General features: G+C 32.9%; 7 protein-coding genes across 11 annotated transcripts in view; 4 read left to right on the forward strand and 3 right to left on the reverse strand.

The window, feature by feature from the left end:
- The first annotated feature begins 6,421 nt into the window (after positions 1-6,421).
- LOC132722045 (tubulin alpha-8 chain-like) lies at positions 6,422-18,831 on the forward strand. Its single transcript, XM_060706446.1, has 8 exons — positions 6,422-6,583; positions 10,374-10,593; positions 12,328-12,476; positions 12,810-12,962; positions 13,525-13,828; positions 14,794-15,054; positions 16,925-17,065; positions 18,074-18,831. Exons 1-8 carry the CDS (start codon positions 6,581-6,583, stop codon positions 18,196-18,198), a joined length of 1,356 nt encoding a protein of 451 aa, XP_060562429.1. The 5' UTR covers positions 6,422-6,580; the 3' UTR covers positions 18,199-18,831.
- Positions 18,832-19,412: 581 nt separating this feature from the next.
- LOC132722043 (EGF domain-specific O-linked N-acetylglucosamine transferase-like) lies at positions 19,413-54,410 on the reverse strand. 4 transcript variants are annotated; one of them, XM_060706442.1, is made up of 17 exons: positions 54,256-54,410; positions 44,625-44,790; positions 42,257-42,354; positions 40,717-40,825; positions 38,515-38,612; positions 37,019-37,123; positions 35,240-35,346; positions 34,669-34,772; positions 32,962-33,054; positions 31,756-31,827; positions 30,903-30,989; positions 27,115-27,183; positions 23,805-23,866; positions 23,199-23,226; positions 22,362-22,453; positions 21,886-21,988; positions 19,413-19,788 (listed from the first exon to the last, which is right to left on the reverse strand). In XM_060706442.1, the coding sequence occupies exons 1-17, from the start codon at positions 54,348-54,350 to the stop codon at positions 19,624-19,626; spliced, it is 1,653 nt and encodes a 550-aa protein (XP_060562425.1). In that variant the 5' UTR covers positions 54,351-54,410; the 3' UTR covers positions 19,413-19,623. The 4 variants fall into 4 exon arrangements, with proteins under 4 accessions (XP_060562425.1, XP_060562427.1, XP_060562428.1 ...); XM_060706444.1 differs by lacking the exon at positions 54,256-54,410 and adding an exon at positions 54,003-54,152; XM_060706445.1 differs by lacking the exon at positions 54,256-54,410 and adding an exon at positions 44,895-44,983.
- On the forward strand, positions 54,382-85,374 carry LOC132722042 (nuclear receptor subfamily 2 group C member 2-like). 2 transcript variants are annotated; one of them, XM_060706440.1, is made up of 15 exons: positions 54,382-54,474; positions 67,152-67,301; positions 68,045-68,163; positions 69,553-69,672; positions 72,549-72,599; positions 73,907-74,048; positions 74,545-74,724; positions 76,135-76,268; positions 77,353-77,470; positions 78,651-78,811; positions 80,309-80,393; positions 81,543-81,699; positions 82,580-82,719; positions 83,059-83,196; positions 83,740-85,374. In XM_060706440.1, the coding sequence occupies exons 2-15, from the start codon at positions 67,172-67,174 to the stop codon at positions 84,165-84,167; spliced, it is 2,103 nt and encodes a 700-aa protein (XP_060562423.1). In that variant the 5' UTR covers positions 54,382-54,474; positions 67,152-67,171; the 3' UTR covers positions 84,168-85,374. The 2 variants fall into 2 exon arrangements, with proteins under 2 accessions (XP_060562423.1, XP_060562424.1); XM_060706441.1 differs by lacking the exon at positions 54,382-54,474 and adding an exon at positions 54,535-54,871.
- Positions 85,375-89,826: 4,452 nt separating this feature from the next.
- LOC132722029 (uncharacterized) lies at positions 89,827-93,116 on the reverse strand. The gene is made up of 6 exons (XM_060706424.1): positions 92,982-93,116; positions 92,407-92,457; positions 91,702-91,880; positions 91,155-91,270; positions 90,753-90,907; positions 89,827-90,098 (listed from the first exon to the last, which is right to left on the reverse strand). The coding sequence occupies exons 1-6, from the start codon at positions 93,055-93,057 to the stop codon at positions 89,896-89,898; spliced, it is 780 nt and encodes a 259-aa protein (XP_060562407.1). The 5' UTR covers positions 93,058-93,116; the 3' UTR covers positions 89,827-89,895.
- A 1,248-nt stretch (positions 93,117-94,364) lies between these two features.
- On the forward strand, positions 94,365-98,234 carry LOC132722030 (uncharacterized). Its single transcript, XM_060706426.1, has 6 exons — positions 94,365-94,493; positions 95,373-95,423; positions 95,734-95,912; positions 96,896-97,014; positions 97,417-97,571; positions 97,938-98,234. The coding sequence occupies exons 1-6, from the start codon at positions 94,415-94,417 to the stop codon at positions 98,138-98,140; spliced, it is 786 nt and encodes a 261-aa protein (XP_060562409.1). The 5' UTR covers positions 94,365-94,414; the 3' UTR covers positions 98,141-98,234.
- Positions 98,235-100,376: 2,142 nt separating this feature from the next.
- LOC132722046 (sugar phosphate exchanger 3-like) lies at positions 100,377-118,994 on the forward strand. Its single transcript, XM_060706447.1, has 17 exons — positions 100,377-100,521; positions 103,089-103,200; positions 104,158-104,250; positions 104,502-104,533; positions 104,687-104,738; positions 106,533-106,678; positions 107,119-107,215; positions 108,060-108,144; positions 108,621-108,731; positions 109,650-109,762; positions 111,596-111,737; positions 112,455-112,480; positions 112,772-112,847; positions 113,316-113,420; positions 114,390-114,484; positions 115,221-115,286; positions 116,632-118,994. The coding sequence occupies exons 1-17, from the start codon at positions 100,475-100,477 to the stop codon at positions 116,818-116,820; spliced, it is 1,587 nt and encodes a 528-aa protein (XP_060562430.1). The 5' UTR covers positions 100,377-100,474; the 3' UTR covers positions 116,821-118,994.
- A 23,864-nt stretch (positions 118,995-142,858) lies between these two features.
- LOC132722047 (translocon-associated protein subunit delta-like) overlaps positions 142,859-144,179 on the reverse strand; it is an 11,666-nt gene continuing 10,345 nt past the window's right edge. The window contains exon 6 of the mRNA XM_060706449.1: positions 142,859-143,583. Coding sequence (XP_060562432.1) covers positions 143,476-143,583 — 108 coding nt within the window. The 3' untranslated portion in view covers positions 142,859-143,475. The remainder of the gene's footprint in view (positions 143,584-144,179) is intronic.

Here is a 144,179-nt window from a genome sequence, read left to right on the forward strand (position 1 = left end):
CAGCAAAAGTCCACGTAATTCTGGGACACCCCTCGTATTTGGTTTTCAGTCATTTCCAACAAAAAGAGTTATAAACAAAAACATACCTTTTTCGTTCCAAGATGGCGGCGTTTGTTTACATTTTGTAGGATACGACGCAGTTTTGATTCCCAGCCCTGGACAAACTTCATAATCCGTCAGTCTTTCTTTGATTTAGACAGGACTGATTTTGAGAATTTGGCTCTCTATAAGATGCTAGAGGCATGTTGTAGTACAAGTGGTATCTTGGTGTATTTTACCTACTTAAGGTATGCTGAATCCAATAAAGGTGGATACCAAATTGAAAAACTTGATCTTGACCATTGAAATGGCCATTTAAAATGACCAATAAAATGGCCGCCAAATTTCTTTATCATAAATGGATGATAGATCAAATAAAACTTTTAAGGAAAGGAAAAGCCTGAAATTTGTCACAAAGCATGTTTACATGTAGGTAAAAACAAATTAGACACCAAAACAGAATTAAAAAAAAAACAACAAAAAAACAATCCAATATGGCCGAAAAATCCAAGATGGCATACATTTTTCTATAGGATAATATAATAGTAATATAGAAGTAATATTAAAGATAGTAATGAAATTTTTAAGGCATTTAAACATATTTAGGGTTTTACGCAGCGAACACTACACTCTTTCCTGCCCTATCTGCTAGATATAGAGCTTTCATGTATTTTATCTGGCACTCTATGCAAGCATATAGAGTGGCTACTCAGATGCCTATACTTATATTTGCACAGTGTGAGGGGTTAAACGGGTGCATGCAAAATATACCTTAATTAAAGGCACCTTTTTCTGAGTACGTTTTTCTGAGTCTTCTGGTAGTCGTCTTCATTTTTTTGTTATCGGTTCTCGTCGCATTTCTCTGCTGTCAGATCTTCTGTTATTTGTCGTCACTTTCGTTCTTCTGTTATTATAGTCATCGTTGCAGTTCTCTTGTTTTCAGTTCTTCTGTTATTGGTCGTGATCTTCGTTCTTCTGTAATCGGTCCTGGGCTCAGTTCTTTTGTTGTTAGATGTTCTGTTATTGGTCGTCTTCTTCGTTCTTCTCCGTTCTTCTGTCATCCGTTCTCGTCTCTATTCTTCTGTAATCAGTCCTGGTCTCCGTTTTCTTGTTGTCAATTCTTCTGTCATCCGTCTCTGTTATCGAACCCCGTCCTCATTCTTCTGTCAACAGTCCTCGTTTCCGTTGTCTTGTTGTCAGTTCTTCTGTTATCGGTCCATGTCTTTGTTCTTGTCCATTCTTCTATCATTGGTTCTCGTCTTTTTTCTTCTGTAATCAGTCCTGGTTTCCGTTTTCATGTTGTCAATTATTTTGTCATCGGCTCCCGTCTCTGTTATCGATACCTGTCTCCATTCTTCTGGGATCAGTTCTATTTATCGGTTCTCGTCTCTATTATTCTGTTATTCGTCTCCGTTGTCTTGTTGTGAGTTTTTCTGTTATCGGTCTCTGTCTGTCCTGTTCTTTATCGGTTCTCGTCTTCGTTCTTCTGTCATCCGTTCTCGTCTCTTTTCTTTTGTAATCAGTCCTGGTCTTCGTTTTCATGTTGTCAATTGTTCTATCGATCCCCGTCTCCATTGTTCTCGTCTATGTTATTCCTTTTATCGGTCCTCGTCTCTATTTTTCTGTTATCAATCCTCGTTGTCTTGATGTCAGTTTTTTCTGTTATCAATGCCTGTATCTGTTTTTTTCTGTTATCGGTCACTGTCTCTGTTCGCTTGTTGTCAGTACTTTTGTTATCGATCCCTGTCTCTGTTCTTCTGTTATCGGTCCCTGTCAACTGTTAGCGGTCCTCGTCTCTGTTCTCTTGTTTTCAGTTCTTGTTCCGTTCTTCCTTCTGTTATCGGTCGTCGTCTTCGGTCTTGTACTTTCGGTACTTGTTTCCTGCTCCGTTAAGGTCTTCTCTTATTTCTATTGTTGCCATCATTATGTGTCTATGTCCTGGTTTTGTCAGTCTTGTAGTCATTTATTCGTTCAGTGGAGTAGCGGGGGATCGAACTCACGACCCCTTGATTTGTAGGCAGACAGTGTTACCACTGCACCATTGCGCCCGCTCTGAATAATAACCATTTTTGAAAATCCTTTATACATAAAATACTATTTCAATGGCTAACAAAAGGTGTATTACAATTATATTTTAACACCTCTACTATGTAGCCAACCCACGTGACTTTTATATATGGTCTTCATTTTTTACAAGTAATATTTGTATAGATAACTTTGCTGTTACTTTAAGATATCCTAGAAATTTATTGGAGGGTACCCGGAATGTTGTGATAATCTTCTTGTAGAATTTTCTCAAAACCGTGATTGAATTCCAAAATTTTCGAGAGCTGTCATGGTATAGCAAGCACACGTAGCAATCTCCCGGTTTCAGACATTTTATGACTCGATGAAAATATGGTGTTGTTATTGTTGTTGTTGTTTTTAACTTTAACTTTAAATTTCAAATTAAATAGTCACTTATTTTTAAACAAGATGGTAAACTTAAATATGCCCAAATGTCATCAAGGGCAGTTTTGCATGTGGAAGGAATGTATTTTTCAGACTGTAAAAATGAAACAAACAAAAAATTAAGAGACGATATTTGGTGATTGGTAATTTAGATGAATAGAAGTAAGTTTCTTCTTTTTATTACTTTTGACATTTAAGTTATTTATCAATTTCAACTTTGCTTTTCTCGAAACAGCCTGATATTGTCAGAATTGTCAGCAAAAATAAAATTGAGGTACCACATGGGGAAAATCTTAAGAAAATTGAAAAGTGTGAAATTATATTTTGATAATTTTCACTGTGAAATTATCAAATATAATTTTCACGGATAAATCAGTAATCCACTGAAAAGCATAAAATAAAAAAAAACTATGAAACTAATGTTAGTTAAAGTCATATCTGCTAAAAATGTAAACGTCATTGTTACTTCCGCAGTAGCACAGACGGTTAAGTGATTGTCTGATGTGTGAGAGGTCTATGGTTCGATTCCTACTGGTGCCATTTTTTAAGACCTGTTTTTTTTGTTTTTGTTTTTTTTGTGAGGGCGCAGTATGTATTTTAAACCACTTGTTGTCTCGGTTTGTGTTGTGTTTATGGCATTGAAATGACACTTTTTGACATTTCAAAATAATTTTTAAATACTCATTTTAAACCATAAATACCATAATAAGTGCAAAATATATGAAAACAAAATGAACAACTTAAAAAAATCATAGCTACAAATAATGTTGAAAATTACGGAACACCTGAAGTGACATTTTCCAAACTTTCTCCCGGAATTGAATTCGTTTTTACGAGATAATAATTCCCAATTAGAAATATTATTTCGTTTTAACGAAATATAAAATCTTAATTACGAAATATTGATTCGTTATTACGAAATATTAATTTGTTATTACGAAATATTTATTCTTTGGTAATATTTATAAACTAAGTTTATTGTTCAATATAAGTCAAGTAAACAAAACATTAAAAGTGATTTTTTTTCAATCTTAGCTAGTCTTATACCTTAACGCGCTAGTAAAACAGTACTGTACATGTATATACTGTTAATTGAGCCATTAGGCTTACATTCGCTATATTTGGTGGCCAATCTCATTAAAATCTGATCATATTGAATAATCATTTGATTTTGACAATAATAATTAATTGCATCATATTGTATCATAGTTTTAATGACCTATTTTAGTATTTTTAAGCGGCCATTTTGAATTGACCTTTTGAAGGTCAAGGTCAATTTTATTTTCTTGGTATCCACCCTCATCGTCTTCAGCATACCCATATTAGGTTAAAACACTCAAGATATTACTTGTACTATAAAATGCCTCTAGCATTCATATTTTCTTAAAATCAGTCCTGTCTAATTAGAGAACATCAATATTTAAAGTGTATTTGGCATTGGAAGAGAACTGTATACGTAATGACGTAATATTGATAAAGAGCTGGTAAATATGACGAAATTTACGTTACATATAACGTAGACAATATATAGCATCTAATTACTTTGCATTCATTGTGATACAGTGTTCAAATTATTCATTTAATGGCATAATAACTAAATCGCAACAATATTGTACGCGATGTACCGATGTACATAACGAGATAATTATATCACATAACAAAAAACTTGATTGTGATTAGCTACCAAAAATATCATAGCCTTGTAACAAAAAATTAAAAAAAAAAATAAATAAATAAATAAAGCATTTCAAATAATTCATAAAGGAGATCATGTAAAACCAACTTGTATATGAACCATAGTATATGCTTAGTAATCCTTCACTTATCTTGAACCTAACATGAAACAAATTTCTGGCCATCACAGGACCCTGCAATCTTAAGACAATACTTCTGATCTACAAAAACAGTTTGTACTTTTGATTAAAATGTGAAAGTATATTAAATGACTGATTAATTTGGATGGCATTCAGCTGTAGGCATAATATATTCTACAGTATAAGCCATAAGATTTCATCACAGAATACATCAGATATGAATAACATCCGATTTTAACATTGTATGAGGTACACGGATTTATTATGTTGATTGTTGTTCAATACCTTAATACTTGTCATAATAATAATAATAATAAATAAATAAATAATAATAATAATAACAGATAATAATAATAATAATAAATATAATGAATAAATAAATGGGCCATGAATATAAATAAATAAATGAATAAATAAATGGGCCATGAGCAGTTAGTTGTTATCTATAGATGAAAACACTCATGACTTATCATACAATGTCCACGACATGATCAGTCTTTAAAACCATTTTTTGTTATTTTATAATTCAGATATGTTAGAAAATAACAGATTAGTTTCAAAAACTATAAGTTCTATATAAAGTGATATTCGTCTTCAATATCATGTAATGTACAACATTTGCAAAATTTTATATAATCAACAGTGATATTTCGACATCGTCTGGTTTCTGTCACTAATTATGAGACGATCTAACTAAATGACCTATAACTTTATTCAAATATTGTTCATGCTTGATACATTTTAATTTTTATTTCTCACTGTGGTTTTGGTGGCATTCTACACTTTTGATTTTAAATCAAGATATAACTGACTAATTTCACATAGAAACTTACAACTTTTTTATTTCAAACCTTAAAATTTAAATGAATTTGTGTAATTGGTTTACCAAGCTTTTTATCAGGAACAGTCCATTCAAAGTTAAAGGGATTACAATATATCAATTGAGCTAGCCTACCAACAGTATAGAATCTGGTCAGACTGTACGGATGTGCCGGCTGTTATGGCTCTATACCAGGGGCGAAGGCCAATCACTTTTGAATCCAGCAAGTGAATTGGTAAAACATGAAATTAAGTGATTTGATTTCCTAGGGTATGTTTTCACATCAATTTACCTTTCTGGCAATTGAATTGTTGTTTTGTGCGTTTCTATGAGTAAAATGTAAGTAACAGATTGTGTAGTTATTGCGTCTGAGGAATCGTCTGCTGCAACGTTCATTTTTTTTTTTACAAGATATGAGTAATACATTACAAGGCAAATGCCACATAGATTATCATGCTTTGTTACTCCATGTCGCATTCCATTTGTATAAAATACTTCTGAGTTTATTTCAGTAGCATATTTTTCTATGATTTGAATATAATAGAACTGTTGTATATCCCTTTTTTTACATATATATACTGGCTTCGCTTTATGTACTCAAACTATTAATTTGAAAGGAAAATACAACGTGTTAAAATGGCGGAAAAGTCTGGAAAAATGAATTAAAAATAAAAATTCTGTATTAATTTCAACAATACAGACAAAATAGTGTATAGATATCGGTATAGAACGAAAAAGCCATCAACTTTCAAGTTGGTTGATATTTTTTTTATTTGACTGATCAATGTGTTTTTCCAGTCGTGAATGCGAGAACTTGCTTTTTGTTTGTTCAGAAATATCGGGGAAATATTTAATTTTGTACGCTTTTTTGCAGTATAATGCTCAATCGGGGTTCAAATGCTTAGTAATATAAGCACGAAGAGTTATCGTTTGCGGATCATTGATTCAAGCACTTAAAATTGACTACCGCTCTTGAGTACCGTTCAGGCCGGTGCTAGGGGGCGCGAGGGATGTCGCACTTTTTCATTATCCCTCATGTACAGACTCAATCAAAAACAGAATCTGCAATTTTCATGTAATTTTGCTGAATTATATGCTTCCGAGGGATCATTTTCCCCCCAGATATTTGAATAGCTAATTGTAAAGCATTTGAACAAGTCTTAAATTTTATAACATAGTTAGTAGAGGGCCTTCATGGAACATATTGTAAGTCTCTTTACTACAAATAAGAACCGAAAATGAAATATACGTATCACAGGATGGTCACAAACTTTAACATTATTTTGTTGGCCTGCCAGCAGAAATTGATAGGGAAAGCTGGGAGTGAAAGTGAGGTACATTCAGCGTCTGAATCAGTTCACATTTTGTTAGAGGTTCGTAACACACCTCAGCAAAATACATAAATACCTATATATACATTTATCACCTGACAGGAACGACGGGGACCTTTAAAAACATGGTAAGTCAAGTTTTATATTGCATTTATATTGCTTTTTATCTCTTTTTTCTTTTTATTAAAATTATTTTTCCTCTTTTCTAACTTTTTATCTATAATTCAAAAAATTTCGGCTAGAAAGTACAGCTGCGATAAAATCTTCCTTTTATGTGGTGAAAATATTTAAGGATGGAATTACAGAAAATTAACAGTGCTTTTTTTGAACTCCATACGTCTTGGTAACGATAGCAGTGAATCATTCAACATGGTATGTGAGGGAAAACACCATAAAATTATGGTATCCCGAAAGGGTGGTCAATTACCAAGAAATCAAACTTGGACATATAACGGCCAGACCATAGACATTGTTGAAAACTTTAATTACCTAGGCTTTGTAATGAGCAGTGGCGGTTCATTTCGAAAAGGCATAGATGCATTAGCAGATAAAGCTCTTAAATCAATGTTTTCTCTAAAAAACATCACTCGAGGGATGCAAATACCACTACATATAAACTTTAACCTTTTTGATGCTTATGTAACATCTATAATGTCATATTGTGCTGAACTGTGGGGATTTAGCCAAGCAGAAAGACTAGAGCGACTTCACAGAAAATATCTTAAATGGACATTGGATGTAAAAATGAGTACGAACAGTTATGCACTTTTATGGTGAAACGGGACGGTTTCCGTTAATTTTAAACAGAAAAGTAAAAATAATGAAATATTTTTTCAAAACTATTAGATTCACATGATAAGAATTGTATTTTATATTCTGTTTATAATTTTCTATTTGAGTCCCATGATTTACAAAACAATTGGTTATCAAATGTCAAGACTATGTTGCAAGAGACGGGGTTTAATGATGTCTGGTGTTTTCCTGCATCTGTTGTTAACATAGAGTGCTTTATTACACAGTTTAAGCTTAGGCTTAAAGACATTTATATAGGACAATGGAGAGAGGCAGTTAACATTTCAACGGCATTGACTCTATATAAAGAAATTAAACAAACATTTGGAATGTCTGAATACTTGACAATACTTAATAATAACAAATTCAGAAATGTCTTGGCTAAATTTAGACTTTCTTCGCACTGTTTGGCCATAGAGCAGGGTCGCCATAGAAACCAGTTAAGAAGTGAACGAAAGTGTGTTATATGTACCAAAGACGATATTGAAGACGAATTTCATTTTGTCTGTATATGTGAGAAGTATAAGGATTTGAGAAAATTATATATTCCGTACTATTTCAGAAATCGCCCAAACATGTTTAAGTTTATTGAACTGTTAGACTGTAATAATCTCAAAATATTGTGTAGACTGTCAATATTTATTTCAAAAGCTCTGAAAGTAAGAAACAATCACATTAATCTTGAAGTTTAATTATATCAAATGTTGACATGTGTGTTATATATATTTGCTAATTTGATTTAGTAGATCAGTATGCTTACTGATTACATTGTATATTATTTTCCTTCTATGCAACTGACAACCTGTTTTGCCATTTTCATTTGCATGCGATTGAATGTACATGTATTATATTTTCATGATTGATGATAAGCTGTATATGCTTAAGTCAAAATAAATATTCTGTTCTGTTCTATAACACATACTGATTATTTTAATTGAAATCGGTGACATTCCACCTTTTTTATTTTAAAAAGGTCGACTTTAGGAGAGAGTGCATCTAAGAAGTCTGCACGATTTGTTTTAATATTAAAATTTTCATAGCATTTTTTTTATCAGTAAAAAACGTAAGATCATTTGCGTATTTGGTACCTAAAGGGTCTTACATGAAATACTCGTGCACGTTTTCACTTGTGTTCAATGTAAACCGGGATCTAAAAAAAAAATAAAACAAGTACAGCTAGAATTTTTTTCGACAACTTATCAAAACTTTTTAATTTCTCTTTCTGTAGGAATATTTTTACATGCACGTGGGGCGGCAGTGATACCTTTATATCTTTCATGCATGCGCGATAATATATGCGGCAAACACGTTGTTTGTGGTGATACCTTTTACTTTTGCTCTATTGTTCTTGAAAACTTGGAAACTATATAAAATATTGTTATCACGTTTCTTTCGTGCAAGTATCGCGAACAACAAAATACATCACTGATCAGCCGGAACTTTTCCCTAAGTATGAAGAAGAAAAGGGGAAAATAGTTTATTTCTGTTACTTAAATATGTAGTTTTTGCAAATACAATATTATTGTGATCACATTTCATAAGGCAAAGAAGAAGAGACAGTAATAAACAGAAGAAGTTTAACCTTAAATTGTTTTAGAAATTATAAGTAAATATATAAATATGCATGCTGAGTCTATACCCAAATACTTATAAGAATGAAATTGTAATACTGGCTAAAATTTCTTCTTTTCATTGATTTATTTCAGTTAATATTATTAATTTTATTAATCATTTAGTTTAACGAGAACGATTGTTTACGTAATTATGATATGCCCCTAAGAAAAAAGTTCACGGAACATTCATCTACGGTTAAGGTATATCATTCTAAAAAGGTAGGGAACTCATTCCCGTCAATCTAGCTATTACTGACGCTCGCTTACATGACAAACTAATTACCGGGATTCTATGTGCACTCATCTTTTACAATTAGGGAATATACAGTATATTAACTGAAACGTATTGTTATGACTAAGACAGACAGATGTTTGCCCATTGCTCTCAGAGACAGTAAAGAATTCTTCAAGTTTTCTACAGTCTCAGCTGTTAACAGTTATGTTTGTTTAAGGCCAAACTGATTGTGTTTGTTAGGTTAGCGTCCTCCAAGTTCAACAGAATCCATCATTCATCAATTTTGAAACACAACGATTAAAGGAACTCCACTGAGGTCCAAAAGCATTTGAAAACACGAAATTTGAATTCCTTACATAGATCAGCTCTGGCACATAAATTCAAAAGATGATAAAGATATATACTAAGAAATAAATTGAAAAACGTACTTCCGTGCTATTCTTAGTCAAATTTGAGTGAAAAGCTGTGCAACGCTTTTCAGTTTTGGGGTGTTTTTTTCGCAATAAAGATAATTATTCAGGATAAACGGAGTGAGGGAATGATCTGAAATTTTGCACACAACTAATTATTGGTGTAGACACCAAATTATTTCTAGTCCAGTCAAGTAAAAAAAAAACACAACAACATAGTGGAGCCCCTTAAGATTTTTAATGTGCATTTAGTTATGCGGATATTTGCTTATAATTATAATATAAAAAAGAGCAAGAAGTTTGTACACACTTATAAAAACCTAGGAATGGTTTATATGGCCTGTTTTTTCTGTGATATAACGGTGAAATGTTTAACAAGAGATTATTATCTTACCATTGCACCTGTCATACAATACAGCAGATGTTCCATGAAATAAACTCACAACTGGTAAATCGTTACACAGATGTTTCTAAGAGAAATAAACGTGAACATGCATCATTTTACTTTTAAGGAAAAGGGTCCTTTCATTAACCACAACAAACAAGAATTTCTTATTAAACAATTAGTCCTTTTTATTGAATTGAATGATATAAGGATTCCCTGATAATCAATTTCATTTAATTTAATATCAAATATTTTAATATTGAGCAAACTTTTCAGAAGTGTGTAATGTCATCGACCTATCCCAGTGTCTACCACATTGAAAACTGGACATGTTTTGGAACCAAACATTTTAGCTTTCAAGTCCATAACACCCACAGGAAACACACTGCACATTTTCTTTGGAACTGTCACAGAGGGTAACAAATTCACAAAAGATTTATTTTCAACATTCAACCAACTTTTTTCATTTATTTTATCCAACAGCGGGAATGCATATCTGTGCACGTTGGTCAGGCAGGCGTCCAGATGGGCAATGCATGCTGGGAATTGTACTGTTTAGAACATGGAATTCACCCGAACGGACTTCTTATTGGGGACAAGACAGTCACTGACGATGAGTCTTATAACACATTCTTCAGCGAGACTAGTCGCGGAAAACACGTGCCAAGGGCTGTCTACGTAGATTTAGAACCTAGTGTAGTCGGTATGTATTATAAAATGTCACGTGACACATCATTTGCAATAATTTCATTGAAGTGCAGTATGTCATAAAGATAACGTGAGTATGTGTACCTTCTTAATCACCAAAACCATTAAATATGTTATTAGAGTAGAATGTCGAGTTTCTGGTGCACATACAAAACACTTTTTAGAGCAATTATTATCATTCGCTTTTAAATTAAGAAGCATGTATATACGGCAAAGTTCCCTTTTTATGTTTAAGAGCAATTGTTGTCATTTACTCTAATGGAAACATTGTAATCTTTCGCTCTAAAAGAAAAATATACAGTAAAGTACCCGTACTACGGAAAACCTAATTACGACCACGGTAAAACACAAACTAGCACAAAGAATAATTAAAATTGGGAATAATTATGAATATTTAAATATTTCTGAATTATATCGTTTCTGGATAAAATGAATAATTAAGTTCCTCTAAATTGCGATTTCAACGATAAAAGCGAAGTTTACCTACACTGAAATCCATGCGCGGTAAAGTCAATGTGACCGTGCGCATAATTATGTTAGTTATCTAAAGATTACGAAAAAAAAGGACACCAGCATTCATGTATAACTTATCTATATCGATATATTTGTATATAAAGCGTATTTCAAGTTATTAGTGATTTTTGACATACCTAATTAAATTTTGTCCCTAATACTTCTGCGCTCGGTACCAGTTGCTCTAACAGTGCCTACAGTGCTTTGATTTTTTTGTTATAAGACCCAATATGCTCTTAATATGTCTGCAAAAACATTCATGTAGTGTATCAGTTCAAAATATGACAAGTCGTGCATTTCATCTAGTTTTTTATTCGGAAAATTACATGTTGGCAGTATAAACCCCCTTCTAGTGTATCCACAAGAGAATTTAGTGCCAAACAATATTTTGAGATGTTATGTACGTGAAGATGTATAGCGAAATGTTACAGGTAAAATTTTGAGCTGCTTTGCATATAAGAAAATGCGTAAAATATGTTCGATCAAAGAATTTAATGAAAATTGAAGATTAAATATTTTCAAGAAGCTATTGTTTCAAGGAACTCTTAATTCCCTTTGATACATTAGCGCGGTACAAACTTTTTTAATGCATTTTTCAATGCATCTTTGTTTCTCTTAAGATTAAGGAGCGCCTTTCGACTTTGTAGTTGGTAACAAAAATTCTTACTCTTTGCCATGATCTGGCGAGGAAGACATGTTAATGAAAACAGATGTTCAAATAAAAATACAATCTCTGAAACGTTCTATGTAAATTGCAACTAGTCTTGCAGCAGAGAAACGCATAAGCATTAAACTGTTTTTCTTTGCTCACTTCTGATAAAACATGCGAGATTTCTAAGTGCAATTATCTGCCTGTAAGGTACGTAACCATACGGTTTGTTCCTGCATTTCTTATGGTGGCTGAATTCTGCCACTTCGTGTGTTCGTGTTTTCGCCCCTTTAAAGTCGAAGGCGAAGAGACGAAGACACGATAATATGCTCATTTAACGATCTTTTGATAGGCGAAGACACTTTAGATTTTCTTCTGCAGAATTATCGTGTAAGCGGGTAGAAATCTTCGTATCGGCGTCCTATAATAATTTTGTAGAAAAGATCTCGTGTCTTCGTGTCTTCGCCTGTTGGCGAAATGGCAGAAATCAGCCACCATAATTTCTTGTGTTGTTTTTCTGGTTGTTTGTAAAACTCTTCAGTTTTCTATATGCTTTTTTCATTTCAGACGAAGTGCGGACAGGTGAATTTAAGCAATTGTTTCACCCGGACCAACTAATAAGCGGGAAAGAAGACGCGGCCAATAACTATGCACGTGGACATTATACTGTAGGCAAGGAGATCATAGATCTCGTGCTCGATAAAATACGAAAAATGGTGAGTTAACCAAACCCAAAATATTTTCTTTTGCTTTTTTTACTTTTCACAAGTTAAAAAATGTGGAAGGTTCAACATTTAATGGATATAATAAATTAGCATTACGTTTACAATGGTATAAAACAATTCATATAGAAGTGTTTTCTAAATTTCCAAAAAAATATGAATAAAATAATTACTAATTGAACTTTTGAAAACAATAACTGATATAATGAAAGATCTAAGAACTTTATTGTGGGTCAACCCAATTGCCAAATATTGTATAAAGCCGTATCAGTGATTATATGTATATATTTATTTTTGGCAATAAAATGTGTTTGATATGCTCAACAGGCGGACCATTGTGCAGGGCTGCAAGGGTTCCTTGTATTTCACAGTTTTGGTGGTGGCACCGGAAGTGGATTTTCTTCTCTGTTGATGGAACGACTCTCTGTAGATTATGGAAAGAAATCCAAGCTAGAGTTTGCCGTTTATCCCGCACCGCAGGTAAACCTTTTAGTTTGACGTTTATCCCGCACAGCAGGTAAATCTTTTGAGTTTGCCGTTTATCCCGCACCGCAGGTAAATTTTGTAGTTTACCGTTTATCCCGCACCGCAGGTAAATTTTGTAGTTTGCCGTTTATCCCGCACCGCAGGTAAATTTTGTAGTTTGCCGTTTATCCCGCTTCGCATCAGTCATTTTCAAATCATGTTATTTGTTATTTTGTATCGTTTATTGAACATCTAATTTTTGTCCTTTTTTGTCCTTGTTGGAATTTATACGCACCAACACTGTAAAGGTCGACTTCACAGCTTCTCTGGTTTAGTAAAACTTAGGTGCCTTTCCGTGCAATATTTTATGTACGAGCGGGCACCGGAGTAGAGCAACCGACGTTCAATAACTTAGCTGGATAGCTTCATTACGTGAAAGTCAACGACATTAACCACTCAACTAAGGAGGCCACACGCATTAAATTTTGTGATAACATGCTTTTAAAATAATATTCATCGATAAATCAGTCCGATTGTAGCGGAATTGTTTGATACCTTGCTCATACTTTTATTTCAGATTTCTACAGCTGTGGTTGAGCCTTATAACTCTATCCTGACCACACACAACACGCTTGAACACTCGGACTGTGCCTTCATGGTTGATAACGAGGCTATATATGATATCTGTCGTAGAAACCTTGACATTGAACATCCGTCATACAAGAATTTGAATCGTTTGATTGGTCAGATTGTATCATCTATAACCGCATCTTTACGTTTTGATGGGGCACTCAATGTGGACTTGACGGAGTTCCAGACCAATTTAGTGCCGTACCCGAGAATACATTTCCCGTTAGTGACGTATGCGCCGATATGTTCAGGTAATTATGCTCCGATATGTTCAGGTAACTATGCCGATATGTTCATATGTTCAGGTAACTATGTCAATATGTTCAGTTAACTATGCCGATATGTTCAGGTAACTATACCAATATGTTCAGGTAACTATGCCTATACGTTCAGGTAACTATGCCAATATGTTCAGGTAACTATGCAGATATGTTCATGTAACTATGCCAATATGTTCAGGTAACTATACTGATATGTTCAGGTAACTATGCCGATATGTTCAGGTAACTATGCCGATATGTTCAGGTAACTATGCCGATATGTTCAGGTAACTATGCTCCGATATGTTCAGGTAACTGTTCCGATATGTTCAGGTGACTATGCCAATATGTTCAAGTAACTATGCCGATATGTTCAGGTAACTATGCCGATATGTTCAGGTAACTATGCCAACATGTTCATATGTTCAGGTAACTATGCCGATATGTTCAGGTAACTATGTCAATATGTTCAGGTAACTATGCCGATATGTTCAGGTAACTATACCGATATGTTCAGGTAACTATGTTGATATGTTCTTTCAGGTTGCCAATATGTTCAGGTAATAAATTAGGATAACCTCTGCAGTGCGGCAATTCTCTTAAGAGCAATAACATCTTTACAACAACACAAGCATTGTTCTTCCCATCAGTATGACTTCACAAGAAACTTCAATCTCTCCCTAGCAACACCAGTCAGCAAGAATCAAAATCTTATTGTCTCCCAAAGGTTGTTGCTCTTCCAGTTGTTCTTAAGATGCAAAGAAAATAAGAACAAACTAGTACTCGGTAGTCTTTCCAGAATATATTATTTAGAGCTTTTACTTCATTCAAAGAATAATACATTAAAAGTTAGTCAGTAGACATGAAATATCTGAATATGTTAAGACACTTAAAAAACATTTTGCATAAAATTTAAATTCAATGTTGGCCAATATGTGGCTTTTTTTTTATTTCAGCCGAGAAAGCCTTCCATGAACAGATGTCTGTACAAGAAGTTACGAACGCTTGTTTCGAGCCGGCCAATCAGATGGTGAAGTGTGATCCACGTCACGGTAAATACATGGCATGCTGTATGTTATACAGAGGTGACGTCGTTCCAAAAGACGTCAATGCAGCAATAGCCAACATTAAAACAAAGCGAAACATACAGTTCGTAGACTGGTGCCCTACAGGCTTCAAAGTCGGGATAAACTATCAACCACCAACAAGTGTACCTGGTAATTGAAATATTTTACATTTTACAAGCAATATTGAAAATATTTGACAGGTAGCGTATTGTACAGGCAGTGGTATTGACAATTAAATCACTATTTTTATACCCCCGCTAAACAAAGTTGTAAGGGGGGTATACTGGAATCAGCTTGTCCGTTCAGCCGTCTCTCGTCCTGCCGTCGGTTTTTCCATGTCCGCCCAATAACTTAAGATTCCTTTGACCCATAGTCTTCATATTTGGTATTTAGATTGGTCATGATTAGTAGATGATCCCTATTGATTTTGAGGTCACAGGGGCCTTGACTTAAAAAAGCTTGTCCGCCCAATAACTTAAGATACCTTTGACCCACAATCTTCATATTTGGTATTTAGAGTTAATGATCCCTATTGATTTTGAGGTTACTGGGTCAAAGGTCAAGGTCACAGGGGCCTTGAGGATTTAAAAAAGCTTGTCCGCTCAATAACTTAAGATTCCTTTGACAAACAGTCCTCATATTTGGTATTTTGATTGGTCATGATTAGTAGATGATCCTTAATGATTTTAAGGTCACTGGGTCAAAGGTCAAGGTCACAGGGGCCTTGACTAAAAAAAGCTTGTCTGCCCAATAACTTAAGATTCCGTTGACCCACAGTCTTCATATTTGGTATTTAGATTGGTCATGATAAGTAGATGATCCCTATTGATTTTAAGGTCACTGGGTCAAAGGTCACAGGGGTCTTGACACATAAAAAAGCTTATCCACCCATTAACTTAAGATTCCTTTTGACCCACAGTCTTGATATTTGGCATGGAGGTAGAAGATCCCTTTTGATTTTGAGGTCACCGGGTCAAATGTGAAGGTCACAGGGGCCTTGACTAAAAAAAACTTGTCCGCCCAATAACTTAAGATTCCTTTGACCCACAGTCTTCATATTTTGTATCTAGATTGGTCATAAGTAGATGATCCTTATTGATTTTGAGGTCACTGGGTCAAAGGTCAAGGTCACAGGGGCCTTGATATAAAAAAGCTTGTCCGCTCAATTGCTTAAGTATGCTTTTCAACAGCTTTCATATTTGGTATTTATATTGTTTATGACTAGTAGATGACCCCTTTTGATTTTTAGTTGACTGTATCAAAGGTCAATGTCACAGGGATTTTTACTATTATAAGCTTGTCTGCTCAGATGCTTAAGAATGTCTATCCACAGTATATTGATTTTGACATTTTCACATTTGAAGCATGTAGAATACTTAACTTAGTAATTAGAATAACTTAGCAATACACTGGCTTAGTAACGTCAGATTTGGCAGGGAGGTTGTCCATGAGCTCTAAATGGCCACAGTTGATTCTGACAAAGTGGTATGCGGGGGTATTGACGCCATGACAGTGGCAGTTCTAGTTTATTTTGATATGAAAAAACAAACAGAGACATGTACTTGTAATTGATTGACATGTGACTTTCTTATAGAAGTATACCAGTTGGATTGTGACTTTAACAAAGTAGTATAACAGTTTAACAGAGAACAAGGTTTGTCCAAAGAATACGTAGATTTTTTTTTAACTTCAATAGATTCTGATCTGCTTTTTCTCTCCGAAGTTTACCTTATGTACCGGTCGCTTGTTAGTACAGCAATCAGTTCTACATGTATAACATGGGTTTTAGTATGCATTATTGTGATCATCTTTATTCATTAAATCACATTTTTAAAGTGTTCCGTTCTGTGTGATTCTTTATACAGTAAAATCTCGCTATTAAGACCACTTTGGGCCCCTGTAGAAGTGGTCTTATTATTGCGTCGGTTTTAATTAGGAGACCCATGCAAGGGTTCACTATATGAGAATCTGTAATATACAGTTATCATTAAAGATTGGAATCGTTGCTAATGTATTTCAGGAGGTGATCTTGCCCTCGTACAGCGAGCAGTGTGTATGTTGAGCAATACAACAGCTATAGCTGAGGCCTGGGCAAGACTTGACCACAAGTTCGATCTCATGTATGCTAAACGGGCATTTGTACACTGGTATGTCGGTGAAGGTAAGTTTGGCTAAACGTTCTAACAGACATCTTTAGATCTTAAGCTCATAACTCGTACACAGCATAAAATGGTGAGCAATCTTTTAATTGTTGAAGACATATATTCGGAAATACAGAACTCCATGCCACTATAATAGTTCTAAACGCCAACACAATGTAATTCGGAAAATGCGTTATATCTTGCTGTCATCAATTATGTACATAATTAGATTGTCCATGATGAATTATTTAACTACAGTAAACTATGATGTACGATAGTGAATTGCTTTACAATACAAGATATTCGAAAGTCTACTGCACACGGTATTAATTTAGATATCAGATCATCTTTACGACACAAGACAACATTCAGTGCACGATATAAGTAATATAAAGTAGTAAACGATATAAAAGATAATCTAAATTGTCGATTATGAAATAGCTTTCAAAACCTGATACTTATTTTAAGAGTTTTTGAAAATTAACATTCAGTGAGTTATATTACAAACAATTTTGCAATAAAGAGTTTTTGCAGGACCCCTTGTAATTGCATTTTCTGTTGCAATTTTCTTACAACCAGGTTTGCAATAAAATTTTAAAATTACAGGTACACCACATCTGGTAGGTTGAAATCATATTTTAGATGCAGACAGATATGTAGCATTTTAATGAAAAACTATTTTTAATGCAAAGTTAGTTGTTACGAAATTGCAATAAATGTGCTATCGTATGTAAATACAACTTAATAAATGGGCCTCAATGACCGAGTGGTTCATGTCACGGACTTCAAATCACTTGTCCCCCGGTGTGGGTTCAAATCCCGTCATAGACTTTTGTGAGAAAGCTATCCAGCTAGCTAACGGGAAGTTGGTAGTTGTACACAAGTAACCGCTTGTGCCTGAACTAATGCGAGGGTTTCCTTACTAGTAAAGCTGGAAGTTCACCATATGATATTAACAGTTTAGGTGGGACTTAAAATCCAATAAATTAAATAAACAAACAAGCCAATAAAAATAAATATTATTACAGGTATGGAGGAGGGAGAGTTTACGGAGGCTCGCGAGGATCTCGCTGCCCTCGAGAAAGACTACGAGGAAGTTGGTGTTGACAGTATCACTAACGACTGTGAGGAGGACGATGAGGAGGAATACTAACACAATAATGTCCATCATCTACATACAACTACTTTACTATCAATATCATTTTATATACATGTTTAAAAGTATTTCTGGACTCATCATTACATAACGGACCATTTTGCTTTGTTTTTATCTTATTTTCTACAGGATGCTATTTTATAAAACAAAATATTTATTCTTTTATTTATGTACTATTTATTTAATTAAATGTTGTTTGTGTAAGCAAAATGCAATAGTTTCTGATCAGATCTTCATACATGTAGCTTATCGTCAAAATGAAATCTCATCAACGTTTTTACACACAGTTCAATTATGCAAAGATGGATAATTTATGATTATTCCAAGAATATGTACAATTATTCAACGACAGAAAAAGCTGTTCACCATGTTATAAACATAGACTGCTGGACGATGTCTTTGCTTTATATGTAAGCTATGGAGAATGACAGTGTCACGTGTATCCGTGTTTAAAATCAAACGTTAGATTTTTTTGCTCAACATGTCTAAATGTTTGCTACGTTTTCTGTTATATTCGATACATCAGTATAACATTATACATGTAGGTACAAACTTGATTTTGAGTATATTTTGTTTGCTGTTTATCTTCTATTGTCATGTGCAGATAATAAATGACTGACTTTCAAAATATTTGACTCTTTGTATTATATGAAATGGATAACAAAAGCCTGTTAAAGTGAAATAATTTCTCTACTAAATGTACATGTAGAAGTTGTGTCTGTAAAAGACAATCATACTATTAATAGCAACAATTTTCTAACTAGTCAGTATCGCATCCGGTCACTCCTTTTATGTGGGAGCATTAATGCATGGATATTGCTGATTAAAGTCCAAAATTTTGTAATTTCACTGTTTGCTCACTTGTATAATTTCTAATATTTTATTTATGTAACATAATACCAGAGCCCTTTGTATTGCTTGGGCCAGTTGCTTTCTGAGCTACCATGGTGGTTATAAAACATTTTACTGAGTTCTGTCTCAATTCTCAGGATTTTCATTGGTCAGTGAGCATTCTGTGGCAGTTTCTGACCAATCAAATACATGTACCTGAGATCTGAGTTTGAGTCTACAGAATTTCTTTGTAACCCTGGACCCTGGTGTCTGACCAACCAAACTCTTATAACCTTGACCAATGAAAATCCCAAGATTCCAAACATCCATTCAATACCAAGAAGCTTCCATGGACCAGGGTTTATCAAAAACTTCCTCAATAAAAATAACTCAATTTATTTTCAAGCTCATGTATAATAATTAGATGTACATGGAATGTTCAGTGCTTAAAAATATAAAAGGCACATACATTTTTGTATAAAGACATAATGTTACTACAAATCATGGCACTTAGAATATACATGTATATTTAACTGGTATAGCTGTCAAAACTGACTAGAAAAAATCATTTCTAAATTGCTTAAATGATCATCAAAGTTCGTCCTTTATAGTGTTATATTTAGATTTTCTAGCTTGTATAAAATCAGGATGGGATCTCACATGATCAGTTGCCTTGGCAACAAGTTTCATGAACTCCACTTCATCAAATTCATAATTTGTAAACTTCTGATGAGCTCCTAATTGTGGATGATGACCCTGTAAAACAAATAATAAATGTATAACAAATGTTATGAAAATCATGAACAAAAACGTATGTAAATAAGGTGAAACAAGTGTTTTGACAAGTTACAAAATAAAACAATGGATGCTCCATGGTGTTTCTTTGACAACACTAAAAACATGGCCTTACTATGGGGATAGGTATGAAAAATATATATTTTAACCCCAGTGAATATGACAAAACTATATGTCCCATCAAATATTTTAGGTGCATAAATTAAGATAAGTTGATTGTTTATGGAATTGTAATTTGTTATATATTCAATAATCTATCTAAGCCCAATGAGTTGTTTCATAGTTAAGTAAAGAATTAACTAAAACATTATTTATTCTGCAAAAAACTACATTAACAGAATTTTAAACTGATTTAATGTGTCATTATATAAATATCACATCATTGTCAATGAGAGAACTAATTGTTCAACAGAGACAAGTAATGTTAGCCGCGGCATTGCTCTATCACCTGCAGTGGGTTGTGAGATTTTATTATATTGCATGAAAAATCAATATTTAAGTTATAAATCTCTATCATAACAACTAGCACCAAGTATGCATGTGAAGGTCATTATGTAATGTCAGTGGGCCGAAATGTGATGTTGCCATAAGGGATTGTCACATTCTGGTGTCACAAAAGGCTATACAGTAAATAAATCACGAGAGGTATAATAACATAGCTATTTTTTGTTTGTTTTTTTGTTTGTTTTTATGTTGCAACAACACAGTAGAGGTCATATTGCGACTTTCCAGCTGAATTGTTTGAGGAAGACCTCAGGTGCACCTCTTTATTTCAGGCATAAATGGGCTAGACTAGAACCACCGATGTTCCGTAATCTAGCTATATACAGTCGACTCTCGTTATCTCGAAGTCATCGGGACCATCCAAAAAATATCGAGATAACGAAATGTCGAGATAAACATATCAGGGTAAATTGAATAAGGCAGAAACTGATTTTACAAAAGACATGTGCATACCTTATGTCAAATAAACTATGATAGCCCCATGTCTTGTTTTCATAGGCTTAGTCAATATTTAACAAAGTAACATTAGCGGATGTTTACCAGCAGAAATACGGGTGTCAGTGATAAAAACACATAGTGAGGTTTACTCAGTAATACACCGATATAGTGAAAACATTGTTTTCAGGGTGGTTGATTCGGATATCCTCCCTGGTTATTTATCGGGTCTTTCTCGAGATTGTTTGACTGCTGATTGATTTGGTGGTGATCTTGTGAAACAATATGGCAACGATAGTGTTTCTATACTTGCACGATTTCATTTACATTTCAAGTCATAATGAATTGATACAGTGTTCGAATATTTATAAAGAACGTAAAATTCACTCATTTTGGACATAAGTCAATCAACACGCTAAATAGATTAACACTTTTATAAAAACAGCTTGTTACAAACATAATCATCATTATGACACGCGCAATTGAGCAATTATCGTCTAGTTTGTGCTTTTCTTTTCGTCTGAAGGGAACAGATGAAAGAAAACTATATGTCGAGATAAACAAAGGAAATAGTTTGAAAATAACTGTTGGGGCTGAAATTTTACATTGAGATACTGAAAATATCGAAATAAAAATATCAAGATAAACAAATATTTCCAATATAGATAAAGAAGAAAGAAAATCGGGACTTTCAAAATTTCATCGAGATAACGAAATATCGAGAAAAGCGATGTCGAGATAACGATAGTTGACTTTACTAGATATCTTCCTCACAAGAAAGAATCCAAAGTCCCTAGTGGGATTAGAACCTACAGTGGTGAGGTGCAAGTGCTTTGGTGTCAACAACCTCAACATTTTGCCACATACACCCCCATAATAGCATAACAGCAATCATGATGTCATTAACTCCGTGACATAGAATAAATTTTCACCTACTTACAGTAATTTAGTAAATCAACATATACTTTCTTCAAGTCTTGCCAAACTTTACGCTGTTTAGTGTTAACTACCTAATTTAAACAATGAACTGCCTGAAAACAATAATGGACTGTTCCAAATTCAAAGTTGGGCCGGTCCATTATACAGAATATAGGGATGTTAATGTCCATGTATACATACCTCATCTTCTTGTACTAATTTCTCCATCTTCTCCCAAGTAAAATATTTCAATCCTCGAAGTCTGGCAAGGTCAAGGTAACAATTTGGATCCCCACAATGAAATCTGAAACAATTACAGGAAATTCATATTGTCTCCTTAGTGCAGTCATTGGTAAACTCCTTACATGATTTAATAGTTAACCCGTTATTGCACTAAGGTGACAATCTGACCAGCATGTTTACTATGTTAGAGCTAAAAGTTAAAATGTTCATTGCATTCTAGCAACCAAGCTAAATATCACTTTTGCTGGGAAATAATTGCCTTTTTGCAACAAAATTGCTGGGTTTTTTAAATTTTTTTTATTAGTACAATGTATTTATATAGACAGAAGAAGGGACATTTCAACAATTTTATGTGGTAACTTTCACATTGAAAAACTAAAATCATAAACTAAAGATAAAATCTTGTCTGAGACAAGTTTGTTATGAGAGCTTACAATTCAATAACAGACGCCCAGTCTGGTTGATACAGCATATGAGTGAGACCAGCACCGTGCATTCCAATAAATACATCGCTGTTATGTGATATCTATAAATACAAATAAATCACTGAACAATGTAAAACAAAGTACAAAACATTGTTAAATTGTTAACATCATATTTATTTATTTAAGTTGTATTGTGTTGACAAGTTGAGCCTTAATAATCTGCCAAATTTGTGTATTTGATTTGCCCTTCTTAAAATTCAGAACTTTTAAGACTTTTAGTTTCAAAATACAAAAAATTGAGTATAGAGCCTGGTCATACTGCATTGATACTCAGGGTTTCCTAACTTTATATAATGGTTGCAAACGCAAATCAGTTTCCATTTAAACATGTTATGGCTTTTTTTTCCTTATTTAAATATACAAAATGGTAAGGCAGTTTTTCAGAGAATGAGGAGTACATTGTTAAAGTACAATTTAGACTTTACATTAATGCCATATGGTTCAGCATGGTCTCCATTAAGTTTTGAAATTTGGAAGTCAGAGACTGCAAAATCTTTAACATTGGCAGTCACATTATATAGGTAAGGAAGGAAAGTATTAAATTTTTGAAGTAGCAAGCCAAAGTCAAGGAGTAAATTACTCCAAAACTTCCATTAACGTAAGCCCTGGTTCAGTTCAATTATCATATTTTATAAATAGACACAGCAATTATGTATGTTACACATTACATGTATCATATTTTTTAAGTCAGGGAATCAGGTTATATATTATATAAACTTATAACTGATTGGTTAAGAAAAACAAACTGAAACATAGAGTACATGTATCAAATTATTCATATGTTACCTTAACTTGCTCCAAAAATGGCATTTCCCTGAAATATATATAAATGTTATGTCTTAAATATGTAATTTGTTTGTTAGAATATAAGTTTGTTAATATGTATCAGATGAACCTACAAACTAGCATATCTACATAAATAAAGGACAATGAATCAGTGTATACTTAATACCTAATTTACTGAACAAGTTCAATAAATTATTAAAATCATATTATGCAAGCCTCTGGTGAGCATAATATTGTTTTATTCAACGAGTTCAATAAATATATTATTGAAGCTTCACAAATATAATATTCTATTAATCACATATCTAAAGTAAGAACGTTATACAGTTAAAAAGAGTGAATTGTTGCGCCTATAGTGTAACGCTTAGTTTAGTAAGCTGTAACGCTATGTTTGTATATAGCGCAAATGACGTCACATCAAAGTGTTATCACAGTAGTTTAATATAATTTTCATTAAATGGCATTTATGTGATAAAGAAAATTAATATTTTGTTGACTATTAATTTTTTTTTTATATGTTAACAATAGCATGTGTCCATTTAATATGTTAATATTAGTAATTATAGACTTGTCACACTAGAAACAATAAAATGTTTAATAACTTACTTGGGACTATAAACTACCAGTCTTGCCTCATATTCACCAACAGTTTTCAAGGCTGCCAAAAGCTTTAAAAAAAATATACAAGCATCATGAAATACATCTTCTACATCTTTAATATACAGAAAATATATAACATATATAATACAACCAGTTAAATAATGGCAAAGAAAAATCAATATCTGCCAATATTATCAAATTTTAAAAATTTATTCATATTTTCATTTAAATTTAACCTTACGTTGATTAAAGTCACTGATTTTTTTTCAGTTTTTCTTTGTACTAAAAAAAATGTCCTTTATAAGTTTTTGGGATTCCAATAATCATAAGAGCTGTTGGTAGGACAGCACACTTGCCTATTCTTAGTGTTTGATAGTAAAAGATTGTAAATGGATGTGCAGGCTGACCTGGCTCTAAATTGGAAGTATGGTACATGTAAGTCACAAATTTATTTTAGTTCCATTGTGTTGGGAGCTATAAACTTATTGAAACACTCTCAAAACTGTTCCTGGAACCAACCAGTAGTAAGCAATGAGTGTAAAGTTTCTTGCTCATAGAAACAACGGCTTGCTCCTAACGGGGTTTGAACCCATGCTGACAGAAATCCTTAGATTACTAGTTCAATACATTAACCACTTGGTCATGCCACCACTCAAGTCATTTTTGTTGCAAGAATTCAACAAAAGTTAATAAACTGAAATGAAATGAATATAACTTGTGGGCTACTAGTATAAAATTTCTCCCCTTATCATTAATCATAAAATGTTTAAACTCATGAAACCTGGATAATTGATTGTACCCTTAAAATAATAGATGACCAAATAAATTTCATATAAAAATACAACACAATGGCAAAGTATCCACATGGCTAAAAGAGTGTTATCATTTGACCACTGATGTCCTCTCCACAATATCAACCATCTACAAAACAAGCTTATGACCCCTAGAAGGTCCCAAACTTATATCAGGTTAAAAAGGTAGAACATTATGAACAAAGCAAAACTGCAACTAGTAAAACAGAAAATTATATTGTGTAAAACACCTATATCTTGCAGAAACTAGAAATGCCCCTATATTCTACTGTTTTGTCAGTCTACACAGCAAGACAGATTGACTGATGGATCAGGGAAAATCTATATCCTCTTATGTGTCTTAAAATTTTCATCTTTTGTGTCATTAAAATGGACAATTTCAATATTTATTACAGGCCCGTCGTCACGATTTTGTGATTGGTGCGGCCAATTTGGTATGTTTTAGCCAGAATCTAAGGGGGTACGGGGGCATGCTCCCCCGGAAAATTTTTTATTCTAGGATGCTCTCAGGGGTGTTTTCCCGTATATTTGGCACAGTTTACAGCCTGTCGCTAGTACAAGTTATAGTAATATGTTAACGATTTTTTACAGATTTTAGTGCGTCATATGTTTTAAGGGTGTAAGGTTTGCATAACGGAAGGGCAGGTGTACTTAAAAGATGAATACATGTAATTGATAGTTGGCAAATGAAAAATAAACAATAACTAATGGTGTTATAATTCTTTAGATGCATTTTTATCTGATAATTATAAATAAACAAATACAAGAAATATAACAGTACGTGGATTATTGTTTAACATAAATCACACAATGGTATAAGCTTAAATAGCAATCGATGCCATGATGGAAGAATAGTACATTACGAGTCAACAATAACCACTATTTGTTTAGCAGTATCTTGTATTTTGCTCACAATAATCTTGCAAAAATCAGAGTCTCATTCTATGTAAATTTTCCAAACACACATCGCCGTCGTTCTCTGGTGGTAATGAACTCATCGGCAATTACACGCCAGTTGAGTGAATCTGTCCTGTACTTATATGTAACACCATTAGATTGTTCAAACGTACTTGAGACATTGTCGATCTCATGTATGTCTTTATTCTTCTGAGCTCCTAGAATGTTCTACCACTGGTAACATTAGTAGCAGGCATTACTAACAAAATCTTTAACAACACAACGACTTCAGAGAACAGTGCTCGTTCTAGCACCGACTGTACTGAAACAAATTTCAAAGCGTCAGGTAGAGTAACAGTACTATTTCCTGTTTTTGTCAAAATGTGAACGTAGCAGCTGAAGCTTTTTACATTGGCCATTGCAAGATCAAGTGCTTCAAAGTACTTAGGCCGGAACACGTCCTGCACTGTAATTATGTAATAGAGTAAATTGAATGAGTTTACTACTGAATTTATTTCCAAGAGCTGAATGAAAATATATTACACTAGCCTCTGGCGAGTATATATTTTATTCAAAGAGTTCAATACACTCAGTATGAACTTACACGAATTTAATATTCTGTTTATTACATACCAAAATTAAAGACCTTTTAAAGTGAAAAAAGAACCATTTTTCATTGACCTTAGAAAAACGATAACATTCAGTGTGTATAACGCAAATGACGTCAAAATATATGCACGGCCGTGCAATACCATTTTCACGGAGTCGCAAAACGGCACTGATCAATATGACTGTGATAAAAATATGACTTTTGACGGTTGCCGTGTACAATCAATGAAATGTTAGATCAAGTTCTCGGAGAATTCAGGCATACTAGTTAAAGATATTCATAATGCATATTGCAAATCTCATGCACTGTTTTTTGTTGTTTTTTTTTTATATCATAATATATATAACATTGACGAAAAAATGTACTCACCAAATGTTCGTTTTGGTTGATTTGGTTCGATAGAATTGTGTCACACATCATGGTATTTTAACTATCTTAAACTATTCATATTAAGATACTTGTATGTGAACAGATGTAATTAATTTAAAGAATTGTAAACATATATATGTGTGTATTTAGGATTACTCCTATTATATACGGTGAACTGTCCGAAGCCACGTCTTGACTTCGTAGGACCCTTACATATATATACCTGGTCAATTAACAGTGTCCAGTTGTTTCTTCGCGTCATGTTTGTATGTTACCGCGCATTGCATAAGGGGCCAGTAAAGTGTCTAATTGCTAATCAGCGATGCGTGTTTTTTGTTTTGTTTTTTTTAAACTCATTTTTGGCCAAAATATTGGTCCGGCCAGGGCCGGACCGGCCGGACCATCGACGACGGCCTTGTATTACCGGTACATAATATATTAATATTATTTCTCTTACATATTACAAAACATAATTCCTTGTTGTTAAGAATACTATATTTGGTAAAGAATTTCTCTATCCTATAAGGCTATGATCATGTCAAGGTTTGATTTGTTACATGTAAAAATTTCAACTTAATCACCTAAAAACTATAAGAATATTTCATTCTAGTAAGCTCAACACAGTTACCTTATCTTGGTTTAAAATATTTCTATATTTTGTGTTCCTTGATAGAATAGTTATCCTGATTTTGTTTTCCTGAAACAATTATATAACATATATACATGAACAAAACAGACAGAAGTTAATACAGACTTATAACTTTACAGGTAATGTTTAAGCTGACTTTACATGTAGTTGAAACAAAGAAAAGCATACACAAACAGGCTCAATGAAGGAAAAAAATCTGCCTCAGTTTCATAAACTGATTATGGCTACCTACTATAAAATCAGAAATTTTCACACAAGATTAAATTTCTAAAATTGCACATATTGATGTTTTTTCCTCCAGAAAATAAATGTTAGCTAAGCACATTTATTTGATCTTATGCTTCGCTACAAGCGAAGAGGATAGGTAGGTAGTAAGATGATTTGTATCATATGAATTTAATAGAACTGAAAGCAGAAATTTGAGAATATTTAATCTCGCCAATTAGTCAGAAATGTTGATTTTGCAGCATTTTGACATTGCCAAAATATCTGATTTTACAGTACATGTTGTATTCAAATTTATCTACAGAATGTATACTGAAAACAGGCCTATATTATTGGCCTTATAATGATGTACATTAGATGATAATTTACAAGGTTAAATATACATTCATGTAATAGTTATAAGTAGGGATGGCAACGAATACCAAAATCAATACTTGAGTACTCGATCAATTTTCCGATCGAGTACTTGGTTACTCGGATGATTTTCAATGATCTTTAAAGTTTTTTTCACACAATATCAACACCGTCTGCATGCTACTTTCGTTTTCTATTTTAATTCATAGAATTTGTTACTATAAATAGGACTGCAAGAAATACATATAATAAATATAAACATAAGAAATGTTAGTGACAGCATTTATTATATACCTATAAATTTTCTCCCTAAAATACAGGATAATCTTTACGCTCAAATACGCTTCAATACATAGAAAATTCAGTATTATGTAAGAGAAAAATACAGAACCATATATGGAAGTGCCGGACTATTTTTGACGTTTATTCCGATCTTAGCTGTGTATAAATGTAGCATTTGGAAACGGGAACCAAAATTATAAAAGGCGTGGCCGGTTTTGCAAAAATTACGTATTCATCCGTCGGTCATAAATTTATTTCTTGACAGCTACATTTCATTTTCTGAAATTTCTTATAGAAGTGTAGAATAATGAAAATCATTTATAATTCAAACGAAAAGGTATATAATAAAAGGAAAATATGTTGTAGTAGCTTTCTGAAGCTATGTATTGTTTCTACTCGCAATGTTGGCAAAATACAAAGCCTCAGAAAGCTACTACAACATGAGGATTTACTATGTAGAATATTTACGTTTTTATAATAAAAAAGTTTCGGCTACAAACTGTCTCATAATTAATTAAAGGTGATTAAATATCATAAGTGGCCGAATGACATAAATGACACAAGACTGTGTTCAATCCCATGCGCGTGTCAAACTGCTGATCGCCTCGTTAAAATTACGATATAATTTTCACACCTCTGCAAGGATGTTTTGATTGCATTTAACAAGTATTTATACAGATACAAGTACTTCTCCTAATTTCTGAACTAATTGGATACACCAATCTTTCTAAATCGCAAAAAAGTAGAAATTAAAGTAATCGAATATCAATTTTGTTAACCAATATTCGGACATTCGATCGAGTACTCGGTTAACCGGTTACTCATTGCCATCCCTAGTAATAAGAACAAGTTTGTTAACCCATAACCTTCTGAATTTTTTACATGGAATTTCCCTGACAGTCCATTTGAAAAAAAGGATTCCATTAAAATACAATTGTATAGAGCCTAGTCAATGCAGACTGGATGGTTTCTGCACTGGTTCTAGCAGTTTAACTCATAATAGATGGACTTGTTCAGCTGTCAATCAAGACAAACCAGTCATCATTTCAAGGAAATTTAAAACAAGAGGGCCATGATGGCCCTGAAGTCGCTCACCTGTATATAGCCCCCCCCCCCCCACACACACACCCATAAGAAGATGTTTCATGCTAAACATCTAAGCTCTAGCTCATTGGGCTTTTTAAAAGAAGATTTTCTTTAAAGTTTTTACTATACACATATAGTTAAAAACAATGACACCCCTGGGGCGGGGCCAGTTTTGACCCCACGTCTTTTATTTGAACAAACTTTGTAGACACTTACTAGAAGATGTTTCATGCTTAATATCTAAACTCTAGCTATTTGGATTTTTTCAAAGAAGATTTTAAGTTTTTGCTATACACATATAAGGAAAATCAATGACCCCCGGGGTGGGGCCAATTTTGACCCCAGGGCTTTTATTTGAACAAACTTGGTAGACACCCATAAGAAGATGTTTCATGCTAAACATCTAAGCTCTAGCTCATTGGGCTTTTTAAAAGAAGATTTTAAGTTTTTGCTATACACATATAAGGAAAAACAATGACACCCCTGGGGCGGGGCCAGTTTGACCCCAGGGCTTTTATTTGAACAAACTTTGTAGACACTTACTAGAAGATGTTTCATGCTTAATATCTAAACACTAACTATTTGGGTTTTTTCAAAGAAGATTTTTTAAGTTTTTGCTATACACATATAAGGAAAATCAATGACCCCCGGGGCTGGGCCAATTTTGACCCCAGATCTTTTATTTGAACAAACTTTGTAGACACTCACTAGAAGATGTTTCATGCTTAATATCTAAACACTAGCTATTTGGGTTTTTTCAAAGAAGATTTTTTAAGTTTTTGCTATACACATATAAGGAAAATCAATGACCCCCGGGGCGGGGCCAATTTTGACCCCAGGGCTTTTATTTGAACAAACTTGGTAGACACCCATTACAACATGTTTCATGCTAAATATCTTAGCTCTAGCTCTTTGAGTTCTTTAAAAGAAGATTTTTTAGGTTTTTACTATATGCATATAGGGAAAATCAATGACCCCCTGGGGCGGGGCCAATTTTGACCCCAGGGCTTTTATTTGAACAAACTTGGTAGACACTCATTAGAACATGTTTCATGCTAAATATCTTAGCTCTAGCTCTTTGGGTTCTTTAAAAGAAGATTTTTTAAGTTTTTACTATATGCATATAGGGAAAATCAATGACCCCCTGGGGCGGGGCCAATTTTGACCCCAGGGCTTTTATTTGAACAAACTTGGTAGACACTCACTAGAAGATGTTTCATGCCAAATATCTAAGCTCTAGCTCTTAGGGTTTTTTAAAAGAAGATATTTAAAGTTTTTTCTTTCGGTTGCCATGGCAACCAGAGTTCTGCATGGAATTAAATTCTTTGAACAATTTTTAAAGGTGACCACCAAAGGAACATTCCTGTGAAGTTTGGATGAAATTGGCCTAGTGGTTTATGAGGAGATGTCAAGTAAAAGTTTACGGACGACGGACGCCGGACGAAAAGCGATCACAAAAGCTCACCCTGTCACTTTGTGACAGGTGAGCTAAAAAGAACAGTGCTGACCGTGATCAGACGGCACAGATGTACTGGCTGATAGTGGTCGGCACTGGTTGGCACTGGTCACATAGATAAATTCAGGTGCCAACAGCTTGCTAATGGTTAAAATTAGCATTAGATATCAATGTAAAAGAACCATTGTACCACAATTAAAGGCAAAAATATCATTTTCTGTCCTATATTAACCATGGTTAGTGTTTTATAATACATAAATTATATACAGAAGTAAGAGGTTTATAATAAGTAGTAAACAATTATGTATGTTATAAAAATAATTAATATAAGAAAATCACAAATTGTTTAATTATCAAAACTTACAAGAGGACCTTCCTGAGGTATATGTAATCTGTGGACAAGATGAGCTGAAAATGCTTGAAACAAGCTGCTGCCATGGCAACCAGGTATCTATGTAAAATTGTAAAATTGAAACTTCAGCATAATACTTAATATTATTGTGCATTTTATTTAAAATAGGAGAAAAATATTGCAAACTGTAGTATAAAAATGCATAAATTCTGTGAAAAAATATCAAAACATGATTTGTGAAATAAAGAATTAAGCATAAATATAATGATAATGGCAATTTATTATAACTATCATGTCTAATATAAGAATATCACAATGGCTGCCAGTACTGATGGGAAGTCCATCCTGAAGGAATCTGTTTTAGGCAACAACAAGATTCAGCAAACTTTCTGCTAAACAGTTACCTGAGAACTGGTACTTGCAGCCAATGTTTGATTCTTTTTCTTGAATAGATCTACTGTATTTGTAGTTTGAAAAGAAATAACTAAAAGTATCAACAAACATAAAGGAACAGCTTTTAATAACTTATCTTCAGAAGTTATTATTATCTTATGGCTTGTCTGTCTATTAGCAGTGACTTATAAGGAGACCTTTACAATATGTCTACAAAATTTACAAGGAAAAACATGCCTAGAATTAAAATCATGATTCCAATATCAGGAAAAAGTGCTCCCTCGAAAGCATTAAAAAACAGCAAAATTACATGAAAATTGCAGACTCAGTTTGATTGAGTCTGTACATGAGGGATAATGAAAAAGTGATCCTGAATGATCAGAAAAATATAACAACATTGAAGTCATGTTCATCTGGCATGGCATCAGGTAGGTTAAAGAAGATACGAGAATAAATCGTGTCTGATACTCACTAGTGGCATGTTATAAAACATTCCCCATCTCATCCTAGGTAATAGTGGAAACATTGCTTCTTTTATACACACCTACAAAATAGGATAACCAATGTTTACATACAAATTTCCTTATTTAGAGTACCCTATATTCTCAAATAGCCCAACCCTTGACAAAGAAAAAGGACACTGAGTTATATGTAAGTTATATTTAGTTTTATGTAAGTTCAAACATACATGTTTATCATTCTACAATACTTCAGTTCACACTTACATGTTCATTTCAAACTTATACAGATATCTATGAAATTTAAATTAATAGTTACATGTTAATCATTTTACAGTATTTACCATTATAAGATATTTAATTTCAAACTTACACATTTATCATTTTACGATATTTTAGTTAAAATGTCATGTTTATCAGTCTACATTATTAAAGATTGTTCTTGCATATGTATCATTCTATGATATGTAAGTTCAAACTTACATATTTATCATCTACGATATTTAAGTTTAAACTTTCATGTTTATCAATCTACAATATTAAAGTTTGTTCTTGCATATTCATCATTCTGTGATATTTAAGTTTAAAGTTACACGTTTATCATCTATAATATTTATAGATAGATAGATTTATTTCGGCATAAAGGTAAACATGTTACATGATAAACAAACACAATATAGATTAAAACAATTACAAATAAATAAATAAATAAATGAATAAATACTATATTATGTAAACCATAACATGTTCCCAAAACCAAGGATAACACAAAAAAGAGCAAGCTCTTATTTCCATTGTGGTCCTTAGCATTTGGTGGCATGACATAGAGAGGTATTTCATAAAAGAAAAAAAAAATATCACAAATTATAAGATAAATCACATTAATGAAGGATATCATTTAAAATCATCACAATTTAAGATGTAAGGTATTGTAAATAAAAAGTCATTATCACATTAAGAAATAAGTATGTGCATAGTAAGAAAGGATTACATTAAAAAAAAAAATAAAAAAATATCTATTTAAGTTCATATGTGCATGTTTATCATTCTACAATATTTAAGTTCAAACTTACACGTTTATCATTTTATGATATTTAAGTTCATACTTACATGTTTATCATCCTACAATATTTAAGTTTATTCTTACACGTTTATCATTTTATGATATTTAAGTTCAAATTTACACAATTATTATTTATGATATTTAAGTTTATACTTACACGTTTATCATCAAAGTCACGTATATACTTCATCTTATGCTGTGTAAAAGCTTCAAAGGTCTCTTTAAATAAATCAAAATAATTTCGCTGACTCTGAAACCATATAAAAACATCTAGAATGTAAATTTGGAAAGTTAGGTACAAAAACATTTTGCAGTTATGTCAAATTGACTGTGTAACTTTTTATATCTTACACAAAATTCTCTGCTCATATTTAACAATAACTGCCACAAAACATTTGTTTAAGTTGAAGAATCATAGGTTAGAAGTTAAAACATTTATAATTTGTAACTTATCATACATCTATGTGATACTTTAAACTTTTATGTCATACTAAATCAACCATCAGCTCTAATTATTTCATTAAATTTTGCAATTTGTATTACCTATCTCATTGTTAGGTTAAGATTAAAACATTTATATGTAAGTATCTCAGAATACTTCATAAATGTTCAAGGACAATTACCATTTCAAACATGACAACTGATTTCATAATACTATTAGCTTAAAGTCTAGCAAAGTACAAAATAAAGTACAAAAGCAAAGTGCTAAAAATGATACAAATTAACTGCATGATAATATATTATCAACACATAATCTAGAACAATTCTGGGAGACTATAAAACTGGAACAATTCTAGAATAATAGCATAAAACTGGAACCATTCTAGAATAATAACATAAAACTGGAACCATTCTAGAATAAAAACATAAAACTGGAACCATTCTAGAATAATAACATCAAACTGAAACAATTCTAGAAAAACTCAATACTAGAAAAGTTATAGAAGAACAAAAAATTGGAACAATTCTAGAACAACTTGAACAATTGAAGAAAAGAGCATATAACTGCAACAATTCTGTGTCAATAAATTGGAACAATTCCTGATGAAGAACATTAAACTCGAACGATTCTACATGAACATAAAACTACACTTCTGAAAGAGCATAAAACTGAAATTATTCTAGAAAACAATAAACTACAACAATTTTAGAAGGACACAAAACTGGAACAATTCTAGAAGAGAAACATAATACTAGATCAATTCCAGAAGAATACACGAGCTGTCAGTAGAATAGTATCCTCGACTATATTAAGTGCCTGAAAGAAAAAGAAGAGCCAGGGTAATGTTAGTGCCTGAAAGAAAAAGAAGAGCCAGGGTAATGTAGAATTTTCTAAGTTCAAAATGGGCATTTTTTTGTCAAAATCCACGTAAGACTTATAGGCCTGAGACAGTGAACCATCATGCTCCTAAATAAGTGTGTGCAGTGTCAACCCATTCCCTTCAGTTTTTTTTTTTTGAGATACTAACTTGCATGCAAAAGTGATAATCCGCAGTTTGGGTGAGTCCAATAGCTTTCACTATTCTTCAAATAGTCAAGCTAATGAACTAGAACAATTCTAGAAGAACATAAAATAAGAAAAATTCCATAATGAAGTACATTAAACTGGAACAATTCTAGAACATAAAACTGGAACAATGCTAAAAGAACATACAACTAGAATAATTCTAGATGAAGAACATAACTGGAACAATTCTAGAACAGAAAACTGGAACAATTCTTGAACATAAAACTAGGACAAATTCTAAAAGAACATAAAACTAGAACAATGCTAGAAGAAGAACATAAAACTGGAACAATTCTAGAAGAACATAACACTACAACAATTCTAAATGTAGATGAGGTAAATTATCACATCACTTACTGTATCCCAGTTAATCACGTATATATCTGTACTAAATGAATTGTTGACATGTTGACTAGTGTAGTAATTAATAAAATCACAATAGTGGTGAAACATATTCACACCTGTAAATTAAACAAATTCCAATAATCAGAAAATTACACACTCTTAAGTTTACTTTTGTAGAATGCCTTTTACTTAATTTATGATGTAAAACAATTGAGGTTAATTGAACCAGTTATCTTTCAATTACAAAAACTAGAACAAATTTGAATCCCTTATAATGATTGCATTAACCTCAGGTTACTTATCCTCAAGACCTTTATTTGTGTATGTGGGGGAGGGGGGGATCAACAAAGTCAAATGACAACTTTCCAGTTTTACTGGTGAAGGAAGACCTCAGGTGCACCTTTGTGGATTATTATAGGCATAAACAGTCACCCGAGTAGAACCAACGACCTTCTGTAAGCTACGGTAGCTGGACAGCTGTCTCACAAAGAAAGAAACTGAAGAAGCCGGCGCGGCTCAAACCTACAAGATCTTTTCTCAACAACATACAATTTATCCATGTTATACAAAATAGCATGATTACCTGCATCCAGCTTCGTAAACATCACTGGTTTATCTATAATTATATCACAGTTTTCGTTGTTTATTGGTTTAAATGGAAGAGATGAATAATGTTCAACTTCTGCAAACCTGGAGAATGAAAACATTAAGGTGTGACCACATTCTTATGACACAAAAATCATACATGTAGAGCTAAACAAGATTACGGATCATTAATGCATTACACATTACTATTTTGTTACATACAGACACACAATATTGTCCTTATTTCTCTCAAGTGATTCATACTCTCAGTGCCTGAAAGGGCGGATGTACCCTCATTAAGCATTGAATACACACTCTTTATTTCTCTATGCCTAGATCTCAATAGCTATATGCCTGGAAAGAAGCAAACAGGATCCCCATTCCTGAACATGAGTATTTCCAAACTTAATCCTGGTTTCCTCCTTAGAAATTAAGACTTCAATTAAATTCACCTCTGTAACATGGCAAAAAATGTTTCAAACAATAAAGGTTCAGTAACTGTAAGCCAATAAATCTACATTTTAGATTGATTTTAAAAAAAGGGAGACAGGAATTATGATTCTGGCATGGAGTTCATAAATAAAATTCTACAAAAACAAAGCTAAAATGTTCCAAGCCCTGTGAAGCAATTTGTTCAAATATTAAGTTGTTAAATTATTTTTTCAAAAGAAAAGTTATAACTATTTCAAAACAAGATTGCATTTGAGAAAAATGCTATGCCACAGCATTAATACAACACTAAGCCTTGTACCTTCAGACAATAAGATTTTTTGATTTTTTTACTATATGTATATATTGAAATTCAATGACCCCCGGGGCGGGGCAATTTTTACCCCAGGTCTATAATTTTAACAATCGTGCTAGAGGTTCACTACACAATGTTTCATGCAAAATATCTAACCTCTAGCATTTGTCAATTGCTAGAAGAAATTTTTTTAAAGTTTTTACTATATACATATAAGGAAAACCAATGACCCCCGAGGCGGGGCCGATTTTGACCCCAGGGCTATTATTTGAACAATCTGGGTCTACCAGACAATGCCTTATGCAAAAATATCTAAGCTCTAGGCCTTTTGGGTCTTTACTAGAAGGTATTTTAAGTTTTTACTATATGTACATAATAGTAAAAATCAATGACCCCCAGGGTGGGGCCGATTTTGACCCCAGGGCTATAATTTGAACAATCTTGGTAAGGGTCTACCAGACAATGCCTTATGCAAAATATCTAAGCTCTAGGCCTTTTGGGTCTTTACAAGAAGGTTACTTTAAGTTTTTACTATATGTACATATAGTGAAAATCAATGACCCCCGGGGCGGGCCGATTTTGACCCCAGGGCTATAATTTAAACAATCTTGGTAGAGGTCTACCAGAATATGACTTATGCAAAATATCTAAGCTCTAGGCTTTTTAGGTCTTTACAAGAAGATTTTTTTAATTTATTCTTATAATTCCTTTTGGTTGCCATGGCAACCAGATTTCTGCATGAAATGAAATTCTTTGAACAACTTTGGAAGCCCTTCACCCAAGGATAAATCCTGCCAAGTTTGGTTGAAATTGGACTAGTGGTTTTTCACACGAAGATTTTTTAAGTTCACTATATAATCTATAGACAAACACACAGGTGAATCGCTGTATGCCACCGCATCGCAGATGCTGTGGTGGCATAAAAAATCAAAAGCACTCATCAGGTTCTAAAATCACAACCAGAATCTGGTTTATATTAGGCTTAAAAACACTCTTAAAATGGACAGAATGCAGAATATATATGTAAAGTACCATGATTGGAGAGGACTTTTATGTTCTCCCTCCGCTTTAAGCAGACGTTTATTGAGTTCACAATGTCCCCCTATCTCACCATCTAACAAAAAATCTTCTTGAAAACTGAAATACAAGATGATAAGAATTGAAAAGTTCTTACATAAAACCCAATGAATTATATATTTACAATACTGAAAATGGGTCATATTTCTATTTATCTGACACCTATTAGAATGTAACCAATGAATTATCAGCGTTTTCACCTTGTGATCTGCAAATATAAATAATTTGAACCAATCTTATTGGTTTAGCATTGTTTTTATTTTCTTAACCCGAAAATTCCATATCAAATCCATATATCACTCAATAAAACCTTATTTTTATTTACAAAGTCCAAAACATCCATATCAATTTCATACTGTGATCTGATGGCCTTATTTTCATTTTCCAGACTGCAATCTATATCAATTCCATATTGTACTCTGTCTAGATTGTTTTGATTTTGAGAGTTAAAAAATCCATATCACATAAATATTAAACTCAAGGTAACAAGGTTCTGTAAACTATGTCGTGACATAAAGAGGTTTTCATACAATATTTATTCTGACAGACTAGTTCATAGCTGCAAAACTGTCATATTCCACCACAGGCACACACTAATACAAGAACAAGAGCTGTGAGGACAGCATGCTTAAATAGTCTCGGAACATGATAATAAAACAAGAGCCTACACAATGTAAGAATTATCAGAGGAAAATTTATTTGAAAAACATAACACAGTTATATGTCTGGGATAGTGACCCTGGTATTTTAAGTTCACACCAAGATACATTTCCTAATTTCTGTTTTTGGATGTGTCTTACATGGCACCAACACTTACTGTTAGGTGAAGACCTCAGCATTAAATTTCAGTCACAAACGGCACTTCTCACATGAAAAAATCGAAGGTCCCTGACAGGATTTTATCCCTCAGCAATGAGTGACAAGTGATTTGAAGTGGCTGTCATTACACTCCGGCCATGGAGGCCCATTTATTGTTATTTTCACTTATTTATAGCAAAACTGATGTGATTAAATTCTTTTGTTGCAACTTCCTCACAATCAGATTGGAATTAGAAAATTAATTTATCACATTCCAATGCCCATTTTGTGTTTCCGTAAAAATGGTATTGCACAACCGTGCATATATTTTTATGTGACGTCATTTACGTAATACAAACATAGTGTAAAGATGCGCTTATGTATTAGCATTACACTGTAGACACGTCAATGAAAAATGATTCTTTCGCACTCTTCAAAGTCTTTCTTTGGATAAATAAAATATTACACTCATGAAGGTTCATTACTGAATTTATTGAACTTGTTAAATACAATAATATCATGCTCGCGTAATGTAATTTATTAAATTTGTTCAATAAATTCAGTATTGAACCTACACTCATTCAATAGCCTCTATTTCTCATTAAAATACTATAAATCTATTTTTATTAAATAGTTAAGCTAAAAATACTTACTTTTCATTAGCTGTAAAAGTTGCATGTCTAAAGTCTAAATAAATATTTTTTGCATAGCAATATCTTGCATATTTTGAGCATTCCAAGCTGGAATCATCCTGAAATACACAAATCATTGAGTTTATATTCCTTCCTTATGTCACAGGCAAAAATACAATAGATTGTTTTATTATTAGTAATTAATTAAGATTTTTACAACAAATATGAACAGTAACAAGAGCTGTCGGTAGGACAGCAACGCTCGACTATTCTAGTGCTTGATAGTAAAAAATAATGCTTGATAGAGTTACCTACTCCTGTTTACAGGTTGGGGTCATGATGGTGAACAAGTGTGCAAAGTTTCAAAGCCATATGTCAATGGACTTTGAAAATATTTAAACTATTACAAAAACTTTAACATAAATTCTAAGTCGAAAAAGGGGCATAATTCTGTAAAATGCTTGATAGAGTTACCTCCTCCTGTCTACAGGTTGGTGTCATGATGGTGAACAAGTGTGCAAAGTTTCAAAGCCATATGTCAATGGACTTTGAAAATATTTGAACTATTACAAAAACTTTAACCTAAATTGTAAGTCGAAAAAGGGGCATAATTCTGTGAAAATGCTTGATACAGTTACCTCCTCCTGTCTACAGGTTGGGGTCATGATGGTGAACAAGTGTGCAAAGTTTCAAAGGCATATGTCAATGGACTTTGAAAATATTTGAACTATTACAAAAACTTTAACATAAATTCTAAGTTGAAAAAGGGGCATAATTCTGTGAAAATGCTTGATAGAGTTACCTCCTCCTGTCTACAGGTTGGGGTCATGATGGTGAACAAGTGTGCAAAGTTTCAAAGCCATATGTCAATGGACTTCGAAAATATTTGAACTATTACAAAAACTTTAACGTAAATTCTAAGTCGAAAAAGGGGCATAATTCTGTCAAAATGCTTGATAGAGTTACCTCCTCCTGTCTACAGGTTGGGGTCATGATGGTGAATAAGTGTGCAAAGTTTCAAAGGCATATGTCAATGGACTTTGAAAATATTTGAACTATTACAAAAACTTTAACATAAATTCTAAGTTGAAAAAGGGGCATAATTCTGTCAAAATGCTTGATAGAGTTACCTCCTCCTGTCTACAGGTTGGGGTCATGATGGTGAACAAGTGTGCAAAGTTTCAAAGCCATATGTCAATGGACTTTGAAAATATTTGAACTATTACAAAAACTTTAACATAAGTGGTTACGCCGACGCCGACGCTCGGGTGACTACAATAGCTCTACTTATTCTTATCGAATAGTCGAGCTAAAAATAGACATAAGCATAATATAGTAAACACCCATGTAAACTACTAGTTATAAAGATTTTTGACAGGTAATAAGGTTATACGGCCATATATAAATTGTTGTTTGGAAATAGTGGCTTGGGTTATATTGCAAACAACCGTTTATATAGGCTCATATGACCTGTCAGAAATATTTATAACAAATTTATAATACAGCAAGAATCTGATTTTAAAGAGGAGAGTGAGATTTCTTCATAAATTGACAGCAGCCGTGTATATCTAATATAAATCTATATAAATGTCATGATTATGCAATTAAAAGCAACGTTACAAACATGCAGTATTATAAACAGTCATATAATATGTAAAGTCATATCAAATTTATAACACTGCACAATTGCATTCTTAAAATGGAGAGAAAAAAAAATCATTAATTTGCAGTAGATGTGTAGTTGTATCTAGATAATATAAAAACAATCATCCAATCAAAATGGATGTAACAAGCTTCCAGTATATTAAGCTAATTAAATATTTGTTGACCACTTTGTTTACAATTTTTTCACAGAGACTCTAGATTGAGACTGAATTATCACCTTCTTGGACTGACTTCTTATTCCAGTAGTGAGTCCTATTTAACCAGCAAGCCATTTTATGGACATATCTTGTTTAGATTAATGGTTCTGAAATATTTCTGCAGCTTTTTAAAATGCGAGTAATTTTCAAAAGAAACAGGAACAGCCTTCTTTAGGATAACTATGTCTGGTTTCAATGTGATCCAGACCATTATTTAATCAGTGACTGCCACAGGATTGCCATCATGACTTTGGATGTAACAAAATAAGCCAAAGTCCCATAATGGTGAGGGGCTGGTGGTTTGAAGTCAGCAACTTTAACCACTAGGCCTTTTGACAGAATAACTAACTGTTCTATCTACCTGAGATTTTGGAACACAAAAGGCTTTCATTTCATTCCTCCTCTCCTGTACATAACCAAAGTCAGCACCTTTCCAGAATTGATCTATTTGGTCCTCCTTTGTGTTTGCCCTGTACAAAAAACAACAACAACAATCATTCTCACAAAAAAAAATATCAGAGACTTTCATAATTATTGGAAATCATTTCCAAGAAAATCAAAACATAATTATCATTTACCATTCTAATAACAGGAAACTAACAGCAGTGATGACATTTTTGGCAAAGTTGAAAGCCTTATTTATGTTCTTCTTTTATAGATGAGTGACTTCCACAATTGCTGACATTTTAGTAAGAGAGGACATAATAGCGCAATACAGTTAATTCGATAAATATTTATATACCACACAGTTACTTTCTCATAGACAAAAGATTTACAAACATCACTTTCATCTTTTGCTGTTAAAATCATGATATTAGGTGTACATTCTAACAAAGATAACTTATTCATATCCTGGCTAGAACAAGAATATAACATCCTAACAAAGGCAAGATGTCAATATTCTGAGATAAGCAAGATGTTTATATCATGAACAGGCTTGTATCACAGACAAATGCAAGATGACGGCAAGTTTACATCCTGACAAAGGCAAGAGGTTTATAGCCTGACAAAGGCAAGAGGTTTATAGCCTGACAAAGGCAAGAGGTTTATAGCCTGACAAAGGCAAGAGGTTTATAGCCTGACAAAGGCAAGAGGTTTATAGCCTGACAAAGGCAAGAGGTTTATAGCCTGACAAAGGCAAGAGGTATATAGCCTGACAAAGGCAAGAGGTATATAGCCTGACAAAGGCAAGAGGTTTATAGCCTGACAAAGGCAAGAGGTTTATAGCCTGACAAAGGCAAGAGGTTTATAGCCTGACAAAGGCAAGAGGTTTATAGCCTGACAAAGGCAAGAGGTTTATAGCCTGACAAAGGCAAGAGGTATATACATTGTATCATGAACAGGTTTGTAAATGCAAGATGTTTATATACTGACAAAGGCCTAAACAAGAAGTTTTTATATTCTTAACTAGATGTTTACATTCTAGCAGAGGTGAGACAAAAAGAAGAGGTCTACTTTAACATTTTAACACATACAAGAGTACTAGTATCTGACAAAAACAATGAGAAAAGATAGGAGGTTATCTTTTAAGCAAAGAAATAAAATGTAATTGCATCTTCAACCCATTACTCGATATACACGCCTTTTAACGCCTTTTCAACCCCCCCCCTTTTTTTGTTGTCTCAAATGGTTAAAAAATGCCTTATTTAGGCCCCTAACACTTGTTTTTGTTTATTTCAACGACTTTTGGCAATTTTGAGATGTTACAACTGTGCCATGGTAACAGGAAATTTAAGACTGAGCACGTTGTTAAAAAGGCAATGGTCCAGTCAACATTTGTGCCAAGTTTAAGCAGTTCTTATAGTTTTATAGCAATTTGAACTTGAAACGGGAGACTTTTCAATGAAAACAGCCATTTTTCACAAAATACTCATGCGGTTATGGGTTAACAATAAACTTACCATCCTCTGCTATCACCAGGGCATTCTGGTACGGACATTCTATTTTCAACCGGACATTTTTTCTCATACCCCCAACACCTCTTCTTCTTAAGTGTCATCTAAAAAGACCAACAAGCAATGATCAGTATTTCAAATGCTTCAGCAGTTCAATTAATTTATTTTATGAATGAAAATGCCATTGAAAAGTGTGGTTCACATTATATCAATATAATTATGTTGGACAAGTAACCTGGAATTACCAATTTCTCTGCAAAAGACCAATTAGTAATTCCGCATGATTTCTGAATCATCAGTGAGAGACGAATGACCATATGACTCAATGTCCATGATCCATTTCACAGAGAAATTTCTCCATGCATAAGGATCGAATCAGCAAACCCTGGTTGGCTAATCCAATGCTCTCCCTACTGAGCTTATTATGTAATTCTTAGGAAATGCCTTGAGTTGTGTATTAACAGCTATCTGAAATCTAGTTTAACCAACTGAAAATCTGTCTGTTTGACATGTATATTGTCTGGAAAAAAATCTGAACTATAATATACTACATGTTGTAGTCTTAGACTGTAGGAAGTAACAGATTCTACTCATGCTGCCAGTGCAGACCAAGAACAGCTGACACATCTATGCCATATAATCATGGTTTGTACTGGTCACTATTCAGTCATATGAGATCTTCAAGTTAAAATATATAGGCTGCCAAGAAAGGAACAGTAATCGGATGTAACAAGACATGGTACATATTGAATTGTATATGCTTGCAAAGCCAGGGTACAGTGATTCTGTTTATACACAGCGGCATTTACAAAAAATACTTCCAGTTTCAGATCACATAGGTATACAAAATAAGGTATATATTGGTAGGATCTCACATGACTTCCCTTGTGATGAAAGATTGGATAAAATGAGTTCAAGAAAATGTTATAAACCAAGCCACTTTCCAGTTTTATATTAACATATCAACTTTTCCTTGGATAAGTTTATTAAAATTTTATAATACTAAGACAAAGAATAAAATGTCAAAAAATAAAGGATTCTTTTATCAAATGACGAAACAAAGTAAATTTAATGAAAATTCACTTGTTTTACATTCTGCTACTTTATGCCATTTCCTTTTTATAAATACATGTAGAATAAGTGAAAAAGATGTCACGACAAAGTTAAATTACACTTGTGAAATATAAAGAACAATTGTGTAATATAAAGTACATGTGTGTAATATAAAGAACTCGTGTGTGATATAAAGAACATGTGTGTAAAATAATGAACATGTGTGTAATATAAAGAATATAAAGAACATATGCTTAATATAAAGTACTAGTGTGTAATATTAAGAACTTGTGTGTAATATAAAGAACATGTGTGTAAAATAAAGAAATACATAACAGCTATATAGCATAGAAACCAAACTATATAGCATAGAAACCAAACTATGTCATGTGATAAAAACATTATTAAAGAACTCAATATTCATGTGATATTATTTTAGAACTCTATATTTATATCTTTGTTTAATGAATAAGATAGTAACTATGATATATGACAGATGTTCACAAAAGACCTTTGTATTGAAAGTAAATAGACAGTTTACCAGTTGTTACTCACCAGTTGTTACTTTATCATTTAATCAAGTACAACATTCTGAAACATGTATTCCTATCTAGTATAAAAAGTAATTTTTTTAGCAAAACTTAGAATTTATGCCTCAAAAATTTAGAAAATTTAGAAATACATGTATCTCTAGTTATATTTTATTCCTACATATAGGCAAGGTGATATTAAATGAGAAAAAGCATATGGCTTTCATGGCAGTTAAGATAGCCGACTTCAAATTGGTTCGAACCCCTGAATGAACTCAGAATTCTGCCACGTGAGGAAGCTATCAAGCTAGCATATGAAAGATTGGTAGAAGGGGTGTCACGATTAGAAAAAATGCTAACCATTTAAACGGCGATGAAATAACCGTGTTAAACGTTTAACCGACCTTACTAATAAAATCCTTAGATTTTCAACATTAACTTTGTTTCTTTATGACAAGATATGCCGTTTTGTTAATATTTTCTTGTACTCAAAATGATTACAATACATTTCCGTATATGGAGTATTTATTTTCAACTAGGGTTGAGTACAACTAAAATACAAACAATTGTCATATCTTGTTATAAAAAAAACTTTAGAATCAATTTTTAATATTTCCTCCCCTTAGTCAAATACTTACTCAGTTACCAGTAATTGAATTTTCTAACCGTTTTTTTAGCTAAAAACCGACCGTACCCGTTTAAATGGATTAATGTGACGCCCCTATAGTTGGTAGTTAAACAAGGTAAGTCTTATAACATAACACCTGACCTGTGGAAAATTAAAATATTACCTTATATGGGCAATCATCATCTTCCTTGCATAGATCCTTAATATAAGGATTGTTGTTGAAGTAGTAAGGTATGTGTCTGACTGGAAGATTCAGCTCGCTCCAGTTATAACCATGGCAACACAGGCAAAACAGCAAGGGAGATAACCATGTTAACTGCCATATCATTCTGAAAATATATCACCGAAATCTAAACAAAACACACCAAAATTTCAATGTATCAGTATAAATGAAACAAAAATAAACACAAATTACAGATAAATGATATTTTACCTTGAGTTGAGTTGAAAAGTTAAATCTGTTTAAGCATATATGTATCTCAGGCTACTGGCTATCAGTAAACTAATGACAAAACATCATATTATCACCTACATATATATATATGTATACTGCAAACAAAAAGTTTTGAGTAAATTTAAAGGGACTCCACTGAGGGTTTTTTTTGACATGATGGGAATGAAAATATTTTTTCCTGATAAATGTACCACTTGATGTAGGTTTAGACCACTAATTTTTGTGCAAAATTTTAGATCATTCGCACACTTTGTTTTTCCAGAATAGTTATTCAAATTGTAAAAAAATGACCCAAAATGAAAAGCGTTTAAATGCTTTTCACTCAAATCGAGCTAAGAAAAGCATGAAAATACGATTTTCAATTTATTTCAAAGTATATTTCTTAACTATCTTTGCATATATTTCTGTTTAAAGTACCCCAGCTCATTCATGTAAGAAATTCAAATGTTATGTTTTAAGGCTTTTAAACCTCAGTGGAGTCCCTTTAATATTTAACTCTAATTACAATGCTAAATATCTAAAATGAACTTGTCGTCAATCTCTCTGGAGAAAACCACCGATATTTTTTCTCAGCAAAAATTTCAAAATAAGTACAAACTGAAAAGTGTAATGAACAGACCGTGCTCAGACTGCACGGATGTGCTCTGCACTTGTCCCATTGGTGGAATCAGTTACCACTGGCAGGCTAAGAGTTAATGTTTAATTCTGTTAATTATATTTCTATCTTCCATGTTCTTATCAAATTTTTTGTAACAATCTCAAATTTCAAATTACAATGTATTAATTAGAAAACATAACTATCTCAGTCCTATCACAGTGTCTCAACATTTGCCAAACAGTTAATTGCTTTCCTGAAACATTTTTTCATATATTATATTTTAAAGAATGTTATATCAAAACAAATTCTCTATAGTTATTATTTTGGTGACATTTTACAAACATTACATGTATATGATAACTGAATTAAGGCATTCAGTCCAGAAAAACTTCCTATAAGGAACATTATATGGTAATATATCGTAAATTAATAATCCAACATTGTCCGTCAAAAGATAACATTAAAAAAACCCTCCTGATAAGGTATATTTTATCAATTTATTATCAGATAAGTCAGTGAGTCACAATTATATTCTCTTATTAACATATAACACACTAATATAGTAACATAATATTCATCTTTTAAAGCCAAGAAAAATTACAAACTTTCTTGCCGAAGTATACATCAATTTTACAATACATTTAAATGTATATATGAGCAAGTTATACCATCTGTTGTTAATATAATGAACACCTATAAATGTACTTTATTGTTTTATGTATTTCATTTTTTATCAATATATCTTATAGATGTATTAATTTTCCTTTAACCTTTAAGCTGCTGTCAGAAGAAAAAAATAAGTTAATTTTAAAGAATCAAACTTGAGAGTCAAATGTTCACAATTGATTTGGCACAGTCCAAGTAACATGAATTCTCTCTATGTAATACCATATAATTTAAACCCTTATCAAACCTGCCGGAACCTCCTAATTAGCCTTTGCCACCAGAGTAGAACCACTGACATCATGGCCAGCCTGCTCTGATGATGATCCATGCGACTAAAGATCAAGCTCTGGTAACTGATTTAATATATTTTGATATTGAAATCCCTTAAAATCTAAGTGGACTAATCCAAATTCAAAAACAGGGCAAATACATTACAAAAATTCAGCAGGTTAAGGATTTAAGACAGGGCATGTGGGCCTACTCTGCAATGCACAATGTATCAGATATCAGAGTGTGTGGATCAAACCATGCTTTTCATGATACATTTTATACCTAAACAATATATAATACTTTATTCTATGTCTTTAAATATATATATCTAATACTTTACATTTGTATAAATATATTTAAAGGCACATCATGACTAAGAAAGCTATATTTTTTTAATTCTAGCATGTTAGATGTTTAACTGAAAAAGAAGCACTGAACATGCAGTTGTGTATCATAAAGGTAGCAAAATGTTTATAATGAAGTATTTTGACTTCCATACACAATACTCATGCACTATATTAAAAGCAAATGAATATATTTTGGTAATCTGTTTCATGATACGAAAAATAAACAGTTATAAGGAGATAAACATGATATCATTTCAGTGGCATAATGGGCCTTTAAGTCAGATCACTGGTATACACATTTATATGCAAGATAGATCATTACAATAATGGCAGACATTTGTCACCTGTCTAACATGAAAGCCGCTTAAAGTTGATGTTACTGTACAAACATGACCTCTCTCCTATCAAGGTTAAGTACTAACCTTAAGCATTTCCTGTCACCATTTATGACTAATACAATTGCTTCCCTTAAATACATGATTAAGTTTAACCCTTAACCTCTTCAAGTAGTGCAATGATTATGGACTTGTCCAGAGTTAAATTTAAATTTTAAGGGATTACAATATGAAACACAAAAATTAAGCTAATTAATCACTTTCCATTCCAGCATTTTATTATGTGTTTAAAACTTCCAAACTTTTATAAGATTAAGACTGGTCAGTACTAGTATTATAAAAAAACCTTTATATTTAATCAACATCTTTTCACTTTTATACATCTAAACATTTCCTTCTTTAAAAAAATAATTTTTGGAAAAATGAACAATTTTCATGAGATAAGGAACCAAACAGAGTACATGTATTAATGCTTTTGGTAAAGGAATGAGGTATAACTATGAGGCCAGCCTCAAAACTATCTTTGTTTCCCTACCCACAACTCATTCCAGTTTGGAAACGGTAGGTAAAAAAAATTTTTTTCATCTAAAATATTTATTGCACTATATCTGAATGTTGATTTAGAGAAAAGAGGAAATTCTGAATTCTATAGCATCTGATCGAAATTTAGAACCGACATGACATTTTTAACTACATGTACCATAATATTAAGCATATTGGAAATTCTTTTTTAAATATCTGCATCTGTACATTTGGCAATGACCTCACAGTTTAATCAATATCAAACAAGACTTTCAATATCTGACCTTTCCTTAACCTCTATCTCCATACAGAACATAGACCTGTCCGCCTTTTAACATTTGACCAGGTTACATGGGGCTATTGTATGGTCAATCCAATATTTGACCAATAATATTGTTACCATATGAATAAAGTAATAACTTAGCTAATGATTATGTCAGTAACATTATTACATCATATCAGTCACTACTCTTACCAAATGTCCAACGACAAACAATAATTACTTTATTTCCTTGCCTTAAATATTGATACAGATATAGTGTGCAAATTATTATATTAACTGAACAAGATTAAATTGTTAAGTCCACCTGAAAAAGTTAAATGTGAATAAATTTTATTATGTCAATTTGCAACAAATTATGTCTTTCAAACAAGAGTACTATCCAGATAAATACTGAAAGATCAATTTAGTTCTAGAAATAAATGTTCATTATGTACTTGTGTTAACACTATGTACTACTTCAACATGTATGCCTAGCACTATATACTACTTCAACATGTATGTATAAACACTCTGTACTACTGTGACATTTATGTCTAAACACTGTACTACTGCAACATGTTTGTCTAAACACTATGTTCTACTTCAACAAGTATGTATAAACACTATGTACAATTGCAACATGTATGACTAAACACTATAATTATATTACTTCAACATGTATAACTTAACACTATGACTGTACTACTTCAACAAGTCTGTCTAAACATTATGTACTACTGCAACATGTATGTCTAAACATTATGTACTACTGCAACATGTGCATACTACTGTAAGCATTATGTACTTCTGCAGCATGTATGTCTAACACTATGTATTACTGAAACATGTATGTCTAAACATTATGAACTGCTGCAACATTTATGTCTAATCACTATGTACTACTTACTGACTAGTGAAACATTAACATCTTAACACTATGTACTACAACACTTTTTAAACCCAACCATTATGTACTACTGCAACATCTAAGTCTTAACATTATTTTCTGCAGCAATATTTATATCTAAACATAATGATTATACTATAATACTACTGCAATAATCATGTGACAAAAGAAATTATTTGGCTTTATAAATTATATTGTTCTATATATACAAAAAGTTATCATCCTAAGCAACAAATATCAGCAAGTCTGCAAGTTAAAGTAATGTATCACAAGCACAGTTTTGCTGCTGACAGTTTGTCTAGTACAGCTTGTCTTCAAAGCTAAACTTCAAAGCTGACCTATACAGATTTCCTGCAGACAGTTTGCCTTAAAGCTGACCTGCAGATTTTACTGTGAACATACTGTCTTTTAAGCTGACCTGTAGATTTTTTCTGCAGATGGCTGTCATTAAAGCTGACCTAGTCAGAGTTTTTCTGCAGACAGCTTGTCTTCAAAGCTGACATGAAGAATTTTCCTTTCAAGGGAACAAAAGATATAAGTAGCTTGCTCTTTATCAAAGGAACTAAAGACAACAGCAGCTTGTTCTTTATCAAGGGAAGTAAAGACAACAGTTGCTTTCTCTTTATCAAGGGAACTAAAGACAACAGTAGCTTGCTCTTTATCAATGGAGCAAAAAACAGCAGTAGCTGCTCTTTATCAATGGAACATAAGACGACAGTAGCTTGCTCTTTATCAAGGGAGCAAAAACAACAGTAACTTGCTCTTTATCAAGGGAACTTAGAACAACAGTAGCTTGCTCTTTATCAAGAGAAGTAAAGACAACAGTAGCTTACTCTTTATCATGGGAAGTAAAGACAACAGTAGCTTGCTCTTTATCAAGAGAGCAAAAAACAACAGTAGCTTGCTCTTTATCATGGGAAGTAAAGACAACAATAGCTTGCTCTTTATCAAGGGAAGTAAAGACAACAGTAGCTTACTCTGTATCAAGGGTACTTAAGACAACAGCAGCTTGCTCTTTATTAAGGGAACTAGCAGCTTGCTCTTTATTAAGGGAACTTAAGACAACAGTAGTTTGCTCTTTATCATGGGAAGTAAAGTCAACAGTAGCTTGCTGTTTATCAAAGGAACTAAAGCTAACAGTATCTTGCGCATTATCATGGGAAGTAAAGACAACAGTAGCTTGCTCTTTATCAAAGGAACTAAAGACAACAGCAGCTTGTTCTACATTAAGGAAAACTAAAGACAAAAATTGTAATTACAGCATATATCTCAATTGAACAAAAGGCAAAAGCAGCTTGCTTTTTATCAACAAAACTAAAGGCAACAGTTGTTTGCTATAACTCAAGGAAAACTAAACCCAACAGAATCTTTCTATAAAGCAAGGAAAACAAAAGACAAGAGATACATGTAGAAAACAAAGCAAACCAATAACAACAGTAGTTTGCTCTTTATCAAAGATTCGATCCCCGGGAGATGCTTTGGTAGTTTAGCACGGAGGAAGGTAGTCTAGTACTGGTGTAACTCTCCAGGAACGATGGTTAGGAAACTACCGGCCTATATGACTGAAATACTGTTTGGAAAAGGCGTAAAATGAAACAAACAAACAAACAAACTTTATCAAAGACACTATAGCCTATAGTAGCTTGCTCTTAACCAAGGGAGCCAAAAACATCAGTAGCTTGCTTTGTAACAAGGGAAATAAAGACAACTGCAGCTTGCTCTGCAACAAAGGACCTAATAACAACAGTAACTTGCTCTTTACCAAAAGAACTAAAGACAACAGTAGCTTGCTCTTTATCAAGGGAACTAAAGACAACGAAAAGTTGAAGAAACAAGTTCATCAGCGTCCATAGTGATGAAACAGAAGTAATTCTACCAGGTATGAAACTTGAATATCATTCAGCACAACATTATTGTTGTGTTTGTATTTTTACTTGCTTCTATTTGATCTGTTTCTTAAAGAGTGATTCCAGTATTCCTACTTTAATCACCCTTATGATGTTTGCCTGCTTTTTAAAATTGTCTTTCGACGTCTTATCTATGAAATGCAGGCCCTAAAACCTCTGATCCCTTTCACACTTCCATTTCATTTAAATCTGACAGTTGCTTTTTTCTTTGCGGGGCAAACACATTCTTATACTTGGGGATTATATGCACCTTTTCATGGAATGGCATTGAAGGTTGTATAATAACTGCCATATGAACACATCTGTGAATGATCTAAATTCAAAATTTTGCCATTTTCATATCTAAATGTTGAATTGTGCTTAAGCATGTGCTAGGGACGCCATTTCTATTCAGGAACAGGCTCAATCCCACTGGACCTGCAACATTTCCAATTTTGCTGTTTTGGGTGTTCATAAATGTTTCCATTTTTGACCATTTTCTAGATGTACGCAATGACATGTAATAGTCAACATTGTATAATCTTTTGAATAATAAGTAACAAAAGTATTTATTTGACATTCCTTTAGAAATAAAGTATATTTTGGTAGAGCTGTCATCGATAAAAACAAGATATGTTTGTAAAACATGTATGCCCCCTATCAGCAGCCAATTAGTCATGTGATAAGGTTATTATGCATGACTTCTGACCCAGTGATCAAACAATTAAAAAGGATTATCAAGTATCTACTGGTCATGACCTTAACCTTTGACCCCTTGACCCAAAACTCAATAGGGGTCATCTACTGGTCACGACCAATCATCATACAAAGTTTGAAGTTCCTAGGCCTAAGCGTTTTTAGTTAATTGATCAGAAACCGTTTTTACCTTCAAGGTCAATGTGACCTTGACGTTTGCCCACTTGACCCCAAAATCAATAGGTCATCTGCTGGTCATGACCAATCACCATACCAAGTTTGAAGTTCCTAGGCCTAAGGGTTCTTTAGTTATTGATTGGAAACCGTTTTAACATACAAGGTCAATGTGACCTTGACCTTTGACCCCAAAATCAATGAGGGGCATCAGCTGCTCATGACCAATCACCATGCCAAGTTTGAAGTTCCTAGGCCGAAGCGTTCTTTAGTTATTGATCAGAAACCGTTTTACTTACAATGTCAATGTGACCTTGACCTTTGACCCCTTGATCCCAAAATCATTAGGGGTAATCTGCTGGTCATGACAAATCACCATGCCAAGTTTGAAGTTCCTAGGCCTAAGCGTTCTTAAGTTATTGATCAGAAACCGTTTTTACTTACAAGGTCAATGTGACCTTGACCTTTGACCCCTTGACCCAAAACTCAATAGGGGTCATCTGCTGGTCACGACTAATCATCATACAAAGTTTGAAGTTCCTAGGCCTAAGTTTTTAGTTAATTGATCGGAAACTGTTTTTACCTACAAGGTCAATGTGACCTTGACCTTTGACCCCTTGACCCCAAAATCAAAAGGTCATCTGCTGGTCATGACCAATCACCATACCAAGTTTGAAGTTCCTAGACCTAAGGGTTCTTAAGTTATTGATTGGAAAGCATTTTTACCTACAAGGTCAATGTGACCTTGCCCTTTGACCCCTTAACCCCAATATCAATAGGGGTCATCTGCTGGTCATGACCAATCACCATACCAAGTTTGAAGTTCCTAGGCCTAAGGGTTCTTTAGTTATTGATCGGAAACCGTTTTTACCTATGAGGTCAATGTGACCTTGACCTTTGACCCCTTGAACCCAAAATCAATAGGGGTCATCTACTGATCATGACCAATCATCATATCAAGTTTGAAGTCCCTAGGCCTAAGGGTTCTTTTGTTATTGATCGATACCGTTTTTACCCAAGAGGTCAATGTGACCTTGACCTTTGACCCCTTGACCCCAAAATCAATAGGGGTCATCTACTGATCATGACCAATCACCATACCAAGTTTGAAGTTCCTAGGCCTTAAAGTTCTTTAGTTATTGATCGGAAACCATTTTTCCTTACAAGGTCAATGTGACCTTGACCTTTGACCCCTTGACCCCAAAATCAATAGGGGTCATCTACTGATCATAACCAATCACCATACCAAGTTTGAAGTTCCTAGGCCTTAAGGTTCTTTAGTTATTGATCGGAAACTGTTTTTCCTTACAAGGTCAATGTGACCTTGACCTTTGACCCCTTGACCCCAAAATCAATAGGGGTCATCTACTGATCATGAACAATCACCATACCAAGTTTGAAGTTCCTAGGCCTTAAGGTTCTTTAGTTATTGATCGGAAACCGTTTTTGCCTACAAGGTCAATGTGACCTTGACCTTTGACCCCTTGACCCCAAAATCAATAGGGGTCATCTACTGGACATGACCAATCACCATACCAAGTTTGAAGTTCCTAGGCCTAAGGGTTCTTTAGTTATCACTCGGAAACCATTTGGTCTACGGACCGACGGACCGACGGACCGACAGACCGACGGACCGACAAGTGCAAAGCAATATACCCCCTTTTCTTCGAAATGGGGGCATAACAATATTGATCAATGATATATACAGTATAGTTGAAATTTTTCTTGTGATCAATAAACGATTCATTTAATTTTTTTTTATAGTTTTGACTTATTAGTTAAATGTCTAGAAATTAGGAAAATTCACCCAAAACATATACAGAAGCAGGTGTCCATATTAGTTAAAATATATACAATGTAGACGTGCCAAAGCTAGATTCTGTGATATTTTTGTTCTGGGTCAGAATCTCGATTCTCATAAAGGCGAGATATTGCCCAGACACAAAATAGCACAATATCTCGTCATGCAGTACAATAAGTTGGACTAGTGTCCATATCTTTCATTATCTGTTGTTACATAGTGGAAATATTTCACAGTATTAATGATGACAAAAAATGGTCTGGATATAAATGATGCAATAGGCTTTTATAAACAAGACACTGAACAGAACATGTTTTCAACTGTTCAAAATCATTTAAACATGAATAAAAGTGAATGACAGACAAGTTAATTTTAGTAATTATCGATATATCGGGTATTGTTGATATTTCTTATCCGATATATCATTGTTTTGCCTTGCCTTGAATCCAAGACAGCTCTATAGTTTGGTAATATCATGGCTGAAAAATATGTTTGACAGTGACAGAATTTATTAAACCTGTTCAGTGGAGGTGGGTAATAGAAAAAATTTATGTATTTTCTCAAGATCTACCTGAAAATAATGAAATAACATTAAATGTATCACCATGAATTCGATGTGTTACCTTCAATGCACTGCTTTTCTTTGAACGTTATAATTCCTTATAATTCATTCAGTTTTGGGGCGTGTAACTAAGACACTTATAACCTGTGTAAGATCATGTAGGACTTCTTGCACATGGAATAAATAAACTGTCACACCGTTAGAATGCCTTTTATCCCGGTTTACATCAGCGATTTTTGAATGTCATCTTGACTTTACTTCGCCAATTATCTTAATTCGGAATTCCATAAGAAGGATTAAGAAAAAAGATATACCTGGCAATTGCAGTAAGGTTTAATTTGTTTCTATTCGTTCTTGTTTTCCATTTCGCACTGTTATGCGCAGAACTAGTTGCGCATAACGAGAGCATGTGGGATTGTCAACAGCCAATCAAATGTGTTGTTTCTTCCAGTCTGGAGGAGCGGGTCACAACCTATGACCTTTACACTGTCTGGCACAAAACTTTGGAATTTTGTTATTTTTTCTTTGATTTGGTAAGTTTTTGATATTCTCTATTGTTGGCATCTTGTAATCTTAGTTATGGAGTTTCACTGAAGGGTTCTGTAGCCACCAATTTTGCTTATATCGTTCTTAAATACGAAGTTTACCGCCAGACGTATCGCCATTTTCTCTATTTTTTATTTTTGCTTTACGGAAAACATTATGCTGCCATCCTCAGTAAACTGACAGTTTAAACACACCGTTTTAAATCGTTCTACATTATTTTATTCATGGCAATTCTAAGGAATATATCTCTGTACGTGTATAGTTGCAGCTTTTGTCGTTTAAGTTTTGACAGTTGTAACCCCGCACGTTTTACTGTAGGTGCATGACCTTTGTGTATTTGTCCCGATGACACGGTCAGACTGTGTAGTTTCGTTTTGTTTTGAAGTGAGTACTGACATGTTGATTGTAATAATTTCTCAAATTCAACTATTGGTAATATGCTATGATTTGACAATAGTTTTCTCTGCTGAGATATTTGGCCTCAATAATTATGACACAGTCAGCATTGTATGTCAGATGAATAATTTATGCTAATAAGTAATGTCTGGGTTCAGATGACTAGGTCATGTTATGGCATGTGACACAAATTCTGTGAGTTGAATGTCTGCAGTTAAAAGATGCATTCCATGATGAAGTCAGATATATGACATTTGAAAGGAATGTTTTTACAGCTACATTTTAAATAGAATGCGGGCAATTTGCCATTTGAGTTGTGACTATTAACATCTATGACAGATGGTGCCAAAATAAGGTAATAATATGAAATATTGTATGGAGTTTATATGCTCATTTACTATACATTTTTATCATAAAAGATTGATATAGCATAATTTTCCAATTAAGTAGGAAACATTTACATCTACTGTACACATTTATCTATTTGTAATTAAGAAAAAATAATACATGTGTAGAATGTTCATGTACTCTACAGTCACATTGTACATCATACCACAATCTGTTCTTTATTTTTAAACTTAAAAGTATACAATGTAGTGGTTTGTGGCATCTGTATAGTCTATTACAGTCCTCTTCAGTATAAACCTGTATGTTGTACCTGATAATCCATATATGGCCTCTAGAGGTCATTTTCTGTAGAGAAAGACCCATTTTATCAAACCAGGCCATGATTACCACAGGTTACTGGTATAACAGTCATGTCACTTTACTATAACTATTACTTGTATTATCCAACATGCATGCAAAGAGAGACTTTGTCGATATTCTTGGAGTATAGTCAGTAAGTATACCAGATTGAGACTTTTTGTAGGTACATTTAAAATTATTGTGATGAGTTAGATTTAATATCTACACACTTTAAAATCTTTTCAATATTATTATATATAAAAGCTTTATTCTCACATTAGTCACAAGATGCATAGTAATTAAAGTGAGATTATCCATTTTATCTCACTTATCTCCCTTGATGCAATTCCTCCTTTGTGTAGATATACTTTTATCTTTAATAATTTTCTTTTTATCAATATTCCATGTAGATCATTTGGGGAAAAAATCAGTAATTTTGAGTAATATAAAATGTGTAGAAATTATGAAAATTCACATGTACATGTACTGTATTTATAGAACTATTAGAAGCAATTGCTCTGTCAAAACAACATGTCTAAAACTAAGTTGTTGATATGTAATAAGACATCTATTTCACAGCAGTTCTGACAAAAAAATGGTCAGAAAAAAACAAGCAGTGGGCATTCATATACAATACTCATCATTAGAAATAATGAAATTGTATGCCCAGAAAATGTATTTTACTGACACATGAAATCTGGTGTTGTAATTAAAAATATTTATATTGAAAAGTATTATGTGCCAGGTATATGGATGTGTCATCAAATTTGTTATTTGTCTGACATCAGATACATGTATCAGTATATTGCTAAGTAATATGCTTTGGACTGAACAAGATTGACAGATCTACTTATGTCACATAATGTGGAGGGAGAGTCATGAGTAGTTAATTAGAAGTTTTTTTTCATCAAACTCTCAATCTTGAGGTCATGAGTTTGAATCTCACAGTGGTAAAATTTTCTTCCAGGCAACCCACAATCAGATGTTGCACTACAGATTAGAATAGCCAGGATGCACTCATCTGACATGACTTTAAATGCACGACTATTACTAGGTCCCAAAAAGAATTTGACCTTTATTATAGTAATACTAATAGGAAAACAAAACCTTTTGTCAAGTTGGATATTTGTAAACAGTAGACAATAGAGCTGCCTAACCCAATACTGATTGAATATCTTACATGTATATTGACTTGTCCATCTTTCAGTTAGGACAAAACCATCGATCATATTTAGGGAATTTTTTTTCCTTCAAAATATATACTGATTGAATAGCAACAATATACCTTGTGCTGTGGCCAAGGATGTGCTATTCTGTTGCAGCCAGCAGCGGAAAAACTACTGAGGGTTGAGGATTAAAATCTAAAATGCAAAGTTTAATGCATTGCATTTTAGGCCTGACAGAATTCATTTCAATACATGTAGAAAGTGCTGTGACCTTAAATGTGTATGCTTAGCTATATATATATATTTCGTTTGGTTCGACGTTTCTCATTTGCATATTTTCAGTAATCCTGCATCAACAACGTCAACTAATTTTTAGCTCGACTATACGAAGTATATGGAGAGCTATCCCACTCGCCCCGGCGTCCGCGTCCAGATTTTAGATTAAAGTTTTGGTGCAGTAAAATATTTTTCACTATAACTTTGTCATTTCTTAAGGTATCAACTTCAAACTTCAAATATATGTTCCTTATCATCAACCACATCTTATGTGACAAGGTTCATAACTCTAGCACCAATATTTTCAGATTTATCTCCCCTGGAACTTAGAATTTTCCTTAAAAAATACTATTTTTTACTGTTACTTCTTTATTTCTTAAGGGATCAACCTCATACTTCAAATATATGTACCTTATCATCATCCCCATCTTATGTGACAAGGTTCATAGCTCTAGCACCAATATTTTCAGATTTATCTCCCTTTGAACTTAGAATTTTCCATAAAAAATATTATTTTTTACTGTTACTTATTTATTTCTAAAGGGATCAACTTCATACTTCAAATATATTTACGTTATCATCATCCACATCTTATGTGACAAGGTTCATAACTCTAGCACCAATATTGCAAGAATTATCTCCCCATAAACTTAGATTTTTTTACTAGAAAAATGTTATTTTTTATTTTTATTATAAAAGGTATCTACCTCAAACTTCAAATACGTATTCCTTATCATCAATTACATTTTATGTGACAATGTTCATAACTCTTGAACCAATATTTACAGATTTATCTCTCTTTGAACTTAGGATTTTCTTTAAGAAATATAATAACTTCTTTACTTTTTAAGGTATCTACTTTAAACTTCAAATATATATTTCTTATCATTACACAAATGTTGTGTGACAAGGTCCATAACTCTAGCATGACTATTTTTAGAATTATTCCCCTTGATCTTGGAATTTATGTTAACAAATGTTATTTTTTTACTATAACTTAATACATAATTATACATAATTGATTTTTCTTTCATAGTTTTGTCCTCCTTACTGCGTCCAGTATTTTATTAGTCGAGCTTCGCTGTCTCCTGTGACAGCTCTTGTTTGTTAAAGCACTATCGTTAATGCTTTGTAACAAAAATGAATCTTCATGTTTATTATTCATTGTGTGAAGTAGATGTACATGTGATATTATAAGTTATATTTTTCCAAAGCAAGTGTTTTTAGTTGAACTTTATAGTCATATTAAGGGAATGACATATCTATCGACATACAGACAGAATGAAAATAAATAATAGTTAATACAGGTTTCAAAACTTGAAATTATATATGATTTTTTAAAAAAATGGAGGTCATCAACTTCGTCACATATGTATCATCTTAAACTTTATATAATTATATGAATTATAAAATGGTCCATTTCAGGTTTTATTAGATCAAAAATACTTTCACTTAATAATGTTACCCAAGGTTTTTAACCAGGTTTTCCGAAGGAAAAAACTGGTTATTAGATTGAGGTATGTCGGCGTGCGGGCGGGCGGGCGGGCGTAAACAATTTCTTCTGTGCGCAACTCCTACATTTCTCAACGGATTTTGACCAAACTTTCACAGAAGCTTTGTCATCAAGTGCCCTGGCGCATATTGTCGGGGTTTTGCGATTAGATAATATTTGACCTAATTATGGCCCTTTGTTTTTTTTCCATATATAAAATATATAGTGAACAATTTCTTCTGTGCGCAACTCCTCCTACATTTCTCAAGGGATTTTGACCAAACTTTCTCAGAAGCTTTGTCATCAAGTGCACTGACACATATTGCCAGGGTTTTGCAATTGGTATATATTTGACCTAATTATGGCCCTTTGTTTTTTTTCCTTATATAGAATATATAGTTTCTGTGCGCAACTCCTCCTACATTTCTCAACGGATTTTGACCAAACTTTCACAGAAGCTTTGTCATCAAGTGCCCTGGTGCATATTGTCGGGGTTTTGCGATTAGATAATATTTGACCTAATTATGGCCCTTTGTTTTTTTCCCTTATATAAAATATTTAGTGAACAATTTCTTCTGTGCGCAACTCCTCCTACATTTCTCAACGGATTTTGACCAAACTTTCTCAGAAGCTTTGTCATCAAGTGCCCTGACACATATTGCCAGGGTTTTGCAATTGGTATATATTTGACCTAATTATGGCCCTTTGTTTTTTTTCCTTATATAGAATATATAGTGAACAATTTCTTCTGTGCGCAACTCCTCCTACATTTCTCAACGGATTTTGACCAAACTTTCTTAGAAGCTTTGTTAACAAGTGCCTGGCACATATTGTCGGGGTTTTGTGATTGGAAAATATTTGACCGAATTATGGCCCTTTGTATATTTTTTCCTTATACAGAATATATAGAGAACAATTTCTTCTGTGCTCAACTCCTCCTACATTTCTCAATGGATTTTGACCAAACTTTCACAGAAGCTTTGTCATCAAGTGCCCTGGCGCTCACTAAATTCCCATGTTTCTTCCAAGACATCATTCAAGTATTTTTTTAAAATTGTGAACATACTTTTCTTGATATCGCACAAAACACCACACGCCAATATTGTTGACAAAAGAAAATGACAAGAGACGCAAAAATGCAAAAATTAAGCAAAAATAAAGTACTGTTTACCTTTCTAAAACATTTGGGGAAAAAAGGCGAATAGACAACATAAAATTTCTCAATCATTTTTGTTTGAGGAATATTAAAAAAGCCATAATTCCTCCTAAAAGTTCAATTAAAAACAAATGCCCCTTCATGACAAAGCTTCTGTGAAATATTTTGCTGAAAACCTGGTTGCATCGCATTGCGATGTTCCTTGTTATCAATTGGGTTAATTGGCCTTGAGTTACATGTAAGTTGATATATTTATAAGATTGTGACCTTTTTGACATTTCTTTGTGGCTTCTTATTACTCAACTGCTACTTGGCGTCATCATAATGCCTCCACTTGAAAAGTTGGGAGCTTACAATAATACTTTGATGGGGTGGTCCAGTAACACTTTGTGTAAAATCCATGGCTGATCAATAACTTTAGCAGGTTTTCTCTACATGCCCCTGGTGCAGAGTTTGGTTGCAGAACAGCCATGCTTGCTCACCATCATAAGGGCCCCATTAACTTACCAACCATTTTAGATTTAAGAATAGTCATTCCGTTATGGTACATTTAGTAAGTTTTGTATAAATAATTATGTCTGATAATGTTTTATTATACCTACAAGCTCTTCAACCTTAAAATGTAACCTTACAATTTTTACTGTTTAAGAAGTGTCAATATGGAAAACCCTAAAAACTGTGCTGACTTCCAAGATCTAAAACATGGGCACCCAATCTGAAATTTCTGGTGAAAATCTTTGCTTGAGAACTTAAAATGAGCCGCGTCACGGCAAAACCAACATAGTGCATTTGCGACGAACATGGATCCAGACCAGCCTGCGCATCCACGCAGTCTGATCAGGATCCATGCTGTTCGCTATCAGTTTCTCTACTTGTAAAAGGGTTGGTTAGCGAACAGCATGGATCCTGAACAGACTGTGCGGATGCCCAGGCTGGTCTGTATCCATGCTGGTCACAAACCCATTATGTTGGTTTTGTCGTGACGCGGCTCAAATAACTTAGCTATAGTAATAGTTTGTGAAACTTTATTAGGACATTGCCCATGTCTGTAGATAAAACGAAAGATAGCCCTTAAACTACTGTAGAAAATGGTGAAAGTAAACAATTTTCTATCACTTTGTTTATTAGTGCACCAAAATCATAATATAATATTTCTACAGAGCTCACCATAGTGCTGAATAACTTTATGCAATGAATTATATGTTGGAAAGGGAGACAATTCAAAAGAAATAGCTAATTATTTATCTACAAGGACAACTTCCCCATGGGAATATTTTTTAACATCATGCAGCCTTTTATATCAAGTTTTTTTCTTCTTTTGTAAAAACCATGGTGTTCTTTTTCTTCAAATTTAAGAGAAGCAGCACCCTTTCCTCTACATGTACAAAAAAATATGTACCTATATAACATTATGTTCACCACTTAATTTTGGTAAAATATTGATATTTCAATGTTATTAAAGATAATAAGTCAATTGTTTAAGACCTTTGTTGTTTTTTCACAATTTGACATTATCATATAATAATTTAGTATAATACTTCATTGTCATATTTAATTAAGTGATGAATGTTTCTGTGCTACTTTTGATTTACAAGGTACATGCATTAGCTCTTAAATTTTTCATATAAGAAAGAATATGTAATTTTAATTCCCGAAAGTTTAATGCTCCAGAAATCAAAAGTACATCTTTCATTTTCTGTAGCAGTGAAATATGGAACTTGACATAACTGCATTATCATTATCCAGTGATGTAATCAGCATATTGTATTTGTCTTTCTTGTTTGTGTATTATGTTAAAGGTCATTAGTTCAGCGCTGTACTATTTGTCGATAAATGTAAATGGTGAACTATGGAAGAAAGTCATTGCATAATAGAAAATCCCACGGGCAAGCTTACTAGTATTGTACTATTTCTATAATCAGACTATTTGCTCTCTCTGGTGTGTATTTTCTATTTACCTATGACTGGTTAGTGGCAGGGTTAAAGTGTCAAATATAGACCATAGGTTAAACCGAGGTCAATTTCTTCAAACTATTTGCATACTGGCTCTCTGTCCCTGTTATATTATATTATGATGAAATTATGTAGCATTGATTGTTTATAGAAAGAATTTTGTCATGAAAAATAAAGCAGGACTGCCTGTCCGTTGCTGGTTTTGAATTAAAAAAAAATATTGTAACCATTTGGGAAATATATAACTAGATTATTCTTACTTGGACAGGATTTTTTTTAAATTTCACATATGATATGATCACACAAAATAATGGTATGTAGCAATTATAATTTTTCTGTTTTACTTGTCACTTACAAATTATGTACATGGATTAATAGATCTTATAATTTCAGAAAATACCATGAAGCAACAAGTATTCATTTTTCTACTAATTCAAAGTGCATTTTAATGTAAAGTGGCCTTAATAATCTTAAATAATTCTTTAAGATTTTAGGTGTTTATATAATTATTTAAATATATAGTTACTGAGGCAATTTATTTCTTGAGAATCACCAGTGATTACTTTAAGTGAGTTTTGCTGGTGGAATAGAAAATTACATGATGGAAACAGCCCTAAGTCATTTAATGTAAAAGAACTGTTACTTTACAAGGATTCTGCATGCTATCACGAAGTCCCTGGAGTCTCAATTAAAAAACAACAACTCTTTTTCGAAATTTTCATCAAAAATATATTCCCTCCAGTTGATAAAAAAATCATGTTAGCAAAATTGGAACTATTTTGGCTTGTTTATTTAAGAAAGTTACAGGCTACAGTGTATGATGAAGCAGAACACATCAATTAAACCTCAAAGTTCTTTGAAGCTTCTCAAATTTCATAATATGCGACATCACTTTTCTTAATTTAAATGTGAGTCTGGAATTCTTTTACTGAAAACAGCTGCAAAATACTCTCTATATTTTTGGCCTAATAGAAAAATAAATAAAAAAATATTTATCCTTATCTCCTGTATCTTTGAAAAGTTTACTAAAAAGTATTCTTAAATTTTTAAAGTACATGTATGGCCGTTAGGCAAAGAATTTTTTGTTAAACTTAGGGGAATTGGAACAAACAAATAACAAATTATAATAAAAACATGTACCAATATGCTTTATTTATACATGTACATGTAATATCCTCATGCCTATAAATTTTATGAAGACAGTTTAATCGAGTGGGGATATTGTTTATTGCTTTTAGATTATAATATTTAATAAATTATTGATTTAATTGACATGTTCATTAATTTATAAAACCTGACTTTAATATATTATACATGCATGTTGCAATATCTTCCAACCACAGACAACTTCATAAAAATTTCTTTGACAATTGGTCTGCTAATTAAACATTGGCTATTTCTGGCTCTTTATATAGTTCATACACCATGAATAAAAAAATCAATATTTTATGGGTTTGGTAACTTATTACAGATTCTAGATAACTAGACACCAAACAGGGAAATCTTCAATTATATCTTAATCTTGTGATTTTATTTTGTTATTATTTCATTGAAATATATCTTTGGAGATCCTTTTGGTTACCGGTACCCGAGAGAGCTTAAATCATGATGATTCATCGTAAAACAGCTAACCAATCAGGAGTTGTCATTATGAAAATAATATTGTTGATATGATTCACCTGTCATTTGTACCCTGCCCACAGCCACTCCCTTTTCTCCTTCCCTGACACATTGGAGAACACAGGGAATATAAGAAATTAAAACTTTCACATGTACCTTGGATTTTCTTGGTTTTAAATCAAAGCCCCACGTTATTATTATCTAAATTTTAGAGATCCTTGTTTTCAAATGACCAGGATATAATTTGATATTTATATATTGATAAGTGATCAGCTTTACTGGGTTATTAATAATTTGATTAATTGAAATTTTGGGAAATGGAAATCCTTTGTGATAAATAACATAAAGTTGAAAATTGCAGACATGGTTTCATAAAAGATAATGTACAGTGCAACATCTCTCATGCCCCCTCCCCCCTTCCCCCAACACTGTGTATTTTGTTGTTTTTGCTGGGGGGAAAGACTTCTTCTGTGTAAAAATTATGAAGGGGTTCTGTAAAGCATCAGCATGGCATCCTGTCATTCCAGAAATTGCTGCTGAACACCCGGTTTATTTTAGTTCAAACATGGGTAAGGATAAATGGCATTAGAAGTTACAAGTTTTGTGAACTAAATATTTTACATGTGCCTTGCTTATATCTGTAACTCATAAATCCAAGGTCTGTTGTCTTCAGATTGTCCATAAAAAACTTTTGTATGCTTGGCCAGCAAAATAATCAGTTATATACATGAATATTAAATCTTGAATTTAAAAAAAATCTGATTCTTGTTAAATTGTTTGTAAATATTAATTTGATTTTAAATTATTTGAAAATAAATATAGACACTTAGTCTGCATTGGCATTGCTTTAATAATTATGATATAAATTTACAGAATGTTTGTTGGTAAATCTTTTACCTTCTTGATTCTTCCATCTAAAAATTTCTTAATCTGTTTCAATGAAATTTGTATGTTTCAAACAAGGTAATGTTAACATCAAGTACATTTATCACGATGACCAAGGTAATGTCATGTTTTCCATTAAAGAATGTTCGGAATTTTTTCTCAAAACGCTGAAAAGGTCTGAAATTATTCCTATCACAATAGATTATGTTTTTTATTGTGAGGTTTCTTTTCGTATTTTTTAAAAAAAAATTATTGGATTTGAAAGAAAAAATTGAAGTGACATCATGCCCATCCAAATGCACCAGTCAATGTCAAAATAACTTTAAATTTTGCAAAAATTGTGTTTATACCATGCAAAATAATCATTCAAATTCAGTTATCCATATGACTAATGGACATTTCTATAAATATCATTCGGAATGTATTTGTACTGTAATGTTTTAATTTTAAAGAGTTGGGGGCCACCATTTTATAATTAAGGAAGTTTTTACATTTTATTTTAAACATATTTTTGATATCAATTGTTGGTCAATCAACATTATGTGATAGTCATTCTCTTGTTATGAATTAATAATCCAACTCAACTTGATAGCGGATATAAGAGCAAAATGTCACTTTTATATTCTTAAGAATGATATAGCTGATGAGGAAATCTTACATGTATATTGATAAATTTTGTGTTATAACGAATATTTTAATTAACTGGCGTTACTGAGTGGGCTCATTTTCAAATTATGTATAATATAACTAAAATATATATTTTCAAATTTCTGTAAAAAAACCCTTAAAACAAAATGTATAAAATATTTGGGCAGTATAATTTTTTAAAATATTTGAGAAGGGGTTTGCCAGTGGGAATTATCACTTTATACCTAGTTTTCACAGTTAGCCTCCTTCATTTGTGGTAACGCGGAGGTCAAAGGAGGTTTTACTCTGATTATATTGGCAGATTTTGGATTTATTAATTGGTCAGATATAACATTGACTGGTCAAAGGTTCATAACAGGTTAACATAAAGGGAATAGTATGTGTTACTCTGTATTATTTATGAAAGGTGAAAAATTCATGAAGAGTTTTTACCTTTAATTCTTGCCTCGCCCTGTCACTGATGTAGATTCAGAGACGATCAATGATATCAATGCTTAACCTGCTGAATTTAGACTAGTAAGCCACATGGGTTCAAACCCAGTCAGGGGCAAGTCGTTGTGTCCTTGAGCAAGAAACTTAACACTCATTACTCAGTATTGGTTGGTTCCCGGAATGGTTTTGAAAGTGTGTCTATAAGCTTATAGCATCCTACACAATCAAACAAAATTAAATTCTGTATAAACCAACCTGCTGAATTTGTATAATGGATTTTCCCAGCTTTAGATTTGGAACAGTCCATTCAAAGTGTAAAGGATTTCAATGTTGGTATACAAAAATTAAACTGCCAAAAGTATAAAAATTGGTCAGATGGTGATTGTTTGACAAGGCTCTATACTGTTGGCAAAAGCTAATTCTTTTTCGGTTCCAACAGCCTACATGTGAATGGTTGAGAGATACCTTTAACCTTTTGCCTGATGGTGGTAGCTAATTCTACCCATGGGATCAGTGCAGACCAAGATCTAATTATGGTCTGCATTGTTAGCTGTCCAGTTGGTAAACATGACTGTATCTCTTGAATTTTTTTTTTTAAAATGAATAATGGTTTTGTCCAGATTAAAAGGTTGACAATTTTACATGTATGTATTTAAGATATTTAGTGTGGGAGGGGGCAGCTTGCGGAGGTTAAAGACAGTGAACATAAGATATCTACATATTTTATGCCTAGAATACTTGATAAACCGGTACATATATGTAATATAACATTGAACACATATTTCGGTTGTTTTAATAGTATGATAATTTACATATCTCACATACATATATGTAGATTTTACCTGACCAGAACATTAAATATCAATGATTAAATATTAAATGTGCTGTTACCTCTTTCAAGCGTTCTGTATATAACATTCATATTTCTGTCATTTTTAATTGGGGTCTGCATTGAAAGAAGATAATTATTGTGTACTAGATGTTTTTTTATTTTAACACATTGAAATTGTTCGTATACATAATATGCCACCAGTATAGTGCAAGGTCAGTCTGTACATCATATATTATTACATGTGTATGACTGCTTGATTTTAATATTCTGATATTGAAATCCCATAACCTCAGCTTTAATGATATCTTATGTGTTTACTTGCCTGTCAGTGTCTGTTAATTTATACATCTGGCTTAGAATATACAGACCCAACCTTTCTAGTAAGTAGGCAAAGGTCAAAGAACTAAATTCTTCAAATTGTGCCACGAAAATCAAAGTAACTCAGTCAGAGGTGAAAGGTCAAAGATTCAGATGAAAATAGATTAAGAATAGAAATAAGTCATATCCAAATGTAGGCAAATACATTTATCATTCTAATTTGTATTTGTGAAGTTTATAAAAAAAAGGCATGTTTTGCAATACATTAAAGGCACATTATGCCCCAAAAAAATTAAAACTTTTATCTGTAGAAAGTGTAAACACTTTGTTTTATAATGTTTTAATGATAGATTAAATAAGAACATTTAAGTCGTTTATCAGCCGAACACAAAATAATTTCTCGTAAAGGATAGCAAAATTAAACAAAGTTGTATTTTACAAATACAAAAAAAACTGAAGCACTTTTACAGTACTAATTGCCAAAATGCAAAAGATTAGTAAAAGATGGCTAAGGATATAGTGCCAATAAGTAACTTTTTGAAAATTGTAAATTTGTAATATGACACTAGATATAAAAAGTTTTTGACTTCCAGACATAAAAAGCTTCTGAAATATAAAAATATTAATATAGCATTTTTGAGGTGTATGGGCCTTTAAGTAATTGCAGTTTAATTGATATTAAAATACAACAAGTTCTGTGCCTTTAAAGAAACAGAATTAGGAAAACATGTACAATGTATAATGTAATGTAAGAGAAAAATCAGATTAATTACATGTACACATCTATCCTGTTTCTATTTCAGTTACTGATACATAGTGTTTAATGAGTTCAGTGGAGGACGGTAGTGGAGCTGCCCAAAATACGGTCCCAGGGCAGGCCCCTGGGGGTCAGTCTGTGATTGTGATGGATGGGGCATTACCAGAGAACTTCATTCATGTGCTTTCTCCACAAAGTGAGTATGTCTTCTAACTCGGGTCAAATTTGATAATAATCTGTCATGGTGTCATGACATTTGAATTAGGTCTTATATATTGATGTTATAATGAAGGGGTTACAAGTATTCTTGAGTCTTCGATTGATATATGTCAGCTTTGTTGAACAGTCACCATTTTGGTTCTTATTCAAGGAGTTCATACTTTAGTCACTCATCCAAGATGATCACCTTTTTTTAAGAGTTTCCTCATTTAAAACCCATATTCTGCTGGCCATGACTGAATCTATCCATGCTACCATGAAATGTACATCATACTTCATTGGGTATGCCATGTTTGTATGTGGTACTTTTCACTATGTATTCCAAGTGTATGTACATTATACTTCAATGGTTATCCACTGTTATTAAATGGTACATTGCACCAGGCATTCCAAGTTTATATACATCATGTTTCAGTGCTATTCCATGTTTATAATTATATGTGTTACATTTCACTAGATATTCCAAGTTTATGTACTTCATACTTAAGTGGCTTTTCCATGTTTATATCTTGTAGTTTAAACATTGTACTAGATATTCCAAGTAAATGTACACCAAACTTCATTGGCTATTCCATGTTTATATATTGTACATTGTTCTAAATATTCCAAGTTTATAAACATTAAACTTCAATGGCTATTCCATGTTTATATATACATAAAGTACTTTGTACTAAGTTTCACAGTATATGAATTCATTGTTTAAGATTGGTATATTTTCAGTGGGTATTCCAGTAGTAGCAGGATCGACTACAAGCAGTGGTTCGATGGCCTTACCACAAAATATACAAACAATAACTCTAGCACCAGGAGGGTTTGCACTACCAGTATCTCTAGCTTCTGTAAGTTATCAAGTTTTCTCTCTCAGTAAAACCAGATAATGAATTATATGTAAACAAATTATTCTTTTATCTCATCTTACGAAGTACATGTATCATGAGCATTTTAGGATCTGTTTAACCCTTCTCCTTTATAGTATTTGCCTTGTTCTGGATTTGGAACTGTTTATTCAAAGTTTCAGAGGATTTCAATATCAAAATACAAAAATTAAGCCACCAATAGTGTACAGCCTGGTCAGACTGGAATTAAATTCTTCAATTTGTAACATTTAATAAATTGCCAGATGTCAAAATATTGTTTCAAGAATATTTTATAAAAAGAATAATTTCAATTTCTTTGTACTGTTTAAAGAATATAAGACTTAAGGTTTGTTGTAAGTTGGGTATTCTCTTTTGATATTTATAAAAAAAAAATGAATAGAAAGTAATCTCAGACACATTTTGTATCAAGTCTGAATTTAGAATGATTCCACCGTAATGTTACATAAGTTTCCTCTACACAATTTATCAGAATCATTTTGTTTGATAGGAATACAGTCTAATAATAAGATTTTCCATATCTTTGCACAATCCCTAAGTGAACATTCTTTGCCTTGAAAAGGCATTCAACAATTAAAATGTTCATTACAGCCCTTTTCTGCTTCCGTATATATAAGGGTAATGCTTTGATTTAGAAAAGAACTGCTTGTTCCTGATTTTTTGTCCTTTTTTTTCCAAATTAAGTTATAAACTCACTGTCACATTTATTTGTTCAGAAATTTTTTAATCACCACATTAGTGGTGATTATACCATAGAAACATCGCTCTACATGTCTTCACATATACAGAGTTCATACGTTCTCATGTATATAGAGTTCACAAGTTCCCCATCATGTATATAGAGTTCATAGGTCAATGATTCCTGTAGATCTACAAGAGGATTACTACAGTGCATCTGAAACACCTGCTCCTATGCATGAATCTTCATGAATCTCCATTTTCATTGGAACCTATATTGTATTGATCAAAGCTTGTTGATTTTACTTGTACTGCTGACTAAGCAAATTATAGGCAATTTGTATACACTGAAGTCAAACGGTGATACGCATGTAAATGCTATTGTCAAGGTTGATTTAATATTGTATAAATTTACAATAAATGACCTTTGGTTGAACATAATAGCTAACCTATGACCTTGAGAACATAATGATGACCTTATATGTTACTAATGTCAATCTGTAAACAAAAGGCAAACTTTTGATTATAAATGTATTCAAAAGATAATTATTCCTTAATGATTGTATCTCTAAGTTTAATTGAATTTTGTATAACAAGTGTTATTGTAACTTTAAATATACAGTACATGTTGGTACAAAAATTGATGAAACGTTTTGTTATTTATAACAATGGCAGGCGTCAAGTTCTGCAGCTTCTACCAATGGTGGTTCGCCACTTGTTGTAACAACAGATCTGTCAAAACTCACACAGCTTCAAGTGTCTGGTGCTGGTGTTGACTGGGCTAGTAAACTTAAGGTAAAGTCTGATAATATTAACACAACTGTTTAAGTGTCTGGTGCCGGTGTAGACATGGTTAGTAAAGTAAAATCTGATAATATTCACACAGCTTTAAGTGTCTGGTTCTAGTGTAGACTGAGCAAGTAAACGTAAGGAAAAGACTAATAATATTAACATGACTTCAAGTGTCTGGTGCTGGTGTTGACTGGGCTAGTAAACTTAAGGAAAATACTGATAATATTAACACAGCTTCAAGTGTCTGGTGCTAGTGTGGACTGGGCTAGTAAACTTAAGGAAAAGTCTGATAATATTAACATGACTTCAAGTGTCTGGTGCTGGTGTTGACTGGGCTAGTAAACTTAAGGTAAAGTCTGATAATATTAACATGACTTCAAGTGTCTGGTGCTAGTGTTGACTGGGCTAGTAAACTTAAGGAAAAAGACTGATAATATTAACACAGCTTCAAGTGTCTGGTGCTAGTGTGGACTGGGCTAGTAAACTTAAGGAAAAGTCTGATAATATTAACATGACTTCAAGTGTCTGGTGCTGGTGTTGACTGGGCTAGTAAACTTAAGGAAAAGACTGATAATATTAACACAGCTTCAAGTGTCTGGTGCTAGTGTGGACTGGGCTAGTAAACTTAAGGTAAAATTTGATAATATTAACACAGCTTCAAGTGTCTGGTGCTAGTGTGGACTGGGCTAGTAAACTTAAGGTTAAGTCTGATAATATTAACATGACTTCAAGTGTCTGGTGCTAGTGTTGACTGGGCTAGTAAACTTAAGGTAACGTCTGATAATATTAACATGACTTCAAGTGTCTGGTGCTGGTGTTGACTGGGCTAGTAAACTGAAGGTAAAGTCTGATGATATTAACATGACTTCAAGTGTCTGGTGCTGGTGTTGACTGGGCTAGTAAACTTAAGGTAAATTCTGATAATATTAACACAGCTTTAAGTGTCTGGTGCTAGCATGTAGACTGGGCTAGTAAACTTAAGGTAAAGTCTGATAATATTAACACAGCTTTAAGTGTCTGGTGCTGGTGTTGACTGGGCTAGTAAACTTAAGGTAAAGTCTGATAATATTAACACAGCTTTAAGTGTCTGGTGCTGGTGTTGACTGGGCTAGTAAACTTAAGGTAAAGTCTGATAATATTAACACAGCTTCAAGTGTCTGGTGCTGGTGTTGACTGGGCTAGTAAACTTAAGGTAAAGTCTGATAATATTAACATGACTTCAAGTGTCTGGTGCTAGTGTTGACTGGGCTAGTAAACTTAAGGAAAAGACTGATAATATTTACACAGCTTCAAGTGTCTGGTGCTAGTGTGGACTGGGCTAGTAAACTTAAGGAAAAGTCTGATAATATTAACATGACTTCAAGTGTCTGGTGCTGGTGTTGACTGGGCTAGTAAACTTAAGGTAAAGTCTGATAATATTAACATGACTTCAAGTGTCTGGTGCTAGTGTTGACTGGGCTAGTAAACTTAAGGAAAAGACTGATAATATTAACACAGCTTCAAGTGTCTGGTGCTGGTGTGGACTGGGCTAGTAAACTTAAGGTAAAGTCTGATAATTTTAACACAGTTACTGGTACTGTGTCTGTTACTGCCCGTGCTGGTGTAGACTGGGTTAATGAATTTGAGGTAAATTCTGATAATATTAACACAACTTCAAGTGTCTGGTGCTGGTGTTGACTGGGCTAGTAAACTTAAGGTAAAGTCTGATAATATTAACACAACTATTTAAGTGTCTGGTGCTAGTGTAGACATGGCTAGTAAAGTTAAATCTGATAATAGTAACACAACTCCTAGTGTCTGGTGCTGGTGTAGACATGGCTAGTAAAGTTAAATCTGATATTGTTTACACAACTCCTAGTGTCTGGTGCTGGTGTTGACTGGGTTAATGAACTTGAGGTAAACTCTAATAATTTAAACACAGTTTTAAGTGTCTGGTGCTAGTGTAAACTGGGCTAGTAAACTAAAGGTAAAAAGTCTGATAATTTTTACATAGTTTTAAGTGTCAGGTGCTAGTGTAGACTGGGTTAATCAACTTAAGGTAAATTCTGATAATACTAACACAGTTATAAGTGTCTGGTGCTAGTGTAGACTGGGCTAGTAAACTTAAGTGCTAACATGTAGACTGGGCAAGTAAATTTAAGGTTAAATCTGATAATATTTACACAGCATTAAGTGTCTGGCTCTAGCATGTTGAATGGGCTAGTAAACTTAAGGTAAAATCTGATAATATTAACACAACTCTAAGTGTGCAAGCATGTAGTTTGGTTCAATAAACTTTGTATCACTGTTGCACAGTGGCAAGAAACATTGGTTCCATGAACCCTTTGTTAAACGTTATATATATACACTAGTTTCTGATCCCCTTATCAGAAACTACAATGCCAAGAGCTTAGATATTTGTCTTGTGGCTTTCTACAAATGTAATTTAAACCATGCCCCTTGGCTGTAAAGTATTACTATTATGTCTACTATTCCGTTACAATAATATGTCTATTGTTGTCGTCCACTGCTGTTTCTTAGCCTAGTCCAACTAGAATTGCTTTAACAGTGTGTTTATACCATTTTTTCTGTTGAACAGTTTTAGGTCATTCCTGTTGGTTTTAATGCCCTAATTTACAGGGTGTGGGCTTATTATATAGATTTGTCCTTTTTCTGTCTGTTGCCCAGTCCTGCTATCCATCTTGACATAACAGTGGAATGTTTGGCACATCTGTGTCCTGTTGACACATTTCTAGTTAGATTACAAGTGGTTTATACATTATTATGCATATTTTATGTGTCACAAAGGTAATAAAGAATGGTTTATTATTTTTGTGCATTAAGAGATGTAAGTTTATACATTTAGCAAATTTAGTATACATGTATCTTGTTCTTTTCAGGAGCTACAACAGAATCAAAGACTTGACAGCCTGGTTCTTCCTAAAGTACAGGTAGGTCATATTGGTGTGTCTAAACTAGGTCCATCATGTTTACACAGTTTTGTCAACATGGAATGATTATGTCTTAACCTGCAGGGACCAAAAGTTATTAGCCTTTGCCGGCAGTATACAGCCAGGCCAGCCTGTGCCGGCAGTATAGAGCCAGACCAGCCTGTGCCGGCAGTATAGAGCCAGGCCAGCCTGTGCCACCAGTATAGAGCCAGGCCAGCCTGTGCCACCAGTATAGAGCCAGGCCAGCCTGTGCCACCAGTATAGAGCCAGGCCAGCCTGTGCCACCAGTATAGAGCCAGGCCAGCCTGTGCCACCAGTATAGAGCCAGGCCAGCCTGTGCCACCAGTTTAGAGCCAGGCCAGCCTGTGCTGTCTTGCCAGGCTTTGAACTGTTGGTAGCTCAAGTTTTGTACCTTGATAATGAAATCCCTTAAACTTTGTATGCATTGTTCAAAATCCAAAGCAGAGCAAATCCATTACTTAAATTCAAAGGGAAGCAGTGGCCTAGTGGTTAAGATGTCTGCCTCTCAACCCAGAGATCATGGGTTTGAGCCGTACATGGGTCACGACGATGTTTCTTCATATGACACTACCAGTGCTGGTTGGTTCCAGGAAGCGGTCTCGAAAGTGATTAATATAAGTGGCAAGAACTTGTTTCGCCATCGAGCAAAAATAAAAATGTTGGAACCAAAATTGAAAATCCTTTTCCAATGTACAGATCTGCACAGTCTGTTACTGACATCCTGAAAAATCTTTATCCTGATTAAAGTAGTTTATATACAGAAAGTGAATAGTTTCAAAATAAGAGACTATATAAGAACATGTAAGAAATTCTGCAGGTAAAAGGTTAGTGTTGCATTGTTGTAAAACAGAAAATGTCACATATAGAGGATATTGAATGAGTGTAACTTCAATACTGAATTTATTGCATGAGTTAAATAGAATTATATTGAATATTATTTTTATTCAACGAGTTCAATAAATTCAGTAATGAACTTACACAAATTTAATATTTTATTTATCACACACCCAAAATAAAGACCGTTTAAAGTGAAGAAAGAGTCATTTATCACTGACACGCCTATAGTATAACGCTAACATCTAGCGCGTCTTTACACTATGTTTGTATAACACTGATGACGTCACGTCAAAATAATATGCACGGCCATGCAATACCATATTTACGGAGTCGCAAAATTGGCACGGGTGTGTGATAAAAATGATAAAATATTATTGATTAATAAAAGAAATATTAACTTTGTTTAGTTTTATTACCAATATTAATTTACTATTTATACCATATTTTAGGAGTTTCCTATTGGTGATCTTCAACATGCCCAGAGAATGGAGAGGTTGAGAGAGGAGAGAGAAAAAGTTTTACAGAGTCAGAAACAACCGTTTGATGCGAACAAATTCGAGCCTTGTCTTGTATGTGGGGACCGAGCATCAGGTATGTAGCCCAACAAATAAAAGTTGTTTGTATGAAGAATTTGATAATAAGTTAAAAATGTTTATTATGTAGTGTTAAACAATGAAGAATATACATGGTTATATTGTATAATGGGAATGTTTTTGTGTGAGGTTTGTGATGAAGATTCGCATTTCTTTCAAATGTTTATGATAAGGCTTTGTATAGGAGATGCCTTTTTATTAGAAGTTTATTTAACATTGTTGTAGTAATCCTTCAACCTATTTAATCAGATGGCCTTATTTCTTACTTGATAATATATCAAATTGTTTAATAACTTACTTAATCAAATTGCCTAATTACTTACTGAATCAAATTGCCTAATTACTTACTTAATCAAATTGCCTAATTACTTACTTAATCAAATTGCTTAATTCATTACTTAATCAATTTGCCTAATTACTTGTCCATTTTAAAGTTTTAGTTATGAATATCATATCTAAGGCTGTCATGATTTTAAATGTATGTCATATTTAAGGTCGTCATTACGGAGCAATCAGTTGCGAAGGCTGTAAAGGATTCTTCAAGAGAAGTATACGGAAACAGCTTGGATACGCCTGCAGAGGATCAAAAGATTGTATGGTAACAAAACCAAACCGGAACAGGTGTCAGTATTGTCGACTACAGAAGTGCCTCGGGATTGGAATGAGATCTGAATGTACGTGTTTCACATTTGTCACCATACTTAATTCTTTAATGGCTTTTATCTACTATTCAGTAATGATGTCAATTACTATCAGGGAAGGGTGAAGTCAGGCGAAAAACTTCGCTGTAAATGTTTTCACTTCGCCCTATATGATCTGAAAAGCGAAATTCTAGTCGCCCTAAAATCTCTATGAAATGTCTGACATGTATATTTCTCCACTCGATAATACTGCCTGGAGGCAGATTTAATTGTGTAATCTGAGGTAATTAGCACACAAGCTGAAGCGTGGCCATAGCGACATTTTGGAATTCACACTTGGAAATCCACATCGCTAAAAATAGCGCATTGTTTATACGGTAAATTAAACGGCCCTGATGATCAATGCAGCAGATGATAAAAACATGAAAAAGCAAGCTAATTGATAATTAAGTTACCTCAAACGTATATTTGTGTCTTATTTACAATATCCCCTGTACGTTTTGTTTGATTTACAGTATTCCCTAAATGTTCTGTTTGATTTACAATTTCCCCTATATGTCCTGTTTGATTTACTAGTTCCCCTATATGTCCTGTTTGATTTACTAGATCCCCTATATGTCCTGTTTGATTTACAATATCCCATATACGTTGTTATCACCATTACATTTAAGATAGTAATATTCATCAATAAAACTGATGTAAATTGATAGAATTTGGATAATTATTATGAATTAAAGAACTTTTCTTCTTAATAAATTGCATTTAAAAGTTAGAGTCAGAAACTGTTGAACCTAAAAAAAAAATTAAAAAATGTTGTGTTGATGTAAATCAAATGCTTAAATAAACTTTATTGAGCAACTAATACTTCATTAAATATCATCATAGCGATTTTCAAATACACATTTGTTTATTTTCCATGCCATATACATGTATATTTTATATGCATGTACATATAAAGGTGTACATGTATATTTTGTGAAATAAAATTAGAAAAAAAAATTCAATGATATAACTGGATTTGATGATCACTTCTCCCTAAATTTCAAAACTTCTCCCTATTTTTCCTGAAGGGAGAAGTCACTTCTCCCTAAATTTTCAGTCCAAGGTAGTCCCTGACTATTCACCATACTTTATGAATTTATATGTTAAAGAATTAATAAAATCAGAAGATACATATCTTTTGGTAAATAAAAAATGACTTTAATGTATCTTTTTGAGATTAAAAATAACATTATTTTTTTTGTCAAGGACTATCTCTTAAGGAATGCCAGTGGTTTCTATTAAGGTGCCGGCTCTTGCCTGAAATAATGCACGGTGGAGCATCCACCACCGGTAAAGCTGGAAAGTTGCCATATGACCTTTAAAAAGTGTCCTTGTGATTTAAACCCAACCAAAAAAAATATTTAAAAAAAAATAGATAAATATTTTCTTGTTTGATTGTAGCTGTACAGCAGGAGAGGAAGCCGACAGATAAAGAAAAGTTATCACCAACAATGGTTGCTACATCTACACAGAAAATATACATACGTAAAGACCTACAGAGTCCATCTACAGCTATACCAATGTTTAATCCTAGGGTATGTTTGTATAAATGATTATCTCTTTACTGTAATCTGCATTTTTGTTTTGCAAAAAAAATTCTTTCTGTACTTTAGTCATAAATTTTAATTATCTGTCAAGGCTATGTCCCTATAACCACTGACTGGATTACATGAAAACTTCGCCAAAAGCTGCACATATTAGGAGGAGTTCTTGTTTACACTATGGGAAACTTTAAAAAGAATTATTATTGTTTCTTAATTTGTCATTAAGTTAACCTTTTCAGGTAATTCAAATGTTGTCTGCTTAGTGCAATAACTGGTTAACTCCTATTAAATTAAGAAGGATTTAATAAGCTGACAATATATACTGTTTAAAGGGGAAATATATGACCCATAACCTGTTACTGCAATAAGCTGACCATGTATACTGTTTGAAGGGGAAAATATATGACTGTTAAGTGTTATTAATTGCTCACCATTTTGCAGGAATGCATCTGTGTCAACTTCAGTAAAAGTGTTTGTTTTTTTAAAAGTTAAAAGATTTTTATCTACCCTAAACACATTGACTGCTGACCAAGGTGGCTTAACATGGTGGCAACCACCAGAATTAAAATAGAAATTAGTGTTAAACAACAACCATTCAGTTAAATTTTGATGAAATTTAATAAGAATTATTTTTGGGTGGTCCTTTACAAAAAAATGGCGCAAATTGTTACTGTCCGCAGAGAAAGATGGCTGCATGTAAGCTAAGTAAAGATGTAAGAGCAAAACAACATTTACTTTTCAGCCACTGGGCACATTTTGATGAAACTCAGTCTGAATGACATTATCATGAAAGACTATATGCTCAGGTGAACGATTAAGGTCACCATTATTCTCTTGTAAATCACAATTGACTTAAATTTTCCATGGTGGTAATTCTTTTCCAGGAATACCTGAATCTATGGCAAGTAGTCACAAAGACTGGTTGTTTATAAAGAAAAAATAATATTTCCTGAAAATAACAGTATTTCTTGGATATTCCTTATATTACTTACCTTCCTTAGAAATGCAAATATTTCCCACCTAATTGCCAATCTTGTTGTAATGCTGTAGTAATATTTATTGTGATGTATCATAGAGTGATGAAGATGAAGTACAAGGTCAAGCTGCCAACTTGCTGGCAAACTTACAGGAGAGACTTGTACAAACTGACCAAGGACCAGTAGTTCTAGGAACACCTACATCCACTAACACAGGTAACAATCTTCTTATCTAGATACATGTAAATATATGATAATATGATTGAATATTAGTTAACCTTTTACTGCCAATGAGCATACTGCGAAAAATGGCTGTTTTCATTGAAAAAGCCTCCTGTTACAAGTTCAAACTGCTATAAAACTATAAAAAAATGCTTCAATACTGATCAAACTTGGCACAAACGTTGACTGGATTATAGCCTTTATAACAGCATGCTCAATCTTTAATTTCCTGTTACCATGGCAACAGGGGGATGTCTCAAAATGGCCCAAATAATCACTTTTTTGTGTTGTTTTTGTCAATCAAAACTGATTTCAAAGTGCTGCAACTTCATAATGGATTGAGATAGAGTCTAAGGCTTTTCAGCGTTGGTTAAACGTTACTTTAAAATCAACCTGAGACCATTGTCAGCCCCTTAAAAGTCCATAATTTTCCTGGCAATGAGGGGGGGCTACTGTCCCCTTCAAACCCCAAACAGAAGGGGTCCCCCCCCCCCTCTGGCACCCTCTTGATGTACCTTTTTGATAGGGGCACAGCCAAAAAAGTGATCAACATTTCTCAAACGAAAAACAGTGTTTGGGGCCTAAACATGGCATTTTTTTCTTTGGGGGTGAAAAGCCGTCAAAACATGCCGATAGATAAAGCTAGGTCAAATATTTTATAAGGTGATTGAATACTAGTTAATAAATAGAGAAACCTAGAGTCAAAACCTGTTATTGTTAAGATAACTAAATTCTGTTGATCAAAGCAATGCTCACTAAGGTTTAAATTTATGTCTTTGTGTTACAGGTGATTGTCATATTGACCTCTAGATTGAAGTTTTTTTTTATATAATGCAGTCAGAAGAACCAATTAAAAATTGCTTTACACCCTTTGATTTTATTTTGAAGAAGGGCAAAAAGGTAGATAACTATGAGGCTTTGTGATGATGAACAACCACCCTGTTAGCATGTGTTTTGAAAGCACATGCAAATGCTTTGAAAATGATTCTTTTAATAATGCCTGCCTCAAAATAAAAGTTAAAACCAGTAAGGAATGCAAACTTTTGAAGAACACAATGACCTTTGAAATTTAGATAACCACAAAGTTAGCTAAAATATTTGCTTTTATAGAACTTTCTGTTTAACTTACATAATTAATATTGTTATATAATTGAATACATTTATATATTTATAGATCTGAGTACGTTGGCTAATGTGGTAACAACATTGGCTTTAATGGGTAAACCTGACAGCGATCAGCCGGTTTCTAATGGCAACCAGAGTGATGTGAACCAGTCTGTTGCTAAAGCATTTGACACACTAGCAAAGGCTATACAGAGTAGGAGTAATAGTCAGGTATGATAATAATATATTAATATACCTGGGTTTTTCTGGCACCAGTTTTTAATCCAGGGGTCCCTGGTTCAATCCTCGAGCGAGTGGGATTTTCTGTGTGACAATTTATTTTTGACATTGAGTCTTATGGTCTTTGTCTTTTTCTAACCGATGATTTAGAAATCATGTAGGATAAGTAGTTGGCCACTTACAGAGATATTGATAATAACTGGTTAGTTATCCAGTAAAGCTGGTTAAGTTGACCAGCCACTGAGATATGACCAAATAATGTGTTGAAAACAGCATAAAAACTGACAATACAAACAAATCACATTGATTAAAGGGTGAACATGAGAAGTTTGACAAATTTCATCTGCAAAATCTGTTCAGAGAAAATATTGTCTTTTTAGTGCAATAATGGGTTTACTCCTTATATAATTTAATAGGAATTAACCAGTTACTGCACTAAGGTGACAATATGTGATGCCTTAGGATTCAATTGTTACTTTATTAAGTTCAAAGAGCAACGCTCTGAGTAGAATTGTCGCTAAAAACAATTGATACATGTATTACTTTACCGAGGTTATTGACATTTGATACATTGTTTACCCTTAAATCTATTTTCATCTCAGAATATTTTTCAAAGGTAGGGCTAGTGGTTAGGGTACATACATTTCATTGATGTTTATTAGCTGATTTTATCAAGGTTTTTAAGTGTTAATTACCATCATTTTAGATTCTTGACAGATAAGACATCATTTAAGTGCATCTAGGAAAAGTTTATAATAAAGACCATTTTGCCCTTGATTGGCTGGAAAAGAAAGTGATTAACTTTGCCAGAATGCAGTCTAAACAGACTCTATTCTGCTGGCTGACTTTTAACATTGATATACCTAAAATTTACAATGGACTGTTCAGAAAAATGAAAGCTGAACAAGTCTGTTTAAAGGCACAATATGCCTCAGAAATCATTATTTTTTTCATTCTTCAGAAATGTCAAACATGTGTTTAATAATGTTTAAATAATGGGTTAAGAGCATATTAGATGTTTGAAAAGTGAAAAAAGTAGCCTAAATATGCAGTTATGTTTTGTAAAGGTAGCAAAAATATAAACAAATAAGTATTTGACTTTCATAGAAAATACTTATTCACTATAATTTTACTTATTGCCAAAAAAGCTAAAGATGCAAAAGAAAGTTCTTGTATATAGCAAATGAGTATGTTTTTTGAAACTGTAACTACCAAAAATAAACATTTTTTTTTTTTGGAAATAACTATTGAATAATGCCATTTCTAAGACGTAATGGGCCTTTAAGAAGTTGAACAGGTAATGGGTTAATGATTTATTATACTCTTCTAAAAGACAATGATATAAATTTGTTGTAAGTGTGAAGAAAGGTTTTGAAATTGTATGTATATTATGTAGGCGTTGCTATGTATTCATGTATGAAGATAGATTTTGAATTTTAGATAATTATATTATGTAGGCGTCACAATATATACATGTATGTATTACAGGATGAGAGTTTATCAGAAGACCAATCAAAGCTGTCTGATTTTGACACGTCTGTAGACGACAGCTCCATTATCATGGACGTTGATGGTATTGATTCAATTTTACAGATTTCTATAATATCATCTCTTCTTATATAACAAAATTAAAATTATTTAATGAAAATACTATTTTAGGTCTGTCTGTCCATGAATTGTTGTATATATAAAATGATATAAAATAAATGATGATAGGATAATAAAATTATACATCATGGTGATTATCGGAGACTGTGGGAAGTTATATGCTGATATAGTAAAAGCCAATCTATATGACTAAATAGTTTCCTATAATGTGGAGCCAAGCCTATTATTACAACATACATGGTAAGAATATATCCGCCAAGTTTGAGAATAAGCGTATTTGATAATTGGACTTTACAGTTATGGCCTTTGAATTTTTTCAAACCATTTATTGATGAAATAGCCATGCTCTTATAATTTCTTGTGTAACATTTGGAGGTCCTGAATGAAATTTGGCAACATTTCAATTTATGCTTAGGTCAAGAGGTAGTAAAATTGATCAAAACACTTTAATTATGGCCCTTAAATGACCAGAAAAGTGTTATTGAAAGATTCTGTTTATGCACCTTCATAAATGAGCCATGTGCCTGAGTGTGTCATTTCTGAACATCTTGAATAGAAATTACTTTATATTTATGTTATATAGCTTATAAGACTTTCACTTGCTTTACTGTAATTTTGACTTTTTAAAATTGTCAAGCTTTGCTTTAAAATTGTATTTGACAAGGTAATTTGACAAAATCTGTCAATACAGTTTAGATATGTATACATTACCAATATTTTTCATGTCTGTGTATATAAAAACAATCTGTTTATATGAACTCAACTCCTGTAATTTTAAAAAAAATGGTAATGAAATAAAACCAGTTTTATTGTCTTCATGTACAATTAATGTTTGTTTACTTGAAAACCTATGTATTTTGTTATATGAACTAAAAAAACTATTGTTATATATAAATATCAGAATTTCAGTTTGTTTATACGAATCCATGAAATGCTGTAATGTATGTCTTTATGAACTCAAAATTTGTTAGTATGCTTGTATAAGAAAATTAGAAAATAAAGTTACAAATTAGAAAAAAAAATTAAAAAAAAAAGAAAAAAAAAGAAACGAATTTCATATCAGGTATGTGCTAGGGATGAGATGTAAGTTAATGATTTTGAATATTTATTTCAGGACCATTATTAACAAGACAAAACTTTGTGTTCAGTTTGACTACACCATCTCCAATGCCTGCATATCTAAATGTTCATTTTATCTGTGAAAGTGCCTCAAGATTGCTGTTTCTATCCATGCATTGGACTCGCTCAATATCTGCCTTCAACATTCTCAGGTAAGTACATCCGCACCTCAAGATAGTACATTCAAGACAGTTAAATGTCATCATTGTATTAACATTTGTATTTGTCAGAATACTATTATTGTATTGTACTGTAACATTTAAGGTATGACACTTCCAATATATTGATATATCGAAATTACTGCTAAACAGATAAGAAATATTAATATTAAGACAGTTAACTGGAAATGATGGGTCCATTTCAACAATTTAAGTAAATATCTCCTAGACGTTTGATACAGTTAAACTGAAATATTTTCATTCAACTGGACCCAGTTTAATCAATATGAAAAGAACACTGCTTTAAGTGGGGAAGTTGAACATTACTACAAGATTGCTGCTGTTGATTTTGATTCAGTAGGGTAACTGACCATGACTACATAAAGTTCTCCCAATTAACATCTAAAAAATGCTTTGGCCATAATTCCTCAGATTTAATGCAGAAGTTGGCTAAAGCTAATTGGTTTCAAAGTCAATGTGACTCTGACATTAATTTATTATTGGACTCAATAATATTTAGGAGCATGAGGTCAAGGCAACAATGACTTTGACAGTTAGAGTCTTCAGATTTTGTTGGTTGCATTACCAACATGCTAACAGGACATATATTGTTTCATTATCAATGCTTGTATGATATAAAAGACATTTTGTGCGTACCGAAGTGCCTTTATTCTGAAGAGCAAGTTTAGACCATAATGACTCTCCCGTCTTATTTAAGCCTGACTCGATACCATTCAAGCATTGATTTTGCTGGCAGTGTTCATTTTAATAATAATCAATGTTGATAAAATGATCCTCAAAAACTGAAAACAATTATTAAATGCATCATGTAAAAACAGCAGCGTTGAAATTCATAGTTACATTTTTGTTTCAGTCAAGACGTTCAGACATTATTAGTGCGGAACTGTTGGAGTGGCTTGTTTACACTGGGTTTAGCTCAGCATGCAGAAACCATGTCTCTCTCCACAATGTTGATGGCAATTTTAAATCATCTACAATCCTCTATTGAAACAGGTAAACGTAATGTGTTTGATACTAGATATATATACCCCAAATAGACCTTATATTGTCTAGTTCAACAAGTTTTTATCAGGAGTTTTTAGTTGGACAAGATTTTATATTTCAGAAAAGAACTTAGGAATTGTGTAAATAAAATAATCATAATAAAGAGACATATTTGTGTATAACACACAAGAACATAAAGGATCATGTAAGCAAAATTATGTGTATAATGCATAGAATGTTGAGAATTTGTGTAATGCATACAGAAAATGTCTTAGCTCAGCAAAATTCTGTTTTTCACCTAAGAACTTAGCATGTGTATAAGCAGAGAATATAATCTATATATTTCAGATAAGAATGTAGGGGATCGTGTAAAGTTAGTGATAGAACACATACTAAAACTACAGAATTATATGCAGAAGATGCAGGCTTTACAAGTAGACAACCAGGAGTATGCTTACCTTAAAGCACTTCTTCTCTTCTCACCAGGTAGCATTTACAATATAGTTGACCTTTGACCTGCTGAATTTGTGTAATGGACTTGCCCTTCTTTGAATTTGGAACAGTCCATTTGATGTTTAGGGGATTTCAGTGTGAAATATATAAATTCAGCTTTTAACAGAAGACTGCTGGGTCAGACTGGACAGATGTGCAGACATACAAGCAGGAAATTGTATATTATACAATTTGAGCTGTTTTTACCTTTTATATATTGTTGATTAATTAGGTTAGGAATAAAAATGAATAGTTTGTAGAAAAAAGTCAGTTTTTCTGATATTTTCTTAATTATACCCCAAAATGGAGGTCTCAGCATTTTGTTAGCAAACTGTTTATGTAAAGAATTTGTAGTTTCTCTTAAATTTTAGGGTTTTATTTTGATTTACATTGGTTATGATATCATTTTTCTTGAACATTCATTCAATGATTTTTGCCTTAAATTAGATATAAATTGATAGTGCAATCTGGGGAATATTCAAGTATTAGCTATGAAAGGTATTCTGTTTCTACGATACTATGTTTTACTTGTTGCAGACAATCCATCTTTACCAAATGTAGCTCAGATTGAGAAATTTCAAGAAAGAATACAGAAAGAATTACAACAATATCTACAAGAGTCGCATCCAGACAGCCCGGATAGACTGGCCAAACTTTTATTGCGGTTACCTCCCCTTCAAGCTCTTCAAGCAAATATAATGGAGGAACTATTCTTTGCTGGTTTGATTGGCAATGTCCAGATAGACAGTATTATACCATATATTTTACGTATGGAGACGGCAGAGTACAACTCTCAGATGGCAAATCAAGGTCTTGCATCGTCGTTAAGTTTTTCCGCATCGTCGGAAATAGCGAACGTTCTTAATTCGCAAAGTGATCTGACCACAGGACAGTCGGTGTTTCTGAGTCCGCAGATGATCGTTACTCAAGCGGGAATTACAACAGACGCAAACTTAACCAGTTGATCCTTGTTATAAATTGTTGAGGATTTACTGTCATTTATGAAGTTTCTTTTATGTGCAAAATTATTGAATTTGCTTCAAACAACTCTTGTCACCTTAGTGCAGTTACAGAAGAAGTCCTTCAAAATTTACTGTAAATCCAGTATTATTCGCGATGTTTTAATTTCGCTATCATTTGCGAATCTGTTGGGTCGCGAATTCATGATGCCATGTATATTTTATAACATAACATACATTATACAGAAATCATATCCTTTTACAAAATGTAAATAAATTATTGCACTAAAGTGATGAACTGTGCAAATACAATAGTTTTGCACGGCATGAATTTTATGTAACATAGTTACACATATTACATTGTTGATAGAGAAGTGACCAGTATACTTACTTTGTTAAGCATGTTGTGTTAAGAAGTGGCCATAGGCCAACGTATATAGTTTTCAAATACATGGATAATCATGTGTTCTCCTGTGTACATATTGTATACACACATAGTGTTTATGTTATTGTTAATGAAATATTGACAGTGTGTATGTCATTGGAGTAAATCTGCCACAGTGTTTACACATCAAGATATATTTAGCAGAGTTGTATGGATGTGTTTTGGATGAATCTATAAAATGGACTGTACAAATCATGATTTAGAATTTTTTTAAAGGTCCAATAAGCCCCAAAATTTTAATTATTTTTATTTGTAAAAGGCTTTTTTTGGGGGGCATTTTGTTTCTAAAATGGTACTCATCATTGGCGCTAATAACTAAACCATTTTTTTACTCTTTAGACAATCTGACCATTAGTAAGGTTATAGTGAATTGAAAAAAAAATGCATCTTTGTTTAAATTTTGCTTCATTTATAACAAATTATTCCACTCAATGCTTCATTCTTCATTTTATAAGCATCTAACATGCTCTTAATTCATTTAAATACAAATTGCCTATGCTTAAAGGGAAAAGTTTTAACTTATTCTGAGGCTGAATGTGCCTTTAAAGAAATATTCCTATTTTGATCAAAACTGATTTAATGAATTAGCTTTACTGACACTTGCTGCTCATCTATTATTAGTACTTTTGTTTCTAATTTACAACTTAGCAGATATATGTCTTGTTGTTATATTTCACACTTAAAGGGTAAAAAACTGTTTTTAACTGTCAGTAATCAGTTATATGGTATTCTTTCTTGTTAAAAATTATAAACACTACCTAAATTTGACATGAGATTTTTTTGTAAATTTTTAGAAAGGGGTCACTGCAAACATGAAATCATTGCAAAACCTACAAGATTTAGAAATAAGAAAATGTTTGCAATCCGAATGTCTTATTCTTGTTTCCAACATGATTTATGTGGGTTAAAAAAAATGTGGAAAAAAAAATTGGATGAAGCTCTCTTCAAATATAAGCATATTTATATAAAAAAAACAGTATTGCATGGTTTTATATAATTTTTGAAAATGTTTTGAATAGTTTTGAAAGTTATAGCTTTTTACCTTTTGATATTTTTAAGGATAATTTCACTACTGTTAATACATTTGTGTTTGTATATTATATATATTCTCTATCATTTGTGTCAAATGTGTATACAGGAATTATGATCTGATGACATCACTGCTGTTTCAAATTATTGTTCTAAAGAAGCGACCCTTGGTGGTCAAGACTGTTTATGTATCTAGTCCAAACACAACCCACCCCATCCCATACCTCTCTCAGACTACATGCTATTTATAGCTCCGAAGAATTATATTGAATAGATAAATCTTGCAGTGTCAGTTAGTGACATTGTACAACAATGTATTATGTAGAAAAATATGATGAAAGTTATTCTGGTTAAGTTTGTAACACCTAAGGTTAGCCAAAATTTATCTTCCTGTTTAGGCAGCATATGACCTAAATTGTTTTGGTGCACCATAAAACCAAACCAAACAAAAAAACAGTCATTTTTGATTGGAATAAGTTGCTTAAACTGATCGCACTTTAAAATTGATCAAAAGTGTTTCATTGTTTTTACGAAATGGGATGAAAACAAAATCAACTTACACAAGAAAAATCAGTCAGTTGGAATTAAAATCCATTTTTATGTTGTCTGTTTTTGCAGAAACAACTTTTTATATACCTGTTTTAATGTGCAACCTTAAAACAAAGCTATATATCTTATGTTTTTAACTTACATTTGTGGAACTTACATTTTTGTTATATTTTATATTTTGATTTTAACTTAATGAAAACGCACACAATAATTTTGAAAATAAAATGGTGGAATTGTTCATAACAAAAAAATACAAATGTAGCTTTTGTTTTGTTCAAAACAAACCGGTTCTCCATTCTTTAATCAGCTTATCTTTGCATATTTCTCTTATCCTAATACCTTAAATATATTTGTTTTTATTTATCTTTGACTGTTTTTTAATACAACACACAGGGTCACTGCAAACCGTTTTAGGCCTAGAAAGATTTTTTTTATTTTTGTGAGTAATACAATATAGTTTAACCTCATTTCTGAACACCAACTATTATTGTTTACATTTGATAAATCAAAAAGAAACTATTATACTACATGTAACTATTGTTTAGCAAGAATTTCTGGTAGTTATGTGAACTATGTGATTATTATGACATTGAGAATGAATTTCATTAGTACATTTTACTAGTTGCATTGTTTACATGTCTCTCGTATATATGAGCCGTGTCATGACAAAACCAACATAATGCGTTTGCGACCAGCATGGATCCAGACCAGCCTGCGCATCCGCGAAGTCTGATCAGGATCCATGTTGTTAGCTATCGGTTTCTCTACTTGTTATAGAGTTTGTAAGCGAACAGCATGGATCCTGATCAGACTGCGCGGATGCGCAGGCTGGTCTGGATCCATGCTGGTCGCAAACCCACTATGTTGGTTTTGTCGTGACGCGGCTCATTTTACTAGTTGCATTGTTTACATGTCTCTCGTATATATAAATATATATAGTTATATATCTAATGATCTCAAAAACATTTACTAAGTTAACAAACTTGTAATAGTAGAGAATAGTTTATTACCTGACGTCATATCACATTCGACACATTTATATTAAACTTACATATATAACTGGTCACCTCTATAATATTATGTAAATGCATTATTAACATAACATAATTTTGAAATTGGCTTGACTACGGCTACTGGTAGAGTTAATTATATTTATTTAGACTCAGTGAATGAATTGCCTTACATTATTAAAGCAGCACGCCTCCAGGTTCATGCTAATTTTCATGAAAATTTGAAAATGTATTTAACAGTATAATATGGTAAAGTTACCAAAATAATGTAATTTTCATGCTAATTTTCATGAAAATTTGAAAATGTATTTAACAGTATAATATGGTAAAGTTACCAAAAGAATGTAATTTACACATTATCAATGACACTTACAACCTATATAAATTACTATAAAGAGGTCAAAATATGCAAAAATAGCCCTTACTGCGTTAGTAACGCAGTAGAAATATAGTTAAATATAAATACTGAACAATTTAGTTCAGTAATCACACATAACATGTAAATTTTTACTAGAATTTTGAATCTTTATACATTTCCTGAAATCTTAGTACACTTTTCTCAGGTTTGATTTTATCGAAATATTTTTGCTTATCTGGAGGCGTGCAGCTTTAACTTATCACCAGATTAGGACCCCAAGAGTCTAAAATGTATCTGCAACTATAATGTTATGAAACTGAAGTTTGCAAAGTAACTCCTTTTCAGCTTTCATTATCATTGGTCTAATATTTAGACCTGATATGTATAACAAGAAAGGTTACTTTAAACCTATGAAATAAGATGTTTTTTATTCTTTGCATTTTATACTTGTTAACAAATGACAACTGAACAATGTCTTATTATTTCATGCGTGAATAAGTTAAGATTTCAGACAACCAAATACAATGTAATCTGTGTATTTAAGGCTCATTCAGCCTCAAAAATGCTATATGTTTACTTTTCAAAAGTTGTTTTTTTTTTTCTTCTTCTTTTTTTTTGGGTATACAGTTTGAAATATGTTACTCAGATGTCATATAGCTGTACCATCATTTGCTTATTTTGAACTTGAAGAAATTTGTCATTTTAATTTTATAGTGATTTAAATATTTTTATGGAAAGTCAAAATAACCACATTGTTTATCTATATGGAACATAGTTTCATATTCAGTGTTAGTTTCTCCAGGTGACTAGCATTTAATATGTGCTCTAAATTCATAGTTACAACATAATTAAGCACATCTTTGTTCTTTCTTCTGAAGAAAAAAAATGTATTCATTTCTGAGGCTTTATGTGCCTTTAATCCAGTGTTTGTAAATATATTTCTACAGCGTTTTCTGGTGTGAGAGTATTTCTCCTGGATGTATACTTTGTTAACTATAATCTCATCTTTTAAAATGAGTTGTTTTACTGTACAAATAAATGAGCCGCATCACGACAAAACCAACATAATGGGTTTGCGACCAGCATGGATCCAGACTAGCCTGCGCATCTGCTCAGTCTGATCAGGATCCATGCCGTTTGCTATCAGTTTGGTTACTTGTTATAGGGTCTGTAAGCGAACAGCATGGATCCTGATCAGACTGCGCGGATGCACAGGCTGGTCTGGATCCATGCTGGTCGCAAACGCATTACGCTGGTTTTGTCATGGCTCGGCTCAAATGTCCATGCTATATATTGTTATAAACAATGCCCATTAAATAATGCCCATGCTGTATTATCTGTTATTGCTGTTATGATTTTATCACTGTTTTACTGCAATATTTCTGAATAAACTGACGTCTGAACAAAGTTAATACACTGTCTTGTTTTTTTTATACAAATACGTATAGTTGTTATACTCAGGTGCCCGTTCGTGCTAGTAATAATGCCAGTATAGCTGGAACACCGCCATATGACCTATACACTGTGTCGGTTTGACACAAAAACCCAATCAAATCAAACAAATACAAATAGAGAAAGCAAAAGACAAGTAGGTCATTAAATATAAATACACCAGTTGATGGACCATGGCGTTTTCATTATTGTTCAATTTCCGCGCTGTTAAATATAGTATGGATAAATGTACCGGCGGTTTAACCATTTCTGTTTGTAATAGCAATCTTGTCAAATTAAGAGATTACTAATGGTGCTTGTAATTTGGCTGGAGTTAATTTTATAGACATTTTAAGATTACGCTTATTTATATAGCGACGTGGTAAAAATCTATCACCCATGCGCGTTTTTTGTGGGTCAAAATCAAAATAGATGTTACTTGAAAGACTGACTAAACGAATAAGTTTATTTAGGAAAAAAGCAATATTAAATTACTTTAAGGTCTAAATCTTGGTCCACTGAAATAAAACGCTATAGACATTTAAAAACATAATACAACCTAATGTTACTTGCACTATACCCATCAGTCGTAGAATTATTAATGCCGAGCGTAAAGCAAAGGAGTGACCAGTATATCATGATTACGAGTATTATGACCTTTAGGGTGGCCCGGAAAGGAATAAAACACGTATCAATAGGGGTCAGTACCACTAGGCCACTGATCAACTACATGTACTTTGATTTATCAATCGCTCTTGCTTAAAAATATAATCGAAGCTCGGTAGGGCATGATAAATACTTATAATGAAAGTCGAAATAAAAGCAAAACAAATAAGTAAAATTCAATGCTAAAATTTATTCAGATTCGGTACAGGCTATTTATTAAGGTCACATGGTGTTTTTGTCGGAAAATTAACCTCCGAAATTCAAGGTCGCTAGCTGGGATGCGCACGTCTCCAGGTACTGGTTCCAGACAAGACCGGATGGGCAGTTCTGTACAAAGGCGTTACCTTGGAGATCACACTGTATGAACTTTGTGGGGTCAGGATGAGAGAAGAAAAGAGACTTTGTGCTTATTGCCTGAGCAGTGCAGGGGTTCTTGGTCGACAAATATCCTGAAATATTTAGTTAAATATATAAACTTAAATACATAAACTTTAGAAGGCGACTCTTAGAAGTTAGATATGTTATTTATGTTTAACGATGTAATGGGGAATCTTCATGTTTTATCTTCCTTAAATAAAGATATTATATATTATTTGTCAACAGACGGTGAAACAATTGTTGTAATTGTTTTTTATCACATCTTAAGTTAATGGCTAGTCACTACAATAACAAGATCATTTTAAAATAGTCCTGATCTTTAAAACAAACCAACCCGATTACTTTTGTTGCAGCAAATTGTACCATTTTCGCATCATTTTCGCAATATAAAAAACATTAACAAACGAAAAACAAAGCAAACAAACAAATGTCAGAAAAGAACAATCGAAGAAAAAAAAAACTTAGTAATGTATATCACTATTTGCCATATAAAGAGCAGTCATCGTGTTTCTTTTATATAGTTTAAATTATCATAAAAATTGAAGAAAACACATAATTATAAGAAACTGTGTGTGGATTTTCATTACCATTATATTTATCAAGAGTCTTGAAAAAAAGGATTGACACATTTATAAGTTTACCTCATTGAGTTTTTGCTCTAGTGATAATAAACTGGGGTTAATTTAAATTTAACAAAAATAAAAACATTACAAATATTGATTTACCTGTAAGGGTACCAGTTCCAGCACCAAGTGTTCCAGGCTTGAGGACAAAGCCGGGAGTCGTCGGGAAAACACACGACTGTCTGTTTTGATTCCAAATCATCTGCGAAGGGCACGTGAGCACGCGAGCGTTACCATTTTGATCACATTGGATAAACCTGAAAAGCGATAAATTTAGAATCAGGGTAAACAAATGTTAGTTAAATGATTAAGACTTGTTTCCAAGAAATGGTAGTTATAAGTACGTTTCAAAACTCGCTGGAGAAAAAGTAAAATTACATATCTGGGGGTTACATTGTCTTTCTTATGATATACTGGTCACGGAAAGGAGTGATTATAATGAATATAACATAAAATGTAAAAAAAAAACAACAACAAAAAAAACAACAAAAAACAACAACTTACTTTGCGTTGTCTGCTTGTAGACCAAAGAAGATTCTGCCAGACTGGATGTTGCCTACAGTGCATGGGTTGCTCACACCATAGCCGCTCAGGTTGTTTAATGGTTGACTGATTACAGCCTGTATATAAATAATGGTCTTTTATGGCATTTGAAAAACATCGTGTCCTCATACATACACACATTTCAATTACCTTTGATCTTTTTAAAAAAATAAAAACTTATTTCTGAGGCATAATGTGCCTTTAATATACATGCAATGCATTTCTTAAGAAATTCTTATTTACGGTAATAAATGGTCATAACCCGATAACGCAAGATGACTTTTTGTGGCATTTGATGTGCAACATTGTGACATTATGCATTCAAGCTAAATTTTGTTACGATTTGATCTAAATGGTGGCACGTACGAATGGATGAACAAAGCTATTACATTACCTTATTTCAGGTTATATTGATGGGCCATGACAATAAACATTAAACATTGATTATATTTAAGGACAACGGCATCAATATCTAGACTAAAAGTATAAATATAACTTTTGGTCTTACTGTTGGATTGACACACGTGCTAGTAGCCTGGTCATAGACCTCCCCTGTTGGACACTGGATTACGAACAGTCTGTTAAAGGTGCCACACTGGAGAAACTTGGAGGGGTCAGATGGATGTACAAAGTTGAGCTTGTTAAGGGCATTGTTCAAACATGGATTGGTTTGTACTTGCCATTGACCTGTAATAGAATCGGGTGTTATAATTTAACTATTTGAGAACACCGGCGACCATTCATACAATATATCAAATCATATCATGGAACATTACATACAAACTTAAAATGAAAAATGCACACGGACTTATAATGAGTCACGTTTTATCTACCGTATGTCCCCATATTGCCTTTGTAAAGCTGGCTTCTCAATTGTTTTCGTCCCCAAAAAGCGGGTGACATGACCAACTCAAGTTCGTGTGCATTTAGTACAGATTTTGCTATCTTAGTAAAGTTTGACCAACAGTGCCTGCAAATCCTCGGTGAAGGACACCAAGTTTACAATTAACTGTTGCTATTTTGTTTAGAAAAGCCATTTGACTTTATTTAAGTGAAATTGTCTCGATATTTGAGAAAAACTTAACATGTTTTATATTAGATCTATTATGCCTGACTTAAAATGTATTTGATTTAGATTTATCACAAAATGTTTGATGAGGTTTTGATATGACATATCTTGAACAACTAAACTAGAACCATAAAAATGTCTTACAGTTTTGAATCCTTGACCCAGGAAGGATCACTGATCTATCAGATTTATCACCTGTAATGTAAAATAACAAATTTACGTGATAAATGAAGAAGATCATATTCTAAGGAAAGTCCCTTGAAAGTATTTTTCGCTCACCCTTCCAATTACATATCTTATAGTCACTACGCAGAGTTATCGTTCGTGTCCGATTAAATGTTAGTGTGGAATAATATGCAAAGACGGTTTCTATCTATCCTCATACAACGTTTACTAACACACATGTATTTTAATCATAGTTTACTTAAACTTTTTCTTCTAATTCGTTACTTCACTATTAAATATAAGATTTTGGCCTTTGCTTAATAAATCTTCATTTGACGGAACAATGAAATAAAACTTCATCATATAGATATTAAGTGTGGTTTTCGTTCTCAAAAGAATATGATATATATAGAATATATTCTTTTAAAAATATCTATCGTTACTTTAAATGATTAATTGACACTTAAAAATTTAAAAAATCATAAAATGTAATTTTAAAAATAAATAAATAAATGAATGAATGAAAAAATAAAAAAATATCTTAAAACACGAACCTTCTTCTTCCACTGCGCTAATCTTAGCGAACAGGCACACTGCTCCGAGAAAGACGAACTGTAAAAACGCGTTCATTGTTTACCACGACTTGACACTGAAGATAGCAGAAACACTTGTGCAGTACAAACGGTGATATACGGGTATTTATAATGCACCAAGCACTTCAATCGGGTCGCTACCCTTCCGTTAGAAGGAAACTGCATCAAGCAATTTACATCTATCTGTCTTAAGATAATAGCATGATGTGCAAAAACATTTAAAGATTAATCATGTGTTGTTTTTTCGGGTACTTAACGAGCTTTGGCAAACATTTCTTTACGATGGACAACTTTGTTCCGCGTAGTTCCGCAACTTCAATAATTAATTTGTACTACGTGTCATACCCTACTGCAAAAAAGTGCAGAGGAAAATATTGCGCTCTGTTAATAAGTATTTCTCTGCATTAGACTACATGTGCTTTATGATTTGAATGTTGTTTTTTATTTTTAATTATCAGTCTTCGATTCCCTTATTCTGTTGTTCATTTAAACAATAAATTCACTTTCGGCTTGGTATTTTTTATTTAGGATACTTTTAATATATTTTTTCTCGTTTTCTATATTTTTTTTTTGTTATTTTACCTAGACAGTATTATTCACGAATAATTTGTTTTAAATCCGATTATTTTTGGCTATTTTTTCACAATTACGATGAAAATAATTTAATTTACACCAATACTGTCCAATGCACCCTAACAGTACTTTTTCCTTTTTATATTGCACTGACTATTTTTTGATACTATGTGTCGAAAATATACAACATTGACTAAATAAACAAATGCTGTATAATAAAAAAAAGTACAGAAAAAAGCAAATAAGAAATTATCTGCTAATACTTATATCTCAAATCTATCGAAAAAATACATGTTATACAATACTATCTTATATAAAATTTTCACTTGAGTTTATTTATAAATATTGATGAAATATAATAAAAAAGAATAACATAGGGCAATGTGTTATAGATGCGAAATGACATGTTGTATAGATTTTATGGGAATTGTAATATAATAAAATATTTCCTTTATAATTCGTCACACCGTCAGAAAATGTATTTTAAGTATGCATCTATACACTAGATAAGGATCAAAGGGCACGATGTTTTAGATCATTACTTAGATTTAACCAAAACTGTACATTGTTTAAGCAAATATTTGGCAAATATTGCTAGATTACCGCAAAGTTTATACAAACTTAGTGGAAAAAACATATATTATCTAACCTATCCGACTGTCAATAGACGTAAAAATAAAATTCGCCCAAATTTGCATTTTCCTTTCAACGGAAGGGCTGCGACCCGGTTGTGTTGCTTGGTTCATTATAAATAGCCCAGTTTGGGGGAATATAGCATTGTTTCTTCTGCTGTCATCGCCATCATCAAGACGCTGTACACAATGAACGCTATTTTACAGATCGTTTTCCTCGGAGCAGTTTATGCGTTTGCGAACGTCGCCGCAGACGAACAAGATAATGGTACTGTTGTTTATAAAAACTTTACTCTTACATTATACAGTTTTCTAATAAAATACTATTTTCATTACATTTTTTTTCATTCAAAGATATTATCAAAATCTTGGCAATGTTTCAGAAGTAATTTTTAATTCTTTTTCGCTGTATGGACCTTAATTCCAAGTTCGACTGGTTTGAAAAAAAATAATGATTTCCTAAGGATAGCACAACAAACAACACAACAACGTTTTAATGTTATTAACGTTTTGAGAAACGACTGAAGTCATGGAATAAAATGGAATATAATCAAAAGCAGTGAAACTGGAATCAGTAAATTTTGTTTAAACATTATTCTCGTTCTAGACTTAGCAAATCTGTCATTTGGGCATCATTACTAGTATCTGTATTCCATTCTAAACATCTAATAATCAGTTTGTTTCAAAGCTACATTTTATTCTACTCATTTTTCTGTAAAAATTAAAAACATAGACTTAAAATACATCTAACACCAATATTTTTAATCATAAATTAGACAAGGAAAAACAAACAGAAACAAAAGAAAATTCACAAAGTTTTAACCTCAAACTTTATGAAGTTGATAATTATTATTTAAATGTTTCCAGAATGATTTTAAGAAGAAAATTCAAAAGAAAAACAGCCATCTGCCACAATGTGAATTATGTAATATTACTGGAATTAAGGATATATATATGGTTATACCTTTGTAAGAAGCAATGTACTACAATAATGATATGAAAGAATAATTATAATAAAAGCAATGTTCATCGGTAATTCATTATTGGAAAAAAAGTTTTGTTTTTACAATATTTCCGGAAAAGCCGAATGTAACCGTTGCATGTAGAACAGTGTAAATAGTATAGCTGTCAACTTTTATTATAACAGCAGAAAAAGCAGACAGGTCAGTAATCCTTCCAGGATCAAGGCTACAAAACTGTAAGTCAATTTCTGATTTTATTAAATAATTGATCTATAACATAAAGCACCCGAAGTTTTCAGAAAAACTTTACAGAATTTTGTGTTATTCAAATATATCATTAAGGCAGAACCTTGTTAATATTTTCTTAAACCTTTTTCTTCTTCTTAATTATGATACACGCAGTCCGGAACCTCAGACATATTTAATTGCTGAAATAAAGTTTAGTTGAATATGAACATTCGTTTTGGTACGAGTCGTATTAAAAAAGTGTGAATGCATGATTTATTAATAAGAAGTTATGATATTTGTTTTTAACCATATTTACAGGCCAATGGCAAGTACAAAATAATCCATGTTTGAACAATCCCCTTAACAAGCTCAACTTTGTACATCCCTCTGACCCCTCCAAGTTTCTCCAGTGTGGCAACTTCAACAGACTGTTTGTAGTTCAGTGTCCAACAGGAGAGGTCTATGAACAATCCACAGCCACGTGCGTCAATCCAACGGTATGTTTTGGTGTTTGTTAAAATATTCTTTAAAACGTTTCATTTTACTCTTTTAAAATATACATGAGTGAAATCTAAAGAATAATTGATTCCAGTAGTTGTTGATTTTGTTAACGCAGTTTGGATTCATACACAAAGCTCAAATGTGGCGTTATGGCCGAATGGTTAACGCGTGGAACTGGTAATTAATCTAATGATCGCTAGCCGCATGGGTTCAAACCCCGTCAGGGGCAAGTCGTTGTTTCCTTGAGCAAGAAACTTTACACTCATTGCTCAGTACTGGTTGGTTCCAGGAACGGATTCGAAAGTGTGTTTATAAGCTTATAGTTTCCTACACAATCGAACTAAAATAAAATTCTGTATAAACCGAATGGCAATGTGCGATAAGAAATAACCATTAAACCACCCTTATGCCGAATCGTACATTCCCATGATGCGCTATATACTAGTATGCATGTTGTCATATGTAGTTCTTTCTCTCGAATATTATAAACTTGGAAATAAAATGACAAAATGCCAAAAATAACAAAACTGAAAATGTTGCTGGCTCAGTTTAATAGAGCAATCTACTCGAAGCCGCCCCCACCCCAGCACCGGCGTGAAGAGCACTCAACATTTCAACATCTCCTTTGAATAAGAGTTTAGAAACATTCACTGGTAATGTTTGTTTGATTGGGTTTTACGTCACACCGACACAGTATTGGTCATATGGCGAAGTTCTAGCTTTACTGTTGGAGGAAGACCTCAGGTGCACTTGCGTAAATTATTTCAAGTACGAACGGATACCGGAGTAGAAGTAAGCTAGCTTGATAACTTCCTCACATGAAAGAATCCAAAGTCCCTGTCGGGATTCGAACCCACAGCGGTTAGGGGCAAGTGGTTTGAATTCAACGACCTTAACCACTCGGCCATGGACGGAAATTGTGATGTCTAATAAAAGAGTTAATCTCATTTTAAATATATTTTCACTCACTTATTTACAGGCCGTGATTAGTAAACCACTTGTTAACAACCTTAGTGGCTATGGTGTGAACAACCCGTGTACTGTAGGCAACATCCAGTCTGGAAAAATCTTCTTTGGTCTACAATCAGACAACACAAGGTAAATTTAGTTCTAACTGTCAGATCCGTCAGTCTGTACGGAAGATCAGTGGGGACATTTCAACTTCGTGAATTCCCGATTTCATCGTCAACTTCGCGAATTCAAGATTTAAACATTTCAACATAACAAATTCGCGATTTCAACCTCTTGAATTTACGATTTCACCTTCATGTATTCACCATTTCAACATTTCAACTTCACGAATTCACGATTTCAGTTTCGTGAATTTACGATTTTAACTTCATGAATTCACGAATTTAACCTCACGAATTTAGGATTTGAACTTGTGAATTCACGATTTCACCTTCGTGAAGTACCCTAGCTGTGTTACCAACGAAATTTGATGCGGACTAATAACTAACATTTTTTGCTATTTATTGTTCTAAATTTGTTGGTTTTCAGGTTTATCCAATGTGACCAAAATGGCAACGCTCGCGTGCTAACGTGCCCTTCGCAGATGATTTGGAATCAAAACAGGCAATCGTGCGTTTTACCGACGGCACCAGGCTTTGTCCTCAAGCCTGGAACACTTGGTGCTGGAACAGGTACCCTTACAGGTAAATCAATATTTGTACTGTTTTAATTTTTGTTAAAATTAAAACTCATTAAAAATGTGACAATGATTAGTTAAATTAATATTAATGAATTTGACCATTGCTGGGACTTGTTTTTTAAAATATCAACGTATAGAAATATCAAATGGAAAGAAGGCGAGGAGTTTTTTTGTTTTGTTCGTATGTAAACAAGCGCAAACTTGATAGACTGTCTTCTTTGTTTTTTGAAACCAGAGGACCATATATTTTCTACTTACTTCATATCAAAACGATCTCATTCTAATACATGTGCAGAAACAGAACAGAAAAAAATCACAAAATTTACATGCTACAGTTTATAGATGGACTCGACCTTTTTATATTTTTCAGGTTATTTGTCGACCAAGAACCCCTGCACTGCTCAAGCAGTAAGCACAAAGTCTCTTTTCTTCTCTCATCCTGACCCCAAAAAGTTCATACAGTGTGATCTCCAAGGTAACGCCTTCGTACAGAACTGCCCATCCGGTCTTGTCTGGAACCAGTACATGGAGACGTGCGCATCCCAGCTAGCGACCTTGAACTTTGGAGGTTAATATTCGGACATGTAAACCAATTAACCACTATCAAGTGCAAACAACTTCAACAATTTTCCTTTTTGAACTTTGAATAAAAAGATTTCATATTTCACATTGGTGTTATGTTTTGTCTTCTTAAACTGCTTTAGCTTAAGTTATAGTCTATTTTCTAAACTTTTAAAGTGCCCTTATTGTTATATTAGAGACATTTGATAGATGTCACGTGACTTTACATATCAACAGTCATAATAAAGGACTCCATTTCTGTTAACAATATTTTAAAATGCTATAGTCTTTTACGTACAAGTTATATATTTCTTTATTTTACACATTGATTGAAACGAAGTAAATTTTGGTAACAAAAAGAAACTTACTATGGACACTGGTTAAAAAACGACAATAGGAAAGCATGTCAGTGAAAAAGATCCGTCCAGCTTGACAATAATTGGATTTATATACAGTATACCAAGACGGCGAAGAAACATCTTGTAAAATACCGATAAACATTTCAACAACAACAACACAATAATAATAATTACTTTAAGAATAACGTTAAAAATATTTAAAAAATAGTCCGGGTCTTTACTAAATGAAACAAATGTTAATTAAACGCTCTAAGCCCAAAACCGACCCGTTTATCTAAAATACGCTACAATTTTAAACGATGAGACTGCTCAAGACATATAATATCTGTTGAAGATAATTGGGACCATAAGTGACAGCCATGTAAATGTATTTGATATAAATGTCGAATTGTAAATAATTCTATAAGTGGAGATGTCCCACTATTGATTATATTCAAGAATGTCCTTTCAATTTTTTTCAAGCACTATCAACGGCGTCTTTATTCGCCAAAAATTGAACAGTTTTCACATTTAGACCTTCATAAGAAGATATTTGACTTAAAACACCAAACTACTACACAGTGGCCACACTTTGCTTCGCTACACAGACTTTAGCCAAGCCAATCAAATTATTGTGTGGAGTTTGTTACAACACTATTACCGAGATTGTTGGAGCCCACACTATCCCGCTCATTAAAGATGACTACAGTGCATTTATCAACGTTATAACTATACAGCCTAAGTTTTGAGTAATTGTAAAATATTTCTTTTAGACCACGAATTGAAAATAATAATTAAGAATCATTTTATCAGCGACAGCAGGGGAACTGAGTCTCATAATATTCCAATAAATTTCACATCCACTTTGCTTTAATGAATTTTGAATGCTAATTTTGAATGTATTAATTGTATCGATACATGTTTCAAATAAAGTTAAAACTACATTACGTTGTGTCAACCCTCAGATATATATACATATGTATATTAACCACCATACGGAAGCCTTGCTCACGTCCAAGGAACACATGGTATATTTCCGAGCGGATTCGCGCGCAAATTTATTGGCGACGCCGGTGAACGGCGTCGCATAGAAGGAGCTGTTATTACCAGCAGTTAATGCCATGTTGCGTTAATTAGTTTTATTTTGATTCGTAAAAATCAGGTAAACAAATATGTTGTTATATTTTTTTTAAAACTTTATGTAAAAAGCATGTGCATCGTGATATTATTTTCATGAAATTACAGGCTCAGTTTAACAGCTTGTCCCTTAGCTTAATGGATTTATCTCATTAGCAGCATTTTACTACAAGATTCATTTTTCTCTTTCTAAATAAACGTGTTATCATTTTGACAATCATGCAAACATTTATACTAGCTAGTCACTGTATTCAGGCGAAACTTTACATATGTAATGAATCAGTATATCATGGATATGATAAGACTTATCTATTATTATTATAGATGTTGAAATATGATTTTTTTTCAAAACGGCTTATATTAAGTTTTTTGATATATGTGATCAGTACATGTGCTGGGATTGACAAATATGCATTTTACTTGGATTTTAAAGGCGTTTTGAGCTCCAAACCCCAAGTGTCTGTGTTGTTGCATATACTTTACTTATAATGCACTTTTATCTTGACTATGAATAATGTCTTATTGCACGATAATTGCAAGGGTTACATTTTCTTTCGTTCCTGTCTTTTTGTAAAGTTACAAATAACCCATTTTTAAGGAATCGGGGACAAATGCAATTTTTCAAAATGATCTGTGATATTTTATGATTTACATGTATACATATGCATTTTATATATTATCTGACTGGTTACATGGGTTTTGTCGAAGGAAATAATTTAGCGCTGTCAATATATAGTAGTGTTCAACCTAAAAGACGCGACCGCGATAATAGCCGAAGTGTTCTGGTTAATAAAACAACAACAACTTCCGATGTTTTTATTTACATTTTTTGTTACTTTTTAATTTTGTTTTTTGTTTTTATTGGAAGGAAATGTGGACTTTTTATCATGCTTCGACATTTATTTTAACATTCATTAGGTGATTTTGATATAATGTTTTGTTAGATTTATATTTTATTGTGATAAATATTGTCTTTATCAGTGTTTATGTAGATCTACCACCCCTAGAAATTCTTATTATTTTTATTAGAAACACTCGACAAACACTCGTTCTCGAACATTGAACTTGCAGGGTGTCCATTTGAACCTTGAAATTACTCTTTGTCTGTTCAAATTCCCCGAAGGCCTGATTTGAGCCTCAGGATTTTAACTGGAGTGTCAAATTTTGATAAAATCATGGAGATTTGGCCTTGTATTAAATTGGTAAAACATAGTCCATACTGGTCAAAATGACCCTCAGGATTCATTGGCAAGTGGAACCCCTGACTTGGTATCCTGCCATTGTCTGATTAGTATGTATATGGTGGCTGATGTGTTCCATGTCATATTTTCGCTCAGTAGGACGTTATATATGAAATCAAGAAAATACAACAAACAAAGTCACCACTTTTGGTATTTTCAAAATGTTCACTTTGTTGTTATTTCCTCTGGCGCCCTGTGAAGAAAAGGTGCAAGCAAGAAATTACTACAAAGTAATCACTTTTTTGTATTTTCATGTTTTCCTCTGGCACCACACAGAGAAAAGTATGACTAGGTTGTCATATTGTTGTAATTATGTGTTTTTGCCAGGTGCTGTGTGGAAAAAAATCAGACTGAATAGCATAAATCAGCCACCATATAAAATGGTCAGAGAGAAAACTCTGACAAATAGATAACCCAGACACTTGATAAATATAATTGTTATAACTTTGTTTCTTAACAAACAAACACATGGACACCTAGTAGTTTTACTAGTAAAGGAGCATGACAGAATGTGATGATTTTTTGTAAGGACTTAGGTGATAAGCTTTCTAATGTTTTTCAAATGACCTAAACTTTTTGTAGGTAAAGCTGCTTCAAAACATTCTTTTTACTAAATAACAATTAATGAGGTACAGTGTTTTTTTTCACCAAAATATTCGGCGAAATTCGGCCCCATTCCCCCCTCAAAATTGTATGTTTTTTTCCCCTCTCAAAGCCGAAATTTCCCCCTCATATGACAGCCAAATTTGCCTGCAATGGATACCATTTTTTTTGCATATATAACTACCGAAAAATGTTTTATATTAAGCCTGTATGACTTACTGTTAAGCAAAGTTGTTTACAAATTGTTCACGGGTATGTAAGGGGAGCTACTCCTGGCGTCCCAACAAGTTTAACATGCGACTCTTTAAATTCTGCCGTCAATATTTTAGATCCGTATATTAAGAAAAGTATGACTAGGTTGTCATATTGTTGTAATTATGTGTTTTTGCCAGGTGCTGCATGGAAAAAAATCAGACTGAATGGCATAAATCAGCCACCATATAAAATGGTCAGAGAGAAAACTCTGACAAATAGATAACCCAGACACTTGATAAATATAATTGTTATAACTTTGTTTCTTAACAAACAAACACATGGACACCTAGTAGTTTTACTAGTAAAGGAGCATGACAGAATGTGATGATTTTTTGTAAGGACTTAGGTGATAAGCTTTCTAATGTTTTTCAAATAACCTAAACTTTTTGTAGGTAAAGCTGCTTCAAAACATTCTTTTTACTAAATAACAATTAATGAGGTAGCAGGTCCGTCGTTGATGGTCCGTTCAAGAATATTTTGGCAAAAAAATGTGTAGTCCTTAGCGGGAAAAATACAAAATAACAAAAAACATCAAAAGCATTAACATGTGAAACTGATAAGCAATTTGACACTTGATCTCTGTAAAAATCAGTGACATATGCCAAAATAATATGTACTAGAGGCAGACTGTAAACTGTGCCAAATACCTGGAGAAACACTCCTGAAAGCATCATAGAATAAAAAAAATTGTGGAAGCATGCCCCCATACCCCCCTAGAACCACCAAATTGGCCGAACATTAATCACAAAATCGTGATGAGGGGCCTGGGTAGATAGAATTGTATTGACCATGGGCCACTGACTTGGGAAAGAATTTTTTTTTGAATAATTATTCAAATATCAACAAAAAATAGATAAAACATTTAAGATGTAACAATTAATTATTGATGCTGATTTTTCAGTCATTTTTACTTAAAAATTTAAGTGACAGCTTTATCTACTGTTACAGGGTAATGTTTTCTATACCTCATTCAGGACCTTACAGAAGTACCAGTTTCCATTTTCATACATATTTTGTACTGTAATATAAAGTCTTTGAACTTAACTTTGTTTAGGTGGTTCAATTTTTAAGATATACAAGAGGAGGATTAAGATATTGCAAAAAATGTGTGATTTTAGTGTAGGAGTTATCTCTCAAACCAGTATATATCTTTTTCTTATGTTATAAACTCATTTACTGTTTTGCCAATAACTACAATTTTACAATTGTGAATTGTAAATAAAAAAAAAGTGAAACAAAAATCTTTTTGGCTTTGTGAATGGTGCCCTATTTCAGCCCCAAATTTGTGTGAAAAAATACTGTTTATAGTAAAGGAAATAATAGATAAGTAATGGTTATAAATTATGCCTTAATATTTTCAAACATAATATTCCTTTAAATTTTCAGCTATGCATTTTTTCATGCAACAAGAAAGACATTTAGCAATGTGAAATCAACAATTTCTAGTGAATGGAGTGCAACTCCTGGAAATGCTACACTGGTGAATAAACCAGACAATGTAAGTTTAAACTTAACTGTTATATCTTCTGTGAGATGTACTAAATAAAATTTCATTTGAACACATTAACATTTTTTTATCTTCCCTGAAAGTTGGTATATGGTATGTCTTTTTATCTCGTCATTCTATCAAAGCTTTGCTTTTGGCTTTGCACAAATTTTCACTGTTTTATGAGACCATGTGTCATTAGCAAGATCCATGTCATGTACTGAGGTTGTCAGTCTTTGGTTGATATTGGAATTACTTAATAGAGTTAAGCCTGCTGGCAGCAATTGAATTTAACCATGCAACCAGTGCAGACCAAGATCAGTCTGCCCAGCCTTGCTGTCTAACGATGGTCTGCACTGTCATTTTTTGATGAATTTTGAAATTACAATCATGACACAAATCATATGTCACCTTAAATTACCTTGTTTGAGTGAAAAGGTGTTCTATTACATATGATAAGCCTTTATTTAACAGATAGACAGAAAATTGATATCACAAGTATAATGGAAAATGGTAACAGAAACATTGACATATTGCCATTAAAAGAAAGATGAATGAATTTAATACATAGTGATGGTTTAATGTGATGGTTTAATGTGATAATTTAATGTGATAATTTAATGTGATGGTTTAATGTGATAATTTAATGTTATAATTTAATGTGATAATTTAATGTGATAGTTTAATGTGATAATTTAATGTGATGGTTTAATGTGATAGTTTAATGTGATGGTTTAATGTGATGGTTTAATGTGATAGTTTAATGTGATAGTTTAATGTGATGGTTTAATGTGATAGTTTAATGTGATGGTTTAATGTGATAGTTTAATGTGATAATTTAATGTGATAGTTTAATGTGATAGTTTAAATACAGTAAATATTGTGAACTACTAGAATGGGATTTTATAATGACTCTCATGTTTAATCTCTAATAAGTTTTTAAATATTGTGTTCTTGTTGTTTTTACAGCTGTGGAATGATCATCACATGTTTGCAAGTGCTAAAGATGCAGAAACGTATTTGGGCATTCTTGATGCTGTGTTTATGGTCTCCTATGCAGTGGTAATATCATCAGTCTTACCTATATATTTTTTGTTTCATAGTTGTAAACTTGTATAAAGGTACTTCTATCTCAAAATTCATGAAAATCAAGCAGATGAGTTTATTAACATTTCATAATATTGACTTACAATAAATAATTTTAGATTATAGTTCGCTGACTATACATAATATTTTTTTTCGTTTAAGCTTATTAACCAGTAGTATATGTAATTATATAAAATAATTTGTAATTTAAATTTTATTTTTTTCAGGGGCTATACATCAGTGGTATTATTGGAGATAGGTATGAAAATTTTGTAATAATATTATTGTTTAATGTAATTTTGTTCATTATTACACTTGTTAGTTCAAGAATAAGCTTCATAGATACCATTGTATATTAATTTCAACTTGTACAAATATTATTCCTGGTGTTAAGTAAGACTTTCTGTTTCAGATTTGAATTGAGGAAGGTTCTATCATTGGGCATGTGTAGTTCAGCTGTATCTGTAAGTAGCATAAAAACATTAAATATTCTGCCGCACAACAATAAATTACATATTCTATCTTACTGTAATGCATTACATATTCTACTTTACCATAATGCATTACATATTCTACCTTACTGTAATACATTACATATTCTACCTTACAGTAATACATTACATATTCTGAAATACATAACATATTCTATCTTCCTGTAAAACATTACATATTCCTTTAATAAATTACATATTCTGCCATACCATAATACATTACATTCCTTACTAAGCAATTGAATTATATTTCTTATTCTACCTTACTGTAAAACAGTACAAATTCTACCTTACTGTAATACAGTACAAATTCTACCTTACTATAATACATTACGTATTTTACTCTACTGTAATACATTTCATATTCTGCTTTAGCATAATACATTACATATTCTGCCTTACCTCAATACATTACATATTCCATCTTACTGTAATATATTACATATTCTACCTTACTTTAATACATTACATATTCTACCTTACAGTAATACATTACATATTATGGAATACATTACATATTCTACCTTACTGTAATGCGCTACATATTCTACCCTACAGCAATACATTACATATTTCACCTTTCTGTAATACATTATATATTCTGCCTTACCTCAATACATTACATATTTCACCTTTCTGTAATACATTACATATTCTTCCTTACTTTAATACATAACATATTCTACCTTACTATAATACATTACATATTCTACCTTACAGTAATACATTACATATTCTACCTTACTTTAATACATTACATATTCTACCTTACCATATTGCAATATATATTCTGCTTTACTGTAATACATTACTTATTGTACTTTATTGTAATACATCACATATTCTGCCTTAGCATGTACATTACAAATTCAACCCTACTGTAATACATTACACATTCTACTTTACCAAAAGTAAGGTATGGTGACTGAATGGCTTCCTCATCATTAGAGAATCTGAAATCCCAGTGGGAATTCAAACATTAAACAGTCAGAGGACGTGAATATAAGATAAACCAATATTTGTGTACTTATCCTATGGACAGTTAAAAACTTACAAAATATATACATGTTAAGCATTATGATGGTTAACAAGTGTATAATTGTATGTACTGTATTGCTTTGTCTATGCAGATTATTGTATTGCTTGTTGTTCAGCTTTAAGTGGGAACAGTTTAAGTTCTAAGTGCTCTGTACTTGTTAAACAATTACAAATATTAAGTGTCTGGACACACATTCATTAATTTCCATATTCATGTACATGTATATTTAAGTATTAAAAGATGCCGGAAATAATAAAAAACTTGTAGAAAATGATTGAAATTAAATGAGTTTTTTATATCAATCGCTATAGGATGTTTTTTCTAAATAAATCAGTTGCTATAAACATAGTTTTTATTTTAAAACAATACAACACTGACCAGTTTCTGTTCAATATCATGACAATTAACAATTATTTACTAAAACTGTCAATATTGTTTTTTATACATGTTTACACAACATAACAAATAATGATGTTATCAATATTTTTTTAACTTAATAACTTCAGTACAACAAAATACATAAATCATTGTTAGATCTTTCAATTATATGTTCTAAAGTTAACTAAACAATATTTGTTAAGTATATTTATGCCTAAATTCATTAAGCCAGTGACTTTCATATAAATTTTATCTCTGCAGACCAACAAATGCATCTTGATAGATATGGTATATTATATTTATCAGTATTGTAATTATATATATGTTATACATATATTGTTGTTATTAAGGTATTAGTGTTTGGATCTGTGTTAGAATGGTCACACTACTACAACAAGTACCTGTATGTCGCTGTCTGGATATGTAATGGATTGTTACAGAGTTTAGGTTGGCCGACAGTTGTTGCTATCATGGGTAATTGGTTTGGAAAATCCAGGTGAGCAATATAATATAATGTGCCACAACGTTACTGTATGTTATTTGTTTTCCAGTTAATGACAAAATCCAAATTTAGGGACATATATTCATGCTATAAATCACACCAGTTTACAGCTTCATGGGTGTCATAACCAGTTCTAGAAATCTTTGATGCATACATTTCATTTGGATAAGGTTAACAGAGACCATGTTTAAATTGTCTTTAAGCTTGATATGATAACGAGATGGTCATGTGTAAACTTTTTAGGTAATTTACTACACTAAGAGTAGTTGCCACATAAAGGGTTAACTTCTCCGTCGTCTGTTAAACGCAATAAAAAACACGTTTTGCCCTGTTAATGATTTTTGTGTCTCCTACTATACAATAGCTGCAACATGCAATTGGCTTTTATGAGGCGACACATGTGATCACTGATCACTCTTGTTTTGATATTTCAGTCGAGGTCTTGTACTTGGATTATGGAGTGCTTGTGCATCTGTTGGCAATATTATCGGTGCTTTAATGGTATCACAGGTTCTACAGTATGGATATGATGTAAGTAACCTAAATATTTTGTTGTACAAGAATCAGAATTAAAACAAACTAATGGATAAATTGATTTGCTTTGCTTCATAATCATTAATGCACCAGTCAGTTGTAAAACAAACAGTCAGCCCAATTTGTGGAAGGGCATGGTATAACAGGGAAAAGAGGGAAGTGTTTGTTGGGGTTGTTTTCTTTTGGTTTTGTTTTCCGCAAAAATGGTGGGATGATTCCAATATCCAGTGTCAGGGCTTTTAGTGGGAATTAAGCCATTAGACTGTCTCTGCAGTTCAGTGCCTTTACTAGGTAAAAATTCAACTGTCAAAATCCATACTATTCCCCTTGGGTGCAGGGGCCGTCATTACAATTGACTATTGCATAACAGTCTCAAAGGAAGCGATTGTGTTGATCCTTAACTAGCTTTAAATTTCTTCAATTGTTTGTCTGTATTCTGTATTGACAATCCTTATTGTTTACTTTTAGATAACATTGAAATTCACATGAACAATGATATTTATTCTGTTGTTATACAGCATGCAATTCTGACAGTCTTATATCTGTATAAGTTATTTCTACTTCTTTTGTTTGCTTTCTTAGTCACAATTGCCCTTTTTTTGTTTGCTGGAAATAATCATTTTTAGCAATTTCATAGGAAGAATAACACTCTCTGTCAAGAGGAATTTTGTTTAGATCTGATTATTTACTGTTTAACCTTTTTTGTTTGAATAAAGATTTTAACTTGCTCTTCCAAGCTATAAATGTCCAGTATCAATATATTCTAAATATTTCTCCTAATGTTATACAGCATACATTGCTATAATTCTCATGATTGTAAAAGTTATATCTACATCTTCAGTATGCCTTCCTTGTCACATCAACTGTCCTTTTTGCTGGTGGAATCATTAATTTCTTTGGTTTGATCAATTCACCTACAGAAATTGGTAAGTGACAATAGAATAGAATAAATTTGATTTCCAATTATGGGCCTTTACAGACATATACTTTACTTTTAACTTTGGCCCTTTGCTCCTCCTGGTGCATAGGCTATCGATGATAGTCCTCCAGCGCTGCTTTATCCTGTAAATGAAGTTATTAAAATATAGGAGTGTTATGATCTGAGCAATAAGTTATTAAATGGGCTTCAATGAGGTTTTATTCACGTGACAGGACTGTAATTTTCTTTTTTATTTATATCATTTGATAAAAAGTCTGGAACAAAAACTATGTACAGAATTTCATATCATTCACTCACTCAATTTTTCCAGTGCAGACTGACCAGGTAGCTCAATTTTTTTTTTATATAGAAATCCTTTACACTTTAAATGGACTGTTCCACATTAAAAGCAGGGCAAGTCCATTACAAATTCAGTAGGTTTTGGGTTAAAGAATCTGATGAGGTGGTGATGTTTAATTATAGGATTACAGAGTCCAGATGAAATACAGGAAAGAGATTACCAGATAACAGTGAACCAAGGACAACAAGGACAACAAGGGACATATATAGAAGATGATGACGATGATGATAGAGGTATGGTGTAACTTTGCTCGTCTTTATGTGACCTATGGTTGGATTGATTGAATGGCCTACTTGACAAGCAGTCATTTAGGAAATAGACATCAATTTTGAGTGCATTGCTGTAGAATAATGCAGGGTTGGAGCTCAAATGTGCAGGAATATAATTACGAAGGCTGTTAGGCCTGAGTAATTAATTACAAAGTATTTGAACGATAAACCGTGCATTACTTTACTGTAATGCAAAAAGAATTGATATCTATTTCCATTCTAACATGCTAGCAAAAAAGGGAATAAATAAAAATACATTGAACTATAATGAGCATAGAAGTAATTTTCCTGATATCATTTGGGTTATTGATGTCACATCTGACATCATATGACATGTAAGCATTCTTTTTTTATGCTGTGCATATATCATATAATATTGCACGTGATTGCCCTATCTGTTTGACATGTATTATGTTTTCCAACTCCTTACCAAAAGGAAATCATAAATGTAAGATAAATTTAACATTCAACAAGATAAAAACAGAACATAAGTTCATATTTAACACTGTTTTTAGAGCCGATTTGATTACATATTTGATCATACGTAAACAGTCCTTTCATCTAACTGGCATTCCTGGATACCTAACCAGTAATTACCAATTTCTCTGCAATTGACAGATTGCAAATCCACTTGGTTTCTGAATAAGTGATGAGTGACAAATGGCACATAGCTTGAAGTATGGTTTAACAAAAGGGTCAGTCCAAAGACGTAGAGTTTTATATTAGACTTCCTATAAATGGTAGTAGAACTAAAACATAGTGTTTTCTGTTTGTATTGATCTGATTGAATTAATTAAAATGTATATTTATATATAGTGATCATCACTATATATAAATATACATTTTAATTAATTCAATGAATGTTGTTCTTTTCCTTGATAGATCCTTTACTACCAGAGGATGGTGATGATGTAAGAATTGTGAAGCCTAAGGCACCAGAAAAAGAGGAGGCTCTGAGTTTTTGGAAAGCTTTATTGTTGCCTGGTGTGCTCATGGTATGTACATGTACAAAATGTACTTATTTTGTTATTATACCCCCGCACAACAAAGTTGTAAGGGGGGTATACTGGAATCAGCTTGTCCGTCCGGCTGTCCGTCCATCTGTCTGTTTTTTCTTGTCTGCCCAATAACTTAAGATTCCTTTGACCCACAGTCTTCATATTTGGCATGGAGGTTAGTCATGATTAGTAGATGACCCCTATTGATTTTGAGGTCACCAGGTCAAAGGTCAAGGTCACAGGGGCCTTGACTTCAAAAAGCTTGTCCGCCCAATTACTTAAGATTCCTATGACCCACAGTCTTCATATTTGGCAGGGAGGTTAGTCATGATTAGTAGATGACCCCTATTGATTTTGAGGTCACCAGGTCAAAGGTCAAGGTCACAGGGGCTTTGACTTCAAAAAGCTTGTCCGCCTAATTACTTAAGATTCCTTTGACCCACAGTCTTTATATTTGGCATGGAGGTTAGTCATGATTAGTAGATGACCCCTATAGATTTTGAGGTCACCAGGTCAAAGATCAAGGTCACAGGGGCATTGACTTCAAAAAGCTTGTCCGCCCAATAACTTAAGATTCCTTTGACCCACAGTCTCCAAATTTGGCATGGAGGTTAGTCATGATTAGTAGATGACCCCTATTGCTTTTGAGGTCACCAGGTCAAAGGTCAAGGTCACAGGGGCCTTGACTATAAAAAGCTTGTCCGCCCAATAACTTTAGATTCCTTTGACCCACAGTCTTCATATTTGGCATGGAGGTTAGTCATGATTAATAGCTAACCCCTATTGATTTTTAGGACACATTGTCAAAGGTCAAGGTCACAGGGGCCTTGACTAAAAAAGTTTATCCGCCCATTAACTTAAGATTCCTTTGACCCACAGTCTTCATATTTGGCGTGGATGTTGATGATGACCATAAGGTGACCCCTATTGATTTTGAGGTCACTGGGTCAAAGGTCACGGTCACAGGGACCTTGACAAAAAAAAAAAGCTTTTCCCCTCAATTGCTTAAAAATGCCTGTCCGCAGTGTATTGATTTTGACATTTTCACATTTGAAGCATGTAGAATACATAACTTAGCAATGCACTGGCTTTAAGTAACCTCAGATTTGGCTGGGAGGTTGTCCTTGAGCTCTAAATGGCCACTGTTGATTCTGACAAAGTGGTATGCGGGGGTATTCATGCCATGACAGTGGCAGTTCTAGTTTTTAATATAATTTTACATATAAATAATTTCTGGTATAAATAATACCTACTTAATACTTATTGAATAAAAGCTTATTGAAAACACACAACCAATGCTCTCAGAATACCAAATTAATTGCTACTTATCAATTTAATGCCTTCTACTTTTGTCAAAAAAATGACAATTTAATATTCTTTAAAAGCACTTGTGTGTTACTGACAAAGTGGCCAGCAAAATTATTTATAAATTATATATGCCTGCTACTTCTGCAAAACCTTAACAAATACAAAATTCTTTAAAAATGCTTGTTAGTGTGTTACCAGTGACAGCTCTCAAATTTTTTACTGGCAGTTTCAAAGTTAAGCACTGAATTAATAATGCAATAATGTATAGTATTTAAAATATTTTGTCAAGCTTGCTTATGAAATGTTGATGGTTCTGCTCAGGTGACCACTTGTACCTGAAATAATGCACTGGAGGGGCATCTAAAGTTTTTTCCACCCAATAAAGCTAGATATTCACTAAATGATTATTACAGTGTGAGTTTGACCTGGAACCCAACAACAACAATATAAAATACTGTATGTTCTATGTTGCTGTAGTGATTTTTACTATACTGTTTAAGATGGTGTTTTTTTTTATTTCAGTATGCATTTGCTTACTTCTGTTTGAAACTGGTTAACTATTCATTTTTCTTCTGGCTACCTTATTATCTACATGCATCATTTGGCTGGTTAGAATCTGTGGCAGATAAAATTTCAATTTGGTATGACATTGGTGGAATTGTAGGTAAGACAAATGGAAATTTTTAGTTTAAATATTCAAAGAATAAGGAGAGCTTTCTTACCCACCTAAACATCAGTGTCACACTTTGATTACGTTCTTGCATGCAAGTTGGTACATGTATTTCCAAAACTGCTGAAGGGAAGAATGGGTTGAATCTTTACACACTTTATTTTAGAGCATAATAGGTCACTTTCCAAAACCTATAACTCTTAACATGGATTTTGACAAAATTATGGCCTCTTTTATTACTTAAATAATTCTAAATTATCAATTCTCATGTTTTACTATTTAGCACTGAGAAAAGTCGAGCATGCTGTCCTACCTACAGCTCTTGTTATACTGATGACTGACTCAACACTACTTTTAAGAGTGTCAGGAACCTCTGTTTTAGATGGATGATTATTTTTCACATCATTGATATAAAGTTTATAAAACAAGAGACATAGATAACATCTCTGATAAAACTTTACTGTTATGGAAAAAAAATACAGTTAAGATGAAATGATTTTTGTTCCTCTCTCAAACAAAAACTATGATAAAGTACCATAAAAAATCACTATAAATAAGTCATTTATATTCCAATAACACGTTTTTCTGTCTTGTTTGCAATTAGTTGAATCAGGTAAGTATCATCTCCTTGTAGGAAAGTGTTAATATAACAATTACATATACCTGAGGAGACATCTTATAGAGTAACAATATGTTAAATTTATGTTTCAGGTGGAACTATAGCTGGTATCATCTCAGTAAGTTATACGTATGTTGTATTTTACCCTATAAAGTGTATCGTATATGTTGACTAAGTTGAAATTTTTGTATCATTAAGGTACTCTGAAACAAGGAGTTTATATATGTAAATATCTTAAATGGACTTGCCCATCATTCAGTCTGTACAAAACCATTCACCATTTTTTAGAGAAAATTTCAAATAACTACTAAATAGTGAACAGTGCAAATCAGGATCAGTCAGTAGAGTTTGTTGCTGTCATCAGGCTAAGGATGGATATATTTATGACAGTTTATATTGTTTGATACAGGATTGTGTTCAGAAGAGGTCTATAGTAGTTGTACCGATGTTGATTCTGGCCATACCCTCACTGATCTGGTACAGCAGTAAGTTTATTTATATTCTTTGTTAAATTACAACAGTTATATAAACACTTAATTTATGTCTGGGTGAAAGTTTTCAGGTTTTTTCCAGAAAATCAGAATTTTAGCTGAAATTTTAAAATACATTGTAAATTCAAATTTATTTCTGAGATCAAAATTTTCAGCTTATACTTTTGAATGCATGGTCCTGATGAAGGTCAAGGTTAATAAAATATTGTAAACCTGTCCTGGTGTTGACGTGTATTACTTTATTAGCTTGAACTTATATCGGTACAAAAGTACAAAATTTTCAAATTATTTCAAATATCAAACATTTTACCCATGATGACACTGTAGAATTATCCAATTATAACTGTAAATCCCATATGTTATCTTGAATTTTTCTTAATGATATAAGATACTTAATAATTGTATTTTAACTATAAATTCTTTTATGATTGTATTTTCACATATTGCCTTGTATGTTTCTAGACTCACCCAATGATATGACTATGAATGCGGTTCTGATGACAGTAACAGGGTTTTTTATTGGTGGTGTTGCTAACCTCATTAGTGCAGCTATTTCAGCAGATCTCGGTAATGATTTGTTTTACTGTTGAGGGTCGGCAAAATTCAATTTCACTCACTTGTCTAGTCGTATCTGAAGCATTTCTTTACTTGTTCATATAATATTTCTAAAGTAAATTCTTGAAAATTTCCTCTTGTCCGTACAAGCTGCTGGAAAACCTGGGCAATATGGACAATTGATTTTGCCACCCCATGCCAGTGTTGTTTAATATCATATTTTGCTTATAATGCAGATATTGAATTGTTTTGTTCTTCTTAAAGTTAGTTTTTCAATCAATCTCATTAAAATCATATCGTAACTGTTGCTCCACTACCCTTTGCTACCCTTCCTAGTAAAGAGTGACAGAGCGAAAATGATGATCTGATTTTAATGATATTGTTTTTCAGTATAAGATTGATCCCCTTTAAGTTATGACCATTGTCAATTGTTTGGAGGTCGGCCAACTTAGCTCAGTAGGGAGAGAATCAGATTTGCAATCTAGGGATTGCTTGCTTGATCCTTTGGCAAGGCAAAATATGACCCAAAAGGTGTTAAAATAGGCATAAAACTAAACAAACAATATATAATTATAGTTATAAGCATGTTACCTACTATAAAAGATTGTAGGCTGATATAACCTTAGCTGTTAGATGAGGGTTATATTGCAAACAGCCATTTATATACATGTATCACCATTATAATCTGTCAAAAATCCTAATTATGAATTTTAATGATACAGCATAATTACTCTACATGAGGAAAAAAGAAACACTTAGGCTTAATTTGACAGCAGCTGTGTCTATAGATTATATAAATGTAACAATATGTGGCCAGTTTCTTGTATGAATGAAAGTTGTGTAACAAAAGATATTTATACAAAAAGCTTTATTTGATTTCAGTTTGCTCAGATAAATGATTGAAATTGCCTGTTTTCAAGTAAATGTAAAATTTCTATTTTTCATGATACATGTATATGAGTGGTTACTTTATTTCACTAGGTAAACAGGGACCAATACAGGGAAATAAGGCAGCCCTAGCAACAGTTACCGGCATTGTAGATGGTACTGGTAGTGTAGGGGCTGCACTAGGCCAGGTACAGTATAATACTACTAGCTAATCATTTTCACTCCGATTGGAGCATAAAGTTGTCACCATAGCGTGCCATATGGTTTTGTCTATTGCCCAAGCTTTGGCTTCACTCCATGACATCTTGATCTTATGCAGCTCAATGGCCAGGATTTTTGCCAGGAGTTTTTGACTAGGGCTTGAGGGGTCCAGTCCAGTATAATACAGTACAAAAACACTGAAAAACACATTGGTTAGTCTTGTGGTCAGTTCAAGGTCACGTTTGGAATCAAAGCATAGCTTTTTTCGGCTCTGCATAAATCTTTAAAAATGTTTGCTGTAAAATTCATGTTTTGATCTCCAAATATTGTATTATTACAATTTGTACTTGTTATAGGCATTGTATTATGCTTTATGCAAATAAATGTTTCATATTTGTATTCTAGTGATGAGAGTATATAAACCAAACACATCCAATAATACACTATGTCATACACACAATGTTCCGCATTTATACATGTGTTATAATTAAAACTTAATACACATTTATGAATGAATTGGGCTAGATTTGATGTAATTCTATGAATAAATATGAAATAGGCAATAAGAATGATGTTTCCGAGAATTTTTTATTTTATGTTCATTGCAGAACAAGCTGAAAGATGCTGGTTTTCATAATGTGAATAGCTTCAAACGAGGCTTATTTTAATTTAAAACTAATATAAAGTGTACATGTTGAAATGAGAAAATTGATTCTATTTCAGATTTTAGTGCCTCTACTTCAAGAACGTATAGGCTGGCATTCTGTATTTTATCTTTTTATTGCTATGGTTTGTATATTCAAAATTCTTTTGTTAGATTTATAATATTTGGGCTACTTTTGTAATAGTTAGGTTGATTTTATTATATTTTGGTTGGTTTTATCATATTTAGGTTAATTATTTACATATTAGTATCTTTAAATATGTGTAAGCTTGTGGATATCTTAAAAATATATTATGCAGTTTACAAAGTGTGTCTTTAGGATTGCATTAATCGTATTTAGCTCAGCTTTTTTAAAAAAGAAAAATTGAGGTATTGGTACAGTCATGGTGGTGTTCCCTTAAAAAAAGTTGTGCTGCCCTCCATGGCAATGGCTCTTGTTTTACGATATTTCAGTGTTTGCCATCACTTTATCAGCTTCTACACTGATACCACTGGCCAAAATTAATTCAAACCTACCCTATCTCATCATTTGATAGTCACATTTCAAATTTTTGCATTAACAAATACATAAATAAGCAAACATAGCAAATTCTCTATTACCTATTTTTGTAAAACTTCGGATGAATTCACACAGAACTCGGCTTGTGATATCCTTAGAAACACCTTCCTTATGATTGATCAACAATAAGTTCCTGTGCTCTTTCAGACACCACAACAGCTAAGAATATGAAAAATGAAAAAAAAACTTTTAACATATATACATAAAAATCAATCTTTTGAACGTACATGTAAAGATTGTCACCAAATAAACTTGGTATTAAGCATTCTTGGATATATGTCTCTTTAAGATCAATGGTTGTATTTAGCAAAATATTTAACAAATTACTCTTGCGGGGTTTTGGTTATCAATCTCAGTATTTAAGGTATTCTCAGTGAAAGGCTCCTTTATATTAAGATTTAAGCTTTTTACCGCTATATATTAATGACATATTGTCAACGTAACCTTGACCTTGGCAGAAAGTGATAAGCCTTTGTGGCCAGTATAGAGCTGTCTGACCAAGCTGTATACTGTTGGCTGACCTTGCAATATTCAACAGGAGATCACCAAATTGATAATCATAGTCTGAACTAAAAACAAAAAATTGATGCTGGAAAAGTTCATTTGAGCTGCGTCACAACTTAACCAACATAATGGGTTTGGGACCAGCATGGATCCAGACCAGACTTTGGGTCTGGTCAGGATCCATGCTGTTCGCTATCAGTTTCTCTACTTGTTATAGCGTTTGTAAGTGAAGAGCATGGATCCTGATCAGACTGTGTGGATGCGCAGGCTGGTCTGGATCCATGCTGGTCGCAAACCCATTATGTTGGTTTTGTGGTGACGCGGCTCATTTAATAACGTGACACATGATATTTTCTATTTATAGTAACAAATTGATGACTCATCATACATGTATATTTATATTTCAGACTATTTCAACGATATTTTGCATCATTCCAATGTTTATACGCGAGGTTCCAGAATGCTATCATGCTATAAGGAATTGTTGTAGAAAATACACCTATAGTTGGTATTGTGGTTGTCATACACAAGACAGTCAAAGAAGTAGGTCAGTGAATGGTGACACTAATGAATCGAGAGGTATCCTTGACGACTGATCCGCTTAACGACTGTTGTGTATAATCATAGATACATTTTATTGAATTCACTGTAAAAGTTTTTTTTTATGTTGAAAATTATTTTTATTGGTTTTATTTGGTTGTATATACTGGTAGCTTTTAAAATTATATATGCAAAGAGGAATATTGTAATTTTAATGTAAAATGATATTTTATCATGTCATAAATTAAAAGATTTTTATGAATTATTAAGTTGATTTTACTATATGTAAAAATGACAAGTATCCCTTGTGTTAAATACTCATGAACTTTATGCAGTGTGTGTCTTATTGAAAAAAAAAAATTTTGTTTTATTTGGTCAGGTATACTTTTAACTTAAAGTGTATTCAAACAATGTAAATTTTAATTTTTTTTTATCTTTAAAGAACAGTTTTTTTGTTGAACCCCAAGGTTGATTTTACTATATAATATATTATGTACTACAACTACCAGACACTGTGACAAATTTTATCCACTTTTGTTTTATACTTTTACTGAGTTATTTTATTTGTTTTATATGGTTGTTTATAGCTTTTAATGTATAGCTGCTTTATTTTTTTTTGTGAATTTATATAAAGAAAATTCATATAGATTTTTTTTATTAAAGCCAATAAGATGTTAATAAATTTTTTAAAGAGCACCAGTTCTTGATCCAATAAGTTGTTTTTACCAAACTTGTAATACAGTAATATTTCATAAGTAGATTTTATTGCAATGTTAACAGTCAATAATAAGCAATCTTACATAAAACATTTTATTTTGTTGAACAGTATCCATGTGTTTTCATGTATAGAGGATATTGAATGAGTGTAAGTTTTATACTGAATTTATTGAACGAGTTGAATAAAATTATATTATGCGAGCCTCTGGTGAGCATGGTGTTATTTTATCATACAAGTTCAATAAATTCCGTCATGGGCTTACGAGAATTTAATTTTCTATTTATTACATGCCAAAAATATAGACCGTTTGAAGTAAAACAGAACTATTTTTCATTGACGTGCTTATAGTGTAATGCTAATATTTAGGGCATCTTAACACTATGTTTATATAAGACAGATGATGTTATGTCAAAATATATGCACGGCCATGCAATACCATTTTTATGGAGTCGCAAAAACGGCACATGTATGTGATAAACCGTGATATGTAATATATGAGGGTGCAATATGCAACATGTTTGATATATATTGTATAACATATTTGATATAAATCTGCAAAGTTACACATGTAGGTAATGTAATGTTGACTCTAATTTAAATTACAGTTTAGCAATATAACTTTCATTTCTTTAGTTTGCTTTAGCAATATTACTTTCATTCTTTAGTTAGCTTGCTAAGCTCAATAGGGAGAGCATGGGATTTGTAATCTGGGGGTCGCTGGTCCGATCCTCGTGTATGAGGTTACATTTGAGCCGCGTCACGACAAAACCAACATTGTGTGTTTGCGACCAGCATGGATCCAGAACAGCCTGCGCATCCGCGCAGTCTGATCAGGATCCATGCTGTTCGCTTACCAACTCTATTACAAGTAGAGAAATTGATAGCGAACAGCATGGATCCTGATCAGACTGCTCGGATGTGCAGGCTGGTCTGGATCCATGCTGGTCGCAAACCCATTATGTTGGTTTTGTCATGACGCGGCTCAAATTTTGTTATGACAATTTATCCAGAACATTGAATCTTATTGTCATTTGGCTCTCTTCATTGATTCAGAAATAATGTGGGAGTAGTAGTCAGTCACTTGTAGTAAAATTGGTATTTACTGGTTTGTTATTTAGGAAAGTCTGTTAGGTGGACAGACCACAAGGATATGTAAAAAATACATTTAAAACAGTGTAAAAAAAAACAGACATACAAACATTCATTTCTTTCCGATAAACATTCTTTATCTATTCTATGATAAACATTCATTTCTTTCCAATAAATTATTAAATATTTTGCTATTTTCTTTATTATTTAGAACTAATGAATACATTGTATTTTTCCAATATGTATGTTTTAGTGACAGATTTTTTTAATGAGATCATTTTTTTAAAATATTTTTTGTTTGTTTAATTTTAAATGAGTTTGATGAGGATCTGTTTAAAGATGATATTGTATGTTGTGTTTTTTATAAAGTTGAATAATTATGATTAAAATATTATATATGTAAGTACACAATCTTTTGTTGTTCATTTTCTTTGTTTCATATTTTGAGTTCTGATATGGAGTTAAAGATTCTTCACTGTAGGCAACATTGCCATTATACTCTTTTTAGCTCACCTGTCACAAAGTGACAGGGTGAGCTTTTGTGATCGCTTTTCGTCCGGCGTCCGTCCGTCCGGAAACTTACTTTAAATGACATCTCCTCATAAACCACTACGCCAATTTCATCCAAACTTTACAGGAATGTTCCTTTGATGGTCACCTTTAAAAATTGTTCAAAGAATTTAATTCCATGCAGAACTCTGGTTGCCATGGCAACCGAAAGAAAAAACTTTAAATATCTTCTTTTGAAAAACCCTGAGAGCTAGAGCTTAGATATTTGGCATGAAGCATCTTCTAGTGAGTGTCTACCAAGTTTGTTCAAATAAAAGCCCTGGGGTCAAAATGGGCCCCGCCCCAGGGGGTCATTGATTTTCCCTATATACATATAGTAAAAGCTTAAAAAATCTTCTTTTAAAGAACCCAAAGAGCTAGAGCTAAGATATTTAGCATGAAACATCTTCTAATGAGTGTCTACCAAGTTTGTTCAAATAAAAGCCCTGGGGTCAAAATGGGCCCCGCCCCAGGGGGTCATTGATTTTCCCAATATACATATAGTAAAAGCTTAAAAAATCTTCTTTTAAAGAACCCAAAGAGCTAGAGCTAAGATATTTAGCATGAAACATCTTCTAATGAGTGTCTACCAAGTTTGTTCAAATAAAAGCCCTGGGGTCAAAATTGGCCCCGCCCCAGGGGGTCATTGATTTTCCTTATATGTGTATAGCAAAAACTTCAAAAATCTTCTATGAAAAAACCCAAATAGCTAGAGTTTAGATATTAAGCATGAAACATCTTCTAGTGAGTGTCTATCAAGTTTGTTCAAATAAAAGCCCTTGGGTCAAAATTGGCCCCGCCCCGGGGGTCATTGATTTTCCTTATATGTGTATAGCAAAAACTTAAAAATCTTCTTTGAAAAAATCCAAATAGCTAGAGTTTAGATATCAAGCATGAAACATCTTCTAGTAAGTGTCTACAAAGTTTGTTCAAATAAAAGCCCTGGGGTCAAAACTGGCCCCACCCCTGGGGTGTCAATGTTTTAACTATATTTGTATAGTAAAAACATAAAAATCTTCTTTTAAAAAACCCAATGAGCTAGAGCTTAGATATTTAGCATGAAACATCTTCTTATGGTTGTCTACCAAGTTGGTTTAAATAAAACATAAAAGCCTTGGGTTAAAATTGGCCCTGGGGGGGGGGGGGGGGGGGCTGGTCATTGTTTTACATTATATGTGTGTAGTAAAAACTAAATATCATGAAACATCTTCTAATGGGTGTCTTCCAAGTTTGTTCAAATAAAAGCCCTGGGATTTAAACTGGCCCCGCTCCAGGGGGCCTATATACAGGTGAGCGACCTCAGGGCCATCATGGCCCTCTTGTTAAGTGATAATCTAGTTTAATGTGAAGCATATAAAACTACATGAATTGGAAGATTTGTCATACAATTTTGTCATACAAATTGTAGACAATTTGCAGATTGTACTGAAGTCAAATTTCTAGCTGAAAAATTTGGAAAATTACGTAAGAAATGCAGTTACAGTAGCTTGAAAACAAACTACATGTAGTAAGGTGCTTAAAGGCACATTATGCCTGAGAAACTAATAAATTTTTACTTCCTTAGAAAGGGCAAACATTAGTTTTATAACATTTAGATAACGGTATTAGAGCTTGTTTGATGCTTGTTTCCTTAAATAAAAGTACTAAATGTGAAATAATTTGTCACAAAAATAACAAAATGTAAACAAAGTAGTATTTTGCCTTCCCTGCAAAATACTAAAGTACTTTAACCTTTTACCCCATGAGCATATTGCGAAAAATGGCCGTTTTCATTGAAAAGCCTCATGTAACAAGTTCAAACTGCTATGAAACTATGAAAAATGCTTCAATACTGATGAAACTTGGCACAAATGTTGACTACACCATAGCCACTGTAACAGCATGCTCAATCGTAAATTTTCTGTTACCATGGCAACGGGGGACGTCTCAAAATTGCCAAAAATCACTATTTTGCATTGTTTTTTTTCCATCAAAACTGATTTCAAAGTGCTGCAACTTCTCAATAAATTGAGATAGAGTAAAAGGCTTTTCAGCGTCAGTTACTAGTTACCCTAAGATCGATCTGAGGCCATTTTTAGCCTGTCCCATGTCCAAAATTTTCTTGGCGATGAGGGGGACTCCGCCCCCCCTTCAAACCCCCAAAACAGAAGGGGACACATCCCCCTTCTGGCAACCCCCTGATGTAACATTTGGATGGGGGACGGCGCCGAAAAAGTGGTCACTTTTTTTAACAACATTTCTCAAACGAAAACCAGTGTTTGGGGCCTAAATAGGGCATTTTTCACTGTTTGAGGCCTCAAAAAAAAGGGGGGGGGGGCATAAAGCCGTCGAAACACGCTTATATGAGGGAAAAGGTTAATTGTACTAATTGCCAAAAATCATCAGAAGAAAAAGATGATTCGGGTATTTGGCCAATGAGTATCTGTTTTTAAAACTATATAAGTACATTGAAAATAAAGTCATTAAGAATTTAAAGTTAAAGCATTTCTGGGGCATAATGGGCCTAAAAAGGAAGGGGCAATTTTAAACGTCCCTTTTTTAGCTCAACTATACGAAGTATATGGAGAGCTGACCTACTCGCCCCAGCGTCCGCGTCCAGATTTCAGATTAAAGTTTTGGTGCAGTAAAATATTTTTCACTATAACTTTGTCATTTCTTAAGGTATCAACTTCAAATACATGTATATGTTCCTTATCATCAACCACATCTTATGTGACAAGGTTCATAACTCTAGCACCAATATTTTCAGATTTATCTCCCCTTGAACTTAGAATTTTCCTTAAAAAATACTATTTTTTACTGTTACTACTTTATTTCTTAAGGGATCAACCTCATACTTGAAATATATGTACCCGGTGGCCCATGGCCAATGTCATTTAATTCGGGCCAGTGTAAATTTTAATACCATTTAGTTAAACATATAATAAATTCAAAACTGGAATTCCGTCCAGTAAATTCAAAATCTTTAATTCAATGACTGCTTATGGCAATAGATTCCACCAATGTGACAATGCAGACCTAGAACACTGCTAACTAGTCAGTGCATACTTTTTCTTAAATTATGATGAATGATTTTGTTCATTTTGATAGATGGACAAGTCCTTTAATAATTCAATACTTATTGTGTGACTGTTTCAACAGAAAAGCCTAAAAAACATACAATTTAAATTTATTACATAAATGGGCTGGAGCACTAATACAGAAAGATACGCAAAGGTATTTAAGAAATATATTTAGAAATAAATTGAAAATTGTATTTTTGTGCTTTGCCCAATTTGGCTAAAACATGACAATTTTGGCTCTTTTTAACAATTATGATTAAATTATAAAGTATTTTGGAAAAATGGAGAGAATTTTGCTTTAATATTTTTATCATACCCAAGCGCAAAAATCTGTAATATTTATCACATAAGCACAAAATATTTCGAAAGAAAATACCTAATTGTCAAAAAATGTATGATTATATAAAGCTTATATAATTATTTTACTGTTGTAATTAAATATAGTGCTGAAAGTATTATTTAAAGTACATGTATCGAGTATATTTATTATTTAATTTACGGTATCAATGGATACTGGCAATAATGTTGCGGAAAATAAAATGCAAAAAGCGATTAAATCTATTGGAATCTTGCAGTGATATTTATCTATATGAATTTAAATAATTTATGGATTTATATGATACGATAGCTTTACAAAGGTTTGGTCACTTTCATCTGTCACCTGTTTAGTTAGAATTGGCTTATCATCGGAGGAAATTGTTTATTATACGATAGCTTTACAAAGGTTTGGTCACTTTCATCTGTCACCTGTTTAGTTAGAATTGGCTTATCATCGGAGGAAATTGTTTATTATACGAGTAGTATTCACTCTATGTCCAAATTTTTATATACTCGGTGTTTAAGTTTTTCTATTGCTAGCATCAGATAGTTCTTCAAACCACTTGCCCCTCACCGCTGTTGGTTCGAATCCCGACAGGGACTTTGAATTCTTTCATGTGAGGAAGCTATCCAGCTAGCTTACGGATTGTCGGTGGTTCTACTCAGGTACCCGTTCGTGCCTGAAAAAATGCACGGAGGGGCACCTGCGGTCTTCCTCCACCAGTAAAGCTGGAACGTCGCCAAATGACCTATACTGTGTCGGTGTGACGTAAATCCCAAGTAAAAAAAAAAGAAGATAGCCTATTGATGTAGTGATATTTATTTATCAAACACATGGACTGATGGACTTTCAGTCAAAGCTACGAAACCCAAATTGTTCCTTTAGATTGGCTATTTAATGTTTAAGTGAAAGTGAACCTAGTTGTTTTAAATGGTTTTCTATATCACCTATGGATATCTTCAGCACATATGAAGCTCAACTGGAATGTTGACCAGCAATTCCTTTATTTTGAGCCGAATCTCAATAAATGTTTCAATAAGGGTTTGTTTGAATGTTTAGCATTGTTCGGTGCTACACTGCGTAAATACTCAGTTTTAGTACGTTTAGAGTTGCGAAAATTCACATATTTTTTCACCGATGCTCAATTTTGAGATCCATATGGGGTTCACTCCCTAATGGTACATAACAACAAATTACTAAAGTATTATATATGAATGTTGTTGGCAAGCGTGAGATACATGTTGTTTTTGAAATAAATATTATTCATCATGTAAATGTTCATACTAAATCACTCAAGAAATATTTTATGAAAAAATCTAAATGGAGTTGTTTTTCTTCAATATTTGAAATACTTATCCATTGTAAACCAATCCACTTTAATAAGTATTAAAGCAGCACGCCTCCAGATTCATGTTAAATTTCATGAAAATTTTGATAATGTATTTGACAGTAAAATATTGTGAGGTGAACAAAAAAGTTATTTACATATTGCAATTGGCACTTACAATCCATGCAAATAACCAAAAAGAGATCAAAATGTGCAAAAAAGCCCTTACTGCGTCAGTAACCCAGTAGAAATATGGTGATAAAATACTGCAAAATCAGTCTTAAATCGCAAATAACATGTAAACTTAAACATTGATCGTGATTGTTTTTACCTTTCTTGAAATATTAGTACATTTTTCTCAATTTTCATGTTCTTGAAATATTTTGGCTCATCTGGAGGCGTGCAGCTTTAAATACTACATGTATATTATATCTGTGTTTTAAAATAGTCTAGCTCCGTGAATAAATTACATAGTATGTTTAAGAAATTAAAAAAAAAAAACAAAAACAAACAAAAAACAAAGAACAACTTAGTTACAGTAAACAGACATTATTCCAAAAGGACCTGCATCATCTTCCGACCCGTCAATGATTCTTTCATATCCCATTGTTTGCTTGTCGTCTGCAATTATTTTGATCGTCTGCTCCTGCTGGCATATAGGCTGTCGCGTGCCCGTCTTCAAGGCTTGGTTTTGAGAACCGGGAAAATTCTCCAACTGGGTGTTCACTATCAAATTTGAGGCTTGGTTTTAAGAACTGGGAAAGTTCACCAACTGGGTGCTCACTATCAAGATTCGGCATCTGCTTGATGGTTTTTCGTTTGTAGTGAGCAAATGTTTTTGCTTAGGTTTTAAGTATCCAAAAGTGATACGTCTGCCTATGCTCAAAGCGTAAACTTGATCGCGTACTTGGTATACAAAGGTTGAATGTGGAATGATGCCAAGTCAACAGACAGTATTCCGGAAGTAAACGGTATCCATAACAATTGTCGTCTGCTGGAAATTCTTTTATATTTCTCCATGATGAATTTGTGCAGTTTGAAAACTTTTCTGCAGGTAAGTTAAGATTATTATTTAAACATTTGACAGGCACGCAAATATAAAATCTATAGATTAAGTCTATCCAGTGCATGAAAGGGTTTATTCATCTAAATGGCAGAATGACAAGGTTGGCGTTCGTGAATACACGTGCATATAGTGGCCCCTTGAATATCTTACATGCAGATGTCTCTCTTTTATGATTATTGACATGTCTTTTGTAACTATACGTCACAACTCGGGCTTAAATTTGACACATTCAAATGGTTACGGATCTGGATATGTCAACATTGCTAGCAGTTGAAATATTGCGGCAATTGTCGTCTCCTACTTGGTGTATCATATCCAAGTGAAAGTGTAAGTGTGGAAGCATTTAAACTTACAGTGAAATTGCTGACCACATATATTAGATAGAATTTATTTATGATAAACAGATTTAGAGAAAAATTATGTTTTGACGCAAATATCTTATTTTTCTAGCAATTTAAGTAATATAACAAATTCTATATCTTACAAAACTATAAAACCACCGATGACCAATTACAATCTTATACTGGTATGTATTACTGAAGTGATTTTAGCAGTATTTTTTATAGTGACCAGTGCTGACCAGTTAGATGTATTAATAAACTATGAGAAAACTTATGTACTACTGACCATTTAAATGTAACGAATCTTTTCATTTTGTATTTTACAAAGACTAGTAAAATTTTCATCATCTTTATCATATCCATTACAAAATTTTATTTTTGTACATATTTTTGTAAAATGATCTATGAATATAAATTGTTTGTCTTTTAATATAAGTAATAAACAAATAGTTTTACATTTTTGCATCTTTTAAATTTCAATATACCATCATTTTCATCTGAACTTTTTATTAATTTATAATTTTATTTAGACGTTTTCACTATAAAAAAGAAAGAAATAGAAACAAACAAACAAACAGAACAAAACAAAAAAGAAGAAAGAAATAAAGAAATCTATTGACAAAAGTAAAATGATTTCTCCATATTCAATCATGTAAAACACTATATAATGCAGAGGGCGACAATGCGACAGTGCGATGACGACAATGCGATAGTGCGATAGGGCATTGTCGCCATCGCACTATCGCATTGTCGTCATCGCACTGTCGTATTGCCGTTCATTGCACTGCCCGTAAATTGCCGTCTTGCGCAATCGCAAATTGTTGGCCCGCTTTACGGAAAGCTTGAAAATTGAACCCCCTTTATGGGGAAGCTTGAATTGACCCCCTAGAATGCCATGATTTCGTATTTAAACTGTGTGTCCGGCAATAGTCGACATAATATAAACGGGAAAAACAATGACGTCTTTTTATCAAAATGATTTGTTGTACAAAATCTTAGGCATCTTGACCACATAAAATGTTCCCATATTTTATACTGAATTAATGGAAAAGTATATGGTAACCCTCATGATATGATTAAGGCCTATTTTAAAGGTAAGTCGACTTGTTATGATTACAAAAAAAATGAACTGTGTACCGGTTTGTCTACGTAAGCTTATTCTTTCTGACATAAGTTTTAATGCAAACATTATTTTTAAAATTATTGCCATGCCGACGTAATGCTATGTCAGCTTATCCACATAATTTGTATATTCTTCCTGCCCTGACTTACCTAGTTCTTAAAAGCATGTTGATAAAATCTTTTTATCTCATTCCTATATAAATAATTTTGTCAAAAAGAAATAAGTCGACTTAACGTGATAGTCGAGCATCTGGAATATATATTTCCCCTACTTGAACATTTATTTACAGCTTTGCGTCATAACCTACGACGACAAAAAAACTGCTTTTTATAATGCTTCTTACCCCCATAGGATACTTACCGTCTGGCAAAACGGAAGTTATGCAACGTATTCAGGTACTAAATTCTTAATTAATATATATTTTTATTCCTAATGTTTTTTGTATTTGTCAATCTTTTTATGTTGCATTATCATCCTCTACACAATTTATAGAAAGTATTGTTATTGAGAAAGAAAGCAACGTTTACTTGATCATAATTGTTAATACTTGAATAAATTACCAGAATGGTTGTAAGTGCACAGACAGTCGGCTCCTACTTTATAGTACTGACAGATTAGACCACCACTTGAATGTAACAATGAGACATGGGAAACAACAGGCGTGGGCTTAATCTTAAACTGCTACCAATTGCTAATTTTCAATGAACTTTCAGGCATTCTGTTTTCAAATTGATAATATAAGCATCCCTGAATAATATGTCTTCTGTTTTATATGCAGGTATGCCTTTTCTTGGCATTGGCGCTATTCGAATCGACTGAAGCGGTTCTTCAAAATGGACAGAGAGATGCATTGATTTCTTTTTATCATCGACAAGGTTATTCCCATTTAGACATATGTGGATTCTTATTATTGGTGCACAAAAATTTTGTCGGGTTTAAGTCAAATAAGGGGGTACTCAAAAATTTAGGATTTAAAAAAGACGCGGTGCTTCTTTTTTTTTTAAACGAATTGAAATACGGGGACTTTCGAGCAGTATAAAAACAGAGGATTTTGCTGACGGGTGGTTTAAAAAAACAAAGGGGAAAATAAAAAACAAAACAACCAAATTTTTTAAAGTTCCACAAGAAAAAAAAAAGACTTGTTTTTAAAAGGGGCTTTGACCCCTTAGGTTTTTTATTTTTAAAGATCTGCACATCCCCTTTAACGTGGGCCGGGAACTTTAATTCAAAAAAGGTTTCCAAATTTTTGCTAAAAACACTTTTGATGGCTACAAAAACCCTGAAACCCCTTTTGGCGTCGCTTTTTCACGGAGCCATTGATGTTTTTTCTAGAATATTTTAAATTGGTTAGGAAGGAAAAGGGCCACCCCAAATAAGGGACCCCCCGAAAAAAATCGCTGGCTTCTTTGTCAATTTCCTTAAACGTACAAGTCGCGTTCCGCGTCTTACATGTATACGTTCTGATGCAGGGACTGAAAACGTCACTGTACGTGATTTACAGACAGCATTAAGGTATGACGATGGAGATAACATGTCTGGAATAAACAGTTTTATCACTGGAAGGTCAACAGCTAACCAAAGGATCGAACGTTTTCTGCGTCAATTTAAGACATGGTTTCGCAGTGTCTTGGAGGAACTATTTCAAAGATATGGTCGAACGTGGTTTGCATCTAGAGTGTTTAAGATATTGCTTCTTACCATTAATTCAACGTGACTTAGACAGCTTTACGCGAATATGGAACTTGCATCGAATTCAACAGCAAATGCACACGGAAGTACCAAGTGGTATACCGACTGTGATGTACTACCAGCCAGAAGCATATGAAACGCGCAAGACTATTCATATCCTCTCCCTTGTGATATGCAAACAATTAATTGTTTGCAAGAGATATATACTGTAAGGAAACCTCAGTTTGGATGTTCAGATGAATTTATCCCGATTCTGGAATATGTGTGTGAAATCCCGAGACAAGAGCTGCCTGTTCCAAAAACAGTTCAAAGTGCCACTTCTCTGTTTCAAGCCTTGACCGAAAAACTAGATGACTATTAATAACTTGACACTTGACTTTGGAAAATCCAATATATTTAACGCTTTCGCCTTGTACAGCAAGTGCTAAATGCCATTGCCTGGAAGTTGGAAACTGTATAAAGTCGTCCTTTGTTTCACTTCAGTGTACAAGATGTATTAATGATTGTGGTCATTCTTGGACCTTAAATTGTCTGAAAACATTAATATTAAACCCTTGCATTTGAAGACTTTAGTTTATTATTTACGAAAAAAAACAAAACAATCATGTTACGTTTGCACAAATCAAATTACGCTTTTATGATTTTGTAATTTCAAACGAAATAATATTTCGTAAAAACGAATTAATATTTCGTAATTACGAATAAATATTTCGTAAAAACGAATTAATATTTCGTAATAACGAATTAATATCTCGTTATTGTGAATTATTATTTCGTAAAAACGAATTCAGTTCCGGGAAAAAAGTGTGGAAAATGTCACCTTAGGGTCTCACTTCGTTATAAATAGAAGCGTATTTGTTACTTTTTATTTTAGTTTCCTGAATCACTCCATTTTTGTCATATTCTATAATTCCTGCACCTGCTAAACCAGCAGCTGGGGTTTTACTTCCATCAGTATATAAATGTGATAATTGGTCCGTATATTTTGTTACTTATATGTAAGTTAGCTGTGACAAGACTTTCTGTATTTATATTACTTTTACTGATTTTACTTGTTGATATTAAATCGATGTTAACTGGAGATATTTCAATTACCGTTTCATAGCACGGTTTGGCTATAATAGTTAAATCATCAATTTCGTATTCGTTAATCAATTGTGTTATTCTTTGTGCATATGGCTTTTACACTGTTTTTATTAATTCTTTTTTATAAAATGTAGAATTTCTTCTATTTCATCATCGGCAGATTATTCCCTTGATTGATTTTGCTAGCTTGCTTTTTTCTCTCTTTGTAAATCAAGTTTGATATTGTGTTAGTCTCAACATGTAGTTTTTCAGTGTTACTATTTTCACCTGTTACTATTTTCAAATACGGTTTAAAAACAAATGTACCAATTTTCAGTACAATTCATGCAAGAAGCACCAAAATGTAGCAGCGCTTTTTTTTCCATTTAAAATAGCCATTTCGCTGAAAACCGTACTAAAACTATATAATTTATAATATACCCTACCTGAAGTAAAAAGGGTACAATCAGACCAAATCTCGTAAAGACATAAAGATCGAAATGTGTATTATGAGAGGTTATTAGCCTTGAAAAACACATTTCCCCAAATATACCACTACTGTAGTATGTATAGATTGTTTCAGTTATAGTTGCTCTTTAGGACAAACGTCGTGACCCGTTGATATTCGTTACTAGAAAACTCCAAAATGCTTAAATAGACAGTCATATTCTCCATATTTCGACGAGATGAAAACTATTCAAGTATTAAACCACTTAATATACCCTAAATCTTGATATATATCACAACATAGGAGTGAAAGTCAAGTAGCCATAGATTGTTTCAATGGGACACTTTTCTGTTAATCCAAGCCGAGTTATCTTTACACTGCCCTTGACGAATAAGAGTATTCCTCTAGGATTCTTTACATAAAGTTGCTGAACTAATATTTTTTGTTTTTTGTTGTTGTTAATAATAAACAAAAAATAATGATAAATATAAGTTGCTAATTGTGAGAATATAATACCGCTAAAACCGGTGCTGGGCCTGTATCTGATCAAAAAAGATCTCTAAGAGTGAAAAATAATTGTGACTATTTGATTTTTCGGCTAGGACCAAAGCAGTTTCTAGGGGCACATTCTGAAATGTTTGTTTGAAATCCGGCTCATAATGCCTTACTTGTAGCAGGGACAAAGTTTTTTCTAGCTTGCGATATACAATGTTGGACCCAATTTTTGCCCCTAGTTGACCCACATTTTGTACAAGACCTTCAGAAGACATTCATACTAAATTTCATCAAGATCCGATCAAAATCATCTTCTATAGACTGAAAAAAATTGACCACAATTGCACGTAACCCATTTTTGACCCTTAGTGATCCAGTTTTGGTTATGACCAACTACGTAATTAGGGGAACGATTTAATTTAGCCAAAAATTGGTTAAAATCCACCCTGTAATTTCTGACGGACAGACCACGGGCGAAGGTTTATTTGAAAAGCCCACCACCTGAAGGTGGCCGAGACACGTTCAAACTTGGCATAGAAATTATCAATGTGTACAAGTAGACAAATGTTCATGAATATCTAATGGATTATATAAGACAGTGCTACAGATATGAATGGCTGATTTGTAAGCTATGATCAATAATACACGTTCACATCCTGGGAAACATTTTGGTGAAGGTTAAAACATTCTATCTGTAATAAGTATTTGGCAAGGTAGTTTTCATCATTTTTTGGCTATTTCAGGGGCAATGGACACCAGAAAATCGTTATACATCCACCCCCGCTACTCATTTGGCGGTGGCACAACAATATTTTGCTTAGCATATAGAATATATACGAGCACTCGAAGAATAACACCAGATTTAAGATTTTATTAAATAAAAAGCAAGCCTCACAGAGGCATCAAAAACAAAGAACTAAAAAGTCTTATCAAAAAGCATTAACAAGATGAAAACAGTTACTTGACTAGATTATTAAAGCAAAATATTATATACATAGACACTTATCATAAAACAGGTTCACATATTACATAGATCCACAGCACAGAATTAAAGTCTTTCACAAAAGAAACACATTCTTCAAATGTACTTTTAATATTTGGGAGGTTTTCAAATAATTCAACAGAACAATATTTTTATTTTTTTTTTTTTTTTTTGGGGGGGGGGGAGACATTACCAAAAACATTATTTGGGCCCTATACATAAAGGGAAAAAAAATTTTTTGTACTAAAAAATCAAAGTTTAACTGGGGCTGATTTTGTTTTATTTAAAAAATCTGGTTTTTTTTTGGCTTTTTAAAACATAATTGGAATGAAATTTCAGTCGAACCCAAACTCATAAAAAAGGGGTTTTTCATAAGAGCAAAATTGTTTCTTTTCTTAAATATAAAACGAATTAAAAGTGAACCCTTTTTTCCAGTTTAAAAAATGCAAAACATAACTGGTTTAAAAAGTACTGGAAACGCCCTGGGAAACCCAAATTTAAAAACAATTTTAAAAAACCCCCAAAATATAAAAATTCCGAATTGTTCAAAAAAGTCACAGGAACCACGAAAAACGATTTAAAAAAAAAAAGAACGGTTTGTTAAAAACAAATGCCCCCCGGCTCAATTCTTGTCAGGGGCAATATTTCAAAAAATGTTTAGCCATTCACTCAGTTATGGACAGAAAATTGCCAAAAAATTGTAAACACAAGTTATATAGCTTGACAAAGTCATGGCATTTTGTAATTGTGAAAAATATAAGTTGCCAAGTCATTGCTCTGACTTGTGAAGTTAAAAAATATTCAACTTCATGCAAGTTATCTTACTACCAAATATGAAATACATCTGTCATTAAATAAAGGCTGTATGGGCAAAAGTGTAAAAATCTATTTTGAGCACTGGTGACCTTAACCAAACTGACCCCTGACTCTATCCATAAGAAGAATACCATGTTAGTTATCTTCCTACCAAATATGAAATACACCAGTCTGTCAATAAATAAAGGCTGTATGGGCAAAAGTGTAAAAATCTATTTTTAGCACTGGTGGCCTTAACCAAACTGACCCCTAACTCTATCCAAAAGAAGAATACCATGTAAGTTATCTTCCAACCAAATATGAAATACATCTGTCAATAAATAAAGGCTGTATGGGCAAAAGTGTAAAATCTATTTTTAGCACTGATGACCTTGACCCAACTGACCCCTTACTCCATCCAAAGGAAGAATACCATGCAAGTTATCTTCCAACCAAATATGAAAAACATCTGTCAATAAATAAAAGCTGTATGGGCAAAAGTGTAAAAAATCTATTTTTAGCACAAGTGACCTTGACCCACTGATCCCTACCCCAATCAAAAGGATGACTTCCATGCAAGTTATCTTCCTACCAAATATAAAATATATCTGTCAATAAATAAAGGCTGTATGAGCAAAAGTGTAAAAATCTATGTTTAGCACTGGTGACCTTGACCCAACTGACCACTAACTCCATCAAAGTTTATGTTTCTATCAATTATAAATAACATCTATCTATAGAATAAAGTCAATACACCTGTAAAAATGTAAAAATCTATTTTTAACATTGGTGACCTTGACATTGGTAACATTGATCTTGACCCAAATGACCCCTTACTACACCCAAAGAAGGAGGACCTCCCTTGGCATGTTTGTATTAAACTAAGACATCAACTAAAATAAAAAGGCTGTATGAGCAAAAATGTTTATATTTATTTTTTAAACCAGTGACCTTGACCTTGACCCTAGGGACCGCTTACTCCACAAAAAATTAGAGGACCATCAAAAGTATCCACCTACTAAATATGAAAGATATCATTAAAGAAATTAAGCAATTAGGAGAAATTTAAGATAAATCCAACTTGCTGAAATAAGTTAACCAGACAAGGCCTTATTTTCAAAGTGAAAAAAGGGAAATAACTGGGAAATATGGATGACACAGTTATATAACTTGGCAATATCAATAAGTGTGGAAATTATAAAGCCATTAGTATAGATAGAACTTAAGATATTTCCAACTTGCCGTTTTAGGTTAACCATTATTCATTTTCTAAGTGCTGAAAAGGGCAATAACTTGGTAAATATGAAAGCCAGAGTTATGTAACTTGCCCAGATCATGTACTTTGTATTGATTAGTAAGTGTGTAAACTTAGAAGCCATTGGTACAGGTAGAACTTAAGAAAAATCCAACTTGCCGTTCTAGGTTAACCTCGTACGGACAGACGGACGGACGGACGGTTCAATCATTATATGCCCGGGGGCATAAAAATCTTCAAAAATTCAAGATTTAGTATCTTTGCCTCGAAAAGTAAATAAACTTACAACCCATTGTTTGCTAGGAGTGCTGAACAGATGTTTTTGAATATAGGTTGTTGACCTTAAACTTTTTACTAAAGTTATATAAACTAATAAAACAATAAAACATGTTCTGTTACAAGAGCTGTCCGTAAAACAGCCAAAGCTCGACTTTTCAAATGATGTCACTACAACAGAGACATAGATACATGTATATATTACAATCAAAAAGCAGTAGCATGCAAGACGTTTTCTATCTAATAGACTAGAAATATGTACTTTTTTATTTCAATAATTCATACATTGTATAGAAGGAACCTGAAAAAGAATGATAGGGTGTTCCATGAGAACCAAAACAATATAGGGGTATAATTCTTTAATAGCACAACACAGATTTATGGGATTTAGTGATACAAGCTCACATGTTCATCCTGAATATGTGTTGGAAGCGGAGTAGAAACGTGCGTATCCGAGGAGGCACAAAAAATTGCCATTTACGATTTTTCACAAATCTGAAAAAGAAAGTAAAACAGACAGACCCAATTTTAGCATATTGCGTGCTATTTAACCAACTGGCCACCATAAGTGCAATGTTCTTTTTGTGAAAAGTGGTGAAATGTAAACAAGCATGGTAAACTGCTTCCAAGATTCGTGCATGAAAAATGTCCTTTAAATTATCTGGGCATTTGATTCCTTACCTACACATAAAAGCAAGCATTTACATGGGTGTCTGCTGTCAACAGAGAAATGTCAGTGCAGAGACACGAAGTCTAAAAATAAGATTAATTTCTTCTAACTAAAGGATGCGATGCCTGTTTTTTTTCAGCTCAGTTTTTGCGGTGATATATGTCAAATTGAAAATTGTCACCGATGCGCTAGTGTCTAAATTTTTAAAGATTAAAAATACTCATATGAAATATCAAGTTTACACATCGAGAAAGAAAACGATGCCTTAAAATACAAGTGGTATGGCTCTAGTGGGAAGTATTAAACTTATATCTATGACAGTTTTGGAGATAATTGCTTACGTGCAAACTTCAAGCAAGACTTAAGTCCAAAAGGGGGGATGATTCTTTATTTGGGCAACACAGAATTATGGGACTTGGTGTTACAAGCTTGCATGTTTATCTGGAATATGCTTGGGAAGTATCAAACAAGTATCTTAACAGTTTTAGAGAAAAAAACTTACATATAAAACCTTAACCAGGATTTTCTAAATCCAAAATAATTCTGTAATAATGCAATATAGAGTTATGGTCCTTGGTGCTGTGATCTCACATGTTCATCATTAATTTGTGTTTGGTGTTTCAAACTGATATTTCTATTAAATTTGGAGATTTTAATTTACATGCAAAACTTTAACCAAGGTGTGACGCCATTGCCAGCGCAAGTACATGTAGAATAGCTCAGACTATTGAAAAAAGATTGTATTTGTGAAAAAATGATGTGCCACCGCATAAATATAACATAAGTATATTTCTTTTTGCTTCTATACACTTGAACTCAGCTATAATGCACTAGTGTCTAGTCATTTTGGGGTCAAGGTCATATTTCAGCATTTCAAATAAATGACAATCTGCAGATGATTTGTGTCTAATGTTAAGATACTAAGGCCATAGTGCAATAATTGATTAAAAAAAAGTATATATAAAAGGATTAGGTATTTACTGTATTACAAAGCTGTATTGAACTTTAAAATGCAGATACAATTATTTTTCTTAAATATCTTTTCAATTAGGCATTACCAATTTCTAAAAACATAAAAAAAACATTTACGACTAAAAATCATCTTCATAGCATCCTTATCATGTGCTCATATTGTTTCATACTCGTATATATCACTACAAAGCTCACATCTTCATAACCTCTAATCATTTCATAAATATCTCTGAAAATCAAACATTTCTCTGGCTAGAGGTCATGGCCTCTCGAATTACTCCTAGCAAATGAATCTATAAATAAAAAATTACATAACATGTACACATGTATAAAAGACATTCCAACAAGATGTATTGCTTCAGACAAGATTTTTTTTTTAAAGTTTTTGCTATATGAACAAAATGAAAATCAATGACCCCCGGGGCAGGGCCAATTTTGACCTAAAAGCTATAATGTGAACAATCCTTGTATAGGTCCACTGAACTAATGTTTTATGTCAAATATCTAACCTCTAGCCTTTGTCAATTCAAAGAAAGTTTTTTTTTTTAAAGTTTTAACTACATACATGCAAGGGAAACCTATGCCCCCACTGGGGTGTTGCTAAATTTGACCCTGACCCCAACCAGATTCCAGCATACAATCAAATTTTTTGAACAACTTTGGAAGCTTTTCAACTGTGGTTTTTAACAAGAACATTCACTATGTAATTTATATAACAGACAAACACATACACAGGTGAATCGCTGTATGCCATAACATTGCAGATGCTGCTGTGGCATAAAAAGTGAACAATTCAATGATAATCAATTTATGAAATCATTATTGAATAACTGAACAAGAGCGATCAGTGATCACATGTGTCTCCTCATGATGGCCAATTTCATGTTGGGACAAGTTTTGTGACAGACGGACAGACAGACGGACAGTGCACAACTAGACTTGGTACTGATCATTCCTGTAAAGTTTGGATGAAATTGCACCAGTAGTTTATGAGGAGTAGTCCGGACAAGTTTTGTGACGGACGGACAGACGGACAGACAGACGGACAGGCAGACGACGGAGAAGTGATCCCTATATGTCGCCACTACTCCGTAGAGGTGACACATAAAACATTAATGATCATTGAAATAATAGAATGACAACTGTCACATAATTTCTTAACATAAAATTGTTCAGTAAGCTAAGGATTAAATGATATACACAGACTCCTTATACAATCTTAAAAACTCAGATCTGATGCTCTCTTAAATGATACAATATTATCTTTGAAAAATAGATATAAAATAACATCCAGTGCTGGTCACTTAAAAGTATGCATTAAAAATGTTTAATGTCTCAAACAAATTAATCTTCAAAATCATTGAAGATTGATCGCACTTTTGTAATGTCTCCCCTGCAATGTGGGCATCTTCCACCATTTTGTTTCAAATGCAAGGCACATACCAGACAGCTAGTGTGGCCACAGGGGTAGTAAAATGCATTTGGGTAGCGGTCATAGCAAACTATGCATTTTCAATCTATCTTCATTTCCACCTAGAATTGAGAAAAATAAACAAATATGACTGATAGGAAGATCAGATCTACAAATGAGTCATAAAATATATAACAAAATATGGTCTATCTCCAGTTCTTATAAAAATGAACGTATATGCCAGAAATAGTTTAATTCACTGTTAACAGTCTTTTAAACATTACTTTGAATATTTGGATTACTGTTATCCATATTGTTGGAACAGCAATTCTTGGAGAGTAAACCATTATGGCCGTAAATTAGGGAGGGTCCCACAAAGGCCGTTTACCATGATGTCTGAATATCTTAAATGGCTTTCGCATTGTATACATACATGTATTGTTTGTATAATTCTACATTATTAAATCCCTCCTGTGTATGTTTTGAATAGTAAAAGGTATATATATTGGATAGGGTAATTTTGCATGAAACCGCCACTTACCATAAAATATGCCAATATATTGTAACCTGTAAGTTTTACAGCAAATAGTGTCAGATTGTGGTCTAATTTTAGCAGCAGAAGTCACATATGCAAGTTGGGTGAAATTTGAATAATAAATGGACATCTGAAATCATATGAAATGGTATTTGCATCTTAATTCAACATTGTTGAGTTTAATGTTTTATTCTTACAAATAAAGGAAAGATATCAGTTTTAGTACAATTAATTACATATGCATCGAAACAGTATTTTGCTATTAAAATTTCAAGCACCAACTCCAAACAGTTTAATGCGAGTAATGCTCCCAAAAGCTGCAGAATTGTCAATGTATTTCATCGCATATCAACCAATAAATGAAGGCTGCACAAGGAAAGGTAAAAACATATTTCTAGCATTGGTGTCCTTGACATCACATATACAGGAACAGTTACATTCATTGTACATTTGTATCTATCTACCTACCACATTTGACTATCATCAGTCAATACATATATGTTGTATGAGCAAAAGTGAGGAACTTTTGACTTTGACTCAAGAAACTATGTGAACAAGTACTTAAAACCAAACTTATGTCTTAGACAGACGGACGGATGGACTGACAACTATATATCCCCCCTTGGGGAGCATACAAATATTCATATTTCTTAAGGTAAAAGGTTTTTCCACGTGAAATTACCCCACCCTATAAATATGCTTTTACTATTCAAAATAAATATCTGACAGATTTAATAATGTAGGATCATTATACAAAAAAAAAATACATATTCAATGCCAATCCATATAAAATTATTCAAACATCAGGTAAAAGTGGCCTTTGTGGGACAAAGCATCCACCCAACCCACCAACTTTAATGTTGAGTGCCAAAAAGAAAATTTCTATAAACATAAAATTATGCACAAGAAACAATGTATATCAAAGGTCATTCCATTATTTTCAAACTAATGTAAATGACCCATCCTGGTTTCTTATCAAAGAATTTGCAAACAATTGTGAAATCAATTTAAATGTGAAAAAGATAATTATTTCTTTTAAATAAAGAATAGTAATAACTTCTTTGAAGCTATAATAAATACGTTAATCATAGTTTGAATATAGTGAATGTCATCTTCATAATTAAATTTAAGGTCAAATATAAAGAACTGTGTTCAGCAACTACTTCATATACAACAAGCAAATTCGTTGAATTTATATTCCCGCCAAGAAACACAACAACTGAAGACATAAGGCTTTATTTATATATTTATTCATTCATGACCAGTCATGCACATTTTAAACAAGTGAGAGAAAGACGAATTTTTCTTCACTCTAACATTTGGCTTCTCAAAAGATGGAAATTAATCAATACTTTATTAAAGTGTTGTAAGACAGAGATCTTCGTTCAAAGCATATAAAGGAAACCAAAATAAAAAAAGTTTGGAAATCTTACCCGTGTTGGAATCCATGACACGAGGCTCGTTTAGATGCAGGTCAAAAATTTGACGAAAATCGTAATTGATATCAAATGTCGTCTTAAATTACATATAGATGCCTACATAATATATTCATGTCGACTTCAAACTATTTTAAATTGTCAAAAACCCGCCATTAACAACAAATATTGTCATAATGTATGTCGACGTGTCATAATTATGTACATAAGTCGCGATGAAATTGGGAAAAAATCATTATAAAGACAAAAGTCAACATAATTTAATAAGTAGACATAGGAACTAAATGATAATGTGATAATAACAGTTTTTAAGGACATGAATATGTTGTCATAATCTGTACTTGTCGTCTATAACAGAAAATGACAAGACAGTAAAATCCGATATGTCGACCTATAGCAAGTCATAGTACCGTAAATAACGAACATAGTCAACATACCAGTTTTTACAAAATACGTTATTATGTAGTTATGTCATTTTATTTTAAGACCACAAATCGTGTTCTTTTATAACGTCATGATCAAATTATCATATCATTCTTTATATTTTATGATAACTTGGCGTAATCATTTCGTCCTACAAGAACACATCTCCACGTGAAATGACATCATCAGGGTGTACCATATACGTTTCCATAGTTTAAGGCATGCCAACAAGTATTTCTGGTATGTTGATATATCTTATCTCAACTGCACGTTAGTTATTATGAGAAGGCTAAAAAATAAGGGCGTCTTGCCGACAACCTTCCAGGCATGTGGACAGATTTATGTCGTTATACTTCTCCGGTCGATATTTGACGTCTTGGCGGGCATATTAACGCAAAATGTCATGATGTCAAGATGCCATGCTGTATAAAGACACGCATATAAAACATTCAAATCTTATTATTTTTTTTTATTTTGATTTATAAATTGACAGTGTAATGTATCTTTGTTAGGATGCTGTCAATTTATGAAGAAATCAATTTCTTTCTATAAAAAAGATGCTTGCTGTATTATTAATTTGTTATGAAGCTTTTACGGGTTATATGGTCGTATATAAACGATTGCAACAAAACATTAGCTTAGCGGTTCGGCAACAAATGGCCAAACCTGTCAAAAACAAAAACAAACAACAACAAAAAAACCGGTCATTTAACCTGTCAAAACTAATATTAACAAACGTGCAATATAATAACGACATATAGGCAAAATTAAAGATGTTCGACATGTATTCGTGAAACTCGTCATGATTTTAGAATATGATAAACATTTCAAGCCAAAAATCTTAGAGGTCACCGATATAATTTTCTGGACATGAATTTCATTTTTGTATACATTGCTTGCAATGTATACAGAGTTATAAGCTATATCTCAGAAATAGTTACAGGTTAATGCGTTACCGAACACAGACACGTAATAGAAAGAGCACCGAAACACGAGGCTATCTGATTTGTACGAGGGGGCGTAGCCCCCGAGTATTTATCAGATTGCCGAGTGTTTTGGTGTTCTTTCTCTTTTGTATCATAGTCAAACATAAAAGCACGTTCCCTGTTGTCACAATATGAAACCCCGGCAAAAATGAACCAATGATCGAACATCTGAACTCTGCCGTCACAATATGTAAACCCCAGCAAAAATGAGCCAATCAATGGACATGCTCTAGAGTGCGGGTAACTAATACCCGTACTCCAGTCAACGTACTGTGCATGTATCTGTTTTAACCTATAGCTCCGCCCAGAAACACTTACTCCTTCACTGAAAATTATACCATAGTCTGGGTATGGTATAATTTACGGTTATTGGAAATTTTACTTAGAAGAATTTTACATAAGAAGCGCTGAAGAGCTATAGGTTAATGTAATGTTAACCTATAGCTCTTCAGCGCTTCTTATGTAAAATTCCATCCTTTACTTCCATCTACACATTAAGGTTGTTCATCCATGGAAGTTTAAGCAAAATCTGCCATCCGGTTTAAGAGGAGTTGCATTCACAAAATTTCTACATAGTATCTAGTGAAAAAATCAACAAAGGGCCATAATTCTGTAAAATTTGGTCGCAGTGAAAATTCCTTCCTTTACTGCCATCTACACCTTAAGGTTGTTCATCCCTGTAAGTTTAAGCAAAATCTGCCATCAGGATTAAGAGGAGTTGCGTTCACAACATTTCTACATAGTATATAGTGAAAAAATCAACAAAGGGCCATAATTCTGTTAAATTTGGTCGCAGCAAAAATTCCTTCCTTTACTACCATCTACACATTAAGGTTGATCATCCCTGGAAGTTAAAGCAAAATCTGCCATCCAGTTAAAGAGGAGTTCTGTTCACAAGATTTCGGGACGTACAGACAGACGGACGGACAAGTGCAACGCTATATGCTCCCACTTTGTGGAGGCATAAAGATCAAAGGAAAAGACACAAAAGTACCATTTTGTGAGTATGTCCGTCAGTTGTCAGTGGGGGCATCCGTGTCCTTTGGACACAGTTCTAGTTTATATCTACACTTATTTTGATTGTATACATTTGTACAGTGAACAAATTTAAAACTTTGTCAAAGTTACAAGACCAAGATGTTTGATACATAAAATGGTATTACAGATATCTAATGGTATTCAACTAGGTTTGTTCAAATTATTTTTCTTGTGGTTGATACTGGCCTGGTCCAACGAGGATCACTTATTTTTCTAGTGTCAAATCTGGGCCATATACTGCTTCACTCATTAATTTGGACATCTGGTATGTTTTGGTGCAAATTGTGACTAAATATAACCTTAAACTTTACTGTTTTGACTGTCTATTAAAGCTATGGCCCTCTAATTTGAATATTTTGTACAATGGATTAAACTTGTGGAATTTATGAACCAGTGACATACTTTTTCATTATCTAAGTAATAGCCAGGTCAGTTTTAATCGAGCGCTCCATCATTAACTTCTTAAAGGTTGTCTAAAATACATAACAAGAACCGGTTGATGCTGAATAGGTTTTGGACACAGGTAAGTAAACCTCTTGTAGTGTCAGGGTTATGTCAAAGTTCAAAGTGTAAAAATGAACAAAGGGCAATAACTACAAAATTAGGCAAGGCAGAGTTTTGGTTCTTTTGCACTGCACTTCTAATCAATGAGATCTATTTACCTACAAAATTTCATGTTGATATCTCTTACAGTTAGAGTTATAACCCATACAAAGTTCAAAGTGTAAACATGAAAACGAAGGGCAATAACTCAAAAATTAGGCAAGACAGAGTTATGGTTCTTTTGCACTGCACTTCTACCCAATGAGATCTATCTACCTACAAAGTTTCATGTTGATATCTTTTATGGTGTCAGAGTATGTCCCGGACAAAGTTCAGTGTAAAAATGAACAAAGTGCAATAACTCCAAAATAAGGCAAGACAGAGTTATGGTTCTTTTACACTGCACTTCTACTCAGTGAGATCTATCTTCCTACAAAGTTTCATGTTGATATCTTTTATGGTTTCAGAGTTATGTCCCAGACAAAGTTCAAAGTGTAAAATGAACAAAGGTCAATAACTCCAAAATAAGGCAAGACAGAGTTATGATTCTTTTACACTGCACTTCTATTCAATGAGATCTATCTGCCTACAAAGTTTCATGTGAACCTTTTGTTTTTTCAAAGTTATGTCCTCGACAAGAATAGTGGACGGACGGAGGGACAAAGCGGCCACTATATGCTCACCCTTCGGGGAGCATAAAAATATATAACATAATTTCAGTGTGCACTTATTTTATTTTTGATTGGTTGGTTTAGGGGTTTATTAATTTAAACCTTTTCATTCTTAAAAAGCTGATGGTAGTGAATATGTTTGAACTATTTTCTATAATGCAGGAAACAAGCTAGGTACATGTTTTGTCATTAACAGATCAATACCACATCGATCTAGTTTTGCATCTGAAAAGTTAAATATACACCAGTCAATTGGAATCCCAGTTCCCTCTACTGGGTAGTACAAATAGGTTGAGTAATCAGCTAATATTTGACATTCTATTTGACCTTGCATTTTCAGATCAATTTTGCTTTGGTAGCCAAAATTGGAAGGGATATTTCCAATTAGCAATGTTTAGCATGTCTTTAATCATCTGACTGTCAATGCTTGATGAGGCTATTTATATGTAACAAGAGCGATCAGTGAAATAATGTGTCACTTCATGATAGCCATTTGCATGTTGCAGCTTCTGTGTAGCAGGAAATACAAAAATCATTTACAGGGCAAAATGCATTTTATTCAAGGGCCAAAAGTCATTCAACCGGAAAACCCATGTAATATGCGCAAATACTAGAGCGATCAATCCTGTAAAGTTTCATATAAAGAGAAGTTTTTGAGGAGAAGTCTGGACAATTTTTGTGATGGACGGACAGACAGACACAACAATTAAAGTCCCACTATTTAATGGGGTTTACCATTGGCTATTGCATTAAATCCCACATTTCTTTACTGCATGAAAGCTTTGTTAGAAATCACAAACAAAAACACAATTCATTTTTACAAAACATTTATTCCTAAAAAAGACATGTGCAAACATTCTTTCCTAAAGCACTTCTTAAATTCATTATTATTTTGTTTTATTTTCATTCTATTGACAATTTCACTGAGTTACAAAATACCATACTCACAGACTTCCATGATTTACATGTACATCAAAATAAAAATACCTTATTGATCGTCTAAAAATTATAATAAAATGTAATATTCCTTCAAAAGCAGAAGTCAAACTAAATCCTTTAAATTAACAAAGTTTATTTATGGTTTCCAAACCCCCAAAAAAGTTTGAACTTGTATCAAATCAAAGCCATATAATTGTCAAAAATATCATACTATATTAATAAGTATTTTGAAATATAAGCATATTTTTTTTCTGAAAAATGCACCTACTGACCCCTACCCCACCCCAATAATACATTAGTGAACAATAACAATACTCCCTTAATTAAAATGATAAAATCTGCATGATATCTGATCTGCTTTCAAAATATTTTTCTTAAGGAAATGATCACTTTATTTCTTACAAGTCTTCATTATTTAACTTATATCTAAACTATAGCTGTTTAAATCATGATGAATTATATACTAGTAAGATGTTAAAGATGACAACTCAAGATGACTGTAGTTGTGCTCTCGTACTGTATGCAAAATAAAACACAGCTGCTGATACTGCTAGTGCTACAAACTCGCTTGGTACAAGCTGGCCTTTCCATACTCCCTAAAATTATAACATACATATATAATATAAAATTAATATGATATAATACATGTACAAATACTAGTGTATGCTTTTTTTTAGACTAAGTCTACACTTACTCTTTAATGATCATATGGCTTCATTTCCAGCTTTACTGGTGAAATATGACCTCAGGTGCCCTGCCATTCATTATTTTTGACTTAAGCAGGCACACAAACAAAACCACTGAGCCTAAGTAAGCTAACTGGATAGCTATAAAAAAAGATTCCAAAGTCTCTGGCAGGATACAAACCCACAGCTGTACCGAGCAAGCAGTTTGAAGTCAACGACCTTAACTAATCAGCACCAACGTCCCTTTGGACATTTGCCTCTCACAGCTTATTCTGATCATTGAGTAGTACTGAGTACAAATTGTTAAATACTGGTTAGTTATCCAAGTAACCTGGTTATGTGGACAAACCGCAGATGCCAGAGGTATGGCCAAAATTTGTTAAAAATTGGCACAAAAATCAAACAAACAATGCCTTGCATTTGGGTCATTAATTATATTACAGGCAGAACAGTATAAGTCTTGAGGAAAACATAATCTGCATTCAGTATTGCTTCAATCATTTGAC

Source organism: Ruditapes philippinarum, unplaced genomic scaffold (genome assembly GCF_026571515.1).
Source record: "Ruditapes philippinarum isolate M1 unplaced genomic scaffold, ASM2657151v2 ctg853_1_1_1_1, whole genome shotgun sequence".
NCBI classification, from domain to species: domain Eukaryota; kingdom Metazoa; phylum Mollusca; class Bivalvia; order Venerida; family Veneridae; genus Ruditapes; species Ruditapes philippinarum.

What these genes read in the sequence shown, in the direction of transcription:
- LOC132722045 (XM_060706446.1), top strand. An exon ending in CCGTTTATCCCGCACCGCAG is followed by an intron (nt 12,963 to 13,524) that starts GTAAACCTTTTA and finishes CTTTTATTTCAG; the next exon opens with ATTTCTACAGCTGTGGTTGA. An exon ending in ACCACCAACAAGTGTACCTG is followed by an intron (nt 15,055 to 16,924) that starts GTAATTGAAATA and finishes AATGTATTTCAG; the next exon opens with GAGGTGATCTTGCCCTCGTA.
- LOC132722043 (XM_060706442.1), bottom strand. Translation starts at nt 54,350, where the DNA reads ATGCTCTCGTTATGCGCAACTAGTTCTGCGCATAACAGTGCGAAATGG. An exon ending in ACTTTTACAGCTAATGAAAA is followed by an intron (nt 37,124 to 38,514) that starts GTAAGTATTTTT and finishes CTTGTATTTCAG; the next exon opens with TTTTCAAGAAGATTTTTTGT. An exon ending in CTGGTAGTTTATAGTCCCAA is followed by an intron (nt 23,227 to 23,804) that starts GTAAGTTATTAA and finishes TATATATTTCAG; the next exon opens with GGAAATGCCATTTTTGGAGC.
- LOC132722042 (XM_060706440.1), top strand. Translation starts at nt 67,172, where the DNA reads ATGAGTTCAGTGGAGGACGGTAGTGGAGCTGCCCAAAATACGGTCCCA. An exon ending in ATGTGGGGACCGAGCATCAG is followed by an intron (nt 74,049 to 74,544) that starts GTATGTAGCCCA and finishes GTCATATTTAAG; the next exon opens with GTCGTCATTACGGAGCAATC. An exon ending in TCTGCCTTCAACATTCTCAG is followed by an intron (nt 81,700 to 82,579) that starts GTAAGTACATCC and finishes TTTTTGTTTCAG; the next exon opens with TCAAGACGTTCAGACATTAT.
- LOC132722029 (XM_060706424.1), bottom strand. Translation starts at nt 93,057, where the DNA reads ATGAACGCGTTTTTACAGTTCGTCTTTCTCGGAGCAGTGTGCCTGTTC. An exon ending in TGGGTCAAGGATTCAAAACT is followed by an intron (nt 91,881 to 92,406) that starts GTAAGACATTTT and finishes ATTCTATTACAG; the next exon opens with GTCAATGGCAAGTACAAACC. An exon ending in GCACGTGTGTCAATCCAACA is followed by an intron (nt 91,271 to 91,701) that starts GTAAGACCAAAA and finishes ATTTATATACAG; the next exon opens with GCTGTAATCAGTCAACCATT.
- LOC132722030 (XM_060706426.1), top strand. Translation starts at nt 94,415, where the DNA reads ATGAACGCTATTTTACAGATCGTTTTCCTCGGAGCAGTTTATGCGTTT. An exon ending in AGGATCAAGGCTACAAAACT is followed by an intron (nt 95,424 to 95,733) that starts GTAAGTCAATTT and finishes CCATATTTACAG; the next exon opens with GCCAATGGCAAGTACAAAAT. An exon ending in CTACAATCAGACAACACAAG is followed by an intron (nt 97,015 to 97,416) that starts GTAAATTTAGTT and finishes GTTGGTTTTCAG; the next exon opens with GTTTATCCAATGTGACCAAA.
- LOC132722046 (XM_060706447.1), top strand. Translation starts at nt 100,475, where the DNA reads ATGTGGACTTTTTATCATGCTTCGACATTTATTTTAACATTCATTAG. An exon ending in TTTATTTTAACATTCATTAG is followed by an intron (nt 100,522 to 103,088) that starts GTGATTTTGATA and finishes TTAAATTTTCAG; the next exon opens with CTATGCATTTTTTCATGCAA. An exon ending in TTATGGTCTCCTATGCAGTG is followed by an intron (nt 104,251 to 104,501) that starts GTAATATCATCA and finishes TATTTTTTTCAG; the next exon opens with GGGCTATACATCAGTGGTAT.